Genomic DNA, 144,179 nt, shown 5'->3' with positions numbered 1-144,179 from the left:
CATTAGGGATATGGCTCTGAATACCGTAATTTCTGGACTACTAAGCGCACCTGAATATAAACCGCACCAACTGATTAAAAAAAAGATATGTATTTTGTACATAAATAAGCCGCACATGTCTATAACCGCAGGTGCCTACCGGTACATTGAAACAAATTAACTTTACACAGCCTTTAAACGAAACACGGCGTGTAACAAAAATAAATAGGCTTTAACGAAATACGGCTTGTAACAAAAATAAATAGGCTTTAACGAAACACGGCTTGTAACAAAAATTAAACAGTAGCCTACCAATAAAGTCATTGGTCACTATCGTCCTCCTCCTGTGCACTGAAACCACTGAAGTCATCTCCTTCGGTGTCGGAGTTGAATAGCCTCAGAATTGCTTCATCCGATGTTGGATCGTTTTCATTGTCGCTCTCGTCACTTTCATCCGGAGGCAAATTCCCCGCTGAACTGCCCTCAACAACACGCAGCAGTCCAGCCTTTCGAAACCCGTTGATGATAGTGGATTTTTTGACAATGCTCCACGCTGTCAGGACCCACTGGCAGACTTGACCATAAGTGGCTCTTCACATGCGGCCCGTTTTAGTGAAGGATTTCTCCCCACTTGTCATCCAAGCCTCCCACTGAACACGGAGCGCCACCTTAAATGCACGATTTACACTGATGTCCAGTGGCTGCAAATACTTTGTTGTGCCCCCAGGAATCACAGCTGGAATTGAGTTTGTCCTCTTGATGGCTTCTTTCACAGAATCTGTTATGTGGGCCTTCATGCTGTCCAACACGACCAATGCCAATGCCAGTGACCGGTGCTCAGTTTTTTGGCGGCATGAATCTTGTGAAAGCGGGAAAAATCCATAAATTAGCCGCGTCATTCAAACCGCGAGGTTCAAAGCGTGGGAAAAAAGTAGCGGCTTATAGTCCGGAAATTACGGTATATACAGCAACACTTCCCCATAATAATTTATGTATTTTCTATCGATGTTATATCCTTGTATTGCTACTGCTGAATCATCAAATGAATGATCTAATTGAGTCTCAGAAATGCCTAATATATGAATGTTATCTGATGTTTGCAAGTTATTGATTTCATGAATCTTATTTCTAAGGCTATATATATTAATATGGGCCATTTTCAGCCCTTTCCTGGGTAGCTTATCAGAGATATACATAATATGGAAAAGAGCAGACAAAGCAAAAGCAAGATAAAAAAATAAATTATGCCTTTTTTTACTCAAAAACAAGTTATATGAGCTCAGGTCAATGAGGCCTACAGGCCATAAATAGCGTGTAATGTTCACAAGAACTTAAGTTGATAAAAAGATCAAACACAACATTAGGTGATAATATATGTATTATTATGGATTTATAATCAGCTATAATGGGTTGGTCATTTTGGACCGGGAACACTGAATGAATTAACATGAAACGAACACAACAGGAGGGTTAATTAACTCAGCTTTATCCGTATCTGAAAAACTATTAGGTCTCTGGAAGAGCGAGGTAATTCTTGATATAACATTTTCCTCTTCTATCCTTCTGGTCTTTACAAGATCACTGCTATATTTTCTTAAATATTTAGCCATTTCAAACTGTAGAAGCCTCTGGGCTTTATTAAAAAAATGTATAGTAAAACCTATATCAAATTTGACTATTTCATGTTTTAATATGAAGCTATTCAGTTTCCAGTGTGAAGCTTTGCATTGACTATCATTACAGGGAAATATTGAAACTTGTATGCAAATAGCTCTATGGTCTGTTGTTAAGAATATGAATAGAAACCTTGTTTCTTAAGCCCTCTGAAACCATAGTCAATAAGTGAACGTCTAGTACATGTTTTACACCAGGTATAGGATCTCTCAAGAGGAAACTTCTCTCTCCATATATATCCACTAGATCAAACTTCTGCATAAATAACTATAGATTGGCATTCAGTGAAGTAGACTGCCGCAGAGGCCACCTATCAAGATAATTATCTAAAGCAATATTAAAATCTCCACCTATTAAGAATAAGGAGCTGGGAAATTCAGATAATATAAAATTCGATTTTCTACAGCATCAATAAGTTATACCCATAAACAGTAACCAAAATCGTTTGACTAAATTAAATTATACGACAAAAGATAATAACCACTTGAGTCACGATCTGAATATAAAATGACACCACCAAAACAATATTTTAATGTAGCAACACCTGCTGATCGTTCCGAACAATGTGAGAGCCAAATATAATTTACCCCATTGCGACCTCCAAAAGTAAGCATCATTTTACAGTAGAAACAACCCGTTTTCAGTTGCTTAAGAAAAAGAAACAAGGCTTTATGTTTCACAGTGTGTCTTAACCCCCTAGCATTAAGAGAAACTATTGACAAAGACTAGGTGAACGAGAACACGGAGAAGAAAAGTGGACACTAAAGGAATGGTTGTCAAGTGCTCACAGGAAGGTAACCGAGTACAGAGCAGAAACACCAAGAGCCGCAGCATATTCATAGACCTTATTGAGTGAAAAAATACAAAATGCAACAATAATTAGCTGTCAATTAGCTACATTTAAAATGAACTAGCTGTCAGTCAGCAACCAAAATACTCCCGAAGTGGCATTTTTCTATAAAAAGGAAATAAAACCCATTTCTATCAGAAACAGAATAGAAACAATGATATACATTCATTGTCCACACCAAAGTTCAAAGCTCATACATGTGCTGCTTAGAAATAGGACGAACGCACTGATCCAGCAATAAGTGTATGCTCTCAGGAAGGGATACATTTCAGTTATATTGATGAAGGCACTCGCCCAGAAATAATATTCAGTCTTTCCCTACTTAAGCGCTGCCTCAATCACTGGCTACAGCTTCTCCCTCCTCTCTCGATCAACCCTGGATAAATCCTCATTAAACTTCAGAACGTTTGGTTTGCAGGTAGGTGGACTTCTTCGCTGCTTTCCACACCGCATGTCTGTAGACCTGCTGCGTAAACTGCATGATGATGCTCCTGGGCTTGGAGTTGTTGAACGATGTCAATCACTTCAGGGAGTTTGGTCCTCTCCTCCAGGAGAATAAGCTTGGCAGATCTGTGTGGTCTCCTGACGTACATATTGCATCTCCACTTCGGGGACACCCTGCAGTTTCAAGTTCCAAAGCCTTGAATAGCTCTCTATTTCGGTGACCCGTCTCTCACACGGTCAGTGAGCCCTTCTTTCTGGATGCGCCTTTCAAGGTGAGTAACCTTTTCTTTCATTTCTTATCACTATGTGTGACCTTCCTGGTCCCGTCCCTCAAGTCAGTAAATCAACAGAGGAAGGATCAATGGATGGATAGTTCATTTATTTCCAAAGCTGCAATGATGGGATACACAGTATGGATGAATGATCAGTAGTCGACGGGATATAAATAGACCTCTCACAGTAAATCAACAGAGGAAGGAGCAATGGATGGATAGTTCATTTATTTCCAAAGCTGAAATGATGGGACACACAGTATGGATGAATGATCAGTAGTCGACGGGATATAAATAGACCTCTCACAGTAAATCAACAGAGGAAGGAGCAATGGATGGATAGTTCATTTATTTCCAAAGCTGCAATGATGGGATACACAGTATGGATGAATGATCAGTAGTCGACGGGATATAAATAGCACTGCCACAGCAATCCTCTATACATCTGCTGTATAATATACTAACATAAAAAACTATTGAAACGTTTATCAGTCATTGTGATCGTATAGTGGATTTAACCACCAATTCTTAATTTACTATAATAAAAGAAATACATCATTTCCATGTGTAATCTCATATGTACAACATCAGAATAAACTATTATCCATTTTAGTATTCAAAATATATACAATTAACCTGAAAAATGCCACACTCTTGTGGCGAAGAAATATAATACACCTAGAATGTTCCACATATTTTACTAAACTAACAAAATCCGGCTAATACACTGGCTGGTGTTTATGAGTTTATAAAACATATACTTTATACATGTGTCATGAATTACTTGCAATGATGGGACACACAGTATGGAATAATGATCATTTGTCGATGGGATATAAATAATACTCCTAAACAAGACGCATTCACAATTTAATTCAAAGTTTTAATACGGAGAAATGCGTGTGCGCACAGCGCCATTTTGGCGAGACCCTCATATGGCAATCTTTTTCATAGTCACAAAACATCCAAAAACCAAACAAAGTAAGCGTGGTCCAGCTGGTGGCAGTATTAGTATATACCATTAATTTAAGGTGTAAAACCGCAGAGAATAAAGCATTGTGCTGACAATATCGTTGTTTGTTTGATAAATTAATGTTATATATGACTCAGAAATAGCCTATATATTTTTTTAACAAGATGAATTGTGTTTTTATTTTTACTGCAGACCTGAAGACTACGTTTGCTCCCCAAGCCAGTCTATGCTTTCGGTCAGTGAGCTAAAAGAGTAAGCCTTAGAAGACTCGGTAAAAAAAAAAAAAACTTGTAACCAAAGGACAACAGGTGTGAACCAAACAATTGCGGATCTCAAACCCATGTCTCCCAGCCCACAGCTCCATATAATTAGGAATCAGAATACTAATATAATAGGATATCTATGGTCGTTACACTATTCCCTCTGCAGCGAACAGTGCAACACCCCTTGTGGATGTCAAACCTCGGTCTCTATTGCTAAACACTGCTCCAATAGAGTTAACTTACTTTGGGGTGATTGTATCGAGCCTAAGCAAGGGTCATCATTATACTATTACTGTACAAATTCATTTACTGCTATTTGGAAACCAGGAAGAGTGGCTTCTGCCTTCGCAATTTGGGATCCTAATAAAATACAAAACACTACTATAACACTTCTGTATTGTAAAATACTATAATGTATTTTACAATACACGTGCATCCTTAATGAACAGCTCTGAAAGAAGTAGACAAGTGACCAAATCAGGTTCCATCTTTGCTTTATGTTTTCAGATCAGCGTATATGAAAGAGACGACTGGGGGTTTGAAGCTGTCAAATAAGTTCGCGCGAGATTTCCGAATGTGTGTTTTTAATCTTTTGGGGGTGTTCTTCTTCCTCCTTGTTTCTGAAGCTGCCCTAAATTTGTTGCGGCTGCAGTCCTATTTCTAGGAAGACCGCGGTAATAGGTAGTCGTTTTAGCGGTGACCTTTAATTCAGAGTATTTATTTATGAATTGATTCAAGAAACTTGGTAGCTAGCTAAAGACTAGGGCCACCTTCTTCGTTAGCTAGCTACGTTAGCAATAGCGGCCAGTACCGGCAGTAGCTAGTACACACAGGTGAGTGGCCTCTCCCAGGCATTAGCTAGTAGCTAGCTAGCAACATCTGGGTGTATCCTACAGAAAGAAGTCCGTTTTCAGTGGAGTAACCTTTTTATTTCCTGTACGAATTGTATGTATTCATAATAAACCGACCACATCTAAATATTGCAGCGATTTCCCTTATCGGATTGTATCCATCTAAACTAGCTAGGTACGTTAGCAAGCTAACTAAATGGCGTCAGATAGTGACACAGAGGAATTCTACGATGCTGCTGAAGACGTCAATTTTACTCCATCTCCTAAAGTGTAAGTAACCTTTCTACTTACATCAATTGCTCAAATAAAGGTATATACTGTGCTATTGGTGTTGAAAAACGTTATCAGCTGTGATGATGATGCTGGTCACTGACATGAATTCAACCAGATGTTCGCAAGTAAGCGCAAGTAAGAATTATTCTGCTCATACATTTAGTGTCTCTTCTCTAAATAAAGGAATGAAAACATTGCCTATAATTATTTGCAACAACGACAACAACTATGCCTCCAGTCTGTGGATGATTTTTGCCTTGTCTTATTTTACTCCATCTTTTAAAAGAGGCAAAAGGTCATCAATTGCCAAAGACTCCAAAACAGGAACTTTGTTTTTGCCATGACCATATAAGAGGGGTCAAGTGTAAGGGAGAGAGAGAGAGAGGGAGAAGTGTGATTGACATGTCTCTTTGAGACTCACACACTTTCCTTTTTATATAATTATAGTAGAGGGATTGGAGATAAAATAGCTACAGTGGTTTTGGCTTCAACTGTTGCTTATTGAAAAGTTGTATTTTTCCTAATTTGCTCAAACTTAAACTAACAGGAGAACACTGGTGTAACAGGTAATTTCCTGTAGCTTGCATGATTACATATCTTACATGTTAAGAATAAATTGTTTATACGGTTGTCTTTTGTTTTGTAGTGTTAAAACAAGCATGATTTCTTTCAAATCTCTCGTCTGAATTGTAGCCTAGGCCCTAGGTAAAGGTAATTCTGACAAACCATATCAGGACTAGTCTTGTGACTAACACTTCCACTTGTGTCTTTTTATTACTTAGGACACCTGCAAAGTTTGTCCTTCCCATACCTCAGGTATTTATTGTTCTTACTAGCATTTGACAGTAAAAAAACAATAAGAACCTAACCTCTTTAAAGACTAGAGAGTGAAGTTTCATTTAATTTAGGAGATGTCAAAAACTGTAACCGAGTGTTGGTTTTTAGTTTAATCATTACTTAAAGGGCATAGCTGGGTAACTACTTTCAAACGAGCTAGAGGAGCGCCTTTAAGAGTTCTATTGAGGCTAAACCCAAAACACAGCCTTACCCAGGGTTGTTTGCAATAAGTAGTTTGCTACTGCATGTCCTGCAGTAGGTGCCAGTTTAGTGTTTCACATACTCTATTCAGGACATTGTCATCCCTTTTACTAGTAAAATATTACAAATCGTAATCACATCCCAAAATGTTAGTGTGTAGATGCCCTGTATGAGGTGCTAGTTTATAAAAGTAGTGTTTCTCCTCGTCAGTCTCCATGTACATTTAGTTTTGCGTTCCTGCAGGGGGTGGTAGAGAGCCCACCAGAGGACGTGGCTGTTGGGCTGGCCGCACCTGAGGCACGCCAAGATGACTCCATTCAGGTACTCCCCCTCCTTATATTAAAATGTAGGCTAATACTCATTAATCCCTACTTAGCTAGGTGGTTATGACATTATGGAAAAAAATATATTGGATTTTATTCCTGAGAATTTTTAATAGTTACTGAGCCCCTGACTATGTAGTGTTCATGTCGGTAAATGTGTTTTGATGGTTGCTGGTTTTTGGGCTCTATGTAAATGCTGTCATGGCGTCACCAGATTCTACATTGTCACTCCAGCAAATGTTTGGATGTGTGGCACGCCACTAAGTTGTCATCAACACAGACCCTCCAACGTGTGTTTGTACTCCTTCTTCACGTCCCTCTCTCACCTTAAGTGTGGGGAGTTCCCACAACACTTTTATCAGAGGGAATACACTCATACGACCACACAATCCTCATTAGAGAAACATCCTGTTATGAGTATATTACCTTTTTGATGATTGTTTTCAGCTATGATGTCTTGTCCCTTCTAGATCATCGACAGCATCATTGAGGAGAGCCAGAAGGGAAGTGCAGTGGAGGAGGAGAGGAATGTTGATACAAGGGCAGAGTCAGAGGTGAAGGACAAAAATGTGGCCCCTGTAGAACGAGAGCATCCTGCTATTGAACCTCAGCCTGTGGTTGAGAGATCAGAGCAGCCACAGGAACAGCAGGAAGCGTGTTCCATGGCCCTCCCAGACATCCCCAGCCTGTCGTCAGGGTCACAGGAGCACGTCCAGCCCCCAGACATCACCAGCACCCTGGGGCAACTAGACCTCCCGCCGGACCTCCCTGACCTACCCCGGGTGTCTGCAGAGGACAGGGATAGGGAGCAGAGACCAGCAGACATCCTAGACCAGGATCCCCTCACAGACAAGCCGGCTGGCTCCTCTGACCCGGGGCCTACAAAACCCCCACGGCAGTTCACTGTAGAGCCTGACATTGTGGCCAGCACCAAGAAACCTCCGCCTTCACGCCCACCCCCTCCCAGCGGAGCTGCTCCTCCACGGCCACCACCCCCATCCCGGCCTGCTTTACCCCTCAGCAAGAAGTCTCAGGAGTGTATAAGGCCAGCAGGACTGGAAGGTAAATAACACTTTGCTTGTATACCCACACACTCAGTATCACAAGGTCAAGATAAAATGCTGATATGCATGTTAATTAAATATGTTGCTGCAGGGATGGAATACTGAGCTGAACACATTGACCTCTCATAACTGTTCTCAGCTGTTCACTACTACCCACACATACTCATGATAATTTAGTTGTGTAACCATGGAGACAAGGTGACACTTGACCTTTAACCCTGTGTCTTTGCTGTGTGATTGGCCGGTGTATGCAGGGGAGCTGGAGGAGCCATGTGGCCTGGTGTCTCCCAGCAGCACAGTGAGGAGCATCACCAAGGATCTGCAGCACTCTTTGGACCTGGCTAGCGCCACCAGTGGGGACAAGGTTGTCACAGCACAGGTCAGTGGGTATTTGTTTCCTATGCTTTCCATTGGCGCAGAGCACAGGTCCACTTATTGCTGCCCAGGAAGCCAATGTATATATTCTTCTGCACTTGGGGAAAACTTTGTCCTGACAAAGACCTAGTTTGGGGTTAAAATGTTGTCCTCTTCTGAATAAACACTTCGGCAGCAGCATACCTGTGTGTGGATTTACTTTCTGTTCTTTATTCTCCTTTTTCAACAGACCTTTGACCCTTGCATTTCGGAATACCCCTTTGTCTTAGATTTAAAACCAGTGTAGTAAGTGCGTTTGTGTATATTGGTGTGTTCCCACAGGAGAATGAGGATGAGCAGGCATCCAGTCCCATTGGCGACCCTCTAGGTCCTCAGCGTCCACGATCCAACTCTGGCAGAGAGCTGACTGATGAGGCATGTTTCCTTGTCTCGCTCTTTCATTCATCCACCCTTAACCTGTACAAAGGGGCTCGTCTACTCTCTACACATACCTTTTTGAGTGTTTGTTTCTAATTCATTGATTGGCTGGGCTCTCTGTAATAGGAGATCCTGGCGAGTGTGATGATCAAGAATCTGGACACTGGGGAGGAGATCCCTCTGATCCAGGCAGAGGAGAAGCTTCCCACAGGGATCAACCCACTCACATTACACATCATGAGGAGGACTAAGGAGTACATCACGTAAGAACTGCTCTCCTATCACTCAAGCCAGGACTGTAATATATCATGGGGCCACACCAATCCGTGGGCTATGGTTGAAAAAACGTACAGCTCCCCTGTGCTAACAGTAGCAGTCCCATACATAAAAAAGATCATACGAATCTTGAGGAAGATGTCTTTCTGTTTTTTCCTGTCAGGAATGACGCAGCACAGTCAGATGATGATGACAAGGCCCAGGCTCCATTGACCGACTCTGACGGAGGGAAGCTGAAACAGAAAACGTAAGAAATGGCATAGTGCCCTGCCTCATGTTGTGGTTAGTGTTTCCTCTCTGTTCTGACAGTCTGTGACGGTTTCATGGTGTTTAATGTGTCCTCTGTCTTCACGACCACAGCACTCAACTGAAGAAGTTCCTGGGCAAGTCTGTGAAGAGGGCCAAGCATCTTGCTGAAGAGTATGGTGAGAAGGCCGTCAACAAGGTGAAGAGTGTCCGTGATGAAGGTATGCCAGCCCCCATCCACTTAATTTTTTATTTTTTTTCCCCCTTCCGATGAACATTCTTCTGCTGCGGTTTAGTCACTCTGCTGGGTGACGTCTCACTGTGTGGTTGTGTCTCAGTGTTTCACAACGACCAGGATGACCCGTCTTCCAGTGATGATGAGGGGATGCCCTACACACGGCCTGTCAAGTTCAAGGCAGCCCACAGCTTCAAGGGCCCCTTTGACTTTGATCAGGTCAAGGTGGTCCAGGACCTGAGTGGAGAGCACATGGTAAGATTGTGTGTTAATGTGTCAGTGCTTTCTTTCCATTGAACAACAGACCTCTTCCATGACTGAACCATACAGCATGAAAACCATGAATGCAGATGTAAGCGTCAATATATATTCATGCATATTTGCCTAACCCTTGTTCTGTTGTCCGGTCCTCAGGGGGCAGTGTGGACCATGAAGTTCTCACACTGTGGGAGGTTGTTGGCAACAGCAGGCCAGGACAACGTGGTACGAATCTGGGTTCTGAAAAATGCCTTTGACTACTTTAACAACATGAGGATAAAGTACAACACTGAAGGTGGGTAGATCATGAGACCTTAAGAAGGGCTGAGCTCTGTTGTCTCTGAACAAAATAGTTTGTCTGCCACACCTTTAGTAAATGTAAAGCTTGTTTGGTGGGATTCTCATGGTTCTTATGTTCTCTCTCTCAACCAGGTCGTGTGTCGCCCTCTCCCTCTCAGGAAAGCCTGTGTTCCTCTAAATCAGACACGGACGGTGGGGTGAGTAAGGTTAGGACCCATCAGTGACATGGTTAGAGTTGAGGGTCAGCTGTAAAACATGAAGAAAGTAACGTTATGTTCAGGGTTGCTTTGGGTGACTATACCAGTTTTACTGTGGAGACCTCAGCCCCAGCCTGACAGACAAGAGGTCCTCTTTTTTTTGTTCCCAGATGAGCAGTGTTCCTGAAGACCCCGATTCAGAGGACAAGAATCTCCCCTTCCGCCAAGTCCCCTTTTGCAAGTATAAGGGTCATACGGCTGACCTGCTGGACTTGTCCTGGTCAAAGGTGAGACTACACAGTCCTTTCAACCCCCCCCCCCCCTCCCTTTTCAATTTCTCCCAAATGCCTGTACACTGTCCTAGTATTCACTGTATTATTTGATTCCAGAACTACTTCTTACTTTCCTCGTCAATGGATAAGACGGTCCGACTGTGGCACATATCCAGGAGAGAGTGTCTATGCTGCTTTCAGCATATTGACTTCGTCACAGCCATCGCTTTCCATCCCAGAGTAAGTGAGCCTTTATGAGCGTGTGTGCCTTTGTCAGTGCGTGTTTAGGTTGAAGTAGGGACTTTTTAAAAAGAAATAAAATATTTAAGTGCAGAGTGAGTTGGCTATGATTGTTCTCAAAATAAATTGTATTGGTCACATACCCATGGTTATCAGATGTTATTGCGAGTGTAGTGAAATGCTTATGCTTCTAGATCCAACTGTGCAGCAGTATCTAACAGGTAATATCTAACAATTCCACAACATAACCAAATACACACAATATAGTGAAGGAATGGGATGAGAATATATAATTATAAAATATATGGATGAGCAGTGACCGAGCGGCTAAGATGCAACAGATAGTGGATACAGTATATACATATGAGATGAGTAATGCGAGCTATGTAAACATTCTTAATGTGACATTATTAAAGTGACTAGTGTTCCATTTATTAAAGTGGCCAATGATATCAAGTCTGTAGGTAGGCTGCCTCCTCTCTGTGCTAGTGGTGGCTGTACCTCTTAAGGATCGGACCCTTTTTTTCAATTTTCGCCTAAAATTACATACCTAAATCTAACTGCCTGTAGCTCAGGACCTGAAGCAAGGAAATGCAATAATATTCTTGATACCATTTGAAAGGAAACACTTTGAAGTTTGTGGAAATGTTAAATTAATGTAGGAGAATATAACACATTAGATCTGGTAAAAGATGATACAAAGAAAAAACACATTTGTTTTTTTTGTACCGTCTTTGAAATGCAAGAGAAAGGCCAATATGACTTAGGAATCTTGGCGCAATTTAGATCTTGTCCACTAGATGGCAGCAGTGTATGTGCAAAGTTTGACTGATTCAATTAACCTTTGTTTCTCTTCAAAATGTTGTATCAAGACTGCCCAAATGTGCCTAATTGGTTTATTAATACATTTTCAAGTTCATAACTGCACTCTCCTCAAACAATAGCATGGTATTATTTTGCTATAATAGCTACTGTAAATTGGACAGTGCAGTTAGATTAACAAGAATGGAAGCTTTCTGCCAATATCAGATATGTCTATGTCCTGGGAAATGTTCTTGTTACTTACAACCTCATGCTAATCGCAACCTACCTTAGCTCAACCGTCCCGCAATCTGATGGCTTTGAGATTGAAAAACAGCTTCTGTCTCTCGGTCCCAGCTTTGATGCACCTCTACTGACCTAGCCTTCTGGATGATAGCGGGGTGAACAGGCAGTGGCTCCGGTGGTTGTTGTCCTTGATGATCTTTTTGGCCTTCCTGTGACATCGTGTGGTGTAGGTGTCCTGGAGGGCAGGTAGTTTGCCCCCGGTGAAGCGTTGTGCAGACCGCACCACCCTCTAGAAAGCCCTGCGGTTGTGGGCCGTGCAGTTGCCGTACCAGGTGGTGATACACCCCAACAGGATGCTCTCAATTGTGCACCTGTAAAAGTTAGTGAGGGTTTTCGGTGATAAACCCCCAAAAAATATTCAGCCTCCTGAGTTTGAAAAAAATGATTTTCCAAAAGAGGGGGAAGGCCTTGTATGCATTGCGGATGTTAGAGTAGCAGTGGTCAGATGTGTTACTTGCTCGTGTACTGCAATCGATATGCTGATTAGAATTTAGCTCGCCTTGTTTTCAGAATAGCTTTGTTAAAATCCGCAGCTTTAATAAATGCAGCCTCAGGACATAAGGTTTCCAGTTTGCATAAAGTCCAGTGAAGTTACTTGATGGCCGTCTTGGTATCCGCTTGCAGGGGGATATTGACGATGTTCTGACACTGTTAACCAGACTGATCATCTATTAATTCTCCTAGGATGACAGGTACTTCCTGAGTGGCTCTCTGGATGGGAAGCTGCGTCTGTGGAACATCCCAGACAAGAAGGTGGCTCTGTGGAACGAGGTGGATGGACAAACACGCCTCATCACTGCTGCCAACTTCTGCCAGAATGGGAAGTACGCCGTCATCGGCACCTACGATGGCCGCTGCATCTTCTACGACACTGAGGTACAGTGGAGGGAGACATACTGTTCATCAAGTTTGAAGGGCTAGTGAAAAATTATTATTTCAGCCGATGTTTGATTCTTCTTTTGAGTATTACAACGGCAGGACATCATTCTGAAAATGAGGAACATTGGAGAGAGTTCGCCGTTTTTCGAATGTCTGTTCTTATTTCAGCGCCTTAAATACCACACCCAGATCCACGTACGGTCGACCAGAGGCAGGAATCGAGTAGGACGGAAAATCACAGGCATCGAGCCTCTGCCTGGAGAGAACAAGGTATAGCCATGCTCCTGGTGCTCTTCCCACAGACATGCCTATCTGTTAGCTGAGTCTTTTGTATTGTGTTGGTAGATTCTAGTGACCTCCAATGACTCCAGGATCCGCCTGTATGACCTGCGGGACCTGTCTTTGTCCATGAAGTACAAGGGTTACGTCAACAGCAGTAGTCAGATCAAAGCCAGCTTCAGGTGAGAACGGCTCCTTCTCAGTCTGGCATGTTGTTATGTAGTCGGTAAACAAACTGTCACTCTATTTTCCAGCCATGATTACTCATTCATTGTGAGTGGCTCAGAGGATAAGTACGTGTACATCTGGAGCACCTACCATGACCTGAGCAAGTTCACCTCTGTACGACGAGACCGCAATGACTTCTGGGAGGGAATTAAAGGTACCTAGATACTGTAGTGGTGCTCAGCTTTTTACTGTCGGTGATATGAAACACTGTCCGTGTTTTTGTAGTGTCCTTCCACTAAGTTCAGTCTCTTATTTTTCAGCCCACAATGCAGTAGTGACATCAGCTATTTTTGCGCCCCATCCTAACCTGATTGTCCCCCAGGAGGTGGGGGCAGAGAAAGCTGGGGCAGATGCAGAGTGTAAGAGCTTGGACTCTACTGACTCTGAGACCATTCCCTCAGGTACAGTACACTGATTTATATACCTGTTTAGCTATGCTGAGACTATTCAGAGCGACTCTTCATTAAAGCTGGGATCCTTAATGGTCAAACTAGTACATCTGTTTTGGGATATTACTACAAACAACAAAAACTGATGTCATTGCATGTGCTATAGAACAGCAGAATATGTACTGCGAATGTTTTTCCCACACTGCCCAACTCTCCTCACCTCTGTTTTGTCCACAAAACGATAACAAAAGTGCTGGGGTAGCCATGGTGCTGTTTCCATCTTTAAGAGTGATCAATGAATGGTGTGATGAGGTGAGTCGATAGGAAAATGTTGTAGTTTTCAATGCTAAACAGGGTATTTCTCATCCACAGGGGCTCTGAAGACTGATCATACAGAGGTTCTGCTCTCTGCTGACTTTACTGGCGCCATTAAGGTTTTCATCAATGTAAAAAAGTACTGAGCACTTCACCCTGAACCCTTTCTGATCTGGCCGTCAGTGTACAGTCCTTCAATGGAGGCAGAGCAACCCGCTGCCCTGCCAACGCTTCTAAAACCGGCCAATTGCCTACGGGTGAGTCCTCCGGGAGGAGTTCTCCTCCGGAGAACAGGGACCCTGCAGTAGTGGATGAGGGGAAGGTGGAGGAAGTGAACTGTAAATGGAGGAAGCAGCTCACGGATGTCCTGTCACACTTTTTTTTGTTTAACACAAAGAACCAGTGTGCATTGTTTGAGACGGTCAGACTGTAAAGCAGGACCAGTAACTGAGGGATGGTTAAAATACACTGTAATGTAAGCTATTTGTCAGAGTGTAAGGGGTACGCTGTCTTACTCTTAACTTTACTGCGTTTCTAGTACCCCCGCGCTCCTCCTTGCCAGGAATGACGGTCTTAAATTTGTTAACTAAGCACTAACTCCAATCATTACGGTTGCAAATCATCATTCGTCTGTCAGTGTGTAATGAATAATAAAATGGAACCACTTTTTTTTTTTTTTTACATTGTTTATGATTCACTTAATAAAGTAAACGGTATTCTTGTTTAAAGTGAGCTCATTCTGTTTTTTCCATTGAGATGAGAACCTTTCTAAACGTTTGCCTCAATATGAAAGGTAGAATGACTGGACAGGTGACATGTGGTGATTCAATAATGGTAGCCTCCACTAATTCATTCCCCACCTTGGACAATGGACACAATGCCAATAGTGATTTATTGTGACATCTCAGGGACTAGTCGCAATAATCTGAATGGGGTTTAAAAACAAACGGCACAACAACTGTACAAATAATGTTCAAACGTCATCTTACAAAAAAAGTTGCCAAATCTTGACTGCCGCAATCAGGATATCGGTACAGAGGGGAACAAACAGCTGACAGTTCAGAGGCATTGTGAGGAAACGAGCGTGGTGGGGCCGTGTCATGGTAATCACTGGCAGAGCAGGACAGTCCATGGGAGTCGCCTTGCTGCGTCAAGGGGAGAGGCATGGAGTCCAGGCCTCTGGATCAGTGTTTGCTCTTCTTTGTCTTTTTGTGGGAGCGGTGTGGTGACCGGGAGCTAGACCTCCTCCACGTCTTCCTGGCTGGCGAGGGCGACCGGGACCGCTTGGACTTCTTGGGAGACTTTGACTTTGTTCTGTTGGACAGGTAGGTGATAAATCAATCAGCCCAAATAAATATAAGAGAGAATACTGAACACATTAAATAGAACACAGACAAGTGATTTCACACAGGCCTTACTTTGAGGGAGAATGTCCTCTGTATTTCTGTGTCCGTTCCTCTGTGTCTCTACTACGTCCCCTGTCCCTGCTCCTGTCCCGGTCTTGACTCCTTTTGCTCTTCTCCTTCTCCCGTCCTTTACTGCTCTCCTCAGTCTTGTCTCTCCTCTCCTCTTTCTTTGATCTGTCTTTTGACTTCGGCGTGGATCGCTCTTTCTTCTCCTGGTCATCCTTATCAAACTCCTGAGGATCAATTGCAGCCAGATTAGTTATTGGGTCAAAGGTGCAACTGCAGCTTTATGGTCCCCTCGGCCATTTCCTTTACTGCAGGGCCTGTACGACAAAAGCACACCCACCTTCTGTAGCAGCTTGTTCCTGTAGTGCTCCACCTGTTTCTGCATGTTCATTCCAGACTTCCTGGGCCTCTTCCCAGTCTCCAGCTCATCCTGGAACTGCATCACCTTCACCTGCAGCAAAGACAATAGATACTAAATGTACACTAAGAACAGTGGGTCCAATTGTTGCATAAAAGCGCTATAGAAGACCTATGTATTGTCGGATGGCCGCACTGAATTACTACTGCAGTGGGTTGTGTGTGTGGTACTGTGTTGGTGCCAGTAGACTGTGTGCTTGCCTCCAGCTCTCTCAGCCGGCTCCTCTTGCTCTCAGACATCTCAAAACTACTGAGGGAGCTCTTGAAGTCAGCACTGTCGTACTTAGATGGGCTGTCATCATCGCTGCTGTCACCCTCTGATTCGCCATCTCCTTCCTTAGTGTTAGTACTGCAGGGGGAGAGAAAATGAGGAAGAGCCATTCTTCTACTGCAAGACAAGCTACAATGATGGTAACTCAGGAAAAAGTTGCCTTCCCAAAAATGTCAACAGCTTTCACCAGGTTCTTACCTTACATTTGTGTTGTCCCCAGAATATCGCTCTCCCACACTGTCCCATTTGGATTCAGTGTTAGCTGAAAGAGGAAGAGGCAGAGTGAGGGATAGGAGTAGAGATGTGATTGTGGGGTTTACAGTGCTGAACATGTACAGTACCTTGTGGGAGAGCTTCAGCATCGTCCACCCTCTCCCATTTAGACAGAGCCACTTTGGAGTGGGCCAGATCATCCACTGGAAAACACAAAACATACATCAAGTCCACAGCTTAAATCTTTTATGGTTTTTCTTTTTAAAATCGGCCAAATTGACTTACAAGGCATTCCATCAATGTCATCGATGGGAGCACCCAGGGGAACTCCGTCGATGTCGTCAACAGGCACCCCATCTAGGGAGGCAGGGTCCCATGCCAGGGGCGAGCCGTCAAGGTCGTCCAGCGGAGCTCCATCTAACGGTGCCCCGTCCAATGGGGCTCCATCCAGGTCTGGAGACCCCACCTGAGATACCCACATAAACCAATGACTCGAAATTCAGCTCTGCTTCTAGCTGCATTCTAAACACACACTATCAGAGAATGTAGCAGTCATCAGTCAAATAGGCATTGATCAAAACTATTTTCCAGGTATTGTCCAGGAAGGGTCCTGTCCTGAGATCCAGCTCACCTCTACCCTCTCGATCACTTCATCTCCTGCCTTGACAAGACCCAGAAAGATATTCTGCAGCTGGATCAGGTAGGGCTCTGGGTAGACAGCCCAGTCTTCCCAGACCCTGAAACAGCCCATTATCTTTTGCTGAGAAAAGACAAACATAGATGTGTTAATGTATTTGCTCTAGTAAAGGCAACAACAAAACACAAGCTTGAAAAGGGGTAATAAAGCATTGTCTTTTTTTTTTAACTACATTTATTACCTTGAATTGTTCCGCTTGTAGTCTTGCTTGTATGTTTCGATATGCATCACTAATGTCACCAAATATCTGGGGCAATTTTGCTTCAAAACTGAAGGAACAAAGAAACAGTGAAAACCCTCAGACACCGTATGTATGACCACCGAGCGTGTGTATTCTATAATTAGACTTATCTAAAAAAATACTTCTTACTATTTGCGATAATAAGATGCATTGGCAACTTTGGCACAGGAGTTGTACAAGATGTCGGATACCAGGTACAGTCTGGCAATCTGTGGAAATATAGATGGACATGACGATTGTGAGTAGCATGTCACATGAATCGGATTGATCATGCACATCTGAGACCCATAGGATGGACCCATGTACAGGAAGTGGGTGAGGGACCTTTTTCTGCAGTGGTGTCTGAAGGAGAGACAGGGACTCCGCGATGCACCCCACCACCTCCTCCGCTGCCTCGGCTCTCTCCAGACAGAACAGCATGGCATCACCAACATCCTCCCTACGAGGAGTGAGCCCTCTCAGCAGTGTCTCCAGTCTCTCTCTGTGCCTGGAATAAACACACAGGTTTTGTTGCCCAGAGAACATTGAATTTCACCAGTCAGTTTTCCCATAACATTCCTGAGAGAACTTTTCATCTTCAGTCTGCCTCAGAACCTCCCTCTCTGTCCCTGTATGTACAGCTACACTCACTCGGTCTTCAGCTGGCCCTTCTTCAGCTCCTCCTCCTGAGAGGGAGACTGTTCCTCCTCTCCCGCCTCCTCGTCTCCATGGAGGTAGGGGTTCAGGAGGGGCGGCCTCCAGATGGAGCCCCCACGGAACATCCGGAAGTCTGCCGTCCTCCACTCACTGGGGGGCTCGCCCTGGGGATAGAGGGACACGGATGAGGCACAGCAGTGAGATGGGAATCCTGGCCATAGAGGTGTAGCCAGGTCAGATTAAGGGCATGACCTACCTGGAGAATGGAGTAGAGTTTCCAGCGGTAGTACACCTGCTCTTGGCTTTTGTTGTCAAACAGGAACCTGAAATCATCAATAGTTTAAAAGGTTTGTTTCAAAATATATATATGATCATTGATATGACAAGAGGGAATGGGAACGCTCAGCAATGGCGCCTTGCCTGAAGTCAGGGTTGTTCTTCTCTTTGCTCATAATGATGGCTTCAAACATGGGTCCCTCACGCACCACAAACTCTATCATCCTGTGGATGAGGCCCAACAGATTCCTGTGGAGTAAAAGGAGAGGGGATGAGAGACCAGACAGTGTGACTTGTCCCCCCCCTCATTCAGACCAGTGGCCATGTCAAAGCTCTCACTGCACACTGGCACTAAGCCCCTTAACCTCCCCGTCGCTCTTCTATAACACTGTCCCTCTGCCATCATTTGTCACAGCAATGTTGAGGATATGTTGTGTGTTGGTCTGCAACAGAGACTGTCTGTCCCTAGTGCGCAGCTACATCAGAAGGCGATCGTGACGTGTTTCCTTGTCATGTGTCTAGAATGTTTCTTCTCCCCCCAAATATTGAGTGTATAAATGAAAAAGTGGGACAATGTGATAGTGACAACATTACTTACTACCATTAGCTACTGCTGATTTGAATCTAAAACACATCTGCCTTCTAGCTGTATCTGTCTGCAGTGTCTCAGCCAACCCAGATAGGAAGAACCAAGGTTGCCACTGAAGTTAGTACCAGTATGTTTCACTGGATATAGGCCTAACTCACTGACTCCAACACTCACTTAAGTCTAACAATCTATTTTCCCGACAGAGGATTACAATGGTGTCATTTACAAAATTAATGATGACATTAATTAATAAACGGAGGGCTTTGCTTACTAGGCCAGAGGTTCACTTTAACCATGTTCAACTGAGAACCATGGCCCCTCTACTAGTCATATACAGGGCCCCCAGTCCTAAGCAGCAGGGGTCACCAATTCCCTGAATATAGGCCATGTTGTCAACAAGATGGCTTAATGCAGACCAATGTTAGAACAGGACAAACTATGAGACACATGTAGGGAGAAAAGCACAAAAACAGTGTTACGGTCTCAGCTGTCCTCTCCCATTAGTCATGTACATACAGACATAGCACTTAGGACTGGGGCTTCCTGTCGGTCACATACGTACACAGGAACAGTACACCAGGGCAGGGCCTCTGTCCTCTAACACTGTGTTCTGTCTGTGAGAACGGCTGGTCAGTCGTAGTAGCAGTAGTAGTAAGAATGGATAGAGAGTGTGTACCTTTCTGTTGGGATAACCACTTTGACTACGGCTTCGGACAGAGTCTGTTCGTGAAGTCAAATCAAATAGTGAAGATATAAAAAAAAGTGAGTATATATACAGATGAAACACTGCAGGATACATACAGCATAGAAAACGACGATAGCAGTAACAGCTATACATTATTTGAATGAGGGGAAAAAGATCCCACATTCAAGAGACGGCTACACTATAAGTCAATTATCTATACTGTAGGATATCCCCACCCTCTTCATTTTACAGTTAACATTTTGAATGCATATGCTTCTGTAACAATGCCTCATAACTCCATCTGGGTCAAACCCCCTGTCTTACTTAGGACATATCCTAAAACACTACTAGACTACGGAATAGATTCATAACATGTCTATACATGCACCACAGGACAAACCAACTGGAATTTAAACTGAGAAATGGAACTCGGAACGGCTACTTCAGAACATGACCTGTCACATGGTCTTGTGTGTGCATCTAAATGCAATTCTAAGCAATGTCCAGTTGATTGATCCTATGATGAATATCACCCCGCATAGGATATCTGCTACAAACACACCTAAAATTGGCAAATTAACTGTAGTGGAAAACAAATAAATATAACCTTGAAAAAGAACCATGCATATTCCCAAAGGTGTTTAAAAAAAAAGAACCAACCTACCTTGTCAAACTCCTCCTTAGACCTGCCCCATGGCTTGGTAAAGTCATTACGGAAGCGGTCTCGGGGCTGAGCATTGAAGGGCAGGCCAGAGGGGGGTGGGGGTGTGGAGATTTTCAGTACCCCTATGGGTGTATAGAGAGGCTGGGGAGGGATGCGAACAGCTTTCCCCCATCCCAGCTTCATTTCAAAACCCAAAACTGTTTTACCTGCAGCAAAAGGAGTAATGATCCTACAATGAGCCACGGTCAATGGAACATTTATCATCTGGCAGCGTTTGCCGAATAGTATGTTTAATATTCTCTTATCACCGACTCACCGTCTAGAGCAGCCAAGGCCCTCTCTGCATCTTTCCTGGTCATAAAGGCCACGAAGCCTCTGTTTGTGACCCTGGTACGTTCCTCGTCACTACGGGGCCACATGATCTTCACGCTTGCCAGGGGACCATACTTGCCAAACTCTTTGCAAAGCATTTCTTCATTCATCTGTCACATTATATAAAGTATCATATCAACACAGTTTCACAAAAATGCAGTCAGCATTTAAGTCATTTGAACTTATCCCAAACAAAAGAAGAGCAAGCTAGACTATATCTCCTTTGTCAAAACATCCTAAGCAGATTAGAGATCCTTTACCTTTGGGTTAATGCAGCCAATGTACAGGTTCGTTGTGTTCGGTGTTGCTGGGTCATCATCAAATACTGGAGGAAGATGTGCATATTCAGCTAAACATGTAAAAGCTACTGAGGGTTCATCTTTGATTTGGACAAAGGCCATTATTTTTCCACTGCAAGGGACAGATCTGGCTCTTACTTGATCGTCGTGTTAGTGGTATGTCCAATTCTCCATATCCTCCTCCAGGCTCATTCTTCTTTTTTTTGTGCCTTTCTTCACGTTCCTCCTGTATTCTATGAGAACAGTCATTTTATGCAAAAATGTAAACTACAAATTGGTCAAATAAAGAGTGAAACATGATTTACTACGGCGTGTCAAAAACATACTGCTTTAGCTCCTCTTTGAAAAGTTCAAGGTTGCTCTTCTTCTTCTCTTCTGTCTTCTTTTTAACAATCTGTGGACCAGACAAACATAAGGGGCAAAATAATGTATCGTATTATCTTGGTTACAGTAAGAGATTCACATGGTGACTCACCGGCCTTCTGACTTCCGAAGAGTGTGCTGGTGAGACATTCTGGGACACTGAAGTAAACTTCGTGTTCGGTCGGTAAAGCTTGCTCTTTTTTACCTCTGCTGCTTCCTCTTCTGCAAAATAATTTAATAGAAAGAGTAACCATGCAGCACTAAAATAAGTGTTCGCAACATAGACCCCACCAGAGCTGTATTAGCCAGCATGTTTCTGCTCACCTTTAGTTGCATTCACGATCCCCCCACGAACAAACGTTTTCACCCCACTTTTGTCGTTACTGTCAAAAGATGCTAAAAACTCTTCAAAAACGTCAGCTGCTTTTTCTTGTTCCTGGAAATGTGATATTGTTTTAAAATGGTAAGAATAGACCTACACTTTGTTGCAGATATCTATAAAGGGTCAAATATCTTACCTTTTTCTTCAGATCTTCTTGTTCTCTCTTGGTCAATGTTCTCTTAACACCTACAGGTTTCCCTTTCTTGCCATTTTTGTCTGCCATGCTGATACTGAAAATAAACGGAAATACCGTATCAGTGTCAGTGGAGGAAATGTACATACACCCGACGCACAAACGTATTGTATTTTTGTTGCGAGTTACAGTTCTTCTGGAACTGTGGGTGCCCATTTGCAAAAGCTCGCTATATGCAACTTCACGCACACTTATTACATCTGCAGGTGTATAGTGCATAGTTAGCAAAGTGCTGTAGCTAGCCAGGTAGGTAAACTAGCTGTTTAGCTAGCAATAGCGAGCTAGATGTGGCCATCCGCCTAACATTGTAAAGCTGGCTAGCTACACGTCATCATATTTGTTGACTGTAACTTACCTGCACATTTTTGTCGCCAGATACGAACCCTTGCTAAATAATATCTAGACGGCTATCATTTGCTTCCGTACTGTAGTTAGCTAGCTAACTCTGCTGATACGAGCTCTGACAACCCCCCCCCCCCCCCCTCTCATACAATCACTGTGGTAGCTAACGTTAGGCCAAATCTCGCATGCATGTCGTGTGATCTGGCGTAGAGCTTTGCTACGGCGATCATTTTTTACTTACTGCAATAAAAAAAATGAAATAAAAGCTTGTTTGGAATGATCTACATCGCAGTAAGTATGGATCATTGACACTAAAAGTTACACATTTCTTACCGTAGAAATGTACAATGCGTTTGTTATTGCTCCACCATTTTGAATAGACAAAAATGGACATAGCGGAAAAGCGATGTCACTTCTCGCTCTGACCAATAAAACGGTCGTCACTAATTAACACAGCCACAAAGTAATAAACTCCGCCCATTTCCACAATTGACCTTCTTAATCTTATGCCTAACCTGAAATTAAGACCAAAAAGCACATGTATGTTTTCATAAATGTTTACTCTATAGCCTGTGCTACTTTGTGGCTGTGCTATCTAGTTGACCCCACACCTGAGTTGTCGGCTCTTTCAGTGGGCTATAATAAAATCATAATATCACAACAAACATGCAATGTTATTTAGCTATAAAATCTATTATATTTAATTAAATCTATTGTAAACCCAAAAACATTTGGGACGTGTGATCTTTACTCAATACACATGTAAGTGCAAGTAGGCCACATGTATAGAACATGTGTTGATTACCAAATAAATGAAACATTAATATTACGTTTTTAAATAAATTGCTATATTTCGAAGTGAATTTACAACTCATGTGACCAACTGAACGATAGTGAGTAATCAAGAAAATCGAAATACACAAGTTGCTCATGATTTCATACAACTGCATAGTCTCATTAAAATTAATGTTTGACATTTTATCAGTACATTTCCAGAGGCACTGCTGTAAACATAATGTAAAATGGCCTCCATATACAGTGCCTTCGGTAAGTATTCAAACCCCTTGACTTCTTCCTCATTTTGCTACATTACAGCCTTATTCTAAAATGGATTAAATAAAAACAATTCCTCAGCAATCTACACACAATACCCCATAAGGACAAAGTGAAAACAGGTTTTTAGAAATCTTTCAAAACATATTTAAAAAATAAGAAATACCTTATTTACATAAGTATTCAGACCCTTTGCTATGAGACTCGAAATTTAGATGAGGTGCATCCTGTTTCCATTGATCATCCTTGAGATGTTTCTGCAAGTTAATTGGAGTTCACCTGTGGTAAATTCAATTGATTGGACATGATATGGAAAGGCACACACCTGTCTATATAAGGTCCCACAGTTGACAGTGTATGTCAGAGCAAAAACCAAGCCATGAGGTCGAAGGAATTGTCGGTAGAGCTCAGAGACAGGATTGTGCCGAGTCACAGGGTACCAGCATTGAAGATCCACAAGAACACAGTGGCCTCCATCATTCTTCAATGGAATAAGTTTGGAACCACCAAAACTCCTCCTAGAGCTGGCTTCCCGGACAAACTGAGCAATCAGGGGAGAAACTACTTGGTCAGTGAGGTGACCAAGACCCGATGGTCACTCTGACAGAGCTCTAGAGTTCCTCTGTGGAGATGGGAGAACCTTCCAGAAGGACAACCATCTCTGCAACACTCCACCAATTAGGCCTTTATGTAGAGTGGCCAGATGGAAGCCACTCCTCAGTAAAAGGCACATGACAGCCCGCATGGAGTTTGCCAAAAGGCACCTAAAGACTCTGAGACCATGAGAAACAAGATTCTCTGGTCTGGTGAAACCAATATTGAACTCTTTGACCTGATTGCCAAGTGTCACATCTGGAGGAAACCTGGCACCATCCCTACGGTGAAGCATGGTGGTGGCAGTATCATGCTGTGGAGATGATTTTCAGCAGCAGGGACTGGGAGACTAGTCAGGATCGAGGAAAAGATCAACGGAGCAAAGTACAGAGAGATCCTTGATGAAAACCTGCTACAGAGTGCTCAGGACCTTAGACTGACCTTCCAACAGGACAATGACTCTTGGCACACAGCCAGGACAATGCAGGTGTGGCTTCGGGACAAGTCTCTGAATGTCCTTGAGAGGCCCAACCAGAGCCTGGACTTGAATCCGATCGAACATATCTGGAGAGACCTGAAAATAGCTGTGCAACAACACACCCCATCCAACCTGACAGAGTTTGAGAGGATCTTCAGAGAAGAATGGTGATAAACTCCCCAAATACAGGTGTGCCAAGCTTGTAGTGTCATACTAAAGAAGACTCGAGGCTGTAATCGCTGCCAAACGTGCTTCAACAAAGTACTGAGTAAAAGTTCGGAATACTTATGTAAATGTGATATTTCATTTTTATTTTATTTTTATAAATTAGCAAACAATTCTAAAAAACAGTTTTTGATTTGTCATTATGGGATATTGTGTGTAGATCAATGAGGATTGTTTTGTTTGTTATCAACTTTAGAATAAGGCTGTATAACCTAACAAAATGTGGGAAAAGTCAAGGGGTCTGAATACTTTCCGAAGGCACTGTACATGCCAACCCCATTAACAAGAGCTAAAAATACTTTGGGTAACAGGCTGAGATCACTGTCCTAACTTCACATGATGGTTCCCAAAATAAATGTGTTCTACCGTCTATATGAAGAGTATATAAATCTGTGTAGCCTGTCACTTCAGCTCTTTCTCACTTGTCATTTAATTCATTGAATGTCTAGACTTTTTCCAAGGTCCAAACATTTTGTAAACAAGAAGTAACTAAATGCGTGCCATACATACTAAAATAAACATCCATATTAAATGTCTTCAAAATGTGAGCATATTGGGAGGGTTAACAGGGGGATTAATGAGATGTTTTTTATATAGGCTACAGACAGCACAGGTCCTCAACAATGATCACTGTAGGATGACAGTCCGGCCTTCTCGGCCTCTGCCTCTTCCCCTGCCACTGCCCCTCTGTGGACCCTGTCCTAGGCCTGCCCAGATCCTCATACCAGTGAAGCGGTCATTGAGGGTCACTCCCGTCTGAAAACCAGGAAACAGTCAAGGTGACACATTCATTATTTATAAGGAGAAGGTAGCTGGTGGAACGACAGAATTAGAATCTGAATTTCATAGGCTCTCTATGCTAAAGACATTGAAATGTTCTAAATACTGGTAATGGCATATCACCTGATTTATAGTGGCCTTGAAGTTAAATCTGAGAGGGATGCCTTTGGGCTGGGGGGACACCCCTGATGGACTGGATCGGTCCAGCACTGTGGCCTGCTTAGCCTTGGCCCTGAGAGAGATCAGGTAAAGACACAGGACAGATAAGGATTAGCTTTTGAATGCACATAATTAGTAATTAGTAATAAAACGTTTGTTTTTGACAGAACCCACAAAGGCCTTTCTGTAAAACATGGCTGCAGTGTGTACTAATGTATGTGCAACTCACGCGGGCTCTGAGTTGGCTTTGGAGTTGGGCAGTGACACCGTCAAGGTAGAAACACCAGAGGGCGCCTTTTTCCAGCTATTGCAGGTAATGTTATGAGAACATATAATAATGAGCAATACTACCAATATAATTTGGTTTATTTGTTACAAGCAACCACAGTGATGTTATCTCACCTTCTAACCTTTTGGTACTTATCCATTTTTCCATTTGCCGCAGGAAACTAGAAGGAGGGGAAGATGATAAATGTACATGTAAGGGTTTCTTTTACTATTATTCTGTGTATTCATTCAGATGAATTTGTAGGTATTAGACACCGTACTATGATCATCTATTGCAAACCATAAAAAAAACAGTATTCATTGAACAGTACCCAGTAATATGCCTTGTTTTACTCATGCTGAACATGACCTCTGTTTGCATGGCTCTTACTGTAAGTGCAGAGATACTGTACATTCATTCCTCTGAATAGCATGGCCTACTAAAGGTTGTGTGTAAGTGTTATAAATGTGAAAATAACAAAATACCCCTCTGTTTAGGATGAATGGCTTCACACCGCCCTGTCTCTGTTTGGGCTGGAATGGTGGCTTCTTCTGCCCTCTGAATTGGGGAGGAGGCCTAAATACAGTGACACAAGAATCATGCCCATAAAGAGACTGTACAAAACAAATGAAAAAGACAAACAATATCCCTAGCGAAATCCCTAAAAGTGCATGGAATTGTGAACAAATGGAATCGATGTGTTTCACAAATAAACCTATCTATCAAAATCTTATGTCATAACTCAGTAAATTGCTAATATAATTAGAAAAGGAAGAAGAAAAGGAGTCCAGGCCTTGATACATTTACATAAGACTAGAGTAGGTTCCCAAAGTTCAAGTCCATCTGACCCTGAAGCTACTCATTTTGAATGTTTCTTAACTGCACACCTGATGTACAAATCCTGTGTTTACACAAACATAACATAATGACATACATGCACATCATGTATATACTATACACGCATAAAACCCATGCATACAGATAATGTATATACTATACACACATAAAAACCCATGCACACATAAAACCCATGTGCTCAGAGAGAAGGAAAGCCATGTCAGAGTCTAAGTGAATCTTACGCATTATAAAAGTGCTGTGATAATGCATTAAGCAAACATGCTGTACCTTCTCAAAGCCCCTGGGGGACCTCTGTATGGTTGATAAAACGCACCCTTGAACAACGGTTTACGTTTTCCGAACTGTGCTCCTTCCTGAGGGTAAAAATAAATAAATCCTTTTGTCACATCTGACCAGTAACTTGGACTCAACAGTGTGTGCACTTACTACATTGCATCATATTCACATATTGGAAAAGTGCAAATGTCAGTCATTTTCTGTGCACATACCTTTGTGTTCAAAGGAGGTCTTTTTAAAGGGCTCACACCTTTGAGGTGATGTGCTCCAAAAGGAGTCTTTCTGAGATATGGCTTTACTCTGTAATAGCCAGGAATGGGGGGTCCCATGTAACGCGATTTGTAGGGTCCTAAAAAAAAGAGTTATAGTACAATCAGCTCCTTTCTCCAAGAGGGTGATGATATGGTAATGATGAATGTCTTCATATGGAGGGATATGTAAAGCGATGCGCGACCAATACAGTAGGCGTACCTTGCTGGAATTGATAAGGACCACGTCTGAAAGGAAATGTCTGCTGTTGTCCTGCCCTGTCCAGTTTCTTGAGGACAGTGTTTTTGCTTGTGGTGCGTCGGTCCCGAGCCTTGTTGGCAGCCTTATTGGCCTTGTTCTCTTTTTTGTTCAGTTTGATGATGTCATCTGGGAACAGGAAAGTAAAGCTGTGTTTCAGATGAGAGTAGTCATTGACAATTGAAGCATGCACTCCAAGTTGGAATCGCTCACTTTAACTTGTCACTTGAGAAGCCGAATCCATTACATGTTAGGGGAGCTAATGGTGTCCAAAATTACAGTGGCATTATGTCTGCAATGTTCAACTCAATTATGACAATAATGGATGAGCTCCCCTAATCTCTCAAATGGATGGTGTTTTAATAGCAGGCCTACATCTCCATTAAAGCACTACACTTTAAAGTGGCATATTGCATAAAGAGTAAAGGAGAATAAGAAACCAGATTGTTGACGTGCAGGCTATGTAACATGTGGTGCAGGTCCATGTCACACCAAGATGCCTACTTGTGTCGAATGAATTTTATTTTATTGTTCAATAAGATTGAATAAAATAGCAATTATCGTTGCACTATGGAACACATGAAGACATGAATTTGACTATGCTTTGTTTACTGGAACAACATTTGATTGGTTAACACCCACACTGCAAAGAATCATGAGAAAATGTCCAACCTAGTGACAAGTCGATCTTCTCCGATGTGCGGGGCTCTTGGGGCTCTTGCGGATCTGACTCCTCCATAGCAGTGGGTTCAGGTTTGGCAGTGGCTGCATCTGCAGTGGTTGCGATGTCCATTATTCCTGTGTCGCACGCAGGGGGCAAACCTTTGACGCCCTGTATGGACTTCTCACTTATTATGGTCTCAAATGTACCCTATATCTTCCTCCACGAGTAAAGTAATGATCAAAAAAGGTGACACACTATATTTTACTCAAACTTCTCTCATACATTGGGGCCCTCTTGCTCCTAGGCAGCTGGTAAAGTTTGTCTGCTGCGCTGATAATGTCCAGAGAAGAGGCAACCCAACCCTGTAATGAATTCAACCAACTGCATGACGGAGCCTAAAATGAATTCAACCAATTGCATGACAGAGCCTAAAATAGCTCATGTTCTAACAGTAGTGTTAGGCCTCTAGGCAAGCAAAACACTTGGTAGACCTTTTACAAAGTAGGCCTAGACACTGTGTGCAACAGAAGTCTTTCTGTGGGTTCAATATGTTTCATTAGACATCACCCGGTGTGATTATTAATGATCGTAATAATAGTCTCACTATCAGCAACATTATCTGACAGTACATTTATGTCGGCCTGTCAGCAATGCATTTTTGGAGACGGAGGGTTAATCAAACCACACAATTTAGTTTTGGTGGGAAATACATAGTTGTGATTAGTTCCAGGTGCAAAATGTTCAAATGCCTAATCATACAGGTCTGTATTGGGACCTGTTTATAACTCCAATAGTTTACAGACAGGTCATGGCACAGACGGGATTATGTTCCTTTTGTCCCTGATAAGAAAAGGCGTGCATCTCTATTCCAAAAGGCCACAGAGGTAAAATTAGTTTTATATCAGATATTCCGTGGATAATTCTGTTGAAAGCTATTGAACCAAGCATTCCATGACTATGAAGAAGGCATATTCTGTATCTGTATTTTATTTTTTATAATATGAATTATATATTATGCTTACACAAAGCATACCATAACTATGAAAATGATATATTCTGAATCGGGGGATGATGGACATAAATTCACTTATATCTTTTCATTTTTTTGTGGGAATACATTTTTTCTTCTTCTAAATAAAAATAAGCAATGGATTTCTGTATAATATTTCCTAGGATTTTTTTAACCTGCAGCAAACCTAGTGGATCATGCTGGAAATAACGGTAAAAGCTAAGTGCCCCCTCCAAAAAAACGACGAAAAAGCATGGCCCTAATCGTGGTTCAAGTCTTAAATGCTGCGTTTACACATCCAGACCAATTCTGATCTTTTTTTCCACTAATTGGTCTTTTGATCAATCACATCAGAGTGTGATTGATCACATCAATCAATTAGTGAAAAAAATTGTGAAAAAAAGATCTGAATTGGGCTGCCTGTTTAAATGCAGCCAGATACGGTTGAATAGTGGTGCATGTACAGGATACCCCTGTGTTGTACACTTTCTAATCTACTAGATAGCACCACCTCTGCTGAAAGTTGACAGATGATGTTAATTGTTTCAAAGGGTAACGTGAGCATAAAGCCCATTTTCCAATCGTTTTTTGATCTCTGAGTGAAACAAAATAAAACATACCAATCCCAGTCCTAATTTCAATGTAGCAAATCTTGCTAAATCTGGCTGTGAAACTGAGCCAAATATTTTGATCTATTTGCAACTTCACTACCCACATGTTCTTGCTGCTCCCACAGGATATCTTAATGCTGGAAGTAGAAACTGGGTTCAAAAGCACTCATAGGGGCCTGACATAATTTTGTTGGGTGTTATGCTGGCCCAAAGATTCCATGGCCACAATAAAACATGTTAATGTCATGGTAATGTTAATGCCAAGTTGGAGAATAGTTTGCCTCACTATGTCTCTGTCCCTACCTAATATTGATGTTGCTGCTAATGGGCTAAGGGATGGTTTCCCAGACACTGATTGAGCCTAGTCCTAGAGTTAAAAGCAAGATCAATGGATATTATTCATTTAAAGGGCTTTTTTAGTCTAGAACTAGGCTTAATATGAGTCAGGGAAATCTGCTCCGTTGTACCACGGGTGCCCTTTACTTTCATCTAGTGGTTTTCTAGACATCTCCCGGTGCAATGTATATAGTGTTGCATATTGCTGTATCCGGTTTTTTGCCATTTACGATTGTATTGCTCGCTTCTTGAGAGTATAGGTTGCTTGTACTAACATTACATTTAGCATGTGTTTTGGTAGAGATACAGTACATTTATAAAATGACTTGTACTATCTATTTTTAAGAATCTCTGTCAGTATGATATCTAGTGGCCTTTTTGGGTACTTCAATTATCCGCTGGTGTCTGAGGTCTTTGTGTGGCCTTGTCTGCCCGCTAATGTTTGTGGAGATACACTTGAAAACGAAAGGTCAGGATTGAATGCATTGAGTTGCACATTCTACAAATTATCTTGGCTATTAGGCAATACATCTACAGTAGGAGCTCAAGCTTTAAAACAGCAATAATACTACCACTGCTGTGCTATAATATAATGAAATGTGTGGTTTAAAGCGTTGGACCAGTAACTCGAAAGGTCGATGATTCGAATCCCCAAGGCGACTAGGTGACAAATCTGTTGATGTGCCCCTGAGAAAGACATGTAACCCTAGTTGCTCTGGATAAGAGTTTCTGCTCAAATCTAATATTAATTTGCTAGTGAATTAACAGGACAGGAGGCAGTTTTGTTAATACAATATTCACTCAGAAATTGTGTGGACTCATTGATTGATTCATTCGATTGATTCACTCATTGATTGATTCATTCGGCGGGGGGGCCTTTCCAGACCCTGAAGTCAGGAGGACTTTGAATTAGGCGTCAGCCAGGCCAGTAGGTTCGGGCCTTTGGCTATGAATCTCTTTTACTCTAATCCATAATCATGCAGAGCCACAGCAAACCTCTCACATTAGACTTCTTTGGAAAAGACCCAGTGAGACAGTGTACGTACAGTTCTTTTTATAGGTTATACTATATTGCGCATGATTGTTAGTGGCCTACAGGATTCACCTGCATTTGAGGTTAAGGTTAACTACCCCCAAAGAACAAAGGTTGGGCCTCTAGTCACTATTTGAACTGGACCAGGTCAATCAAGGTTCCTGAGGTGGGTAGCACATTACTGCCGACTACTGGCTGAAAAATCAGTAACTTCAAACCTGGTCAGATTTAAGAAACTCTTCATTGGATACGTGATTGTTCAGACACTACCAACACATTCATAAACATGACAACGCAGCCTACATCACATTTTCACACTTCATCCAAAGTGCTTGACCTTAAGATTTTAAAACAGGCCTAACAACAGGTGATACTAGCTGAAGTGGATGGTGAATGTATTTGGCAAGTTTTGAATACAGGAGCTAGAGGCAGAGGGAGTTTCTTCAACCAAACCCATCTACACCCATCTATCCACTTTCGTCTCCTATGCCAACATCCATCCATACAATTGCCTTGTCAACTTTCTGTAAAAAAATGTTTTATCATTGAATTAAACAAACTGAATCAAAAAGCAGTTGAACAGAATGTAGGATGAGGGCTTTGTCAAAAGCAAAGCAACTTCCCCTGATCTGGAGAGAAAGAGAGCATGGGGCAGTTGAGGGATCATTCAAATTCTGTGAGGGACGCAGTATTTAAAAAGGTAAATAGGCTGATGTGGACAACCATTCACAGGCAAACAATTTGAAAGTGTCTTGGAGTCTTCTATAGGTAATACCACACAACATGAGAGTGACATACTTTGAGGGCATCATGCCTAACAGCAAGTGTAGAAGAAGAAGGGACTGTCCTTGAAGGACAAGGAAGGAGAAGAGGGTCTCAGCTGAGGTCCAAGCATTCTAAAATGTGCTGTCCAGTTGTCCCTCAAACAGGCCTACAGGTGCAATTAACCTGCCTAGATACCATCTGTGAGTGAACTGTAAGGATGGTCAAGACAGAGAGAAAGATAGATCAATATTCACTGTTCCATTTAAAAAAGTGCATTTCTTTTAAAATAGTGTAAAACTGTTCTAGAGTCATATTGTCTCAGCACAGTAGGGTTAGAGAGATATGTAGACTTACAGTCATGGGGCCAGACTTATTACTTCTCACCAGGGTATTGCAGGAGGCGGTAAAGCAGGACCTTGAGAGCATCATTTCCACTGGATAGGGCTGAGTGACTGAACTGTTTGAATGGTTCTTAGGGTGTGAGAGAGAGGGAGGGAGAGAGGGGAAAGAGAGAGAGAAAGAAAGACAGAAAGAGAGAGATACAGAGAGAGAGAGAGAGAGAGAGAGAGAGAGAAGTGGGGGGGGAGAGTGAGAAAGAAAGAAAGACAGAAAGAGAGAGATACAGAGAGAGAGAGAAGTGGGGGGGAGTGAGAAAGAAAGAAAGACAGAAAGAGAGATACAGAGAGAGAGAGAAGTTGGGGGAGAGTGAGAAAGAAAGAAAGACAGAAAGAGAGAGATACAGAGAGAGAGAGAGAGAGAGAAGTGGGGGGGGGGAGTTCATGATGATCTGCGGGCACATTCAGCACACACGCACACGCGCACGCGCACGCACTTAATTTGATATTGTTGAATGTGTAAGCAAGTTATCTATGCAAAGTGCCAGATAGGTAACCATTTACAGTAAATGCTGTTGATTATTACTCAGTCAGTTATCACCATCAGCCAACCAGAAGATCTAGCTAAGTAAGCTACAGAAAGTAAAAGAGAAATCTCACCTTTCTGCAGCAGATAGCGCTGGAAGGGCAGCTTCATCTTGTAGTATGTTGAGGTATTAACTACCACTAGATACAGTGGTTCTTTCTTTAAAAGTTGTGCCTTATTGCAGCACAGCTTTTGCTGCCGCAGAATTCTATAGCACTTATTTAAGTGTCAGCCATTGTTGTCATTAATGCTAGTTAGTGCTAGTTTGACCACCAGAGGGCATCTTTGAGAAGCATTTGACAGTTTTTAGTATTGGCTGTACTGAATTTAAAACATATTTTTGTAAGAACATAGTATATGGGATTGATTTTAAGAAATGTAGCTTAATTAATCGGATTAATATTATGGTGTTGCTATTCCAAGAAAAACGAATACCTCAGGGTTTCTGTTAGGAAAATATAGCAATGTACAATGTGAACATTAGGGAGTAAGCTATTAAGTAACTGGTGAAGTGAAGAGCAAAATAATCCTAACATTTCCACACCCTAATTGTAGGCTAACCAATACCCAAATGTAGATTCAGTGAAAATAAAAAAATCGAATTGATTTATTAAGACCAGTCCCCATACTTGTCTCAGAGCAGCGCGAAACGGTGCTGAAATAGTTGACACCACACCTGACACCACACTCCGAGGGCCCTCACCTCCTCCCTGTAGATCGTCTCATCGTTGTTGGTAATCAAGCCTACCACTGTAGTGTTGTCCGCAAACTTGATGATTGAGTTGGAGGCGTGCGTGGCCACGCAGTCGTGGGTGAACAGGGAGTACAGGAGAGGGCTCAGAACGCACCCTTGTGGGGCCCCAGTGTTGAGGATCAGCGGGGTGGAGATGTTGTTACCTACCCTCACCACCTGGGGGCGGCCCATCAGGTTGTTACCTACCCTCACCACCTGGGGGCGGCCCGTCAGGAAGTCCAGTACCCAGTTGCACAGGGCGGGGTCGAGACCCAGTGTCTCGAGCTTGATGACGAGTTTGGAGGGTACTATGGTGTTAAATGCTGAGCTGTAATGAACTTTCTTCTGAAACTCGTCAGTCTATTCTTGTTATGAGAAATGAAGGCTATTCCATGCGACAAATTGCCAAGAAACTGAAGATCTGGTACAACGCTGTGTACTACTCTATTCACAGAACAGCGCAAACTGGCTCTAACCAGAATAGAAAGAGGAGTGGGAGGGCCCTTTTCTTTTTATTGGCCAGTCTGAGATATCTTTGCAACTATTGGCCAGTCTGATTTTCTTTGCAACTCTGCCTAGAAGGCCAGCGTCCCGGAGTCGTCTCCTCACTGTTGATGTTGAGACTGGTGTTGAGCGGGCACTATTTAATGAAGCTGCCAGTTGACGATTTGTGAGGCGTCTGTTTCTCAAACTAGACACTCTAATGTACTTGTCCTCTTACTTAGTTGTGCAACTGGGCCTCCCACTCCTCTTTCTATTATAATCAGCACAACAGTTTTCAGCTGTGCTAACATAATTGCAAAAGGGTTTTCTAATGATCAATTAGCCTTTTAAAATGACAAACTTGGATTAGCTAACACAACGTGCCATTGGAACACAGGAGTTGTCAGGTTATCCCTAGGAGAGGTGGGTGTGGAGTCAGGTGCAGGAGAGTAAAAATTGCAAGAATGGCGTTTTATTATATGTCCATCAACAGAACAGGCACAGGACCACAACAGCAGCCACTAAAACCCAGGAACGCAGTCCAGTACAACACGGAGGAAACACTCCTAACCGAACGTGCGGGAAAACAGTCCCATGAAAACACCTGTATAACAGAACAAACAAAAACGCAACCCAAACCAACAACAGATACACAAACACTCCCGCACAAAACCTAGCGGGTATGGCAAGATAAATACCCCACTGATTAACTTAAACTAGACACAGGTGAACACAAGACAGACAAAACCAAACAAAAAAGAAAAGTGATCGGTGGCAGCTAGTAGACCGCAGAGCGCCGCTCGAACAGGGAGAAGAGCCACCTTCGGTGGAAGTCGTGACAGTACCCGCCCTCTGACGCGCGCCGATGCCGGCCTCGAGGACGACCCGGAGGGCGATGCGCAGGGCGATCTGGATGGAGGCTGTGGAACTCACCCAGCAGAGATGGGTCCAAGATGTCCCCCACCGGCACCCAGCACCTCTCCTCCGGACCGTACCCCTCCCAATCCACGAGGTACTGCAGGCCCCCCACCCGACGCTTAGAGTCCAGGATGGAACATACTGTGTACGCAGGGGGCCCCCTCGATGTCCAGGGAGGGCGGAGGGACCTCCCGCACCTCAACGTCCTGCAGTGGACCAGCTACCACCGGCCTGAGGAGAGACACATGAAACGAGGGGTTAATACGATTGTAAGGGGGAGCTGTAACCCCACAAACTGTGGGACCAGCTTCCGGCGGGGCAGGCAGAGGGGCAGGTTTTGGGTTGAGAGACAGACCCGGTCCCCCAGTGCGAACACGGGGGCCTCATTGCAGTGGCGGTCAGCGCTCTCCTTCTGCTGCCCACCGGCCCATTTCAGGGATTCCTGGACGGCTCTCCAGGTCTCCTTTGAGCGCTGCAAGCATTCCTCCACCGCAGGAGCCTCAGTCTGGCTCTGATGCCACGGTACCAGGACCGGCTGATAGCCCAACACGCACTGAAAGTGCCGGAAGTCGTGTGTAAACAGGGCCTCCGCAGTCTGTAGGGCCGTAGGGAGACAGGGCAAAGGGAGGAGACGGCAGGACTTAGAAAACCGATCCACAATGACCAGGATCGTGGTGTTACCCTGTGACGGAGGAAGATCGGTGAGGAAGACCACCGACAGGTGTGACAAAGTACGCTGTGGAACGAGGAGGGGCTGTAACTTCCCTCTAGGCAGGTGTCTAGGAGCCTTACACTGGGCGCACACCGAACAGGAGGAGACATAAACCCTCACGTCCTTGGCCAAGGTGGGTCACCAATACTCCCCCCTAAGACCCCGCACCATCTTATCAATCCCCGGATGACCAGAGGAGGGTAGCGTGTGGGCCCACCTGATCAATCTATCGCGAACACCAAGTGGAACGTGCCTCCGACCAGCTGGACACTGTGGTGGAGTTGGTTCTAACCGTGACGCCCGCTCGATGTCCGCGTCCACCTCACATACCACTGGTGCCACCAGACAAGAGGCCGGAAGTATGGGGGTGGGATCGATGGACCGCTCCTCGGTATCATAGAGACGGGACAGTGCGTCGGCCTTAGCGTTAAGGGAACCTGGTCTATATGAGATGGTGAAACGGAATCTGGTGAAAAACATCGGCCACCCTGCCTGACGAGGATTCAGTCTTCTCACCACCTGGATGTACTACCGATTACGGTGGTCAGTCCAGATGCGAAAAGAGGGTTGCGCCCCCTCAAGCCAATGTCTCCAGACCTTCAGAGCTTTTACCACAGCCAGCAACTCCCGGTCCGCCACATCATAGTTTTGCTCTGCCAGACTGAGCTTCCTCAAAAAGAAAGCACAGGGGCGAAGCTTCAGTGGCGTGCCCAAGCACTGTGATAGCACGGCTCCAACACTAGCCTCGGACGCGTCCACCTCCACTATGAGTGCCAAGGAGGGGTCCGGATGCGCCAATACGGGAGAATCGGAAAACAAAGCCTTCAGATGACCAAAAGCTCTGTCTGCCTCCGCCGGACCACCGCAAACGCACCGCCCCCCCTTCAGCAGTGAGGTAATGGGAGCAGCCACCTGCCCAAAACCCCAGCGAAATCTCTGGTAGTAATTGACAAACCCTACAAACCGCTGCACCTCCTTTACCGTGGTCGGAGTCGGCCAAATACGCACGGCCGCAATGCGGTCACACTCGATCACCACCCCAGATGTGGAAATGCAATACCCCAGGAAAGAGGCGGCTTATTTGGAGAACACACATTTCTCGGCCTTGGCGTACAGGTCTGTGCTCCGTAAAATGACTCCACCGCCGTGGCGATGAGAGGTAGTGGGTAACTGAACCCCACTGTGATGGAATTTAGACCTCTATAGTCAATGCACGGATGCAGACCTCCCTCCTCCTTCTTCACGAAAAAGAAACTTGAGGAGGCGGGTGACGTGGAGGGCTGAATGTACCCCTGTCCCAGAGATTCGGTGACATATGTCTCCATAGCCACCGTCTCCCCCTGTGACAGGGGATACACGTGACTCCTGGGAAGTGCAGCGGTCACCTGGAGGTTTATTGCACAATCCCCTCGTCGATGAGGTGGTAATTGGGTCGCCCTCTTTTTACAGAAAGCGATAGCCAAATCGGCATATTCGGGAGGAATGCGCACGGCGGAGACTTGGTCCGGACTCTCCACCGTTGTCGCACCGTTGAAAACTACCACACACCTACATGAGCACTCCTCTGACCACCCCTTAAGGGCCCACTGTTTCCATGAAATTTTGGGATTGTGATAAGCGCGAGCCGAATCCCGCTGGGGCCTGACGCCGCAGGAGAAGGTGGTGGTGCAGGCTGGAGAGTGGCTGAAGACGGGGTAGGGAGGCCGCTCCTCTCCCATCTCTCCATTCTCGCCATCACTTGATCCATGGCCACCCCCAGACGGTGTAGAACGGCTGTATGCTGGAGGACGTGCTCCTCCATGGACGGGGAGGGAGCGTCTGCTCCTGCTGACTCCATGATTTCCGGTGCAGGATTCTGTCAGGTTCTCCCTAGGAGAGGTGGGTGTGGAGTCAGGCGAAGGAGAGTAAGAATTTCAAGAAGGGCGTTTTATTATAAGTCCATCAACAGAACAGGCACAGGACCACAACAGCAGCCACTAAAACCCAGGAACGCAGTCCAGTACAACACGGAGGAAACACTCCTCTGACTAACTGAACGTGCAGGAAAACAGTCCTGTGAAAACACCTGGTTTAACAGAACATACAAAAACGCAACACAAACCAACGACAGATACTGTCACGTTCTGACCTTAGTTCCTTTTTTATGTCTTTATTTGACTTGTTCAGGGCATGAGTTGGGGTGGGCATTCTATGTTGTTTTTCTATGTTTTGTTCTGTTGTTATATTTCTATGTGTTTGGCCTAGTATGGTTCTCAGTCAGAGGCAGGTGTCAGTCGTTGTCTCTGACTGGGAGCCATATTTACGTAACCTGTTTTCTATTGTGTTTTGTGGGTGGTTGTATCCTGTGTTAGTGTTTTCACCATACGGGACTGTTTCAGTTGTTTGTTTGTACTTTTGTTATTTTGTTCAGTGTTCTATTGATTTATTAAATATATCATTATGGACACTTACCACGCTGCACATTGGTCTGATCCTTGCTACTTCTCCTCTGAAGAAGAGGAATTCCATTACAGATACACAAACACTCCCCCACAAAACCTAGCGGGTGGGCGAGATAAATACCCCACTGATTAACCTAAACTAGACTGGTGAAAACAAGACAGACAAAACCAAACGAAAAAGAAAAGGGATCGGTTGCAGCTAGTAGACCGGCGACGACGACCGCCAAGCGCCGCCCGAACAGGGAGAGAAGCCACCTTCGGTGGAAGTCATGACAGGAGTGATGGTTGCTGATAATGGGCCTCTGTATGCCTATATAGATATTCCATAAAAAATGTGACGTTTCCAGCTACAATAGTCATTTACAATATTAACAATGTCTACACTGTATTTCTGATCAATTTGATGTTATTTTAATGGACAAAAAATTTGCTTTTCTTTCAAAAAAAAGGGCATTTCTAAGTGACTCCAAACTTTTGAACGATAGTGTATATATTTTCCAGAACATTAACCATGTGTGTTCTCTTGTTTTGCACTGTTCTGTAGTTTCGACCCAATGATTCGTCTGACAAACAAATAACTTTGCGTGCTGCAGGCCCAGGCATGGATCAAAGTGGGCGGGACATTCAATGACATCATCAAGAGATATGCTGGACCCTATGTCAGAGAGGTGTTTTTTGTCTTGCTAATAGCCCTTGTGAAAACAATTGTTAGAATTTTTTTAAATCTAATATCGAAGTGGCTTTTATATCATTATAATGCAGGGTTAATAATAATAATAATAATCGTTGAATAACAGATCGAATCTCGGAACTCATTAAGAGGCCGCTTCTGTCTTCAATAATCATTAATTCCGAAAGTTAAACCCTTAAGTTTTAGGCCTGCAGTAGGTTATAATAATCCATGCCTTCTGGGAATGTTAAAAAGTCCAAACGTTATGGGTGGAGTTAGAATTTTGGCTGTCAGAAGTATTAAAATCAACCAATGTCAGCCTTTAAATGCCTATTGTCCTGCTAATAGCCCATCATGGGTGGACGGATTCTTTTCTATTCCAATGTTTTGAATGAATGTATTAATTACAGTAATTTACCATTCTCATTCTCTGAGTCTTGGCTGATTTCTTTCGATTTTCCCATGATGTCAAGCAAAGAGGCACTCAGTTTGAAGGTAGGCCTTTAAATACATCCATAGGTACACCTCCAATTGACTCAAATGATGTCAATTAGCCTATCAGAAGTTTCTAAAGCCATGACATCATTTTATGGATTTTTTTATGGAAGTTTTTTAAAGGCACAGTCAACTTAGTGTATGTAAACTTCTGACCTACTGTAATGGATTTCTTCATCTGAACGAGAGGATTCATGTTTTAATAAATCCCTTCACATGAACAAACTAACAAGAAATGTGAAAACTCAAAACAGTCCTATCTGGTGCTAACACAGAGACAGGAACAATCACCCACAAACACACAGTGAAACCCAGGCTACCTAAGTATGATTCTCAATCAGAGACAACCAATGACACCTGCCTCTGATTGAGAACCATACTAGGCCGAAACATAGAAATACCCAAATCATAGAAAAACAAACATAGACTGCCCACCCAACTCACGCCCTGACCATACTAAATAATGACAAAACAAAGGAAATAAAGGTCAGAACGTGACACCTACTGGAATTGTGATACAGTGAATTATAAGTTAAATAATCTGTGTGTATACAATTGTTGGAAAAAGTACTTGTGTCATGCACAAAGTAGATGTCCTAACCAACTTGCCAAAACTATCGTTTGTTAACAAGAAATTTGTGGAGTGGTTGAAAAATGAGTTTTTATGAGTCCAACCTAAGTGTATGTAAACTTCCAACTTCAACTGTATATATTTTTATTTATAACCATTTTATTTTTAAACAATCTTGGTCTTTAATGCAGGGCCGACAGACATGTTCCTTACTTTTCCCCCTTCCACTTGATAAAGGTTCCAATTGATAACGTCTTTTCATAAACCATGTGCCATGGAATCGGTACATCGAAAATCTCTTCTCAACTATTTTGCGATCTAAATTTGATTTATTTTTATTTCACCTTTATTTAACCAGGTAGGCCAGTTGAGAACAAGTTCTCATTTACAACTGCGACTTGGCCAAGATAAAGCAAAGCAGTGCGACAAAATCAACAACACAGAGTTACACATAAACAAACCTACAGTCAATAACACAATAGAAAAATCTTGGACAGTGTGTGCAAATGTAGAAGAGTAGGGAGGTAAGGCAATAAATAGTCCACGGAGGCAAAATAATTACAATTTAGCATTAACACTGGAGTGATAGATGTGCAGATGATGTGCAAGTAGAGATACTGGGGTGCAAAAGACCAAGAGGATAAGTAACAATATGGGGATGAGGTAGTTGAGTGTGCTATTTACGCATTGGCTGTGTACAGGTACAGTGATCTGCTCTGACAGCTGATGCTTAAAGTTAGAGAGGGAGATATGACTCCAGCTTCAGTGATTTTTGCAATTCGTTCCAGTCATTGGCAGCAAGGCGGCCAAAGAAAGTGTTTGGGGGTGACCAGTGAAATATACCTGCTGGAGTGCTACGGGTGGGTGTTGCTGTGGTGACCAGTGAGCTGAGATAAGGCAGGGCTTTACCTAGCATAGATTTATAGTTGACCTGGAGCCAGTGGGTTTGGTGACGAATATGCAGTGAGGGACAGCCAACGTGAGCATACAGGTCGCAGTGGTGGGTAGTATATGGGGCTTTGGTGACAAAATGGATGGCACTGTGATAGACTACATCCAATTTGCTAAGTAGAGTGTTGGAGGTTATTTTGTAAATGACATCGCCGAAGTCAAGGATCGGTAGACTAGTCAGTTTTACGAGGTTATATTTGGGGGCTTTGATGCAAAATAGGAAGCCGATTCTATATCTAATTTTGGATTGTGAGTCTGGAAGGAGAGTTTACAGTCTAACCAGACACCTAGGTATTTGTAGTTGTCCACATATTCTAAGTCAGAACCGTCCAGAGTAGTGATGCCAGTCGGGTGGGAGGTTGCGGGCAGCAATCGGTTGAAGAGCGTGCACTTAGTTTAACTTGCATTTAGAAAGCAGTTGGAGGCCTCGGAAGGAGTGTTGTACTGCATTAAAGCTTGCTTGGAGGTTTGTTAGCACAGTGTCCAAGGAAGGGCCAGATGTATACAGAATGGTGTCGTCTGCGTAGAGTTGGATCAGAGAATCACCAGCAGCAAGAGCGACATCATTGATATATAAAGAGAAAAGAGTCGGCCCGAGAATTGAACCCTGTGGCACCCCCATAGAGACTGCCAGAGGTCCGGACAACAGGCCCTCCGATTTGACACACTGAACTCTACCTGAGAAGAAGTTGGTGAACCAGGCGAGGCAGTCATTTTAGAAGCCGAGGCTATTGAGTCTGCCGATAAGAATGCGGTGATTGACAGAGTCAAAAGCCTTGGCCACGTCGATAAAGACGGCTGCACAGTACTGTCTTTAATCGATGGTTGTTATGATATTGTTTAGGACCTTGAGCGTGGCTGAGGTGCACCCATGACCAGCTCGGAAACCAGATTGCATAGTGGAGAAGGTACGGTGGGATTCGAAATGGTCGGTGATCTTTTTGTTAACTTGGCAGGGCAGGATGGATATAGGTCTATAACAGTTTGGGTCTAGAGTGTCTCCCCCTCTGAAGATGGGGATGACCGCGGCAGCTTTGCAATCTTTGGGGATCTCAGACGATACAAAAGAGAGGTTGAATAGGCTAGTAATAGGGGTTGCAACAATTTTGGTGGATAATTTCTAGAAAGGGAGGATCCAGATTGTCTAGCCCGGCTGATTTGTAGGGATCCAGATTTTGCAGCTCTTTAGGAACATCAGCTGTCTGGATTTGGGTGAAGGAGAAGCGGGGGCGGGTGCTGAGATGTTGGCCGAGGTAGAGGTAGCCAGGTGGAAAGCATGGCCAGCCATAGAAAAATGCTTATTGAAATGATCGATTATTGTACATTTATCGGTGGTGACAATGTTTCCAATCCTCAGTGCAGTGGGCAGCTGGGATTAGGTGTTCTTATTCTCCATGGACTTTACAGTGTCCCAAAACTTTTAGGAATTAGTGCTACAGGATGCAAATATATGTTTGAAAAAGCTAGCCTTAGATTTCCCAACTGACTAAGTATATTGGTTCCTGACTTCCCAGAAAAGTTGCATATCGCAGGGGCTATTCGATGCTAATGCAGAACGCCACAGGATGTTTTTGTGCTGGTCAAGGGAAGTCAAGTCTGGAGTGAACCAAGGGCTATATCTGTTCTTAGTTCTACATTTTTTTGAATGGGGGATGCTTATTTAAGATGGTGAGGAAAGTGCTTTTAAAGAGCAACCAGGCATCCTCTACTGACGGGATGAGGTCAATATCCTTCTAGGATACCCGAGCCAGGTCGATTAGAAAGGCCTGCTCGCTGAAGTGTTTTAGGGAGTGTTTGACAGTGTTGAGGGGTGGTCGTTTGACTGCAGACCCATTATGCAAGCAGGCAATGAGGCAATGATCGCTGAGATCCTGTTTGAAGACAGCAGAGGTGTAATTAGAGGGCAAGTTGGTCAGGATCATATCTAAGAGGGTGCCCATGGTTACGGATTTAGGGATGTACCTGGTAGGTTCCTTGTTAATTTGTATGAGATTGAGGGCATCTAGCTTAGATTGTAGGATGGCCGGGGTGTTAAGGATGTCCCAGTTTAGGTCACCTAACAGTACGAACTCTGAAGATAGATGGGGGGCAATCAATTCACATATGGTGTCCAGGGTACAGCTGGGGGCTGAACGGGGTCTATAACAAGCGGCAACAGTGAGAGACTTGTTTAAGGAAAGGTGGATTTTTAAAAGTAGAAGCTTGAATTGTTTGGGCACAGAACTGGATAGTATGACAGAACTCTCCAGGCTATCTCTGCAGTAGACTGCAACTCCACCCCCTTTGGCAGTTCTATCTTGTCAGAAAATGTTATAGTTAGGGATGGAAATTTCAGGATTTTTGGTGGCCTTCTTAAGCCAGGATTCAGACATGGCTAGGACATCTGGGTTGGCGGAGTGTGCTAAAGCAGTGAATAAAACAAACTTAGGGAGGAGGCTTCTAATGTTAACATGCTGGAAACCAAGGCTTTTACTGTTACAGAAGTCAACAAATGAGAGCCCTGTAGAATGGGAGTGGTGCTGGGGGCTGCAGGGCCTGGGTTAACCTCTACATAACCAGAGGAAGAGAGGAGGAGTAGGATAAGGGTACAGCTAAAGGCTATAAGAACTGGTCGTCTAGTGCGTTCGGAACAGAGAGTGAAAGGAGCAGATTTCTGGGCGTGGAAGAATAGATTCAAGGCGTAATGTACAGACAAGGGTATGGTAGGATGTGAATACAGTGGAGGTAAACCTAGGCATTGAGTGACGACAAGAGAGGTTTTGTCTCTAAACCCCCTCGGACGGTTACGTCGTCAGACCAGCCGTGATGGATCGGCGGAGCTCCGTGTCGGCAGTAAAAGGGTGCAGGCCAATTGGCAAAATAGGTATTGTAGCCAAAGAATTGGCTGATAGACCTCTTCAGCTAGCCGGAAATGGGCCTAGCTCCAGGCTAGCTCCAGGCTAACTGGTGCTTGCTTAGGGACAGAGACGTTAGCCAGGAGTAGCCACTCAGATAGCAGCTAGCTAGCTGCACTGATCTGGTGTAAAGGTTCAGAGCTTACGGTAGGAATCTGGAGATGTGGAAGAGAAAAAGCAGTCCGATATGCTCTGGGTTGATATCGCGTTGTGCAGACTGGCAGGAATTGACTGGGTTGATGTTCGAGTTAACGGTGATGACCGCTAGCAGTGGCTAACTGACTACTAGCTAGTAGCTAGTTAGCTGGCTAGCTTCTGATGGGGGTTCTGATTCAAAAGTGTAGAAAATAGCAGATCCGTACAACATTAGGTGAGGTGGGTTGCAGGAGAGTATGTTCAGTCCGTAGATGGAAATTGAGATAAAAAAATATAAAAAATATATACGAAATTTATACGAAGAAAAATACATATACATGGGACGGGACAAGACAAACAGACATCTGACTGCTACGCCATCTTGGATCACTTCACTGTATATCACTATGACACAGCTGTCAATTTTTTGGGTCCTTGAATGAAACTGATATATATTTTTATTTATCACAATTTTCTTTAACCAATTTTGGTCTTTAATGCAGGTCTTACAATGTAGTTATTTCTTGTCACGCAGACAAGTTCCTTACTTTTTCCCCCTTCCACTTGATAAAGCTTCCAATTGATTATTTTTTTTAGTATATTTGAATTTAACCACAATATTTGTTGTATTATTTGTTCTGTATTTTCTGGTGGATTGAACTGAAATTGCAACCATCTTCTATGGCTTGTTTAAAAAATAACGATATTTTGGAGATGATTTCATTTTCAAATACCCGAAAGTGAGCGGTTGTAATCTGAATAAAGGGAAAAAGTCCATTATTGAATTTGGGGTGAGACAATAGGCCCTTTAATTTTGTCTGGATTGCCATTTTTTTTAAATCACCCAAAAAAATGCTCATATAATTTAAACAGGTCGCTAGGTGTAGGCAAAACCATAAGCAAATAGGTAAACTGTGATTTGACTAAAGAGTTAATCAGGGTGATTTTTCCACAAATAGACAGGTATTTTCATCAAGGAGTCCACAAAAAGGAGGTGGAGTTCCAGAGCTCACAGGTGTGCCTGGCATGGATTGTGACTCCATCTCGTTCCTCACCCTCTTCAACATGTCATTCTCCACCTGACTCTCCGCCAATGACGAGAGACTCTCCTCCAATACCACCTGGGTCTGGACCAATGCATCAGCTGATTCATTTTACAATCACGGCTAAAGTGATTTAATTAAGGGTTTCAGTTAGGACAATATGGCGCTGTACAACGGGACCGGTCGGAAGTAGGCCTTAGCTACTAAGGGACTGCAAGTGAAGAGCAAAATAATCCTAACATTTCCAAATAAAAATCTGATTGATTTATCAGTGGTGCAGGGGTATAATGCACTGCATCTCAGTCCCTGGTTCGAATCCAGGCTGCATCACATCCGACTATGATTGGGAGTCCCATAGGGGGGAGCACAATTGGCCCAGTGTTGTCCAGGTTTGGCCATCATTGTAAATAAAAATGAGTTCTTAACTGACTTGCCCAAGACCAGTCCCCATGCTCTGTCATTCAATGATATTTATTCCCTTTTGTCCTGCTGATAGTTGAAATAAACATCTGCATTTTGAAAGAGTATTTTTTATCATTTTAGTAACGAAAGCATATGCTTGATCTGACATTTTGCGGTTGCATGAGATTACTAGTTACAAATGTAACACTTTAGAGTACTAAATACATTGCACATTTGGGGGATTTCTTTTCACACCTACTGTAGCCGAGCTATTACACTATTATTCTGCCCTTGAGTTGCGTTCCCATGCAAAACTATACAGATAGCTAACAACTAAGTCTTCAATAAAACTCCCAAGGCGTGACTTTTCTTGAATGAATATATTGAAAACATTTATGTTGTAAAACTGCAAAATACAGAAAATAATATACTTTAGTATTCAATTCACACCGACATACTGTAGCTGTACATTAAACATTTGAAGTTGCATAAATACAAAGCATGCGCTAAGGTACCATGCATCTGGCATGATGCCAAACCATATAGCTAATTGTTACTCATATGGTAATTGGTTCCTTTCATTACTCTAATAATGTACAACCATCTATGTAGAATAACAAAGCATATTACACTAGAAACAGTAACAAAAACTGACGCAGGAGAAAAGTAATACAGCTAACGACATACATTAAAGGCATTGCAATTTGTGAGTAAATGCAACCAACCAACATTGATATGTAAGCAACTCTATCAATAACAAGATTATCATCTTAGCTAAATGCTTGAAACGAACTGACAAACAAATATTTTCCAAGGCTGAAGCGTGACAAGAAATAACAACATTGAAAGACCTGCACCGTAGCGTTGTTTGTAGCTGCTTCTATGCGTGCAGAACAAATTCTCTACTTCCTGTTTGCGTAGTCTTTCTAAGTACCAGAAAGCTCCACTAGGGGACAAATAACACCATTGAACACAATGAAAATCCAATTTAACCATTGTAATAAAATAATCTGTTACCTTCTAACAGGATGGCAGCACAACTATCCTTTTGTAAAGGTTGAAGAGTCTATTGTTGTGCTAATAGCCCTTCCTGGAAACGGTGTTTGCAGAACTCACAGCCTGCTACACTTGTGAAAAACAAAATGCCTCCAGCTGTCCATCACTACTGTAAATAAAAACACAGATTATTTTAGGTTTTTTTAATTCATTAGAATGCAGGGTTAATAATAATAATAATAATTTTGACACAATAAATGACAAATCAAGTCGTTTTCCGATTTTCGTTTTTCAAATTCAAAAACAAAACAAATGAGCCGTTTTCCGTTTTTTCCAAGTCATCTTTTGAATCAAATAACCAATTATCCATAAGCACATAGACCATTTTTGTTCAACCTCCCCTTACTCAGAATATATCATTTTCATAGTCATGGCATGCTTTGTGTAAGAGCTATTCAAGATTGAAATATTAGATCCTATTATTTAAAACAAAACCAAAAAAAGTGAAGATTTTTATCCCTCCAACCCTGTTTCAGAATATACCTTATTCAAAGTTATGGCATGCTTGGTTCAATAGCTATTTACGAGAGAAAACCGAATATCCACCAAATATCCAGTAAAAAAACGAATTTAGCATCGGCGCTAAACCGAGCCCACGCCCTCTCAGAAGCCCTTCCCCTAACGTCTAGCCTACAGTCCCAGGAGTCTCTACTTTGTGCGCATGGGCAGAGAAACTACCGCTTGTTATTATTGTAAGAATAATTCCTCTTATGAAAATGGCGTCGAGTCAGGGAGGTGTGGGAGCTGTAACTGCTCTTCCAAACCATCACTTATCCAACGGACCTCACTGGAACCCGGGGATCAACCAGCATCAGCTCCACACGGCCCGGAGTTTAGACCGCGCTCTGGAGGATGCTGTGTGCTCAGGGACGTTGAATCTTAGCGGGAGGAAGCTGAGAGACTACCCTGGACTGTGCTATGATCTTACTGATACAACGCAGGCAGGTGGGTTTCCGAAGTGCTCGCTGTTCCTGAGACCCGCTGGCTTCAGCTGGTTGAACAAATAGGCGTGCCATGCAACAAGGTAGCAAAATATGTATACAATTGAACGTGGTGCGCACTATTATATTAGCCTACCATGGGCTATTTTCACAAACAGCTCTGTTTGATGAATAGTGCAATAGACACAGTGTTGCATTGCCTTTCTTAATCGTGGTGTCTTCGCAAGGAATAGAATGGCTGAGCTGAATGTGTAAAAATGTGCCATAGTATTCACGTTCTCTACAATTGTGATTGCAATGCCGCGGCAACGGTTTGTTTAGTTGTTTTGGTCGTTTACTCCCCAATTGCTCCCTTGTTGATACCATATGCATGAATGAAATGACAAGCGCAACCAAGTCAGGGCGATAGAGTGGCTTTACATTAACCTACATTTAGATGGTGAGTAGCCTGGCTAGGTGAAGCAAATTATTAGCGAATGGGAAGATGAATCGTAAACCCCAATGAATATTTATGCATGTTCACTGAAATGCTATTTTGTCTATTTTGTCTCTGGTAGACGAAGACAAAAGATACGCCGTCTCCATAGCCACAATGATGGGTGTATAGGCGCATTACCCCCTTGTATGTACGAGATCGATTTGGATTGAACAGACACATTCGTTTAATTTCTGTTGAATCATAATTTTAAGTGAATAGATATGACATGAGTATATGTATATTTTATTCTCAAGAGGTCAAATATCACATGTCGATTTGAGAGTACAATGTATGCTGTTCACGTGGTTGAACACATAGCAGGCCTATACTATACACTGTCAATAGCCTACAGTTTATTGAATCCATGTAGATAGCTTATGTATGTTTTGGCAGAATGAAGCATTCATTTGTCTTATGAAATGATGATGCTGCTGGATTCCCACACTGCAGGGTCTAATAGCCAACTGTACATCATGCATGTGGTGCCTGATTGTGTGGCTTCTGAAGCCAGGTGGTGGAATTATTGATGGTGGTGATGAGAGACAGAATGCAGTTTAACATACTGAGCTTCATGCTTGTTATTACTTGGCTGGACAATTTTTAGGGCCTTCCTCTGACACTGCCTGGTGTAGAGGTCCTGGATGGCAGGTAGCTTTGCCCCAGTGATGTACTGGGCCGTACGCACTAACCTCTGTAGTGCCTTGCGATCGGAGGCCGAGCAGTTGCCATACCAGGCAGTGATGCAAGCAGTCAGGATGGTGCAGAGGTAGAACCTTTTGAGGATCTGAGGACCCATGCCAAATCTTTTCAGTCTCCTGAGGGGGAATAGGTGTTGTCGTACCCTCTTCATGACTGTCTCGGTGTGCTTGGACCATTTTAGTTTTAGGACATTTTAGGACACCAAGGAACTTGAGGCTCTCAACCGGCTCCACTACAGCCCCGTCGATGAGAAAGGGGCGTGATCGGTCCTCTTTTTCCTGTAGTCCACAATCATCTCCTTTGTCTTGATCACGTTGAGGGAGAGGTTGTTGTCCTTGCACCACATGGCCTGGTCTCTGACCTCCTCCCTATAGGCTGTTTCGTCGTTGTCGGTGATCATCTGTTGTGTCATCGGCAAACTTGATGATTGTGTTGGAGTCGTGCCTGGCTATGCAGTCATGAGTGAACAGGGAGTACAGAAGGGGTCTGAGCATGCACCCCTGAGAGGCCCCTGTGTTGAGGATCAGCATGGCGGATGTGTTGTTCCCTAACCTTACCACTTGGGGGTAGCCCGTCAGGAAGTCCAGGATCCAGTTGCAGAGGGAACACTTATTTTAACTTAATATAATACATCAATAAAATCAATTTAGCCTCAAGTAGATAATGAAACATGTTCAATTTGGTTTAAATAATGCAAAAACAAAGTGTTGGAGAACAACATAAAAGTGCAATATGTGCTATGTAAGAAAGCTAACATTTCAGTTCCCTGCTCAGAACATGAGAACATATGAAAGCTGGTGGTTCCTTTTAACATGAGTCTTCAATATTCCCAGGTAAGAAGTTTTAGGTTGTAGTTATTATAGGACTATTTCCCTGTATACCATTTGTATTTCATTAACCTTTGACTATTGGATGTTCTTATAGGCACTTTAGTATTGCCAGTGTAACAGTATAGCCTCCGTCCCTCTCCTCACTCCTCTCTGGGCTCGAACCAGCAACACAACGACAACAGCCACCACATCGAAGCAGCGTTACCCATGCAGAGCAAGGGAAACAACCACCCCAATGCTCAGAGCGAGTGAAGTTTGAAACGCTATTAGCGCACGCTAACTAGCCAGCCATTTCACTTCGGTCACACCAGCCTCATCTCGGGAGTTGATAGGTTTGAAGTCATAAACAGTGCAATGCTTGACGCACAACGAATAGCTGCTGGCAAAACGCACGAAAGTGCTGTTTGAATGAATGTTTACGCGCCTGCTTCTGCCTACCACCGCTCAGTCAGATACTTAGATACTTGTATGCTCAGTCAGATTATATACAACACAGGACACGCTAGATAATATCTAGTAATATCATCAACCATGTGTAGTTAACTAGTGATTATGATTGATTGTTTTTTATAAGATAAGTTTAATGCTAGCTAGCAACTTACCTTGGCTTACTGCATTTGCGTAACAGGCAGTCTCCTTGTGGAGTACAACAAGAGAGAGGCAGGTAATGGTTTGCAAGCCCTGCCACATCCATGAACACCAGTGCCGGTGTAGTACGATTCGATCTTAGTCCTGTATTGATGCTTTGCCTGTTTGATAGTTCGTCTGAGGGCATAGCGGGATTTCTTATAAGCTTCCGGGTTAGAGTCCCGCTTCTTGAAAGAGTCAGCTCTAGCCTTTAACTCAGTGTTGCCTGTAATCCATGTCTTCTGGTTGGGGTATGTATGTACGGTCACTGTGGGGATGACATCATCGATGCACTTATTGATGAAGCCCATGACTGATGTTGTGTACTCCTCAATGCCATCGGCGGAATCCCGGAACATATTCCAGTCTGTGCTAGCAAAACAGTCCTGTAGCTTAGCATCTGCTTCATCTGATCACTTTTTTATTGTTCAAGTTATTGGTGCTTCCTGCTTTAATTTTTGCTTGTAAGCAGGAATAGGGAGGATAGAATTATGGTCAGATTTGCCAAATGGAGGGCAAGGGAGAGCTTTGTTTGCATCTTTGTGTGTGGAGAAAATGTGGTCCAGAGTTTTTTTTATTTTTATTTTTATTTTTCTTCTCTTGTTTCACCTTTAACATGCTGATAGAAATTTGGTAAGATCGGTTTGTTTCCCTGCATTAAAGTCTCCGGCCACTAGGAGCGCCGCCTCTGGGTGAGCATTTTTCTGTTTACTTGTGGCTGAATACAGCTCATTTAGTGCAGTCTTTGTGCCAGCATCAGTCTGTGGTGGTATGTAGACAGCTACGAAATATACAAATAAAAACTCTCTAGGTAGATGGAGTATCTCATGATCAGCTGTAGACCACACTAACTCAGGCGAGCAAAACCTTGAGACTTCCTTAGATATTGTGCACCAGCTGTTTATTTATAAAAATACATAGTCCCCTGCCCCTTGTCTTACCAGATGCTGCTGTTCTATCCTGCGAGTACAGCGCACAACCAGCCGGCTGTATGTTGATAATGTTGTCATTCAGCCACGAATCCGTGAAGCATAAGATATTACAGTTTTGAATGTCCTGTTGGTAGTTTAATCTTCCACGTAGGTCATCGATTTTATTTTCCAAAGATTAAACGTTTGCTAGCAGAATGGAAGGCAGTGGGGGTTTATTCGATCGCCTATGAGTTCTCAGAAGGCAGCCCGCCCACCGGCCCCTTTTTCTCCGACTTCTCTTCATGCAAATGACGGAGATCTGGGCCTGTTCCCAGGAAAGCCGTATGTTATTCAGGTTGGACTCGTTAAAGGAAAAAAAGGATTTTGCCAGTTCGTGGTGAGTAATCGCAGTTCTGATGTCCAGAAGTTATTTTCAGTCATAAGAGACCATATCAGCAACATGTACAAAATAAGTTACAAACACCACAAAAAAAACACAATTGGATAGGAACATGTAAAGCGTCAACATTCTTCTCCGGCGCCATCTTAGCTGGTAAGCCTGCAAAAATCACTGAAGCTGGTGACTCATATCTCCCTCACTAGCTTTAAGCACCAGTTGTCAGAGCAGCTTACAGATCACTGCTGCACCTGTACATAGCCCATCTGTAAATAGCCCATCCAACTACCCCATCCCCATACTGTTATTTTATTTATTTTGCTTCTTTGCACCCCAGTATCTCTACTTCACGCTCATCTTCTGCACATCTATCACTCCATTGTGAAATTGCTATATTGTAATTATTTCACCACAATGGCCTATTTATTTCCTTACCGCCCTTATCCTACCTCATTTGCACACACTATATATAGACTTTTTCTATTGTATTATTAACTGTATTTTTGTTTATTCCATGTGTAACTGTGTTGTTGTTTGTGTCGCACTGCTTTGCTTTATCTTGGCCAGGTCGCAGTTGTAAATGAGAACTTGTTCTCAACTGGCCTACCTGGTTAATTTTTAACATTTTTTAAATTTCACCTTTATTTAACCAGGTAGGCTAGTTGAGAACAAGTTCTCATTTGCAACTGCGACCTGGCCAAGATAAAGCGTAGCAATTCGACACATACAACAACAACACAGAGTTACACATGGAATAAACAAAACATACAGTCAATAATACAGTAGCACAAAAGAAAACAAAAAGTCTATATACAGTGAGTGCAAATGAGGTAAGTTAAGGAAATAAATAGGCCATGGTGGCGAAGTAATTACAATATAGCAATTAAAACACGGGAATGATAGATCGGCAGAAGATGAATGTGCAGGTAGAGATACTGGGGTGCGAAGGAGCAAAATAAATAAATACCAGTATGGGGATGAGGTAGGTAGATCGATGGGCTGTTTACAGATGGGCTAAGTACAGGTGCAGTGATCTGTAAACTGCCCTGATAGCTGGTGATTAAAGCTAGTGAGGGAGATGTCTCCAGCTTCAGAGATTTTTGCAATTCGTTCCAGTCATGGGCAGCAGAGAACTGGAAGGAAAGACGACCAAAGGAGGAATTGGCTTTGGGGGTGACCAGTGAGATATACCTGCTGGAGCGCGTGCTACGAGTGGGTGCTACTATGGTGACCAGTGAGCTGAGATAAGGCGGGGCTTTACCTAGCAGAGATTTGTAGATAACCTGTAGCCAGTGGGTTTGGCGACGAGTATAAAGCGAGGGCCAACCAACGAGAGCATACAGGTCGCAATGGTGGGTAGTGTATGGGGCTTTGGTGACAAAACGGATGCACGGAGTGTTGGAGGCTATTTTATAGATGACATCACCGAAGTCGAGGATCGGTAGGATTGTCAGTTTTACGAGGGTATGTTTGGCAGCATGAGGGAAGGAGGCTTTGTTGCGATATAGGAAGCCGATTCTAGATTTAATTTTGGATTGGAGATGCTTAATGTGAGTCTGGAAGGAGAGTTTACAGTCTAACCAGACACCTAGGTATTTGTAGTTGTCTACATATTCTAAGTCAGAACCATCCAGAGTAGTGATGCTGGACGGGCGAGCAGGTGCGGGCAGTGATCAACTGAAAAGCATGCATTTAGTTTTAGTTGCGTTTAAGAGCAGTTGGAGGCCACAGAAGGAGAGTTGTATGGCATTGAAGCTCGTCTGGAGGTTAGTTAACACAGTGTCCAAGGAGGGGTCAGAAGTATACAGAATGGTGTCATCTGCGTAGAGGTGGATCAGAGAATCACCAGCAGCAAGAGCAACATCATTGATGTATACAGAAAAGAGAGTCGGCCCGAGAATTTAACCCTGTGGCACACCCATAGAGACTGTCAGAGGTCCAGACATCAGGCCCTCTAATTTGACACACTGAACTCTATCAGAGAAGTAGTTGGTAAACCAGGCGAGGCAATCATTTGAGAAACCAAGGCTGTCGAGTCTGCCAATAAGAATGTTGTGATTGACAGAGTCGAAAGCCTTGGCCAGGTCAATGAATGCGGCTGCACAGTAATGTCTCTTATCGATGGCGGTTATGATGTCGTTTAAAACCTTGAGCGTGGCTGAGGTGCACCCATGACCAGCTCTGAAACCAGATTGCATAGTGGAGAAGGTATGGTGGGATTTGAAATGGTCAGTAATCTGTTTGTTAACTTGGCTTTCGAAGACCTTAGAAAGACAGGGTAGGATAGATATAGGTCTGTAGCAGTTTGGGTCTAGAGTGTCACCCCCTTTGAAGAGGGGGATGACCGCGGCAGCTTTCCAATCTTTGGGAATCTCAGACGATACGACAGAGGTTGAACAGGCTAGTAATAGGGGTTGCAACAATTTCGGCAGATAATTTTAGAAAGAGAGGGTCCAGATTGTCTAGCTCGGCTGATTTGTATGGGTCCAGATTTTGCTGCTCTTTCAGAACATTGGCTATCTGGATTTGGGTGAAGGAGAAATGGTGGGAGCTTTGGCGGGTTGCTGTGGAGGGTGCCGGGCAGTTGACCGGGGTAGGGGTAGCCATGTGGAAAGCATGGCCAGCCGTAGAGAAATGCTTATTAAAATTCTCAATTATAGTGGATTTATTGGTGGTGACAATGTTTCCTAGCCTCCGAGCAGTGGGCAGCTGGGAGGAGGTGCTCTTATTCTCCATGGACTTTAGTGTCCCAGAACTTTTTTTAGTTAGTACTACAGGATGCAACTTTCTGTTTGAAAAAGCTTGCCTTAGCTTTTCTAACTGCCTGTGTATATTTGTTCCTAACTTCCCCGAAAAGTTGCATATCACAGGGGGCTATTCGATGCTAATGCAGAATGCCACAGGATGTTTTTGTGCTGGTCAAGGGCAGACAGTTGTGGTGTGAACCAAGGACTATATCTATTCCTAGTTCTAAATTTTTTGAGAGGGGCATGCTTATTTAAGATGGTGAGGAAGGCACTTTTAAAGAATAGCCAGGCATCATCTACTGACGGGATGAGGTCAATGTCATTGGGCGGCAGGGTAGCCTAGTGGTTAGAGCGTTGGACTAGTAACCGAAAGGTTGCAAGTTCGAATCCCCGAGCTGACAAGGTACAAATCTGTCGTTCTGCCCCTGAACAGGCTGTCATTGAAAATAAGAATTTGTTCTTAACTGACTTGCCTAGTAAAATAAAAATTAAAAAAATTCCAGGATACCCCGGCCAGGTCGATTAGAAAGGCCTGCTCGCAGAAGTGTTTCAGGGAGCGTTTGACATTGATGAGGGGTGGTCGTTTGGTTGCAGACCCATTACAGATGCAGGCAATGAGGCAGTGATTACTGAGATCTTGATTGAAAACAGCAGAGATGTATTTGGAGGGCGAATTAGTTAGGATAGCATCTATGAGGGTGCCTGTGTTTACTGATTGGGGTTGTACCTGGTAGGTTCATTGATCATTTGTGTGAGATTGAGGGCATCAAGTTTAGTTTGTAGGATGGCCGGGGTGTTAAGCATGTCCCAGTTTAGGTCACCTAGTAGCACGAGTTCAGAAGATAGATGGGGGGCAATCAGTTCACATATAGTATTGAGGGCACAGCTGGGGGCAGAGGGAGGTCTATAGCAAGCGGCAACAGTGCGAGACTTGTTTCTGGAAAGGTGCATTTTTAGAAGTAGAAACTCAAATTGTTTGGGTACAGACTTAGCCTGCAGAGTTCTGTATTACTATTATCTTTGCAGTAGATTGCAACACCGCCCCCTTGGGCAGTTCTGTCTTGGCGGAAAACGTTATAGTTAGCAATGGAGATTTCAGGGTTTTTGGTGGTTTTCCTAAGCCACGATTCAGACACGGCTAAGACCTCTGGGTTGGCAGAGTGTGCTAAAGCAGTGAGTAAAACAAACTTAGGGAGTAAGCTTCTAATGTTAACATGCATGAATCCAAGGCTTTTACGTTTACAGAAGTCAACAAATGAGAGCACCTGGGGGGTGGGAGTGGAGCTAGGCACTGCAGGACCTGGATTAACCTCCACATCACCAGAGGAACAGAGGAGAAGTAGGATAAGGGCACGGCTAAAGACTATGCAAACTGACCGTCTAGCACGTTCAGAACAGAGAGTAAAAGGACCAGGTTTCTGAGCTTGATAGCATAGATTCAAGTCATAGTGTACAGACAAAGGTAAGGTAGGATGTGAGTACATTGGAGGTAAACCTAGGCATTGAGTAATGAAGAGAGAGATATAGTCTCTAGAGATGTTTAAACCAGGTGATGTCATCACATATGTAGGAGGTGGAACAACATGGTTGGTTAAGGCATATTGAGCAGGGCTAGAGGCTCTACAGTGAAATAAGACAGTAATCACTAACCAGGACAGTAATATTGATATTAGAGAGAGGCATGCATAGCCAAGTGAACATATGGGTCCAGGGCGATTCAGACAGTTAGCAGGCCGGAGCTAAACAAGCCAGCAGCTAGTAGACCAGGGCAAGCTAGCAGTTAGCATGGGCTAGCAGTTAGTTGACCAGGGCAAGCTAGCAGTTTATTTATCCGTTATTTTACCAGGTAAGCAGCAACGAACTGGGGATTATTAGGTGACCGTGATGGTTTGAGGGTCAGATTGGGAATTTAGCCAGGACACCGGGGTTAACACCCCTACTCTTACGATAAGTGCCATGGGATCTTTAATGACCTCAGAGAGTCATTTAACATCCCATCCGAGAGACTGCACTCTTCACAGGGCAGTGTCCCCAATCACTGCCCTGGGGCATTGGGATATTTTTTAGACCAGTGGAAAGAGTGCCTCCTACTGGCCTTCCAACACCACTTCCAGCAGCATCTGGTCTCCCATCCAAGGACTGACCAGGACCAACCCTGCTTAGCTTCAGAAGCAAGCCAGCAGTGGTATGCAGGGTGGTATGCTACTGGGTTAGCAGACCGGGTTAGCAAGCAAGCAGTTAGCAAGGGCTAGCAGTTAGCAGGCAAGCTAGCAGTAAGCAGACCAGGGCCCGGCAGTTTAGCAGTTAGCAGACTGGGTTAGCAAGCAAGCAGATAGCAGGGGCTGGAAAGTTAGCCTTTGGGGGGGGGGGGGACATCGCAATGGGGGTAAGTCTGTTTTTGCCTCTTCGTGCGGTGACGTCGATAGACCAGTCGTTGAATTAGTAGGGTTCCAAGTAGCTCTAGGTAGCTAGCAGGCCGACATTGTAGCTCAGGAGTATGCTTCGGTGGTAGCACAGGAACCCTGGCCGGGCTAGCTTCAAGCTAAATTGGTGCTTGCTCTGGGATGGAAACACTAGACAGGAGTAGTCATCCGGGATTGCGGTTAGCTAGTTGTGAAGATCCAGATGAAAATGGTCCGTTTGCGGTAGGATATCCGGGGATGAAAATAACAGGTCCGTTATGCTCTGGTTAGAGTCACGTTGTTCGAACTATCGAGAGCTTTCTGAGCTGAAGGTTAGCTGATGACCGCTGGCAATGGATTGCTGACTGATATCTGGTAGTTAGCTGGCTAGCTTCAGTTGAGGGGTTCCAGATCCGAAGTAAATATAAATACTTTAGGGAAAAAAAGCAGATCCACGCCACATTGGGTGAGGCGGGTTGCAGGAGAGTATTTAGATGATGAGATTTAGCAAAATAATTTAAAGGATATGCGACGAAAAATATGTAAAACGATATATACAAGGGACACGACAGGACAAAGACGTCTGACTGCTACGCCATCTTGGCATCTTAAATGAAGGTGAAATTTAAAAAAAGCCTGCTGACACCGTTGGTAGACCTCAGAAAAGCAAACAGTTAATGAATGTACTGAACAAGACTCCTTTTCCTTTCAATCTTTTACCAAGATTTGAGCAGAGATGCATATTTAGTTTATTTAAAAAGGAGGATGCAGATAAATGATTGTTGACATCGATTAAGCATAATGTTTATGGCTCTAGATGGTAGGAAAAAGTAGTTTAATGTGCTTGAAAAAAATGTTAAATTCTCCAATTTAGCCCACCTCCCGTCCACCCCAAAGCCTTCCTCACGTAATTTGGGCCCCCTCAGATTATGGTGGTGCATGACTCTCCTGGTGTTCAGTACTGTAGTGGGATGAGTCTCAATTATTCTGTGAATAGGACAGTGATCTAGTATGACAATGATTCTAAAGGGCTATTCATAATGTGCGTGTTATGTAAAGTTGTCTGTTTTGGTTGCAGTCGTCTGCTGTCAAGGCCTCTGATGGAGTTAGTGCCCATGTGTTAAAACAAAACTAGCTGTTTCTGGGTCAACCCCCTGTCAGCTCCTGAATTAACACACCCACTGTTTCTAAACAAGTCACTAGTTTCAGAGGAACAGAGTCTTCCTTTTGCAAACCCAGGGTAACTAACTCAAGAGGAAGTGACTGTATAGGAGTTGGTTTGTGTTTCTGTGTGTTTGTATTTGTTGCTTGGGTGTCTGTAATTATGTCATTGCATGGTCTTGGTGGGCAATGTAGGCTACTCGGGTGAGCTAGTTGACAAATGCAAACACATCAGGCAGTGTCTCATAACAAATGAAGGGGAAATGGCAAACACCAGCCTAGTCAGATTGAAAATAGCTCCTAGCCTGTGATGTTAGGGAAATTATTTAAATCAGGTTTCACAAAGGTCTTAGTTAAATTGAATACAGAGTAATAAAGTTCATTCCCACTGGGCACATACTGGTTTCTGTTGAACCAACGTAGAATAGAAATTGATTTGAGGTAAAGAATTGTGGTAAAGAATTGTGTCCTATATGCAAGAGTCCCCTCTACTTATACTGAACAAATATATCAATTAAATGCAACATGCAAGAATTTCAAAGATTTTACTGAGTTACAGTTCATATAAGGAAATCAGTCAATTGAAATATATTCGGCACTAATCTATGGATTTCACATGACTGGGAATACAGATATGCATCTGTTGGTCACAGATACCTTAAAAAAAAGTAGGGGCCTGAATCAGAAAACCAGTCAGTATCTGGTGTGACCACCATTTGCCTCATGGAGTGTGACACCTCCTTCGCATAGAGTTGATTAGGCTGTTGATTGTGGCCTGTGGAATGTTGTCCCACTCCTCGTCAATGGCTGTGCAAAGTTGCTGGATATTGGCAGGAACTGGAATACGCTGTCGTACACATCGATCCAGAGCATCCCAAACATACTCAATGGGTGACATGCCTGGTGAGTATGCAGGCCATGGAAGAACTGTGACATTTTCAGCTTCCAGGAATTGTTTACAGATCCTTGCGACATGGAGCCGTGTGGATGAATGGCATGACAATGAGCCTCAGGATCTCGTTGCGGTATCTCTGGATTCAAACTGCCATAGATAGAATGCAATTGTGTTCGTTGTCCATAGCTTATGCCTGCCAATACCATAACCTCACCGCTACCATGGGGCACTCTGTTCACAATGTTGACATCAGAAAACCACTCACACACACGACCCAATTCACATGGTCTGCAGTTGTGAGGTCGGTTGGACGTACTGCCAAATTCTCTAAAGCAATGTTGGAGGCGGCTTATGGTAGAGAAATTAACATTAAATTCTCTGGCAACCGCTTTAGTGGACATTCCTGCAGTCAGCATTCCAATTGCACGCTCTCTCAACTTGAGACTTCTGTCGCATTGTGTTGTGACAATTGCACATTTTAGAGTGGCCTTTTACTGTCTCCAGCACAAGTAGCACCTGTGTAATGATAATGCTGTTTAATCAACTTATTGATATGCCACACCTGTCAGGTGGATGGATTATCTTGAGAAAGGATAACTCACTAACAGGGATGTAAACAAATTTTTGCACAATTAGTGAGAAATAAGCTTTTTGTGTGTATGAAACATTTCTGTGATTTAAAAAAATATATATATTAGCTCATGAAACATGGGACCAACACTTTACATGTTGCCTTTTATATATATATTTTTTCAGTGTAGATAGGAGAGACCTACAGTATGCCTACTAGACTGCCACAGAGATGTTCATTTATTCTCGCCTACTTTGAAGTGCTGTGTTTGAATTATACATGGAATGTTCCTTCAGCCAGCTAACGAGATACTTGCTGGTCTATTTTTGGAACGAGATGCATTTGTTAGCTGCTAAAAACAAACATACTAACGTCACAGTTTGATCAGTTCAACAAATTATCTGACTGACTTCAATCTTGTGACATGATGACCGTGTGAGTTGGTTTCAGCACATCATAGTAAGTGTTAAGTGTATACTGTTGCTATGGTCTATCACTGGACAAGAATACCAGAGCGACGTGTATAAAATAAAAATGCATCATACCGAGTCATGAGAAGCTGTGAATACAGGAAGTTTGTGAGCACTATTTCTGGCATGGCTGTGTGCGCGTGTGTGTGTGTGTGTGTAGTGGTGACCGAGCAGGCTTATTGTCTTATCAGGTAGGATGTAATGTTCCTGTCAAAGGCAAAACCTGCCAGTGAGAAGTTACTTGGCGAGTTATTTAAGTGTAAGGATAGTGAGGACCTGTGAAAGAAGAGAGCTATGCCGTCCATGTTGACATTGAACACATGGAGTGTTGATACTGATTTAGAGTGTTGTTGCAGACAGTATGTAAGGCAAGAAGACGATTGGCTGAATATACTGCTATGGGTGTGGTGTGTTTGGTCAGTGCTGCTACATTCACCTTTTTCTCTGTGCTACAAAAGGATATGTTTGCTGTAGATTAGTGCTGCTAAAGGAAGTGAGGACAAGCAGATGGATAAAGAAGGCTGTTTTGGTTTTATAGAAGGTGCATTTCCATTCACACATGATTGTAACACCTTGTAGTGTAGAATGTGAGGATAGGTGAACAGTGGCCAAAAGGGCTTTTGCGTTTCTTCCCTTTTGCCATTTTCCACAAGGGATTCCTCTTGATGATGACTTTGTCATATTTGAGAGAGAAAGAAATGGAAGGCATACAATGTTTAAGCTGGCATTATCAAATCCTCCATTAAATCTCAACTGGCAGATGGAGATAGTCCTGTTCAAAGAACACTGTTGGGATGAAAGGAGAAATGCGTCAGTTGCATGGATAATGTGTTCTATTTCTACGCTGATTTTAAGTCCAAGTACATGACTTCTGGTTCAGAAAAAGAAACCTCTCTATTTTAGTTTTAGGACGATTGAGTCAGTAGCGCTTTGAATAGCAGTTGACAGATGGATCATGTAAAGGTTTTAATGATTGTGATTTCTTTATCCAAGTAGACAATTCTTGCACATGACACTGACAGTCATGACATGAAAATAATTGTCATTAGTTCAGAAAAACACATTATAGATAGATGGTTGGATGAACCAGGGCAGGCACTTCTTCTCTCTTCTTCAGGAGGATATGTTCATGGTAATTTCCATGAAGAAGAACACATGAGCACCAGGGCATTTCCAACTCAATCATCAAGTTTGCGGACGACACAACAGTGGTAGGCTTGATTACCAACAACGACGAGACGGCCTACAGGGAGGAGGTGAGGGCCCTCGGAGTGTGGTGTCAGGAAAATAACCTCACACTCAACGTCAACAAAACTAAGGAGATGATTGTGGACTTCAGGAAACAGCAGAGGGAACACCCCCCCCATCCACATCGATGGAACAGTAGTGGAGAGGGTAGCAAGTTTTAAGTTCCTCGGCATACACATCACAGACAAACTTAATTGGTCCACTCACACAGACAGCATCGTGAAGAAGGCGCAGCAGCGCCTCTTCAACCTCAGGAGGCTGAAGAAATTCGGCTTGTCACCAAAAGCACTCACAAACTTCTACAGATGCACAATCGAGAGCATCCTGGCGGGCTGTATCACCGCCTGGTATGGCAACTGCACCGCCCTCAACCGTAAGGCTCTCCAGAGGGTAGTGAGGTCTGCACAACGCATCACCGGGGGCAAACTACCTGCCCTCCAGGACACCTACACCACCCGATGCTACAGGAAGGCCATAAAGATCATCAAGGACATCAACCACCCGAGCCACTGCCTGTTCACCCCGCTGTCATCCAGAAGGCGAGGTCAGTACAGGTGCATCAAAGCTGGGACCGAGAGACTGAAAAACAGCTTCTATCTCAAGGCCATCAGACTGTTAAACAGCCACCACTAACATTGAGTGGCTACTGCCAACACACTGTCAATGCCACTGACTCTACTCCAGCCACTTTAATCATGGGAATTGATGGGAAATGATGTAAATATATCACTAGCCACTTTAAACAATGCTACCTTATATAATGTTACTTACCCTACATTATTCATCTCATATGCATACGTAGATACTGTACTCTATATCATCGACTGCATCCTTATGTAATACATGTATCACTAGCCACTTTAACTATGCCACTTGGTTTACATACTCATCTCATATGTATATACTGTACTCGATATCATCTACTGTATCTTGCCTATGCTGCTCTGTACCATCACTCATTCATATATCCTTATGTACATATTCTTTATCCCCTTACACTGTGTATAAGACAGCAGTTTTTTTTTTGAATTGTTAGTTAGATTACTTGTTCGTTATTACTGCATTGTCGGAACTAGAAGCACAAGCATTTCGCTACACTCGCATTAACATCTGCTAACCATGTGTATGTGACAAATAAATTTGATTTGATTTGATGTAAAAGGACACATGAGCACCAGGACATTTCCATGTAAAAAGGACACATGAGCACCAGGGCATTTCCATGTAAAAGGACACATGAGCACCAGGGCATTTCCATGTAAAAAGGACACATGAGCACCAGGGCATTTCCATGTAAAAGGGCACATGAGCACCAGGGCGTTTCCCATGTAAAAGGGCACATGAGCACCAGGGCGTTTCCATGTAAAAGGGCACATGAGCACCAGGGCGTTTCCATGTAAAAGGACACATGAGCACCAGGGCGTTTCCATGTAAAAGGGCACATGAGCACCAGGGCGTTTCCATGTAAAAGGGCACATGAGCACCAGGGCGTTTCCATGTAAAAGGACACATGAGCACCAGGGCGTTTCCATGTAAAAGGGCACATGAGCACCAGGGCGTTTCCATGTAAAAGGACACATGAGCACCAGGGCGTTTCCATGTAAAAGGGCACATGAGCACCAGGGCGTTTCCATGTAAAAGGGCACATGAGCACCAGGGCGTTTCCATGTAAAAGGACACATGAGCACCAGGGCGTTTCCATGTAAAAGGACACATGAGCACCAGGGCATTTCCATGTAAAAGGACACATGAGCACCAGGGCATTTCCATGTAAAAGGACACATGAGCACCAGGGCGTTTCCATGTAAAAGGACACATGAGCACCAGGGTGTTTCCTATGTAAAAGGACACATGAGCACCAATGGAAAAGGGGTCTTAGAAAACATGTAGCTGAAAAAGTCTTTAGACTATCAGAAATAAATCAAAACACAATCATGTTGAAGTAAAGACCCCTGACAACTAATATCAACACTTTTATATTTAGTTTGGGAGAAATTCCGTTACCAAACATTTTGCACCACCATCAAACCCTGCACCTATACACTATCCACCACCCCATCCCACTACTTTGTCCCTAAACAATCCTACACCAGGCCGTCGGCCTGGGAGGATGGAACCTCTTCTCTCATCTCAAAACTTCCTGTAGATTTTCTGAACTAAAATATCTCTTACATTTCTCTGCTGCAACTACCACATCCATCTTCTGTGATTTCCGCTCCTTCAGCGCAGTGCAGTTGATCAACATGGCTATAAATTTCAAGAAATCCGATCTTACTTAAACGTGTACTTTCTGGATCTCTCTCTCGTCAGGCCTACTCACTGGGTGGCTCCGAGTCAAATCACTCACGCTTGGGCTATCCTCTACTCTCTTCACTGCGTCAGCATAGGAAACTTATTGCCCCACGCAAACTCTGGCACTCTCTCAACATCAGCAAGTGTGGCAACTGGCGCAAATACCTAAGGTGATGCAACTGGCCACAATGCTTCATCAAGTCCCACGACTGGCCCAAATGCCACTCTCTCTGACTATGCCCTCCTGCACATTTCTCACATCATGGGTTCTTCTTTCTACACACTGCTGCAACATGTCCGAATCCTTGGCACCTAAAGCAACATAGTGGGCCTGGGATTTTTTTGTTGTTTTCAAAGACTCCAGCCACCCAAGTCATAGACTGTTCTCTCTGCTTCATGTACAAATGACCTCGGCTAACCTGTACCCCCGCACATTGACTTGGTTCCGGTACCCCCTGTATACAGTAGAGCCTCCTTATTGATATGTAATCTTATTGTGTTACTTTTTATAACATTTTTATTATTTAGCAAATATTTTCTTTACTCTATTTCTTGAACTGCATTGTTGATTTAAGGGCTTGTAAGTAAGCATTTCACAGTAAGGTCTGCACCTGTTGTACTCAGTGCATGTGACACTTTTTAAAAATTTGAATATAGGGTCTCGCAGAATAGCAAATATAAGCTAACCTGACTTTATCAGGTAGAAACTATAGCTGTTTCTCAATATGCATATTACCGTGCTCCATGCTCTGAGTGCATTCTCCAAGGACGTTCTTATGAGGACGAGAGTGTGGATAACGCATAAAACATGGATGTATTAACATATCACGATATGCCAGATGATTCTGTTTTGTCATTGTATGCAGTAGCGTTAATATTTATCTTCCCTGGAACTAAGGGGCCTAGCCCAAACCATGAAAAACAGCCCCAGACCATTATTCCTCCTCCATCAAACTTTACAGTTGGCACTATGCATTCGGGCAGGTGGAGTTCTCCTGGCATCCGCCAAACCCAGATTTGTGATTCATCACTTCAGAGAAGGTGTTTCCACTGTTCCAGAGTCCAATGGCAGTGAGCTTTACACCCACTCCAGCCGACGCTTGGCAATGCGCACGGTGATCTTTGGCTTATGTGCAGCTGCTCGGCCTTAAACCCATTTCATGAAGCTTGCTTCCAGAGGCAGTTTGGAACTCGGTAGGGAGTGTTGCAACCGAGGATAGAATTTTTACGCGGTACGCGTTTCATGACTCAGGGGTCTCAATTTGTGAGCTGGAATCCACTCTATCCAAAAATGTTACTCTCACCGGTCCAAACTCTTCTCTGGTAGGATTCTACCACACCTGTCACTGCAGGTAGACCCACTTCGTCCTGGTCTGGCTCAACTTCAGAGTGCTCACCACTGCCAACCTACTCCACTTCGAGATCATCAAGGTTCTGAGGAAAGCAAGAAGACGTAACGTGACGTTTTTACTTGGTTTATATTCAGGAGATGAAGATGTGTACTCCGGAGATAAAGGTCTAATCTTAGCGACATTCTTAAGCTTTCAGGTCATTGGGCTTGGGCCAGGAAACACGAGAAATGGACATTAGACCGGTGGATATCTGTCCTTTTGGTCTGAGTCCAAATTTGAGATTTTTGGTTCCAACTGCCGTGTCTTTGTGAGATGCAGAGTAGGTGAACGGATGATCTCCACGTGTGGTTCTCACCACGGAGGAGGTGGTGTAATGTTGTGTGGGTGCTTTGCTGGTGACCCTGTCAGTGATGTATTTAGAATTCAAGGCACAGCATGGCTACCACAGCATTCTGCAGCGATACGCCATCCCATCTGGTTTGTACTTAGTGGGATTATAATTTGGTTTTCAACACTACAATGTCCCAACACACCTCCAGTCTAAGGGCTATCTGACCAAGAAGGAGAGTGATGGAGTGCTGCATCAGATGACCTAGCCTCCACAATCACCCAACCTCAACCCAATTGAGATGGTTTGGGATGAGTTGGACCGCAGAGTGAAGAAAAAGCAGCCAACAAGTGCTCAGCATATGTGGGAACTCCTTCAAGACTTGTGAAGCTGGTTGAATGCCAAGAGTGTGCAAAGCTGTCATCAAGGCAAAGGGTGGGTACTTTGAAGAATCTCAAATATAAAATATATATTTGGATTAGTTTAACAATTTTTTTAAACTACATGATTCTATGTGATATTTCATAGTTTGATGTCTTCACTATTTTTCCATAATGTAGAAAATAGTAAAATAAAGAAACTCTTGAAAGAGTAGGTGTGACCAAACTTTTGACTGGTACTGTTGACTGGCACATAGGGCGGGGCGCACAATTGGCTCAGGGTCGTCCGGTTTGGCCGGGGTAGGCCGTCATTGTAAATAAGAATTTGTTCTTATTAACGGACTTGCCTACTTAAATAAAATACAAAATGTATTCAGACCCTTTGCTATGAGACTCAATTGAGCTCAGGTGCATCCCATTTTACATTGATCATCCTTGATGTTTCTACAACTTGATTGGAGTCCACCTGTGGTAAATCCAATTGATTGGACATCATTAGGAAAGGCACACACCTGTCTACATAAGGTCCCACAGTAGACGGTGCATGTCTGAGCAAAAACAAAGCCATAAGGTCGAAGGTATTGTCCATAGAGCTGCCTACATAAAGCCAACAAAAACATTGCAGCCCACAGGTAGAAAATATCCTATAAATCACTTTGGCTATGCATGGCCTGTCAGCAAGGAACTTGAAATATTGTATCAACTAACTTGGATACAGCGGAGGTTCACACATTGCGTAAAATGTAGGCTAATTGCGCAAGAGATGAGTAATCAGGTAGGCTTTTTTTTTTTCTCACAGGATCATCCCAGCAGCCTCAGCAATGGACTAGTCCACTGAGACGGCGTGAATCAGACCGGTGTCTCGTGCGCCATAACATTTGAAAATATATATATATTTGCCACTGCTCGACTAAAAAAATCTATCGACCAAACAATCGACATGTCAACTCTTGACAGAACCCCTGACGACGAGAGAACCCCTGATGAGAGAACCCCTGATGAGAGAACCCCTGATGACAGAACCCCTGATGACAGAACCCCTGATGACAGAACCCCTGATGACAGAACCCTGTATATAATATACTCCACCTCCCAGGTGGAATCCTCAGCAGACAGAACTCTCAAACAGAATCATCAAATATGGAATGCTGGAGCATGAAACCACACCACAGAATACAATCAGAGTACTTTGAGAATGCTTCACAACTTAGAGCAGCACAGCAACAGTGTTGTAAAATAATTAGAAGAAAAATGCTATTTCCATTGTTCTTTAGTGGTTGGGTTCTTGCAGGAGCTGTCAACATAGACCTAGGCCATGTGTTCATGCAAAACTCATGAGATGGAGCTTGTGTGTGTGTCGTATTTACGTGAGATGCATACAAAGACCGAGAAAGGCTGTGTGTGTGTGTGTGTGTGTGCAGTATGTTGTTGACAGTTTGCCGGCAGTTCAGTTTGTTTTCCCATGGCAATGTGTGAGAGCTGTAAGCCGATGCCCTGACCTTGTAGAGAGGCTGGAGAGCAGATACCCAACCTGCCAGATGTTTAAGCCAACATGCTGCTGCATGACCCTACTCTACGCTATGCAACTCTACCCTACCCTACCCCAAAGGGCACCAACACACTGCACTGCACATACAGGAGAACGAGAGAGACTTTCCCTCCAACAAAAAACAATGATAGGATGGGGGTAACTGCTGTAGATATAGGATATTTGAACATGAACACTTGGTTATGTTATTGTTTGATTTTGTCGTGACTCCTGAGCAATATAGTATTTCACTGTCAGTTGAAATTTGGCTACAGTGGTGAAGCTTGACTCTCTGTCATGTGATCACTTACAACCAATGAAAACAAAAGAGGGTATGGTTATACTGAACACCAACACTCCCTCCATATACACATGTAAACACTCTTCGATTTTCCCAGCCGACCAAATCGCACAACCCACTACTCCCACACACACACATATAAATACACATTCCGCTGGCTCCATAATGCTAACACTTTCCCATTTTACGCACACGTATTGACTCATGAAGCTGCCACACTCTTGGCAATCTGATTAGGATTTTCACAGATGGCTGAAACTCCTATTTCGTCCCTAGGGGTTTTGTGTAGATTTGCAAGTCTGCGTCAACATGTCTGGGGGAAAAACTGTCTGAACACATGCATGCCTGTCAGACAGGCCAGAGTTCTATTGTTACATATTTTGCTGATGAAGTCTACGTGCTCATTGTTAACATACAATAACATTAAAGAGAATCAAATATCAGTATTTTTTTGCCAGTGACAATATTATATTTCCAAAACTGTTGATTTATACATTCTATGCCACTTTTGCATTAATTGACACTTATCCATGCTAGTCCATTGACACTTATCCATGCTAGTCCATTGACACTTATCCACGCTAGTCCATTGACACTTATCCACGCTAGTCCATTGACACTTATCCACGCTAGTCCATTGACACTTATCCACGCTAGTCCATTGACACTTATCCACGCTAGTCCATTGACACTTATCCACGCTAGTCCATTGACACTTATCCACGCTAGTCCATTGACACTTATCCACGCTAGTCTACTAATTCGTTACAAGTTACTTGTAAGGATCATGTGAGAAGGTTAATCCAGTACACAAAATGAAATGATGGAGGCCTATATTAGGCGAGAAGAGCTCTCACCGTCACCCCCCCTGTTTCTGTGTGCTTTAGACTGCTGATAATTCTATTAAGGACAGAATTCTATTAGGGAGTTTTATCTCGGTCCAAATGAATGTGATTAGCTGAGGAGAACATTGCTTAGAATGTGTTTAATTTGGAGCCATGTGTGTGCTGTGGTAACTTCAGAGGGCCATGTGTGCGGAGCAACTGCCCACGGGTCATCTCCCTCGATCAGCAGCTAGCATTCTGGAGACACACATCAAATTAGCCCAGCAGCCCCAGTCAAACAACCACTGATACGATACTGTCTCCTTTGTTAAGCTGCTTTGCAGGAAAGGCAAACGGACTGAGTTGCTACATTTCATTGGAGCAAATCTCTCGTGCTCCATACAATGTACCCTGTTTGCATAATGCATTTTAAGACAGAATTTACACAAAAAACTGAATAGAAAGGAAATGTTCCAGTAAAAGGTGACATTTTGTGCCTCCTCTTAATCCACCAGCGGTGTGCTACCCTAACCTTGGTGATAAATGGCAGCTATTTTGCAGCCGAGTACACCCCATCCCACTCCACTCTACCGGAGGGGTAATTATCTGATGTTTGAACCAGATAGTATGAGCTAAATGTCATGGTTTTGTTAAGTCTAGTTCATACGTCCATTAAAATCAAGCCTTACCTATTCACATATCAAGCCTATCTCAAGGCTAATTTACATCGGTCTGTTGCGAGACGATAGACCACATCCACTGGAGAAGGTGTGACGGGGGCATTACCTATTCACATTACACTACAAGTTCATTCAACCCTCCTACCTCCTCCTGCTCTCAGCGTCACTACAAACCAGGCTTCATCTATTAGTCTGAATGTCCTTTGTATAAAAGAGCCCTTTCTGGACTTGATGAAGTGGCTGCAGCATGATGGTTTGGCTGGGGGGGTAGTCAGCCGTGTTTTGCTGGAACTCTGTGGGCACTAACAAATGGACAAAGGCCCTGCTGTCTGCCTGCTTCCCTGTTCCTGCCACAGATGGCGTTTGGTCAGGGGCAAGGATGGAGACAGAGAAACGGACAGCATCACAAAAGCAAAGCAGCACTCTTCTCCCCACCCCCTTCGTCATCAACCCCGTGCGCATCAAACGCTCCCCAAACAATAGTGGCTAGGTCTTTGTTGAGCCCAGCGGGGGGGTGGGGGGGGGTGTACAGATGGGAGCCGGCATCATCAACTTCCAGTTGTAGAAGAGGGCCTGGGCCAACTTTGGTCTTCCCCTCAGGGGCAAAGGGGAATGTCTGTTAGTTTTATTTAAATGGGAGAGATCCCTTTGCCTTTCCATTCACAGCACATCCACCCGACCTATCTCTTCCTGCACATATTAGCAGAAGAGCGACGTGATGCTCGAGTTGGTCACTCTCATATCGGTCTCTTATGTCTGTCTAGCCGGTCTGTCTGCTCCCATGATCCTCTCTGTCTTTCCCCCAGCTTTGTCTGTGTATCTCTCTCTGTCAGTCAGCCATTCTCACTGTCTGTGGGTAAGGTCTGGGTTATGTTGAGTCAGTCCGTGGAAAGGGGAATACCTAGTCAGATGTACAACTGAAATGTGTCTTCTGCATTTAACCCAACCCCTCTGAATCAGAGAGGTGCGGGGGGCTGCCTTAATCGACATCCACGTCATCTTGGCCCGGGGAACAGTGGGTTAACTGCCCTGCTCAGGGGCAGAACGACAGATTTATATCTTGTCAGCTCGGGGATTCTAATCAGCAACCTTTCAGTTACTGGCCCAACGCTCCAGGTAGCTAGGCCCTGTGTGCCTGGGCCATGTGAGAGAACAAAGGCATGTAGGATGGACTTCTCTCACACGGTGCTCCCATGCAGCGCTCCTACCTTCTGACATCACATGATTGGGACGAGGGGGTAATATCTGCACACGCATACGTGCATTTTGGATGCGTTTTCATGCCAGAAAGGGGAAATCAATGCACACCTGTGCTGTACAACATGAATGATGCATGTAGGAAGAATATCTCTCAGTATAGAATTGGCCGCAAAGCCTTTACTAGCTGTTAAAGATGTGTCGGACACCTTAAGCCTCCCATTAGGGGGTCCGAGAGAGAATTTATCTGTCTGTATGTTTATTCATTTTTCTTTTATTTAACCTTTTATTTAACTAGGCAAGTCAGTTAAGAACACATTCTTATTTACAATCACGGCCTACCCAGGCCGAACCCTAACCCGGACGACGCTGGGCCAATTGTGCTCCGCCCTATGGGACTCCCAATCCCGGCCGGTTGTGATGCAGCCTGGAATCAAACTAGGGTCTGGAGTGACTCCTCTGGCACTGCGATGCGGTGCCTTAGACCGCTGCACGACTCGGGAGCCCTAATATGTCTCTGTGTTTAGCCTGAGAGACTGAGATCAAGACCGTATTGGCTATGTGTTTGTGTGGGATAGAAAAGAGATGTCTCCTGAATCTACAGGACTCTACATACATACATACATACAGTACTTCCCAAAAGCTATGGGCTTGTATTCAGTTAAGGCAATTCATGTATTGCCCAATAGTTTATTTGGTGCTGCTGTACTTATGTACGTGTATGTATTAATGGAGATGGTGTGTGTGTGTGTGTGTGTGTGTGTGTGTGTGTGTGTGTGTGTGTGTGTGTGTGTGTGTGTGTGTGTGTGTGTGTGTGTGTGTGTGTGAGCAGCCATAAAAAGAGTAATTGAAAAGCCTGTGCTGTGTGTGTTTACCAGGGGCTGTGCAGCTCCTTAAACGGGTCTCTAATTACTGTATCAGCTCAGGCCCTAGCACACACAGGCCCACATGGGCAATTAAACCTGCATCAGCAGAGACGCATCACCAGCACACACACATGACAATATGTGTGTCGAAGTGCATGAGTTTCTGGGAATGGGTGTGTCTTTAATGCCTCTCATAAATGCGTCAAGAGTTTGTGTGAATGAACACATTTCTCTTTAGAAACCATGCAAACACAGCATAAATCGACTCGCAATCTTCGAATGTTTATGAGATGTGGGTACAAGGACATGAGATAATTTAAAGTCAATCTAGTGACCTAGCAGGGCTCCAGTCTAACTTTGTTTCAGTTTTTTTCGGTTGGTGGCACCAACCCATGATTTCGTCGCGCCGTTTTTGGTTGTTGTTGTGACGTATAGTTACATTGTTGCTTCTGTTTGCTGTGAGGAAACAATCTAATCTTATTTCTGAAAGTCGCGTTTTCATTCAACTGGCATCTTAGAAGGTCATTCACAGTGCTTTATTAAGAAGTGAAATAGACTACTGAGATGGTTTTCAACAAATGTTTTATTTGACATGGTGTGATTCAAAATATTTGAATGTGCAACCTAATCCAGTGATTGTTATGAATTGTAAATTGACAATGTTATATTTTACTGTTAAAATAGGGCTCCAGAATGTTCCGATTTTTTTTGTTGTTCAGTAGATACATTTGCCTGCATCTATGCGCACTGATATCGAAGACTACTTATTCGGGGCTAATTCACCACCTCAGTAAGTGGAAACACAAAACACATTAGCTAGATCGCTAACTCTAAAAATAATAGCCACTGCTAATAGCCATGCATTAATCTAACAGTACATGTAATGTCCCAAATAACTTTGCAGTTGTAGCCTAGACTACTACCTAATGAGGCCTATGCAATCGCAAAATGACCGACGTGCATTTTGCGCGCTCTGTACCTCAAAGGCATATCAAATATATTGGTTGTAAAATAGTCGCTATTGAGCTCAAGCATTATACCTACACAAAACTGAGAACCTCTTCAACTGTGACAACAGTTGCTGTGTTTTCCCCCGCAATTGGATTTTGAAATGTTATACAGTCAGACCACATTTTCTTTCTCACTGGGCAGCTGTATCGTGGTGTCACCGACCGTAGCTAGTAACGTGGCCCATTTTTCCTCCCCTCCCAAGATTATATTTCAAGTAGGATAACAGCTAACACAAGAAATAACTAATATTGGTAGCCATATACACTGAGTGTACAAAACATTAGGAAAACCTTTCTAATATTGAGTTGCACCCCCTTTTGCCCTCAGAACAGCCTCAGCTAGGGGCATGGACTCTACAAGGTTTTGAAAGTGTTCCACAGGGATGCTGCCCATGGTTGACTCTGTTTCCCACAGTTGTGTCAAGTTGGCTGGGTGTCCTTTGGATGGTGGACCATTCTTGAGATCACATGGGGAAACTTGAGTGTAAAAAAACCCCAGCAGTGTTGCAGTTCTTGACACACTCAAACGGGGAGAGCATTAACGGCAACAACACTGAGACACAGTGTCCCTCGCTCCTGCTATCCCACAATGCCGTGGGAGGTAGCTACAGGTGTAGCCAATGTCAGGGGGTGACAGTCACAGCAAGCACACTCATGCAACGCATACGAGCACTCTTCAGTACTTTCATCAAAAACAAACAGCTGTCAGTTTTACTAACTGAAACTGTGCAATTATTCTGTGTGTAAAATGAACTGTGAACTCTGACTCATCCTCTCTGGTCAAACCCAAACTCTCGCACTAGTTCAATGGTAAACTCGTCAATAAAACTGGTTGCTACTGCGACCCGTAAAACGAGGAAGTAGCCAGGACGAGTAAGTAGCCAGGAGCCGAAAGACTGGGCGAGTTTTGCCTGGGCGGTTCTTCCATGCTCAGGTAAGAACCGTCCAGGGCGGGTCGCAGTCAGACCATATTGAGCGAAACCGGTACTGGGGCAGGCAGAAACTTTAATTACAGGAATCATGAGCACCGTATCATGGTTTTAGCCTCCCCAAAAAATCTGATGTTTTTAAGTGAGGTGACCATGTGCAATGTTCAGCTCGCACTGATGCCAATAATTCAAATCAAATAGTCACAGTTTGGAGCCCTACTTTGGTCAGGACTATTTTTCATTCTGATTAAATCACCTAAAAAGAGAGTATGTAGGTCAAGGTTGTGGTGATTAATGAGGGCTGGGGGTTGCATCTCTGTTGTGGTCCACTGCCCCCAAACAATGCTGTGGGCCTGCTTTCTCCCCTCATCCCCTCTGGCTATTAGAGGAGAAGAGCCCTACATGTATCCATTTACAGCTCTGTCTCTGGAGAGGTGTAAGTGATACATCCTCAGTTTGGGGGGCAGGTTGTGCGTGGGAGTGAAATAGGGTGACCCTTCTGTGGAGGGAGATGGTCCATGTAGGGGTGACGTTGGGCATGGGGATTATACCCCCCTCTGGTACACACCTGAGACGATGGGTACCCCGCCCCCTCCCCTTTCCATCACGAGCAGCCCCGAAACACAACCCTCCACCTGAAAAGCTGTGAAATAGGCCATGGTAGCGACTAATGTAATTTCTCTACATTACAGAAACGCACACTCTAAGCAGTAAGGCAGTATCAGGGGTTAGTGTGTGTGTGTGTGTGCTAGCCCACAACCATGGTATTTATTTATTTTTTATTTCACCTTTATTTAACCAGGTAGGCTAGTTGAGAACAAGTTCTCATTTACAACTGCGACCTGGCCAAGATAAAGCATAGCAGTGTGAACAGACAACAACAGAGTTTACACAGTAAACAGTAAACAATAAACAAGTCAATAACACAGTAGGAAAAAAATGAGTCTATATACATTGTGTGCAAAAGGCATGAGGAGGTAGGCGAATAATTACAATTTAGCAGATTAACACTGGTGTGATAAATGATCAGATGGTCATGTGCAGGTAGAGATACTGGTGGGCAAAAGAGCAGAAAAGTAAATAAATAAAAACAGTATGGGGATGAGGTAGGTAAATTGGGTGGGCTATTTACCGATGGACTATGTACAGCTACAGCGATCGGTTAGCTGCTCAGATAGCAGATGTTTAAAGTTGGTGAGGGAGATAAGTCTCCAACTTCAGCGATTTTTGCAATTTGTTCCAGTCACAGGCAGCAGAGAACTTGAAGGAAAGGCGGCCCAATGACGTGTTTGCTTTAGGGATGATCAGTGAGATACACCTGCTGGAGCGAGTGCTATGGGTGGGTGTTGCCATCGTGACCAGTGAGCTGAGATAAGGTGGAGCTTTACCTAGCATGGACTTGTAGATGACCTGGAGCCAGTGGGTCTGGCGACGAATATGTAGTGAGGGCCAGCCGACTAGAGCATACAGGTCGCAGTGGTGGGTGGTATAAGGTGCTTTAGTAACACAACGGATGGCACTGTGATAGACTGCATCCAGTTTGCTGAGTAGAGTATTGGAAGCTATTTTGTAGATGACATCGCCGAAGTCGAGGACCGGTAGGATAGTCAGTTTTACTAGGGTAAGTTTGGCGGCGTGAGTGAAGGAGGCTTTGTTGTGAAATAGAAAGCCGACTCTAGATTTGATTTTAGATTGGAGATGTTTGATGTGAGTCTGTAAGGAGAGTTTACAGTCTAGTCAGACACCTAGGTACTTATAGATGTCCACGTATTCTAGGTCGGAACCATCCAGGGTGGTGATGCTAGTCGGGCGTGCGGGTGCAGGCAGCGAACGGTTGAAAAGCATGCATTTGGTTTTACTAGCATTTAAGAGCAGTTGGAGGCCACGGAAGGAGTGTTGTATGGCATTGAAGCTCGTTTGGAGGTTAGATAGCACAGTGTCCAAGGACGGGCCGGAAGTATATAGAATGGTGTCGTCTGCGTAGAGGTGGATCAGGGAATCGCCCGCAGCAAGAGCAACATCATTGATATATACAGAGATAAGAGGCGGCCCGAGAATTGAACCCTGTGGCACCCATATAGACTGCCAGAGGACCGGACAGCATGCCCTCCGATTTGACACACTGAACTCTATCTGCAAAGTAGTTGGTGAACCAGGCTAGGCAGTCATTAGAAAAACCGAGGCTAATGAGTCTGCCGATAAGAATATGATGATTGACAGAGTCGAAAGCTTTGGCCAGGTCGATGAAGACGGCTGCACAGTACTGTCTTTTATCGATGGCGGTTATGATATCGTTTAGTACCTTGAGCGTGGCTGAGGTGCACCCGTGACTGGCTCGGAAACCAGATTGCACAGCGGAGATGGTACGGTGGGATTCGAGATGGTCAGTGACCGGTTTGTTGCCTTGGCTTTCGAAGACCTTAGATCGGCAGGGCAGGATGGATACAGGTCTGTAACAGTTTGGGTCCAGGGTGTCTCCCTCTTTGAAGAGGGGGATGACCGCGGCAGCTTTTCAATCCTTGGGGATCTCAGACGATACGAAAGAGAGGTTGAACAGGCTGGTAATAGGGGTGGTATAAGATGTATATTGGTGTATTTGCCTGGCTGCCTCTGTGATGTAGCCAGGCAGGCCAGGGTTATACAGCAGTCCTCTCAGGCATCACATGCCCCACCTCTCTGGCTGTGCTGTGCTGTGTTGAATAGGAGGTTGAGGATTAGAGAAGTCACTGTCACATGGGGTTCCCATCACTGCCTCTCCCGTCTGTCTGTCTCTGTCTGTCTCATGCCAAACCAAATGACTGTGTTGCCAGGTCTAGAACACTGCTGGTTTGATCTTTGTTATAAAGATTATCACTAACGAATGCATTATGTAATTATTTGAACAATTCTTTCTATGTTTGGCAAGGATGGGGTTTAGTTTAGGTTGAGGAACTGTTGTGCTTATCTTCCTGTGTTACTCTGAATGATTCCACTCAGTGCTGTGCTCTACATGTCTACAGGCAAGGTGATGATAGGGTGTGGAGAAAATCAATGGGACTCTTAAGACATGAAGCACGCAGGAAGGGGATTTCAGATACACATAGAGAATGGGGAGGAAGAGTTGTGGGTAATGTAGTTTGGTTTGGGGACACCCATTTCCCACATTGTGTTGGTGCTGGCTCCCCTCTCTATATCCCATAAGGGCTGAAATATAGGCCAGCTCTGAGTGCATACCTGAGCTCATCTCTCGCTTGCTCTTTCTCTCTCTTGCGCTCGCTCTCATATGCGTGCCAGTCGTATGCTGACCTCACTGAATGGGCTGCCGTCTGAATATTTGAGGTGCCCAGGTTACCTGCAGGCAGGAGTAGAGGAACGGGCTGGTGCTGCTGTTGTGGTGGACTAGTGAGAGGCAAGAAGGGTCTCTTCTATTATGGTAATCGCTAATCCTCATGTTGTGGAATGGAAAAGCACACAGTCTCCAGACCCTAGTTGACTAACTCTCACTGATGAAGTGGGTCAAGTTCACCTGTCAAGGATATTGAATTAGCATTATTCATTATTCTACAAGGACACTGACTTTGATATTATATTGGAATAAGTGTAGGTATACAGTACCAGTCAAAAGTTCAGACCCTCCTATTCATTCCAGGGTTTTTCTTTATTTGGACTATTTTCTACATTGTAGAATAATAGTGATGACATCAAAACTATGAAATAACACATATGGAATCATGTAGTAACCAAAAAAGTGTTAAACAAATCAAAATATTTTATATTTGAGATTCTTCAAAGTAGCCACCCTTTGCCTCGATGACAGCTTTGCACACTCTTTGCATTCTCTCAACCAGTTTCATGAGGTAGTCACCTGGAATGCATTTCAATAAACAGGTGTTATTTGTGGAATTTCTTTCCTTTGAGCCAATCAGTTGTATTGTGACAAGGTAGGGGTGGTATACAGAAGATATCCCTATTTGGTAAAATATCAAGTCCATATTATGGCAAGAACAGCTCAAATAAGCAAAGAGAAACAACAGTACATCAATATGTCAATAAGAAGAGACACGAGCAATGGACATTATACCGGTGGAAATCTGTCCTCATTGTCCAAATTTGAGATTTTTGGTTCCAACTGCCATGTCTTTGTGAGATGTCTTTGTGAGATGCAGAGTAGGTGAACGGATGATCTCTGCATGTGTTGTTCCCAACGTAAAGCATGGAGGAGGAGGTCTGATGGTGTGGGAGTGCTTTGCTGGTGACACTGTCAGTGATTTATATAGAACATTTAACTACTTAACCAGCATGGCTACCACAGTATTCTGCAGCGATACGCCATCCCATCTGGTTTGCTCATAGTAGGACTATCATTTGTTTTTCAACAGGACAATGACCCAACAAACCTCCAGGCTGTGTAAGGGCTATTTGACCAAGAAGGAGAGTGATGGAGTGCTATAGCATATGTGGGAACTCCTTCAAGACTGTTGGAAAACTATTCTTCATGAATCTGGTGGAGAGAATGCCAAGAGTGTGCAAAGCTGTCATCATGGCAAAGGGTGGCTACTTTGAAGAATCTCAAATATAAAATATATATTTGGATTTGTTTAACACCTTTTTTTTATTGGTTACTTGATTCCATGGGTGTAATTTCATAGTTTTGATGTATTCACCATTATTCTACAATGTAGAAAATAGTTTTTCTTTAAAGTAAACCCTTTTGACTGAGTAGGTGGGTACAAACTTTTGACTGGTACTGTATTTCTTGAGGACCCGTCTCACTGGAATGCAGATTGTGCTCCCTGTGCTACAGAGTCTTTGATGTGGTGTGCATGCTGACATCTCTGAGGAGATTATTGGGGTTTTGTCCCATTTCACCAGTTGTGTAATGTGTTTTACTGAACAGCCTGGCTGGTGCTCTGTGTGATGGAGAGACAGATCTGTTGGTCTCCTCAGCTCTATTTTTGGTCTGTACCTTTTTTGTACCGGACTGTGTGCGCGTGTTAGTGGTGGCTGTTGTTCTGTGGAGCAGGGATGTATCTCCGGCTCAGAACTCTCCTGACCCACTGCCCCAGGAATGGAGTTAAACACTTCCTTATGCAAAATGTCTCCCACACAGTTACTGCTGCAATTTGTAACAGGCTTGCTCAGAGATGGCCCTCCTTATGTTCGGCCAAAACAACTTGTCATATCTCTTTCTCTCTGAACAGAGAGTGGGTGACTGAGTGGGTGACTGACAAGTATTGATGTTTGTTGTATTCCCACTCTGCCTAAAATGGCTTGTCTGCCATGTGAGATCTGACTGGATGGTTGCCCCAGTTTCCTCTTATTCTCATTTGCCTGACTGGTTATTCCCAGAAAACCTGAAAGAAAGGAATACATTTCTTGTGAGTGGAGGAGATCAAATTGGAATTCAGTCTGATTGGGCTTTAACTTAGCTTAAAGATGTACACAAGAGACTCAGTCAAATATCTGGATTTTAGATTTTCTTTTTAAATGCAAGGATTCGTTGGGCTCTTTATGCAGTCTTGGGTTTAGTGATGAGAGACAAACGGGGCCATTATATCAGGTAGGCTGCCAAGGACTGTTAGTGGCCTAAAGTTTTATATCTGCCCTCTCTCTCTAATTAAATAGCCAACGTTGTTTTGGCAGCTAACACCCTTCTACTCACCATGCTGAACACTCGCTCCTACACACAGACACAGGGCTGGGGTCAGTTTTTTAGTCTGCTCAGGAACCAACTGTATTTGGGGAACTCAGCCTTTGTTAAAACCTGTTGTAACTCCCCATCCCATGTCTGGGATCGTTGTCATCATCTGACACTAATTAGCATAACGCAACGAACATAAATATTACTAGAAAATATTCCTATTCATGAAATCACAAGTGAAATATATTGAAGACGAGACTCCCAGTGTTCCTTTTTTCCCAAAATATTATTTTTGTAGGCTAAATAGCTCCGTTTGTTCTTCACGTTTGGCTGAGAAATCAACTGGAAATTGCAGTCACGAAATGCCGAAAAATATTCAAAATTCGCTCCATAATATCGACAGAAACATGGCAAACGTTGTTTATAATCAATCCTCAAGGTGTTTTTCAAATATCTATTCGATAATATATCAACTGGGACAGTTGGCTTTTCAGTAGGACCGAGAGGAAAAATGGCTACCTCTGTATTTTACACAAGAATCACTCAGAGAGCCATCAGGTGACCACTTACGCAATATAGTCGCGTACGCTCATTCTTCAACATAAATGCGTGAAACTACGTCAAAATGCTGTAGACACCTTGGGGAATAACGTAGAAAAAGGAATCTGGTTGATAGCCCATTCACTGCTCAATAGGGACGCATCAAAACGCAGAGCTTTCAAAACATGAGTCACTTCCGGATTGGATTTTTCTCAGGCTTTCGCCTGCAATATCAGTTCTGTTATACTCACAGACAATATTTTTACAGGTTTTTTTAACAGTTTTAGAGTGTTTTCTATCCTAAGCTGTCAATTATATGCATATTCTAGCATCTTGTCCTGACAAAATAGCCTGTTTACTCTGGGAACGTTATTCTTCCAAAAATGAAAATACTGCCCCCTAGTTAAAAGATGTTAAGCATTCATTTAGAAATCAGTTGTATCAGCACAACCTCCTTCCCCCCTTTGCATGCACTACTGAAGCAAACAAAGACGCGCACACAAATGCGGATAAACACACACATCCCGTCACGTGAGCATCTTGCAGATTCAGTTGCTTGCCGCTCCGCTTCACTCTGCGTATGGTTGACATGGAATCGGTAGCCAGGGCCTTCACATAATCCTTCACGGAGCACCGCAGAGCTCTCCTTCACAGAGCGGCCTGTGCTCTACAGCAGAGCCCCAGCCTCAGGGACACAGCATCTACTGGGTCCCCAACAACCCGGATGCTCCGGGGAAAGGGAATCTGTGACGCGACTTTCACTTTTAAACGTTAAGGCGACACTCCATCTTAACTCCTCCTCCACATCTACTGGATTGGTTGAAACACTGCAGAAGAGAACCTCCCCCGACAGTTTATTTTCTTCTCGTCATGACCAGTATGTAGGCGTCACGAGAACGTTCAATCCGAATGATAATAACTGACCATCAATAGCTCTGCCCAATCCCCGAGATCTGTAAGACCATGGGTTTAATAATAAAAAAAAATATTTGGTCCCCCAAGTTTTTTTTTGTACTTGTTATTTTCATTTTTGGAAATATATTCCAAAGTATTCCCATCCGTAATAGAGAGAAGGGATCGTATAATAATTGATTGGATTTATATAGTACTTTTCTACTAACTGAGGTACTCAAAGTGCTTTAGGGGGAAACTCACCTCATCCACCGTCAATGTGCAGCACCCACCTGGGTGATGCACGGTGACCATTTTTGTGCCAGAACGCTCACCACACAGCTATCAGTTGATTAAGGAAAGGGGAATACCTAGTCAGTTGTACAACTGAATGCCTTCAACTAAAACGTGTCTTCCGCATTTAACCCAACCCCTCTGAATCAGAGAGGTGTGGGGGGGCTGCCTTAATCGACATCCGCGTCAAGTAGCGTATCTAGACGTTGTTAGAATAGACGTAATACATAATGAACAGAGGGATAGTAAGCATTCCAATTGCAGTGTAAAGTATGTGATGGAATATCAGCCGTTTTATAATGTAAAGTGTGGTTGTGATAGAGTCGTGTGTGTAAATAAGAATTGAGGTGGTAAACCAGAGTAGCCAGCGTGTTGTGAATGGAGGGTTTTGAAGTAGGTATCTACAGTAGTTGTATTGCAGACAGTGTTATTTGTGAACGGAGGAGCTACAGTGAGTCTCTTAATATTTCCTTTTTATTTAGCAAGTATTTGTCTTATTTTCAGTCTGCACCGTTGGGAATGGGCTCGTAACTAAGCATTTCACTGTAACGGCTGTTGTATTCGGCGCATGACACATTTGAAATTGTATTTATTATTTCATTTGATTGGAGGATGAGGCTCTTCCTGATTGTAGGAGGAGGAACCTGATTCGCTGGATCTTGGAGTGGCAGTGGCGGCTGCCAGATAGCACAGCTGGGGCTGAGGAGGGGTACAGTAATGTGTGCTGTGCGCTCCACTTGCTATCCACATGAATTATTGGACAGAGGGACTGGCCTCCTGCATCACAACCATTTTTATCTGAAGGGGACAGTGACCCGTGTTCTTCATGGCTGTCTGAAATTAGTGTTCGCTCTGTGAGTCTAATTAATTCAGCGAAATAATTGTCTCATGAGGGAAGCATAATTATACACTCCTTACCCTAACCTTTTTTATTTGTAGTGGGGTTAAATAGTACTTGTCATTGAAGCCTATAAAGTATTATGTGATGTCATGATGAGGTCTGGCTGATTTTTAAATGTCTCAGATTCACCATTGGTCAGTGAATCCCTGGCATGTATTTGATAAAAGTATCCACTGCAACAGCGCCACAAATGAGCAATTGCAAAGCTGTTGCACAGATATAGCAGCGGAATAAGGCGGACTCCTGTAATTCAAGCGATTATATCGAGATGGGCAAGACTGACTGGATCTGGTGATCGTCTGTGTGTATTATAACTGTGCTAAGGCCTCGTGTAATTTCAGCTCTGTCTTTTGAGGATCATGCCTTGTTCCCATCGATCACTCATTCAGACATATTGATCAGTCAAGGCTGCCTGGTATCAATCTACTCTCCCAGAGGATTTCATCCGGCTCAGCCTATAGCCGTTTCTGGAGCCACTATTTGGATCCTTTCTTACACTACATTTTGGATACGTATTGCACACCTGATCTGTGCTACTTGATGAATGTTATTTACCATATATACTATATACAAAAGTACGTTGACACCCCTTCAAATGAGTTGATTCGGCTATCGCACTTGTTGCTGAGAGGTGTATAAAATCTAGTAGAAAGTCACAGAGCACTGTGACTTTCAACGTGGCACGGTCATAGGATTCTACCTTTCCAACAAGTCAATTTGCAAAATGTATGCCCTGGTGGAGCTGCCCCAGTCAACTGTAAGTGCTGTTATTGTGAAGTGGAAATGTCTAGGAGCAACAACTCAGCAGCTCAGCCGTGAAGTGGTAGGCCACACAAGCTCACAGAACGGGGCCACCGAGTGTTGTAGCGTGTAAAAATGATCTGTTCTCTGTTGCAACACTCACTATCGAGTTCCAAACTGCCTCTAGAAGCAACATCGGCACAATAACTGTTTGTCTGGAGCTTCATGAAATGGCTTTCCATGTTCGAGCAGCCATACACAAGCCTAATATCACCATGCGCAATACCAAGTGTTGGCTGGAGTGGTGTAAAGCTCAGCACCATTGGACTCTGGAGCATTGGAAACGCCTTCTCTGAACTTGACTGGCTTGCACAGAGCCCTGATCTCAAACCCATCGAACACCTTTGGGATGAATTGGGATGCTGACTGCGAGCCAGGCCTAATCACCCAACATCAGTGCCCGACCTCACTAATGCTCGTGGCTGATTGGAAGCAAGTCCCTGCAGCAATGTTCCAACATCTTTAAAAAAATATATATTTATTTAACCTTTTTAACTAGGTAAGTCGGTTAAGAACAAATTCTTATTTACAATGACGGCCTACCAAAAGGCAAAAGACCTCCTGCAGGGACGGGGGCTGGGATTAATATAAATAAATAGCATAAATATAGGACAAAGTGGAGTGATTACGATAGAGGAAACCAAGTCTAGATTTAACTTTAGTCTGCAGCTTTTTTATGTGCTGAGAGAAGGACAGTGTACTGTCTAGCCATACTCCCAAGTACTTGTATGAGGTGACTTTAAGGTGACCTTAAGCTCTAAATCCTCAGAGGTTGTAATCACACCTGTAGGGAGCGGGGCATTCTTCTTACCAAATCACATGACCTTTTGTTTTGGAGGTGTTCAAAATAAGTTGAAGGGTAGAGAAAGCTTGTTGGACACTAAGAAAGCTTTGTTGTAGAGTATTTAACACACAATCCGGGGAGGGGCCAGCTGAGTAGAAGACTGTATCATCTGCATATAAATGGATGAGAGAGCTTCCTACTGCCTGCGCTATGTTGTTGGTGTAAATTGAGAATCGCGTGGGGCCTAGGATTGAGCCTTGGTGACAGGCAGTGGCTGAGACAACAGATTTTCTGACTTTATACACTGCACTCTTTGAGAGAGCAAACCAGGCCGGCTCACAAGATTGGAATGGTCTACCGTATCAAAAGCTTTGGCCAAGTCAATAGAAATATAGTAGCACAACATTGCATAGAATCAAGGGCAATGGTGACATCATTGGGGACCTTTATGGTTGCTTTGACACATCCATAACCTGAGTGGAAACCAGATTGCATACCAGAGAGAATACTATAGACATCAAGAGCGCCAGTCAGTTGATTATTGACAAGTTTTTACAACACTTTTGATAAACAGGGCATAATAGAACTAGGCCTATAACAGGTAGGATCAGCTTGATCTCCCCTTTTAATTAAAGGATGAACTGTGGCTGCCTTCCAAGCAATGGGAATGAGACAGGTTAAAAAGCTCTTAGATAGGCTTGGCAATGATAGGGGCAGCAACATTAAAGAAGAAAGGGTCTAAACCATCTGACCCAGATGTTTTTTGGGGTTAGGTTTCAGGAGCTCCTCTAGCACCTCGGACTCAGTGACTGCCTGCAGGGAGAAACTTTGTAGCGGGGCAGAGGGAGAAGCATCGGGATAGTCGCTTTAAAATGGGTGAAAGATGAGGAAATCTTGGACAGGCAAGGAGGCATGACTGAGTCAAATAGGAATCCTGACTTAATGAAGTGGTGATTAAAGAGCTCAGCCATGTGCTTCTTGTCAGTAACAACCACATCATCAACTTTTAAGGGACATGGGCAGCTGTGAGGAGAAGGGTTTATTCTCCATTTTCCAGAACTTCTTGGGGTTAGACCCACAGAGACAGAACTGCTCAAAGTAACTAACTTTGGCCTTCCGGATAGCCTGAGTACACTTATTTCTCATTTGCCTGAATAATAGCCAGTCAGCCTGAGTATGCGTGTGCCGAGCCTTTCGCTAAATGCAATTCTTAAGGTGGAGTAACTCTGCAAGATCACGGTCAAACCAGGGGCTGAACCTGTTTTTAATTCTCATTTTCTTTATGGGGGCGTGTTTGTTAACAATATCATTGAAAATATCAAAGAAAGTCCATGCGTCTTCGACAGAGGGGGATCAAGCTGATTCTATACCATTTTACAGAGGCCAGTTCATGAAGGAAGGCTTGCTCAATAATGTTTTTTAGCAAGCGTCTATGACAAATCAGGACAGGTCATTTCACTGAGCAGCCATTACGATCACAGGCTGTAAAACAGTGATCACGAAGGTCATTACAGAAAACACCAGACTGATACCTATCAGGATCATTTGTGAGGATAACATCAAGAAGAGTAGCCTTTTCTGTCATACGGAGTCATACGTTGTGGGATTGATAATAATCTGAGAAAGATTTAGGGAGTCCCATTGCTTTAGGCCTTGGTCAGGTGGTTTAAGCATGTCTCAGTTTAGGTCACCTACCAGGACAAATTCAGATTTAGTGTAAGGGGCCAGGAGAGAACTTAGGGCAGGTAGGGTACAGCTCGGTGCTGGTGGAGGACGATAGCACCCAGCAACAGTCAACAAAGAGCTATTTGAAAGTGTAATACTTAAAACCAGCAAATCAAATTGTTTGGGGACAGACTTGGTGGAGACAACTGAACACTGAAGGTGATCCTTGGTAAAGATTGCCACTCCCCCACCTTTGGAAGATCTGTCTTGCCGAAAAAGGTTATAACCAGAAAGATTAACTTCTTGACGCAACCCATCCCGTTAGCGGGATAATTGTCATCAACAACCGCTGAATTGCAGAGCACCACATTCAAATAATATTACAAAAAATATTTATAGTCATGAAATCACAAGTGCAATATAGCAAAACACAGCGTAGCTTTTTGTTAATCCACCTGTCGTGTCAGAAAGCAATCCAAGCAATTGTGTAAGTTTATCGATCACTAGACAAAACATTATGAACACCTAGCATCAAAGCAGCTTGGTCACGAAAATCAGAAAAGCAATACAATTAATCGCTTACCTTTGATCTTCGGATGTTTTCACTCACGAGACTCCCAGTTACACAATAAATGTTCCTTTTGTTCCATAAAGATTATTTTATATCCAAAATACCTCCGTTTGTTTGCCGCATTATGTTCAGAAATCTACAGGCTCGAGCGGTCACGACAACGCAGATGAAAATTCCAAATAGTATCCACAGAAACATGTCAAATGTTTTTTATAATCAATCCTCAGGTTGTTTTTAAAATGTATAATCGATAATATATCAACCGGGCACTGTCTCTTTTTCAGTAGGAGAGGGAGAGTCAATGGCTGCCCCACTGTGTTGCGCAAGCAAAACCCATGCGAACACCCAGCTATCCACTGACGCGATGTTATCTTTCTCGCTCATTTTTTCAAAATAAAAGCCTGAAACTATGTCTAAAGACCGTTGACACCTTGAGGAAGCGATAGGAAAAGGAATCTGGTTGATATCCCTTTAAGTGGAGCGAAGGCAGGCTATGAAACATGGAGCTTTCAAAATAGAAGCCACTTCCTAGTTTGATCTAGCATATGGGCCTGAGAAATAGGCCGTTTTACTTTGGGAATGTTATTTTTCCAAACGTAAAAATAGTGCCCCCTAGCTTAAAGAGGTTAACATCAGTATTCAAAACACTCTTTCTTAAGCACGTCTCAGTAATGACCAACACATCTGGAATGGAGCTCTGAACCCACACTTTCAATTGATCCATTTTAGGTAAGGCTTTTACAGGAGCAGTAATCAGTGAAGCAGATATCAGAGCACAAGTCAGAATTGGGGCTTGCAACAGTAGATGGGCCAGGGTGTACATGCGCATTTCCAGATATCATCAACCGAAATACAATCGAGGCACGGCATAGTACAGGGAGAGCACTGCAGTGCTGATTTATGACATGTGAATGTGTATCAGATGGCAACAAGATCATATTGTACAGGAATTTCATCAGGTAACATGAATACAAAGCCTGTGAGAGGTGTTTAGAATGGGATGGGAGGCCAAAAGTCTGTGTAACCAATAGAAAGTCAGTCTCGAGTGCGGGAACAAACAGTCTGTCCCACGGTTGGGTAAAGAAAGTTTGTAGTCAACAAAGCATGCAGGAGTCCTGAGGTAAATAGAAAAATGCACAATACAAAAAATGAAATTTACAACGACTTGGGGGAAGTCATTGTAAATTTAGAGTCACTCGCCCCAATAGTGCATGTGTGCTGGAGGTGAGTGAAAGCTCGGGAGAGAGACAGAGGGGGGAGACATGCCAGGGTAGATGGTGAACAGATCGCCAGGTAGAATCCAAGCAGCAGTGCAGCAGGCAAAGGGAGTAGGTGTCACCCACTTGTGGTAGCCAGCCAATTGTTGGGCTCAAAGGCTTCGACACCTCTCGCTTCACACGTCAGTGCTAATTGAAGTTGTCCTAGCAAAGCTTGGTAGCCTGAGCATTCAGTCCTTATTAAGTAAAATATATAATTGTAATGTATTTTTCTTCTTGGCTTTTCATGGTAACATTTTTTTGCTTCAGACTGAGCATTACTCACTCAGCTCCAGGTTGGATGGGGTTTTCAGGTCTGCTTTTTTGCCAAAACATTTTATGTATAGTTTGGGAATAATAATCCTTGAGTGTAGGAAGCATTCCAAGTAATTTTATCCAAATCAGGTTGTAGGTTTACAGTTTCGATTTGGAATGAAGGTTATGTTGTTTAGTGTAGCATCCTGTATATGTTCATCCCCCCCCAAAAAATCTAATTTTGTCTAACTCTAAATATATCTATTTTTTTTTAAACATGCTGAAAAATGTGGGAACTCATCTGCTCTAGTGGAAATCCTTCCCAGAAGAGTAGAGACACCAAATGATATTCAATTTTCGGCGAGCAGGTGTCCACATACTAATGATCATGTAGTGTACATACAGTACATACAGTATAGTTCCTGTGTACCCATGACCCTCACCTGCTGTCTGTCTCTCTTTCCCTCCCCCAGATCTGTCGAAGAACAGGCTCACAGAGATTCCCCCAGAGGTGTGTCTGTTCGCCCCACTCGAGTCCCTCAACCTATACCACAACTGCATCAAATGCATCCCAGAAACCATCATCAACTTGCAGATGCTGACCTATCTCAACATCAGGTCAGTGATGACTCATGGAGCTCTGTGGTGTGATCTGTTGACCCAATGACCTCATACTGTTTGATATCACCAGGAAATACAAAGGCCCACATTACGGTGTTTACAGCAAAGCTTTTGTTATACTTTGATTATTTTTTCCCCCTTTGACATGATCAAATAACTCAGGCATAGATGGCAATGGCACCGAGTGGCCTTTAGGTGGAGCTGTTATTTGCAGTCTCACTTAAACCCTCATATCCGCCGCCCCTTTTGACTTAGAGACTTAAACTTCGTATGTAGGTATCTTCTCTCGTGCTGAACAAATTTGCTTGAAGGACCCATAAAGGTCCGTCAGGATAGATTTTCCTCCATCTTGGAAATTTTGGATAACCTTTTGAAAAATGTATTCTCATGAACCAAAAGTCCAAGTAACACCAACAATTAAATAAAATAAAATAGTATTAGTCACATGCGCCGAATACAACAGGTATGCTTACTTACAAGCCCTTAACCAACAATGCGGTTTTAATAAAAATACCAACAAAAAAATTAATTAAAAGTAACAAATAATTAAAGATCAGTCATATTTTACATGTCCAATTAAATCCTTTGTCAATCCACTTCACAATGGCCTATCAATTTGAAACTTTTTAGGTTAATAAAGTACATTACCATGATGAACCATGTTATATCTTACAAAAGAAGGAAACTATTAACAATTCACTTTTTGACTGTAAACCAATGCTTAAAATCATCATAACATATATTTTTCACAATGACTAAAAGTCATATTCACTACAAATGTGGTCTTTGGACTCATTACAATATAGTCCCTAAAGAGTTTAAGAAAATAAAGTTGATGCATTCAAATATACCACACTATACCAGTAGATGGATTTTAGCACATACGCTAATATGGTAAAAAATACTTTAAAAATCGCCTCATGAAGTCATGGGACCAAATGACACCAAATTCTAGGCCCATGGTATATCTTAACTATCAGATTTTATGTGTCTATTTAAACCACTCTAAATCCACTCCACAGTGGCCTATCAACTTGAAACTTGTCATCACTATCATGGATGTCCCTAAGATGAACCACACTGAATGTGGTATTCATATCTCAAAAAACATAAGTAACGCTCCAAATCATCTGCAATCGTCTTCCAACCCTTGAAACATACGTCAGATTCACTCCAGATTTTGTATTTCTGAATAATTAGATTAGAGAGTTTTTCATCAGTCTTTGATGGTAATGAGAAATAAGTTGCTGCATTTAAAAATGGCCGCACTGTACCTATAGATGCACATTAGCACATATGCTAATGCTCAAAATCATCTTCTCATGAACCATAAGTCAGATTGACTCCAGATTTGGTTTATAGACTCAATGATTTACCGTCGAATGAATTTGAGAAAGACAACCAACCTACAGCACTAGACTAACTTTTGTTGCGCATAAAGATAGACAAGGAGTTACAGTCGGTTTTGGAATGGGTTGTCAGTAATAAACTGGTCCTGAGAATCTCTAAAACTAAGAGCATTGTATTTGGTACAAATCATTCCCTAAGCTCTAGACCTCAGCTGAATCTGGTAATGAATGGTGTGGCTGTTGAACAAGTTGAGGAGTTACTTGGTGTTACCTTAGATTTTAAACTGTCATGGTCAAAGCATATGGATTCAATGGTTGTAAAGATGGGGAGAAGTCTGGCCGTAATAAAGAGATGGGGAGAGGTCTAGCTGTTATAAAGAGATGGGGAGAAGTCTGGCCGTAATAAAGAGATGGGGAGAGGTCTAGCTGTTATAAAGAGATGGGGAGAGGTCTAGCTGTTATAAAGAGATGGGGAGAGGTCTAGCCGTTATAAAGAGATGGGGAGAGGTCTAGCCGTTATAAAGAGATGGGGAGAGGTCTAGCCGTAATAAAGAGATGGGGAGAGGTCTAGCCGTAATAAAGAGATGGGGTGAGGTCTAGCCGTAATAAAGAGATGGGGAGAGGTCTAGCCGTAATAAAGAGATGGGGAGAGGTCTAGCCGTAATAAAGAGATGGGGAGAAGTCTAGCCGTAATAAAGAGATGGGGAGAGGTCTAGCCGTAATAAAGAGATGGGGAGAGGTCTAGCCGTAATAAAGAGATGGGGAGAGGTCTAGCCGTAATAAAGAGATGGGGAGAGGTCTAGCCGTAATAAAGAGATGGGGAGAGGTCTAGCCGTAATAAAGAGATGGGGAGAGGTCTAGCCGTAATAAAGAGATGGGGAGAGGTCTAGCCGTAATAAAGAGATGCTCTGCTTTTCTGACACCACACTCCAAAAAGCATGTCCTGCAGCCTCTTAGTTTTGTCTTCTATTGATTATTGTCCAGTCATGTGATCAAATGCTGCAAAGAAAGACCTAGTTAAGCTGCATCTGGCCCAGAACAGAACAGCACGTCTTGCTCTTCATTGTAATCAGAGGGCTGATATAAATACTATGCATGCCAGTCTCTCTTGGATAAGAGTTGAGGAGAGACTGATTGCATCACTTATTTTTTTATTTAAAAAAATATATCTGAATTGTTTGCACAGTCAACTTACACACATCTCTGACACACACACACACTTACTCCACCGGACATGCTAGCAGAGGCCTTTTCAGTCTCTAAATCCAGAACAAATTCAAGAAAGCATACAATATTACACTGCTCAAAAAAATAAAGGGAACACTTAAACAACACAATGTAACTCCAAGTCAATCACACTTCTGTGAAATCAAACTGTCCACTTAGGAAGCAACACTGATTGACAATACATTTCACATGCTGTTGTGCAAATGGAATAGACAACAGGTGGAAATTATAGGCAATTAGCAAGACACCCCCAATAAAGGAGTGGTTCTGCAGGTGGTGACCACAGACCACTTCTCAGTTCCTATGCTTCCTGGCTGATGTTTTGGTCACTTTTGAATGCTGGCGGTGCTTTGCTCTAGTGGTAGCATGAGACGGAGTCTACAACCCACACAAGTGGCTCAGGTACTGCAGCTCATCCAGGATGGTACATCAATGAGAGCTGTGGCAAGAAGGTGTGCTGTGTCTGTCAGCGTAGTGTCCAGAGCATGGAGGCGCTCCCAGGAGACAGGCCAGTACATCAGGAGACTTGGAGGAGGCTGTAGGAGGGCAACAACCCAGCAGCAGGACCGCTACCTCCACCTTTGTGCAAGGAGAAGCAGGAGGAGCACTGCCAGAGCCCTGCAATATTACCTCCAGCAGGCCACAAATGTGCATGTGTCTGCTCAAACGGTCAGAAACGGACTCCATGAGGAGTCAAGATTGGCAAATTCGCCACTGGCGCCCTGTGCTCTTCACAGGTGAAAGCAGGTTCACACTGAGCACGTGACAGACGTGACAGAGTCTGGAGACGCCGTGGAGAACGTTCTGCTGCCTGCAACATGACCGGTTTGGGGTGGCATTTCTTTGGGTGGCCGCACAGCCCTCCATATGCTCGCCAGAGGTAGCCTGACTGCCATTAGGTACCGAGATGAGATCCTCAGACCCCTTGTGAGACCATATGCTGGTGCGGTTGGCCCTGTGTTCCTCCTAATGCAAGACAATGCTATACCTCATGTGGCTGGAGTGTGTCAGCAGTTCCTGCAAGAGGAAGGCATTGATGCTATGGACTGGCCCGCCCGTTCCCCAGACCTGAATCCAATTGAGCACATCTGGGACATCATGTCTCGCTCCATCCACCAACGCCACGTTGCACCACAGACTGTCCAGGAGTTGGCAGATGCTTTAGTCCAGGTCTGGGAGGAGATCCCTCAGGAGACCATCCGCCACCTCATCAGGAGCATGCCCAGGCGTTGTAGGGAGGTCATACAGGCACGTGGAGGTCACACACACTACTGATCCTCATTTTGACTTGTTTTAAGGACATTACATCAAAATTGGATCAGCCTGTAGTGTGGTTTTCCACTTTAATTTTGAGTGTGACTCCAAATCCAGACCTCCATGGGTTGATAAATTTGATTTCCATTGATCATTTTAGTGTGGTTTTGTTGTCAGCACATTCAACTATGTAAAGAAATAAGTATTTGATAAGAAAATTTCATTCATTCAGATCTAGGATGTGTTATTTTAGTGTTCCCTTCCCTTTTTGAGCAGTGTTTATAGAGCCACGATTGCACGGAACTCTTATTTCATATTGCTCAAATGAACAACAAAACTGTTTTTATTTAAACAGATACAGCAACACCTCACAGACCAACTCTCCCCTATTTGACCTAGATTTTGTGTGTATGTATTGATAGCCAAATACATTTAAACTCAGTTTTTCATCATTCCTGACATTTAATCCTTGTAAAAATTCACTGTCTTAGGTCAGTTAGCATCACCTCAATATATAGTCAGTTAGCATCACATCAATCTATATTTTAAGAATGTGAAATATCAGAATAATAATAGAGAATTATTTATTTCAGGTTTTATTTATTTCATCACATTCTCAGTGGGTCAGAAGTTTACATACACTTAGTATTTGGTAGAGTTGCCTTTAAATTGTTTAACTTGGGTCAAACACTTAAGGTAGCCTTCCACAAGTTTCCCACAATAAGTTGGGTAGGTTTTGGCCCATTCCTCCTGACAGAGCTGGTGTAACTGAGTCAGGTTTGTAGGCCTCCTTGCTCGCACACGCTTTTCCAGTTCTGCCCACAAATGTTCTTTAGGATTGAGGTCAGGGCTTTGTGATGGCCACTCCAATACCTTGACTTTGTTGTCCTTCAGCCATTTTGCCACAACTTTGGAAGTATGCTTGGGGTAATTGTCCATTTGGAAGACCCATTTGCGACCAACCTTTAACTTCCTGACTGATGTCTTGAGATGCTGCTTCAATATATCCACATCATTTTCTTCCCTCATGATGCCATAAATTTTGTGAAGTTCACCAGTCCCTCATTTTATTTTATTTATTTTACCTTTATTTAACTAGGCAAGTCAGTTAAGAATACATTCTTATTTTCAATGACGGCCTAGTGGGATAACTGCCGGTTCAGGGGCAGAACGACAGATTTGTACGTTGGCAGCTCGGGGATATGAACTTGCAACCTTTCGGTTACTATTCCAACGATCTAACCACTAGGCTACCCTGCCACCCTGCAGCAAAGCACCCCCACAACATGATGCTGCCACCCCTGTGCTTCATGGTTGGGATGGTGTTCTTTGTCTTGCAAGCCTCCCCATTTTTCCTCCAAGCATGACGATGGTCATTCTGGCCAAACAGTTCTATTTTTGTTTCATCCAACCAGAGGACATTTCTCCAAAAAGTATGATTTTTGTTTTCATGTGCAGTTGCAATCCGTAGTCTGGCTTTTTTTATGGCGGTTTTGGAGCAGTGGCTTCTTCCTTGCTTGACCGGTCTCTCAGGTTATGTTGTTATAGGACTCGTTTTACTGTGGCTATAGATACTTTTGTACCTGTTTCCTCCAGCATCTTCACGAAGGTCCGTTCTGGGATTGATTTGCACTTTTTGCACCAAAGTACGTTCATCTCTAGGAGAGAGAACGCGTCTCCTTCCTGAGCGGTATGACGGCTGCGTGGTCCCATGGTGTTTATACTTGCATACTATTGTTTGTACAGATGAACAACCAGACTTGTGGAGGTTTACAATCTTTGTAGACCTGGATGATTTCTTTTGATTTTTCCCATGATGTCAAGTAAAGAGACACTGAGTTTGAAGGTAGGCCTTGAAATGCATCCACAAGTACACCTCCAATTGACTCAAATGATGTCAATTAGCTTCTCAGAAGCTTCTAAAGCCATGACATCATTTTCTGGAATTTTCCAAGTTGTTTAAAAGGCACAGTCAACTTTGTGTATGTCAACTTCTGACCCACTGGAATGGTGATACAGTGAATTATAAGTGAAATAATCTGTCTGTTAACAATAGTTGGAAAAAAGACTTGTCATGCACAAAGTTGATGTCCTAACCGACTTGCCAAAACTATAGTTTGTTAACAAGAATTTTATGGAGTGGTTGAAAAACGAGTTTTAATGACTCCAACCTAAGTGTTTGTAAACTTCCGACTGCAACTGTACGTGTTATGTGTGCCATTTTTTAAATCTATACTACCGGTCAAAGGTTTTAGAACAGCTACTCATTCAAGGGTTTTCTTTATTCTGACTATTTTCAAATTTGTAAAATAATATCTAAGACATCAAAACATTGAAATAACACATGGAATCATGTAGTGACCCAAAAAGTGTTAAACAAATCCAAATACATTTTATTTTTGAGATTCTTCACATAGCTATCCTTGATGACAGCTTTGTACACTCTTGGCATTCATTCAACCAGCTTTATGAGGTAGTCACCTGGAATGCGTTTCTTTCCTTGTGAAGGTAGGGGGGTATACAGAAGATAGCCCTATTTGGTAAAAGACCAAGTCCATATTATGGCAAGAACAGCTCAAATAAGCAAAAAGAAGTGACAGTCCATCATCACTTCAAGACATGAAGGTCAGTAAATCTGGAAAATGTCAAGAACTTTGAAAGTTTTTCATGTGGAGTTGCAAAAACCATCAAGCACTATGATGAAACTGGCTCTCATGAGGACTGCCACAGGAATAGAAGACCCATAGTTACCTCTGCTGCAGAGGACAATTTCATTTTGAGCTACCAGCCTCAGAAATTGCAGCTTAAATAAATGCTTCACAGAGTTCAACAGACGCATCTCAAAATGATTGATGATCATTGGAGACAGTGTGAATCAGGCCACCTTGGTTGGATTGCTGCAAGAAACCACTACTAAAGGACACCAATAAGAAGAAGACTTGCTTGTGCCAAGAAGCACGAGCAATGGACATTAGACCAGTGAAATCTGTCCTTTTGGTCTGGAGTCCAAATTGGAGATTTTTGGTTCCAACCGCCACATCTTTGTGACATATGGATGAACGGATGAACTCCACATGTGTATTTCCCACCGTGAAGCATGGAGGAGGAGGTGTGATGGTTTGGAGGTGCTTTGCTGGAGACACTGTCTGTGATTTATTTAGAATTGAAGGCACACTTAACCAGCATGGTTGCAACTGCATTTTGCAGCGATACTCCATCCCATCTGGTTTGGGCTTAGTCCCATTATCATTTGTTTTTCAACAGGACAATGACCCAATACACCTCAAGGCTGTGTAAGGGCTATTTTACCAAGAAGGCGAGTGATGGAGTGCTGCATCAGATTACCTTGCCTCCATAATCCACCGACCTCAACTAAATTGAGCCGGTTTGGGATGTGTGAAGGAAAAGCAGCCAACAAGTGCTCGGCATATGTGGGAATTCCTTCAAGACGGTTGGAAAAACATTTCAGGTGAAGCTAGAGAGAATGCCAAGGGTGTGTGTAGCTGTCATCAAGGCAAAGGGTGGCTATTTGAAGAATCTGAAATATAACATATTTTGATTTGTTTAACACTTTTGGGGGGGTTACACGATTCCATATGTGTTATTTCATAGTTTTGATTTCTTCACTATTCTACAATGTTGAAAATAGTGAAAATAAAGAAAAACCCTTGAATGAATAGGTGTTCTAAAACCTTTGACCGGTAGTGTATGTAGTTCTGTCTTTGAGCTGTTCTTGTCTATTAATGTTCTGTATTATGTTTCATGTTTTGTGTGGGCCCCAGGAAGAGTAGCTGCTGCTTTCGCAACAGCTAATGGGGATCCTAATAGAATACCCCCAAAATATAGTTGCTGCGTGACAGAGTGCTTGCTTTGTTATCCAACTGATCATGTGTACTTTCTGTCATGCTGTGAACCCCGTTCATTGCTGATCACAACTATATTCAGTTTTATTCTGCTTTATCTCAGGACAATGGTGTTCCCCTTTCAGGGACTTCACAGGATCAAGTAACAAGAGCATTTCCTCTTTCATAGTGTGAGAAATACGCTGTGATGTTATTTTTTAAGTTTTGAAGATGATTATATCTAGACAGTACTGTTCATTTCCTAGAAACAATTCGATAGCAGTCTCCTCTGGTTTCACTAACATTCTTTTAAGATGGTTGTCCTTTGTTGCTCAATACTGACTATAGTGAATATGTGTATTTTGTGTTTCTGTAGCCGGAACCTTCTCTCAACATTGCCAAAATACCTGTTTAGCCTCCCCCTCAAAGTGCTGGTGGTGAGCAACAACAAGCTAGTGTCCATCCCAGAGGAAATTGGGAAGGCCAAAGAGCTGATGGAGTTGGTGAGCACTGGCCCAGAGCACATGAGTGTGTGTGTGCGTGTGTCTTTCCACATGTATTTATGATCTATGTCCAGTCATTTGTAGGCCTCTGTATGACCGCCTGCTCTGGGTCTTCCCCCTGTAGGACATCAGCTGTAATGAGATCCAGGTGCTGCCCCCTCAGGTGGGGAGGCTCCAGGCCTTACGGGAACTCAACATCAGGAGGAACTGTCTTCACATGCTGCCTGAGGGTATGTAGCAATTTCCGTTCTCTCCCCTGGTCCTCTTCACTCTTTCTCTCTTCCCAAACACCTCTCTGGACCCCAGAGCAGTGACAGATACCAACTATATAGGTTTACTGTACTCTCTCTCCCTATTCTATATCCAACCCCATGCCTTTTATGCTTTCTTTATTTTTCTCTACCCCTCGCTCTCTCTCCAGAGTTGGCGGACCTGCCACTCACCAGACTAGACTTCTCCTGCAATAAGATCACAGAGATCCCTCCTGTCTACAGGAGACTCAGGCAGCTGCAGCACATCATCCTCGACAACAACCCTATGCAGTCCCCACCTGCACAGGTGTGTGTGTGTTCTTGTGTGGCAACATCTGTGGTAGTTTGTGCTGTACTTGACATTTGGCGCTGCATGGGAATATCCGCTGCCATCTGGATGTGTATCAGCGATGCGGTTACAGTAATACACAGGTTAAGCTCAGCTCGGCAATGTGCCTAGAACACCCCCACCCACACACCCAGCTGTGACAGTATTCATGAAATACCACCATCTCCGAGGAACAATTGCATACTTCATTTCATCTACTATTTGTGTATTTCAGATCTGCCTGAAGGGCAAGGTGCACATCTTTAAGTACCTGAACATCCAAACATGTAGGTTGAATAAGAAGCCTGACTCTCTGGACCTCCCCTCCCTGGGCAAACGCTGCCTTCCCCAGCCTCTGACCGACAGGTACACTCTTATATCATATCATACTACTACGTATACTACAGACAAGACAATAGACCATTTGCATCATGAATGGTGTGTTCCATTAAACTATAATGACAACTGGTATAACATATAATGATTAATGACACAGGTTTGACGTATTATGAAGTGCTTATGATGTCGTCATGATTGTGACTTGAACAAAACTGTCTGATTCTCTTTTATTTCTGACTATCCCTTTATATGTCTCTGCAGCATGGAGGATTTTTACCCCAGTAAGAACCACGGTCCTGACTCTGGTATCGGCAGTGACAACGGGGATAAAAGACTGTCTACGACGGAGGTCAGAGTTCACCCACTGTAGTTAGACTGTAGTGAGGCTTAGACTGTACGAAGCCTATTGGTGTGCGTTCAACCACGGCAAATTGATACTGCCCCTTAGTATTTATTCGATAGGCAGTGCCGGACTTGGACTGAAGTAGGTGCCTGTACTCATTTTAGGTGCTGGAACACCACAATATTTTGCAGGAACTAAAGCAGTAGAATATTTGAGGTGCCTGTACAATGTTCCTGTCAGCTCCGGCCCAAGTCAACCACCTTCTGTAGGTCATGCAGACATGTTCAGTACACTCGTTTATGGTTCACCCTCACTTACCACTTAAGTTCCCTTCTCCTCCTCGCCCCTCCCTCTCTTCCCCTAGCCTTCTGACGATGACACCATCAGCCTGCACTCTCAGGTCTCAGAGACGGCCCGTGCCGACGCGCTCTCTCTCCTCTCCAAGATGGACTCAGGCAAAGGTAAGGCCTGTTTTTAGATGCAGTGGATTTGACTGTTCGGTAACAGTATTTGAGCAATATTGTGCTCAACTGGCAACAAGCACATAGCCTGAGGTTCAACCTGGTGTGTTGTGTCCGTAGATCAGGAACCCTATGACTTCATCGAGCCCAACCCAGAGGAGGATGCTGCCCTGTCAGAGGGGGACGGGCAGCAGAGTGGTGGACCCTACATCTCCTGTATAAAGGTACATCACAAGACATCCATAGGGAGCTGTATGGCCACAACACGTACACCAGTAACTAGCCTGTCTTCCTCTGTCGAGCTATCCGCGGGTGAGGTACTGTGCTACCACTCTCTGTTTCTTTTCCACTATTAGCTCCGGGGTATAGGAGATTGTTAGTACAAGCTTAATCTGTGCTTAAAACTAATCATACCTTTCATCAAGTCATAAAACTTGCGATCCCATACCTGACATTCACAGCTCTTAAGTGCCATAAATCAGGCAAAGAATTCAAGTACAATATATATTTTTAAATTGTTTATTTAACCTTTTATTTAACTAGTGTTTGGTTCTGAAAATATGAAATATACTTATTAATGTCACAGAGGGAGAGAGGGGAATGTATAACATTTCCGTTCTGTCCCGATATGTTATTGTTAGCCATCAGGGATCCTATTCGAGGAGAATGTACCCAGTCTGGTACGAGTCAACATGACAGCCATGAGTTGGAGGAGTGAACATTTTGGGGCAGAGGTCAGGTTAGAGGAAGTGAGGAAGAACAGATATCACTAAGGTTCTGTCTAGCAACAGAGATGCATTGGCTGTTCAGATGTGTAGGAGGAGACTCGGGTTAAATAGGGTTAAATATCAGTGCTTGTGTGAATATATTTTGTGTTATGCAGCTGTATGGACCCAATTGGTGAATAAACTTGGTTGGAGCTTTCATAGTGTCCATCGATTTCTTACTCTGATATTTAGAACCTAACACTAGGTAAGTCAGTTAAGAACAAATTCTTATTTACAATGACGGCCTATCAAAAGGCAAAAGGCCTCCTGCGGGGATGAGGGCTGGGAGTAAAAAAAAAAATATATATATATATATATAGGACAAAACACACGACAAGAGAGACAACACTACATGAAGAGAGTCCTAAGACAACAACAACAGCACGGCAGCAACACATGACAACACAGCATGGTACCAACACAGCATGGTACCAACACAGCATGGTACCAACACGAAACATGTTACAAACGTTGTTGGGCACAGACAACAGCACAAACTAACATGGTCCAGTGGTCCAGCACACCAAGACAGTTGTGAAGAGGGCACAACAACAAAACCTATTCCCCCTCAGGAGACTGAAAAGATTCAGATCTTCAAAAGGTTGTACAGCTGCACCATCAAGACCATCCTGACTGGTTGCATCACTGCCTGGTATGTCAATTGCTCGGCCTCTGACCGCAAGGCATTACAGAGGGTAGTGCGTATGGCCCAGTACATCACTGGGGCCAATCTTCCTGTCATCCAGGACCTCCATTTGACCTCTGATTTGATTTGAAAGAAGGTAGAGACAACAATACATCACGCAAAGCAGCCACAACTGTCAGTAAAAATGTTCATGATTGAGTCTTTGAATGAAGAGATCTAACAGTCCAGTTTGAGTGTTTGTTGCAGCTTGTTCCAGTCGCTAGCTACAGCGAACTGAAAAGAAGAGCAACCCAGGGATGTGTGCGCTTTGGGGACCTTTACAGAATGTGACTGAACGGGTGTTGTATGTGGAGGATGAGGGCTGCAGTAGTTTGGCAGCTGGGGTGAAAAAGGAGTGATTACGATAGCGGAAACCCAGTATAGATTTAACTTTAGCCTGCAGCTTTGATATGTGCTGAGAGAAGGACAGAAGTATGTGGACACCTGCTCATCGAACATCTCATTCCAAAATCATGGCCATTAATATGGAGTTGGTCCCCCCTTTGCTGCTACAACCGCCTCCACTCTTCTGGGAGGGCTGTCCACTAGATGTTGGAACATTGCTGCGGGGACTTGCTTCCATTCAGACACAAGAGTATTAGTTAGGTCTGGCATTGATGCTGGGCAATTACTCCTGGCTCACAGTCAGCGTTCCATGTTCAATGGGGTTGAGGTCAGGGCTCTGTGCAGGCCAGCCAAGTTCTTCCTCACCAATCTCGACAAACCATTTCTGTATGGACCTCACATTATGCACAGGGGCATTGTCATGCTGAAACAGGAAAGGGCCTTCCCCAAACTGTTGCCACAAAGTTGGAAGCACAGAATCATCTATAAGGTCATTGTATGCTGTAGCGTTAATATTTATCTTCCCTGGAACTAAGGGACCTAGGCCAAACCATGAAAAACAGCCCCAGACCATTATTCCTCCTCCACCAGACTTTACAGTTGGCACTATGCATTCGGGCAGGTAGCGTTCTCCTGGCATCCACCAAACCCAGATTATTCTGTTGGACTTCCAGATGGTGAAACGTGATTCATCACTCCAGAGAACACGTTTCCACTGCTCCAGAGTCTAATGCGAGCTTTACATCACTCCAGCCGACGCTGGGCATTGTGCATGGTGATCTTAGGCTTGTGTGCGGCTGCTCGGCCATGGAAACCCATGTCATGAAGCTCCCAACAAACAGTTATTGTGCTGACGTTGCTTCCAGAAGAAGTTTGGAACCCTGTAATGAGCGTTGCAACTGAGGACAGACGGTTTTTAACGCACTTAAGCACTCGGTGGTCTTGTTCTGTGAACTTGTGTGGCCTACCACTCAGCGGCTGAGCCGTTGTTGCTCTTAGACATTTCCTCTTCACAATAACAGCACTTACAGTTGACCAAGGCAGCTCTAGCAGGGCAGAAATTTGATCATCTGACTTGATGGAAAGGTGATATCCTATGCCACATTAAAGGTCACTGAGCTCTTCAGTACAGACCGTTCTGACTTGCCTAGTTAAATAAATTCCATTCTACTGCCAATGTTTACATGGAAGGGCCCGAACCATCCAGTTTATAACAAGATGTGTAAAACCCCTACACTACTATCCAGGTTCAATCACAAGCCTGTTTTCCATTATCGAGACAACCTATCTTTCTCGGCTTTATGCACGGTGTGATACTATTAATTGAAGTGTGCATATTTATGAAATGTCAATGGGTTACCTTATTGTGGTTATTGATGATTTCAAGTATGTATTTTGACCGTGTATTTGTGATTTGGTCGGAAGTGGTTTCTTCTAAGGCGAAGGCCGTGTTGAGATGTATTTAAGCCCTGTCATTTCATTGTTGGGCAGACCGAGACGGGGTAAGGATGGAATAGTGCCATTGGTTTCAGGCATGATTGGGGTTTGTTTGATTTATTTAGCTCAACCTTTCTTTGATTTATTTTCAGTTGTTTGTTTATGTTACCGGTCTACGCCCTGTTTGTTTAATTGTTTGTACAATTATACGTAGTGTACAGTTTGCCACTCCTGCACTGTAAATAAATGTCCAGCCTGGACATTGTACTTCCTCTTCTTGCTGCCTCCTCACTGAAACCTCCACCAAAAGTAAGGCCTGCCTTATGAATGGAAGAGGCAAATAGATCATCTTGGTAGTTTTTTATGGGGGGGGAACTTGTGGAATAAGCCAAGGCACAGCGCTTAAAGGCCAAGTTAAATGTGTCTCGACCTGACATGGATCGATAATGGAAAACAGGCTTGTGATTGAACCTGGATAGTAGTGTAGGGGTTTTACACATCTTGTTATAAACTTGGTGGTTCTGGCCCTGAATGCTGATTGTCTGACAACCGTGGTACATCAGACCGTATACCACGGGTATGACAAAACATGACTTTTTACTGCTCTGATTACGTTGGTAACCAGTTTATAATAGCGATAAGGCACCTAGCAATAAGGGCTGTATCCAAGCATTCTGCATTGCGGCACACATAAGAACAGCCCTTAGCCGTGGTATATTGGCCATATACCACACCTCCTCTGGCCTTATTGCTTAACTATAACTTTTTTTATTTTTTATGTTTTTATTGAATTAATGAATCTGACTATTTGTTCTGTGTTTCAGGAATTGGAGAAGGTTCTTAACAAGTCACACCAAAGCAAAGATAAGGAAAGCTGGAAAGAGGAGTCTGGGTAAGTCCTCACTACACGGATAGACAGGAGGAGGAAGGGCAGAGAATTCACCTTCAAGTTATTTAAGTTTGAACTGAAATAATATTGATCTGTCAGTCTCCTTAGATAATTCATTTCCAACCCTAGTTAATGTACTGTAGGTGAGTTGATACTTAGCAGCTAGATGATAGCAGCTAGATGATAGCAGCTAGATGATAGCCGCTAGATGATAGCCGCTAGATGATAGCCGCTAGATGATAGCCGCTAGATGATAGCCGCTAGATGATAGCAGCTAGATGATAGCCGCTAGATGATAGCCGCTAGATGATAGCAGCTAGATGATAGCCGCTAGATGATAGCCGCTAGATGATAGCCGCTAGATGATAGCCGCTAGATGATAGCCGCTAGATGATAGCCGCTAGATGATAGCAGCTAGATGATAGCCGCTAGATGATAGTAGTCGTGAAATAATAACAACAGGCCGGGACAGTAGACATGCTGAGAAGGCTGCCGTTGGATAGCTGCCACTATAGTATGGCCACATTGTGAGTTCATGCTATTACAGTGTGAGTGTGAAGCAGCTGGCGTAGGTTTCTGATTGTCATGTCCCTGTGGCCTGCAGCTCTGATAAAGATCAGCTAGCTGAGGAGGAGGAAGAGGAGGAGGAGGAGGAAGAGCTGAAGGAGGTGCTGGACCTGAGGAAGATTGCCGTCCAGCTCCTGCAGCAGGAGCAACAGAACAGGTGAGAGGCTGACCTCTGACCCATGGTCGTTTCCTCCTCTCTGACCTCACCTCACTCTGATCCCTGCTCCTAGCCCCATATCTCTCTGTCCTCTTCGCCTCTGCTGAGCTCAGCATCCCCCGCCCTCACCTCTGCTGAGCTCAGCATCCCCCGCCCTCACCTCTGCTCGCGCTCTCTCACTCCATCCTTGATCCCTTATCAGTGAAAGGGCAGGAAGATCCTGGGATGTTCTTGGAGGAGAGGGTTGGAAGGGGGAAGGACTCTTCTTTTCATTCTACAAGACAGGAAAGAAAGGGACTTGATTTATAACCTTGACAGTCATGGGTTTCTAACTGGTTATTGGGATTCTACCCATAGTTATTAGGTTAACAATAATCAATTGTCAGCGTGAGCCAGCCATAGCTGTTGCAGACAGCAGGTGATACGTGAAGAGTGCACGTTATCATTTCTCTTGCATTTGGTCCTTCTATACGCTCTCAGAAGAAAGGGTTCCAAATGGGTTATTCGGCTGTTCCCATACGAGAACCCTTTTTGGTTCCATGTAGAACCCTCTGTGGGAAAAGGGTTCAGCCTGTAACCAAAGAAAAACAGTTCTTCAAAGGGTTCTCCTGTGGGGACAGCTGAAGACATTTTTTTCCAAGAGTGTATTACCTGTATTTTATCCATTGTATGCGCAGACCTTAGTTCCTTTCCAGACATTTTACTACTCTTCTTTCTCCTGAAGTTACTCCATCACCACGCTCTAACTATCTCTATTCCTGCTCTGCATCTAACGAACCTCCCTGTCATTGGCTCCCCTCTTCTCTCCTCTTATTCCCTCCCTGCTTCATCCATCTCCTGCTCCTCCTCCACCTCGCCTCTTCCTTGGACCTGATTGGTGCACACATGATGTGTGGCTACTAGACGACGATCCTTAATTTGTAGAGCAGAGAGTCTAATTCATCGAAGGAGGGTTGCCGGCCGTGCACACAGGTAGAGACAGATGTGAGATTGTGAACGTTTAAGGAGGTGGATGTATGTTTAGAAAACTGTCAGGTTGGAGAATTAAATGCATGTTTCTGTGCCTTGTGAGATGAATGCACACCCTTCGATAGATTGTCTGTTGTTCTCCAGTTCTTAAATCCACCTGAACCCATTCTATATCATGACTGCCTGAACACATTGTGCCTGCAGAGAGAAAATGGAGAGATGGTACTAACCACCCCTCTGTCTACCTGTCCAGGTTCCTCAGTCACTCTGGCAGCTCTGGCAGCAAACAAAGGTCCCCCTCTCAGGCTATCCGCAGGTACGTACAGCACAGCTCTACCTAAACACATTACTTCTGCCCGTTACACTCTTAAGACCTTGGGTCAAGTGCATAAAATTAGCCGGTTTCCTGGGCGCAAGTTGAGCCTAGTCATACACTCAAAATCATGCCATCATCGAAACTGTCCCAGTGACTCGTGTTATAGGATCTTGTCTCAAAGATACAGTGCATTCAGAAAGTATTCAGACCCCTTGACTTTTTTCACATTTTGTTACATTACAGCCTTATTCTAAAATGTATTAAATAATTGTTTTTCCTCATCAATCTACACTAGAGGTCGACCGATTTATGATTTTTCAACGCTGATACCGATTTATTGGAGGACCCCCCAAAAAAAGCCGGTACCGATTAATCGGCCGATTTTTTTTATATTTTTTTATATTTTTTGTTTGTGATAATGCCAATTACAACAATACTGAATGAACACTTATTTTAACTTAATATAATACATCAATAAAATCAATTTAGCCTCAAATAAATAATGAAACATGTTCAATTTGGTTTAAATAATGAAAAAAGAAAGTGTTGGAGAAAGTAAAAGTGCAATATGTGCCATGTAAGAAAGCTTACGTTAAAGTTCCTTGCTCAGAACATGAGAACATATGAAAGCTGGTGGTTCCTTTTAACACGAGTCTTCAATATTCCCAGGTAAGAAGTTTTAGGTTGTAGTTATTATAGGAATTATAGGACTATTTCCCTCTATACCATTTGTATTTCATTAACCTTTGACTATTGAATGTTCTTATAGGTATTTTAGTGTTGCCAGTTTAACAGTATAGCTTCCATCCCTCTCCTCGCTCCTACCTGGGCTCGAAACAGGAACACATCGACAACAGTCACCCTCGAAGCAGCGTTACCCATGCAGAGCAAGGGGAACAACCACTTCAAGTCTCAGCGAGTGACGTTTGAAACGCTATTAGCGCGCACCCCGCTAACATCGGTTACACCAGCCTAATCTTGGGAGTTGATAGGCTTGAAGTCATAAACAGCTGCTGGCAAACACACAAAAGTGCCGTTTGAAAGAATTCTTACGAGCCTGCTGGTGCCTACCATCGCTCAGTCAGACTGCTCTATCAAATCATGGACTTAGTTATAACATGATAACACAACAGAAATACGAGCCTTAGGTCATTAATATGGTCGAATCCAGAAACTATAATTTCGAAAACAAGACGTTTATTCTTTCAGTGAAATACAGAACCGTTACGTATTTTATCTAATGGGTGGCATCCATAAGTCTAAATATTCTTGTTACATTGCACAACCTTCAATGTTATGTCATAATTACGTAAAATTCTGGCAAATTAGGCGTCCCAAACTGTTGCATATACCCTGACTCTGCGTGCAATGAACGCAAGAGAAGTGACACAATTTCACCTGGTTAATATTGCCTGCTAACCTGGATTTCTTTTAGCTAAATATGCAGGTTTAAAAAATATATACTTCTGTGTATTGATTTTAAGAAAGGCATTGATGTTTATGGTTAGGTACACATTAGAGCAACGATACGCACCGCATCGATTATATGCAACGCAGGACATGCTAGATAAACTAGTAATATCATCAACCATGTGTAGTTAACTACTGATTATGATTGATTGATTGTTTTTTATAAGATAAGTAATGCTAGCTAGCAACTTACCTTGGCTTACTGCATTCGCATAACAGGCCGGCTCCTCGTGGAGCCTGCCTGTTATGGCAGGTGGTTAGAGCGTTGGACTAGTTAACTGTAAGGTTGCAAGATTGAATCCCTGAGCTGACAATGTAAAAATCTTTCATTCTGCCCCTGAACAAGGCAGTTAACCCACCGTTCCTAGGCCGTCATTGAAAATAAGAATGTGTTCTTAACTGACTTGCCTCGTTAAATAAAGATGAAATAAAGGTGTAAAAAAACATTTGGCCAAATCGGTGTCCAAAAATACAGATTTCCGACTGTTATGAAAACTTGAAATCGGCCCTAATTAATCGGCCATTCCGATTAATCGGTCGACCTCTAATCTACACACACTATCCAATAATGACAAAGTGAAAACAGGTTTTTAGAAATGTTTGCAAATTTATTAAAATTGAAAACAGAACCATATACAACCATATTTACATAAGTATTCAGACCCTTTGCTCTGAGACTCAACATTGAGCCCAGGATCATCCTTGAGATGTTTCTATAACTTGATTGGAGTCCACATGTGGTAAATTCAATAGATGGGACATAATTTGGAAAGGCACCCACCTGTCTATATAAGGTCCCACAGTTGACAGTGCATGTCAGAGCAAAAACCAAGCCATGAGGTCGAAGGAATTGTCTGTAGAGCTCAGAGACAGGATTGTTTCAAGGCACAGACCTGGGGAAGGGTACCAAAACATTTCTGCAGCATTGAAGATCCGAAAGAACACTGTGGCCTCCATCATTTTTAAATGGACGACGTTTGGAACCACTAAGACAACCACTAAGACTCTTCCTAGAGCTGGCTGCCCGGCCAAACTGAGCAATCGGGTGAGAAGGGCTTTGGTCAGGGAGGTGACCAAGAACCCGATGGTCACTATGACAGAGCACCACAGTTCCTCTCTGGAGATGGGAGAACCTTCCAGAAGGACAACCATCTCTGCAGTACTCCACCAATCAGGCATGGTAGAGTGGCCAGACGGAAGCCACTCCTCAGTAAAAGGCATATGACAGCCCGCTTGGAGTTTGCCAAAAGGCGTCTAAAGGACTCTCAAACCATGAGAAACAATATTCTCAGGTCTGATGAAACCGAGATTGAACTCTTTGGCCTGAATGCCAAGCGTTATGTCTGGAGGAAATCTGGCACCATCCCTACAGTGAAGCATGGTGGTGGCAACATCATGGTGTGGGGATGTCTTTCAGCTGCAGGTACTGGGAGACTAGTCAGGATTGGGGGAAAGATCAATGGAGCATAGTACAGAGAGATCCTTCATGAAAACCTGCTCCAGAGCACTCAGAACCTCATACTGGGGCAAGGGTTCACCTTCTAACAGGACAAAAACCCTAAGTACACAGCCAAGACAACGCAGGAGTGGCTTCGGAACAAGTCTCTGAATGTCCTTGAGTGGCCCAGCCAGAGCCTGGACTTGAACCCGATCGTACATCTCTGGAGAGACCTGAAAATAGCTGTGCTGTGATGCTCCCCATCCAACCTGACAGTGCTTGAGAGGATCTGCAGAGAAGAATGGGGAAAAACTCCCCAAATATAGGTGTGCCAAGCTTGCAGTGTCATACCCAAGAGGACTTGAGGCTGTAGTAATCGCTACAGGGTCTGAATACTTATGTAAATGTGATATTTCCATTTTCTTTTATATATTTTTTATATATAAATTAGCAAATAAAATGAACAAACTTTTGTTTTTTATTATTTAAGGGGTGGATCAGCTTAATATTGCGGAAAGAATGTTGCTTCCATCAATGTAATTGTCTGCATAATTTCTAATCCCCCATATATTTTGGGGGGTAAATATATATATCCATATACATACTTACATACACATACCTATATAGACATACATACTTTTTTAAGAATATACCTTTATTCCCCGCAAACCCTACCACCCTTCCCCCAATTGGCGTAAACTAATAAACACTTAGGCTTTTACTTTCAGTTTATACAGGTTTTACAGACAATCTATTTTACAATAGTTATATTTTGTTTGTTTTTAGTATTTCTGATGTCCATCCAGTTTGATTTCTATTTGCCATATATTTTTCAACTGTGCTGTGATGCTTCACAAAAGTACTGAACCTTTCTATTCTCATAGCTTCTACAGATTGTAAATGAAAAATCAAACATTTAGCTAAAATAATTATTATATTATTGATTGATTGACTGTTTTTTTTCTTTGTCATTATGGGGTATTGTGATGTCATTATGGGGTATTGTGATGTCATTATGGGGTATTGTGATGTCATTATGGGGTATTGTGTGTAGATTGAGGGGGAAAAACTATTCAATCCATGTTAGAATAAGGCTGTAACATAACAAAATGTGGAAAAAAGTCAAGCGGCCTGAATACCTTCTGAATGCACTGTAGCTATAACTACAAGTAATTACATTCAATTTTTACACACCAAATCAAGTCCAATTTTATTGGTCGCATACACATACACACGCAGATGTTATTGCCGGTGTTGCGAAATGCTTGTGTTCCTCGCTCCGACAGTGCAGTAGTATCTAACAATTCACAACAATACACACAAATCTAAAAGTAAAAGAATGTCATTAAGATATATATCAATATTAGGATGAGCAACGTCTGAGTGGCATTGACTAAAATACAGTAGAATATAATACAGTATATACATATGAGATGAGTAAAGCAGTATGTAATCATTTCATAAAGTGACTAGTGTTCCATTATTCAGGTGGCCAGTGATTCCATGTCTATGCAGTAAAGGTTCCATTGTCTGTTGTTATTGACTGTTGGCTGCCCTCGTGATGACACACTGTCCAATAAATGAGGGTATTGTCCATGAAGGTAAATATGTGTGACTGAGTGAGTCTGTGTGTTTTCCTGTCTCTCTCTCCTAGTGCCTCTCTGGATGAAGCGAGCAGTGGCACGTCAGTGCTGAGTGGTCAGGTAAGTACTTCCTGTCCTGTTTTCCACAGGGAACATGCTACTCATTGTTCCCATTTTGTGCGAGTAATACTACACCGTGGTCATTGTTTTCAGTTCCCCTTTTTAATGTGTCCGCGTGCGAGGCCTTGGTTTTGGTGTCTGGGTTTCACTCATGTCGTTCACCTCTCTCTGTCTCTCTCTGGAAAGGACCCTGACTTCACAGACGACGACGACGCTTTCTCTGAGGTCCTCCATTTTCATTCGTGCCTTTTTTGTTTCCTCACCCTCATCACCGTCCATGTGAAGACGTGGCTGTGTGCATGTTAGCCTTTTATAACTGAGTGACGTAGGGAGAGGCTTTAGGTCAATCATCTCTTTTAAATTATGTTCTAGTGCTGCTAAAGCCAAGGGGGTTTTGTCCATTATTGCATTGCCATTTGGTTAATACAGTGTCCAGTATCTTGACCCGTCTCTCTCTCTCTCTCTCTCTCTCTCTCTCTCTCTCTCTCTCTCTGCAGCCCTCCTCTTCATGCTCCTACGATGGCAGCCTGAAATCCGAGTCAGACACGGAGCCAAAGTGGCCAGACGTTCCACCTGTACTCAACCAGAACGAGGAGCGCAGGAGGAACAAGTATCTGAGGAAAGATTATCTGAAGGTAAGGAGACCATGGCTACCACATTGCACTCTGAATCCCATGATGTTGATTTCTATATGTATTTATTAAGGATCCCCATTAGCTGTTGCCAAGGCAAAAGCTACTCTTCCTGGGGTCCAACAACATTAAGGCTGTTTTATATACAATTTGAAATATTACATCACGTTACATTTCACATCACATTAAGTGTGTTCCCTCAGGCCACTACTCTACTACCACATATCTACAATACGAAATCCATCTGTACGTGCGTGTCTTATCATGTGCGTGTCTGTGTGTGTCTCTTCACAGTCCCCACTGTTCCATAAGGAAGTATTTTAGTATTTTTAAAATGTATTTTGATCTGATTCTACTTTCTTGCATCAGTTACCTGATGTGGAATAGAGTTACATGTAGCCAGGGCTCTAAGTAGTACTTTGCGCCTCCCATAGTCTGTTCTGGACTTGGGGACTGTGAAGAGACCTCTGGTGGTATGTCTTGTGGGGTATACATGGGTGTCTGAGCTGTGTGCTAGTCGTTTAAACAGACAGCTGGGTGCATTCAGCTTGTCAACACTTCTTACAAAAACAAGTAGTGTTGAAGTCAATTTCTCCTACACTTTGAGCCATGAGAGATTGACATGCATGTCATTAATGTTAGCTCTCCGTGTATGTTTAAGGGCCAGTCATGCTGCCCTGTTCTGAGCCAATTGTAATTTTCCGAGGTCCCTCTTTGTGGCATCTGACCACACCTGTAGTCCAGGTGTGACAAAACTAGGGCCTGTACGACCTGCCTTGTTGATAGTGTTGTTAAAAAGGCAGGCATGTATCAACATGTTTGACCACGACAGTTTACAAACCAGGGTTACTCCAAGCAGTTTAGTCACCTCAACTTGCTCAAATTCTACTTTATTAATCAGAAGATTTAGTTGAGGTTTAGGGTTTAGTGAATGATTTGTCCCAAATGCTTATAGTTTTTGAAATATTTAGGACTAACATATTCCTTGCCACCCTTTCTGAAACTAACTGCAGCAACTTCTTCGGAATCGGTATCCCTTCCACGGAACGGTTGACCTAACGTAGGCTAATGCTATTAGCATTAACAAGACAATTTCCCAGGCCATAGACATATCTGATGTTGGCAGAAAGCCTAAATTCCTTTTAATCTAACTGCACTGTCCAATTTACAGTAGCTAGTACAGTTTTAAAAAATACCATGCTATTGTTTGAGGAGAGTGCACAATTTTGAACATTGAAAGTTATTAATAAACAAATTAGGCACATTTGGGCAGTCTTGAAACAACATTTTGAACAGAAATGCAATGGTTCATTGGCTCAGTCTAAGACTTTGCACATACACTGCTGTCATCTAGTGGCCAAAATGTAAATTGCACCTGTGCTAGAATAATACATTATTATCAAAGCTAATTTTATTGGTCACTTACACATGGTTAGCAGGTGTTAATGCGAGTGTAGCGAAATGCTTGTGCTTCTAGTTCCTACCGTGCAGTAATATTTAACAGGTAATCTAACAATTCCTAACAATTTCACAGCAACTACCTTATATACACAAGTGTAAAGGAATGAATAAGAATATGTACATATAAATATATGGATGAGCGATGGCCGAACGGCATAGGCAAGATGCAGTAGATGGTATAGAGTACAGTATATCCATATGAGATGAGTAATGTAGGGTATGTAAACATTATATAAAGTGGCATTGTTTAAAGTGACTAGTGATACATTTATTACATGCAATTTTTTATTATTAAAGTGGCTAGAGATTGAGTCGGTATGTTGACAGCAGCCACTCAATGTTAGTGATGACTGTTTAACAGTCTGATGGCCTTGAGAGAAGCTGTTTTTCATTTTCTCAGTCCTAGCTTTGATGCACCTGTACTGACCTCACCTTCTGGATGATAGCGGGGTGAACAGGCAGTGGCTCGGGTGGTTGTTGTCCTTGATGATCTTTTTGGCCTTCCTGTGTTGTAGGTGTCCTGGAGGGCAGGTAGTTTGCCCCCGGGGATGCGTTGTGCTGACCTCACTATCCTCTGGAGAGCCTTACGGTTGTGGGTGGAGCAGTTTCTAGGATCCAGATCCAGTTGCACAGGGCGGGGTCGAGACCCAGGGTCTCGAGCTTAATGACGAGTTTAGAGGGTACTATGGTGTTGAATGCTGAGCTGTAGTCGATGAACAGCATTCTTACATAGGTATTCCTCTTTTCCAAGTGGGTTAGGACAGTGTACAGTGTGATTGTCGTCTGTGGACCTATTGGGGTGGTAAGCAAATTGGAGTGGGTCTAGGGTGTCCGGTAGGGTGGAGGTGATATGATCCTTGACTAGTCTCTCAAAGCACTTCATGATGACGGAGGTGAGTGCTATAGGGCGATAGTCGTTCAGCTTTATTACCTTAGCTTTCTTGGGAACAGGAACAATGGTGGCCCTCTTGAAGCATGTGGGAACAGCAGACTGGGATAGGGATTGATTGAATATGTCCGTAAACACACCAACCAGCTGGTCTGCGCATGCTCTGAGGACGTGGCTAGGGTTGGAGTCTGGGTTGGTAGCCTTGCGAGGGTTATTAACACGTTTAATTGTTTTACTCACATTGGCTGCGGTGAAGGAGAGGCCGCAGGTTTTGGTGGTGGGCCGTGTCAGTGGCACTGTATTGTCCTCAAAGCAAGCAAAGAAGTTGTTTAGTTTGTCTGGGAGCAAGACATGGCCTTTCTCTTGCATTTCAAAGATGATGGTACAAACAAAATACTAAAGAACAGGTGTTTTTTATTTGTATTATGTTTTACCAGATATATTGTGATATATTCTCCTACATTACAAATTTCCACAAACTGCAAAGTGTTTCCTTTCAAATGGTACCAATAATATGCATATCCTTGCTTCAGGGCCTGAGCTACAGGCAGTTATATTTGGGTATGTCATTTTAGGCAAAAAATGTAAAAAAGGGGCGATCCTTAAGAGGTTGTTGCAGTCATTTCACTCGCTGTAGTAGCTTACATGTACAATACAGTACATTCGGGAAGTATTCGGACCCCTTCCCTTTTTCCACATTTTGTTACGTTACAGCCTTTATTCTAAAATTGATTAAATAAAAAAAATGTGCTCATCAATCTACACACAATACCCCACAATGATAAAGTGAAAACAGTTTTTTAGAAATGTTGGCAAATGTATTAAAAATAACTAACTGATACCTTATTTACATAAGTATTCAGACCTATGAGACTCGGAATTGAGCTTTTAATTGAGTTTTTACAACTTGATTGGAATCCACCTGTGATAAATTCAATTGATTGGACATTATTTGGGAATGTAAGGTCTATGTCTATGTAAGGTCCCACAGTTGGCCGTGCATGTCAGAGCAAAAACCAAGCCACGAGGTCAAAGGAATTGTCCTTAGAGCTCCGAGGCAGGATTGTGTCGAGGCACAGATCTAGGGAAGGGTACCAAAAATAGTCTGCAGCATTGAAGGTCTCCAAAAACACACGTTTGGAACCACCAAGACTCTTCCTAGAGCTGTCCGCCCGGGCAAACTGAGCAATCAGGGGAGAAGGGCCTTTGTCTGGGAGGTGACCAAGAATCTGATGGTCACTCTGACAGAGCTCCAGAGTTCCTCTGTGGAGATGGGAGAAGCCTGATGGAAGCCACTCCTCAGTAAAAGGCACATGACAGCCCACTTGGAGCCCACCGAAATTACTCTGACCATGAGAAACCAGATTTTCTAGTCTGATGAAACCAAGATTGAACTCTTTAGCCTGAATGCCAATCTTCATGTCTGGAGGAAACCTGGCACCATCCCTACGGTGAAGCATGGTGGTGGCAGCATCATGCTGTGGGGATGTTTTTCAGTAGCAGGGACTGGGAGACTAGTCAGGCTCGAGGGAAAGACATTGAGCAAAGTACAGAGAGATCCTTGATGAAAACCTGCTCCAGAGCGCTCAGGACCTCAGACTGGGATGAAGATTCACGTTCCAACAGGACAATGGCCCTAAGCGCACAGCCAAGACAATGCAGGAGTGGCTTCTGGACAAGTCTCTGAATGTCTTTGAGTGGCCCAGCCAGAGCCTGGACTTGAACCCGATCGAACATCTCTGGAGAGACCTGAAAATACCTGTGCAGCGATGCTCTTCATTCAACCTGTCAGAGCTTGAGAGGATCTGCAGAGAAGAATGGGAGGAACTCCCCAAATACAGGTGTGCCAAGCTTGTAGCGCCATACCCAAGGAGACTCGAGGCTGTAATCGCTGCCAAAGGTGCTTCAACAAAGTACTGAGTAAAGGGTCTGAATACTTATGTGATATATCAGTTTTTGTATTATTTCATTATGGGGTGTTGTGTGTAGATTTATAAGGGGGACGAATAGATTTTAGAATAAGGCTGTAACGTACCAAAATGTGAGAAAAGTTAAGGGGTCTGAATACTTTCCGAACGCACTATAGACACACGGGCTTTACTCAAAGCTACTGGCATGTCATTAGTAAAGATTGAAAAAAGTAAGGTGTCTAGACTGCTGCCCTGAGGACTTCCTGATTCTACCTGGATTATGTTGGAGAGGCTTCCATTAAACAACACACACTGTGTTCTGTTAGACAAGTAACTCTTTATCCACAATATAGCAGGGGGTGTTAAGCCATAACACAAGTTTTTCCAGCAGCAGACTATGGTCAATAAGTCTAAAAACAGCTCCCACAATCAATTTCTCTCAGCCAATCATAAGTCAATTTGTGTGTAAGTGCCGTGCTTGTTGAGTGTCCTTCCCTATAAGCGTGCTGAAAGTCAATTTGTTTACAGTAAAATAGCATTGTATCTGGACAAACACAATTTTTTCAAAAAGTTTTACTAAGGTTGGTAACAGGCTGATTGGTTGGCTTTTTGAGACAGTAAGGGGGCTTTACTATTATTGAGTAGCTTAAGTACTTTTGCTTCCCTCCAAGCCTGAGAGCAGAATTCAGTCACATTGTTTTAGCACTATCTACAGAGTTTTTAAACTATGGCTCATATCTACTTTTTTCATATTTTTTTTACAAATGTCTGGAGTCTTGAAGCAAACATTGAGATCACGTGAACTCTGCTAATGACCATACAAAAACAGAGTAACGGAGAGCAATTTTCAATACGGCGAACTAGGTTCTAGGGCATGGATTAAATCTCTTTCTTAATGCGTCTTCTCTCCTCACAGAACAAGTGCCAGAGTGCCCGACGAAACTCCAGTGGGAACGACGAGTGTGAGGTGAGATTAGCTATCCAATCACATGCACAGTAAAAGCACATTACAATCAAATTATGTAAGCACATGCTCAAGCAAATATCCTCATTGGTTGTTCTATCTGACCAATAATCAAATGATGTATTTTGTGTGCAGGAGGTATTGCGGAATGCTGAGTTCAGCACCACCCTCACAGTGTTTGGCCTTAAACCAAGATCAGGTAATTTGAATTATTTAACTTGTTCAGGTGTTAGTCTTTCCTTTTTATAAGGCTTTTATTTCTTATTGTATGATTAGGCAATACAAGTGGCACACATTTTCAAGTCAAGGTTTTTAACTCTTAAGTAATTGTAAAACAGAGAACATGTGGTGGAGCAATGAGTTTGAACATGTTGTTGTGCAATTATGATGCGGGCTATTAATAGTGCCATTTACTGTATTTGGTATTGTAATATGGTGATTCTGGTGAAGTATGACAGCTTGTCCCAAGCATGGCCGATACATTGCTTATGACCTCTTCGGCATACTATTCTGCTCTCCCAAGCAAAAAGGTAGTAACTGCTCATAGTGGAGCTGAGAAAAAATGTCTTCAAAAGTTTTTTAATTGTCTAGCCAAATGAATTCCAGGGAGATAATTGGCGATGCATGAGTACTATGCATTGCCTTACTATGAGTACTTTTTAAAAATTCATGTTGACCCTGACCTATGGCATGACCTCTGACCCTTAAACGGCAGTTACTGCCTTCTTCCTTGGCATGATATGTTATAAATTGCAGGGTAATACCAAAGAAAAGAGCAGTATCAGCCATTTTCATTTGTTAGTTTACTATATTTCTCATTTATGCTATTAATACAAGAGCAGTGTAATTACTGACAGTATAACAGAGTTGAAACTGCATCCTTTGTGTGTCTTCCACGAAGACACCAGTGGAATTTAGAGATGTAGGTTCTGCGTCAGTCACATTACATACTGTGTTTGACAAGTAGCCCATGTCTTGTTATAAGAATAAATGTGAAAAGCAGCACTGCAATTGTTTGAATTACATGAAATGATTACCTGTCTTGTAATATATAACGATGGAACATGATAGAAGTATGACGTAGGATAATACGAATGATTAAAAAAATACCATGAGATTGCTAATAACATTCTATTTGTATTTTTTTCAAATGACACTTCTGAATGATTAAATAAATAACAGCTTTAAGAATACATTTTAAACATATTTACATGTTCATCATACTGTTCAACCATCATTTCCCCCCTTGAATGCTGTGCTATGGTGTTGTATCCGTAGATTATCAATGTGTATGTGTGTAGCTGTCAATCAGTGTCATACAGGTTCGATTGCGTTACTTAAAATGACATGAAACCAAGGTTAAACGTAGTAACTGCAGCCAAGGGAAGGTTGAAACCAAGCTAAAAGGCAGTAAGTTCAGTTACTGCCATTTACCTTGGTTTCACAGTAACTTTTTGCAGTTACGGCTAATACGACCCCTATTTTTTCCAAAACACAATACAATAAAGGCAGGATACTTGTCCACATGATTAAGCATGTGTTTTAATGTAACAAAAATGACTAACTCATTTTCAACCAAATGAGCAGTTACCTTTTTGCTTGGGAGGGCAGAAGAGTGATGAGCTAAATGTCATACCCCAGTAGTTATCATTATGTGACACAAGATATTTTAGTTTGATGCAAATACAATCAATGTCAACTGTTGTGTGTGCCTCAGTGTACATTTGACATATTAGTAATTTAGTAGAAGCTCTTATCCAGTAGGGACGATCTGTGATTGCTACATCTATTTAAGGATTTTAAATTAATGATATACACTACCGGTCAAAAGTTTTAGAACACCTACTCATTCAAGGGGTTTTCTTTATTTTTACTATTTTCTACAATGTATAATAATAGTGAAGACATAAAACTATAAAATGACACATATGGAGTCATGTAGTAACCATAAAAGTGTTAAACAAATCAAAATATATTTGAGATTCTTCAAATAGCCACCCTTTGCCTTGATGATCGTTTTGCACACTCTTTGCATTCTCTCAACCAGCTTTGAGGTAGTCACATGGAATGCATTTCAATTAACAGGTGTGCCGCCTTAAAAGTTCATTTAATGCGTTTGAGCCAATCAGTTGTGTTGTGACAAGGTAGGGGGGGTATACAGAAGATAGCCTTATTTGGTAAAAGACCAAGGCCATATTATAGCAAGAACAGCTCAAATAAGCAAAGAGCAACGACAGTCCATCATTACTTTATGACACGAAGGTTAGTCAATACAGAAAATTTCAAGAACTTTGAAAGTTTCTTCAAGTGCAGTCGCAAAAACCATCAAGCACTATGACGAAACTGGCTCTCATGAGGACCACCACAAGAAAGGAAGACCCAGAGTTACCTCTGCTGCAGAGGATAAATTGATTAGAGTCCTCAACTGGCAGCTTCATTAAATCATACCCGCAAAACACCAGTCTCGACGTCAACAATGAAGAGGCGACTCCGGGATGCTGGCCTTCTAGGCAGAGTTCCTCATCCCGGAGTTGCTTCTTCACTGTTGACGTTGAGACTGGTGTTTTGCGGGGACTATTTAATTGAAGCTGCCATTTCTCAGAACAAGATTAGACTGACGAGTTTCAGAAGAACGGTCTTAGTTTCTGGCCATTTTCAGCCTGTAATCGAACCCACAAATGCTGACGCTCCAGATACTCAACTAGTCTAAGGAAGGCCAGTTTTATTGCTTCTTTAATCAGCACAACAGTTTTCAGCTGTGCCAACATAATTGCAAAAGGGTTTTCTAATGATCAATTAGCCTTTTAAATGATTAACTTGGATTAGCTAACACAACGTGCCATTGGAACACAGGATTGATGGTTGCTGATAATGGGCCTCTGTACGCCAATGTAGATATTCCATTAAAAAAATCTGCTGTTTCCAGCTACAATAGTCATTTACAACATTAACAATGTTTATACTGTATTTCTGATCAATATGATGATATTTTAATGTACAAAAATGTGCTTTTCTTTCAAAAACAAGGACATTTCTAAGTGACCCCAAACTTTTGAACTGTAGTGTAGTTGAGAGTGCAAGTGTGTGCAAATCTGTCAAGGCAAAGACTTGCTATTTGAAGAATATAAAATATATTTTGATTTGTTTAACACTTTTTTGGTTACTACACGATTCCGTATGTGTTATTTAATAGTTTTGATGTCTTCACTATTATTCGCCAATGTAGAAAAAAATCTTGAATGAGTAGGCGTTCTAAAACTTTTGACCGGTAGTGTAAACCCATTTGTTTCTTGAATAATGTTACTTATAAATGCCTCATGAGCTTTGTTCAACCCGTACCCCATCAGAACATACACTTTTTTTTACTCCATTGTTTGTAAACAATTTAATTGTAAAATATATAAAAATAAGACATGTATAGCCTCAAAACATATCATTTTGATATCGTGATCAGTCCTTGCATCCATAGCTCTATGAATCTGTGAGTAGTTACTTTTCTCCAGCCCCATCCCTCAGCTGTTTACCAAATCAGTGGCCACTTTGTTTGAACTACATATTGCCCTTTTAAAAATGAATAAATAAATAGAGAAGAGGAACTATTTAAGGATTTCGTAGCAATCCAACAAACAGGGCAATGTGTTCTTGACCGGTGCACTCTGATCAGGGCTCCCCTGTCAATCACTGGACATTTTGACCACACTTTGACTGCAGTTCCAGTTAGCATTGCAAAAGAGAGAGTTCACGATGATGCATGAGGTGACGCTCTGAACTGTCCTTCCGAGTAAAATGGTTGGAGGAGTTCAGTGGAATTTCGATGGTATTCAGCAATCATCAATAAATAGTTTACGAAAAGAAGAAATGTTATGTTGAACCCACAGACAGGCTACGAAGGAGATTTCCTTAGAAGTAGCAATAGATTTGATTATATAATATATAGTATTTATTATCCTCCATGCATGTTCATCTTTAGTGAGGGCTCAGGATTTCCACACTAAAGGGAGTTACTAAACAAAACTTGTTTGACACTCAAATACACACTCCACTGGCCTAGAAGTAACCCTGGTCTGGACATTCCAAAGTTACAGTAATGGTTGGAGTGAAGCCTGTGTGTAAATGTGACCGGTGTCGATTGCATTTTGATCAGCTTACAGATGACAAGCGGATCAAGGTTGGTGTTGATCTTTTTGTTCTCTGATAATGACAGGAAAAGACTTCCATCAACAAATGCTGTGTGCCCTAAGACGCCAAACTCCTGTCTTCCACATGGGTACCGTAGACAGGGCTAAGAATAACAATCTCGTTTGACAACTATATAATGCAATGTACAGTATAAAATGTAGCTAATGTCCAGTATAGCCTACGGGCTTTAACATTCATCAACAGCCAGACATTACGTACAGCTCGTACTAACAGTCAAATATCGTCAAAATATCATAAACACAGACATGACATACCCGATAAAGAAACAAACAACATCCATACATGAAGTGTTGTTCTGCCGTTGTGCACCAACTCAAGTGCAAATGAACAAAAGGGGACATGAAATAGCCATGTTAGCCCAATGATGTACAGAGGAAATGACAGTAACTAGCTAGCATGTCCAGCATTCCACAAATCAACAGATACAAAGTGAATAAATGCTTGAAGTGCATACATTTCACAATATACTGGTAGAAACCCCTAATATTACAAGGTCAGTGACAATATAAACTCAATATCTATAGGATTGATTAGGATTTTCATGGGAACATTTTTGAGTAACCTCCCTCTTCCACGTGGAAGAGTTAGGGGGGGGGGGGGCAGGGGATGTTTATAAGGGGTAATGCAGAAAGATGTATGCAACATTTTAAAAGGGCACGTACAACAACAAAAGGAATGTACACTAACATCAGACATATCAGATTGTGTAATTTTACAACATGGATTTCAACACTTAATTCATGTCATTAAAAAGTCTAGACTCTGAGCTCATCTCGGCAGGGCCCAGGGGTATACCCAGGGGTATACCCAGGAGTCTACTGTTTGAAAGTTGTGTAATTTCAGTATGTCACACGCTATATGCTTCCTTATATGTTGTCGCAGCTTTTTGCCGAAGCAGCCGCCAGGAGCCGTCAGACCCCAGTTTCACCATGAGGAGGAAGATGGAGCACCTGCGGGAGGAGATGGAGCAGGTTGGCCTCCTACGGCAGGTCAGGAGATTCAGAAAACACAGGGTGACACAGCATGGTCAAAAGACACCACCAATAACCTGATTAGACTTTATAGACGTTTGCAAAAGGTATTATGTAGCAGTCCTTTTCATTTTACAAATTTCCATCATTAATTTGGACCCTTCATTGGCCTATGAGGATAAATTGAAATAATATTTCTTACAGAAGAAATATGAAAAGCATATGCATGACCATGGTAGCAATGCAAAGGGAAGAGTTTAGAGATGATGGTAAAACTATTAGACCAAAGGTGAGGACACAACAGTTCACCTCGATCCGTTCCGAACAACCCAGGGTATGGTGCCATGTCATCTTGTGACTGTACATCAAACGTAGTGATCGTAAAGGTTGATGCTGTATAGGACATGAGTTTTATGATATGGAAATGTGAAGTGCACAACGTGCTTGTTTGACATCAAAGCGGTATTTGTTTTACTCCTCAACGGCTTATCTTTCAAAATACGTAGTCCTCTTTATTTACAGCGTTTCCCTCACTTGGACAACAAGAAATGTGCTAAAGTTGCACAATTAGCAGGAGGGCAACTTCTTGTCATTCGAGGTCATCAAGTTCAGAACGGCTGTCAGTCAAAACCCATACAGCGCTGTGATGTTACTGTACACCTCCTGCATTACAATGTAGGTGTTTATCAATGCCCAAATATGCCCTTCATCAACCTGTATACGGGTACGAGTGAAACGGCTATGGAAAATCAGCAGCTTTCCAACAGAGGTGTGAACAATTGCCAGTTGACAGAGTTTACCAAAGAATACAGTATAATACTGCAATTCTGAGATGTTTTCCTCCTCTGATGGGCCATGAATGCGCTCTTTCATGTTGTCTGGAGTTCCTCAGAATTCTCAACGTGTCGCTACTTGTTCCTCAAGACAGCTGCAGGTAGCATGGTATCCCGGTGGGTCACTCTGGGTAACACTGTGGGTTACTTCAAACTCCTCCTGTAAAATAATCTTTGTCCATGTCTTGCATTAGCAGTTGTAATAGGTGATCTACAGTATTCCACAGGGATCTACAGAATCCATGTTGAGTGTGTTGTTTCTGTGACTCCTCTTAGAACCTGGAGTCCAGACTGAAGGTCTTGCTGCCGGACGATGTGGGAGCTGCTCTGATGGATGGCGTTGTCTTGTGCCATCTGGCCAATCACATTCGTCCTCGGTCGGTGGCCAGCATCCATGTACCCTCGCCCGCAGTGGTAAGCACCAGTTGAAAACCTGTTGTTTGAAATCCCTAAAGCCGAAGCAAACCACCGGCCAAGAATAAACAAAAAATGCCTGTAACTGTTGACCAACTCTGTCCCACAGCCAAAGCTTAGCATGGCCAAGTGCCGCAGGAATGTGGAAAACTTCCTGGATGCCTGTAAGAAGCTGGGTGTGCCACAGGTAAACACACACCACTTAATTAAGCAATAAGACCTGAGGGTCTGTGGTATATGGTCTCATAGGTCTCATAGTTCTCATAGTTCTTATGTACAACACAATGCGGAGTGCCTGGATACAGCCTTTAGCCATAGTATATTGGTCATATAACACAAACCCCAAGGTGCCTTATTGCTATTATAAACTTGTTACCAACGTAACTAGAGCAGTAGAAAAATAAATGTTTTGTCATACCCTTGGTATGCAATCTGATATACCACGGCTGTCAGCCAATCGGCATTCAGGGCTTGAATCACTCAGTTTATAATCACTACTATCTTTTTCTGTCATCACCCATAGATCTGATATGCCTCTCCTCAGTTGTGGTACACTCCCTAACCAGTAGACCAGCTACAGATATGAAAAACATCTTTGGATAACCATCTGTAAATAAACTTTTGTCAGATTCCTGAAGTTAATGTGGATAGGTTATGATGGATGGGTTGAGCTGTGCCACTCTTTTTGGTTTAGCCAACTGAGTTGTCTTACCAAAAACATCTTTCAACAAATAAATAGACTGGTACCCAGAGCAGCATGACAGAGATATAAACATCAATTCACTTGTACTGTCCTTTTAAGTGTCTTTGAAAGGTCTGGTGATGACTACGTGCTGTGTTTTGACCCTGGCAGGACAAGCTGTGTTTGCCCCACCACATCCTAGAGGAGCGTGGGCTGGTGAAGGTGGGCATGACCGTCCAGGCTCTACTGGATCTGCCAGCCTCCAAGCCCACCCAGCTGTCTGCTGTCTAACAGCAGCCTGGACACTGCCTCCACCCTCCCTGTCCAGTCAAGCCATTCACCCCCCAGCCCTACACCCCACAGAGGAGGGGACTTCCAGCCCGCTTCGCTCATCACCAGCGAACCCTTAGGGGCGAGGGCCCGGGGGGTTGCAGGGAGTCCATTGTCAGCTGATTGAGCCAGGAGAAGGAGGGGTTAATTCAGATCCTCCCACCCTTCCTATATGATGTCAGCTGGGACCCGCCTCCCATCCCATCAGATTGTTAGCTTCTGTCATGTCCTACCCTCAGGGGACCCTACTGTACTGTGTGTGTGTAGAGTACCAGTGTGACTGTCTGTGTGACCTGCACAGTGTGGACTTCATGAGTGCTGGTGAACCTAAAGCCAGGTCAGAGGTCAGACTAAGGAGGGAATCGCAGTGAAGATGAAGACCTGTCTGTCACCATGGTGATATTGACTGGCCCATGGTCAGACACCATTGAACCTAGTGGTGCCAACACTGAAGTCACTGGGTTTTCAATTCTCGGTATTAAAATACATTGGTAGTGAAGTGATAGCTGTTTTAAAGGCATGTACTCACTCTTTCACTCAGAGAACTTAACTGCATGCTGGCCCACCAGCCATACCACATAACTCAAGTGGTCCTTAACCTCTTTGACTTTTCTTTTGTAGAACAAATTAGCATTCAAATTGGATTTTGAGTCATATTTGTACAAGAGCGTTGTGTTCTATCACAGTATAACTCTGTTTGATATCACAGAGGTAAAGCTTGGGATGTCCTTAACAGTGCTTTACCTCAGAGGAGCCACCAGTAGCTAAACCCCAGTACACACACTTCTTAGAGTCTGCATTTGACTAGAATTATTGTACTGTCAATAACAGTGCTATTTGGGGGAAGAATGCTAAGTTTACTTTTAAAAGCATGGTGTCCATGATTCAGATGGATCTTAAAACTGCCGCACATTCGGAAAGAGACTTTCTCACCTGCAAAAGGTTGCTGATGGTGTTGGTCTCATGTCCAATGACCCATCTGTCTACTGCTCTGCTGTGGTGAAGGGAGGATGTGGTGAAGGGAGGATGCTCTGAGGTACTGCAGATGGTTTTGATAGCTCACCACACTGTACAGTATACGAGAGAGCCATCCCACTGTCACGGGACCTTCTGTCAAATGCAGACCTAAAGACATAAGACTACTGTGACTGCATGTAGCTTTGATTCGAACCACATGTTCGTTTTGAATAGTACTAGTTAAAAGCACAGGGGTATGTAGTTGGGATATTGTACCATATACACTTACAATCCTGAGATTGTATCTTTTGTCATTTGATGCAATGAAAAAAATGTTTTATGTTGAAATATTTCATCTTTAAGTTTACAACTTGCTCCTCTGGTTGGATTCACATCTGCAAAACGTCAAATAAGGAAAACAAAATAAGCAATTAGGTGATCCCATAGATTAATCTTGACCATTGAAATATTTTATCAGGGAAACTATTTATCTATTTATTTTTTCTATTTATGTGCTTTGTTTGATTGTGTTTCACCCCTGATGACCCCCTTAAGTTATGTGACAGGAGTTTTCAGCTCCAAACTTCTCCTGCTTTAATGCTGCATTTGTAAAAAATACAAATAGTGGGAAGTGGTAATTTACCACCATAGAGTTAGATAGAGGACTCTAGATTGATAAAAACCTGTTCTGGCGTTGCCATTGAGGGCTTCACCATTTTTAAAGAAGTCAACTGGGTGGGACTTCCTTGTGGGTGAAGGAAGGATCACATCTTTCCTCCTGGGTAATCTGGAGGGATCAGCCAATAAATTATACTCATGAGCAAACATTCCATAACTCTAGGTGGCAGTAAATTGCCATCCTTGGCTTTATACCTGTTCAAGCAACACACTCTAGATGGCAGTATGCACCCTTTCAGTTTGTTTACCAACCCACAGAAGTAGTAGATCAAGAAAATTGAAAATGCCCGCTATGGCGCTGCCCATGCGCTCACAGAGGCCATAATGGAACATGTACAAAGATCTCTACGTTTACCACAAAGGACTAGGAAAAATACATTTGAACAGCCCTCCAACTGGTAATTACTAGTGGAAAACTTGTCTCATCCTTGAGTGGGAGGTAGGAATTTACCAGTTGTGAAATCGTAAATACCAGTTGGATGCATTCACTTGCCTTGATCTGGTTGAGAAACCCCCGATTTGCTAAAAGACAAAAAGCTGTCTCAAACATTAACTAAAAGTATAGCTATCAGGTTTGTAAACAAATTATAGTGTTTAAAAACCATATTAATATATTAGCATTTGGGTACGGTTTGTTCTTAGGTGTCTCAAAGTCCGATTCAATTAACCTCAAATTGCAGGAAATCTAAACCATTGTTCCTGCTGCGAATAGTTTCACTTAAAAGGAGTTTCATTTGGTTTTCATTTAGTACTGATGGTCCTATTATTGCAAATATCCATTCTTAACTTCAAATTTGCTTTTGTGTGGGATGCAGGAACAATGGTATTTCAAATCAAATGTTATTAGTCACATGCACTGAATACAACAGGTGTAGACATACAGTGAAATGCTTACTTACGAGCCCCTAACCAACAATGCAGTTTTAAAAAAAATGCGGATGGGAATAAGAAATAAAAGTATCAAGTAATTAAATGGCAGCAGTAAAATAACAACAGCGAGACTATATACAGGGGGGTACCGGTACAGAGTCAATGTGGGGGGGGGTCATGACAAAACCTGTCTTGGTATGCTTGGACCATGTTAGTTTGTTGTTGTTGTGGACAGCGAGGAACTTGAAGCTCTCAACCTGCTCCACTACAGCCCCCTCAATGAGAATGGGGGTGTGCTAGGTCCTCTGTTTCCTGTAGTCCACAATCATCTCCTTTGTCTTGATCACGTTGAGGGAGAGGTTGTTGTCCTGCCACAGCCAGGTCTCTGCAATGTCCGTTTTGATTTAATCAGTGTTACTGATAAATATCTAACTCCTTACTCATACTGCTGTTTATGTTGCCAATAACACTGTTGTTCCCACTCCCATGTCTATCTGTTTTTTTACTGTCACTTTGCCAATGAAGCTCATCTCTTATTTTCTGTGTGTGTGTGTGTGTGTGTGTGTGTGTGTGTGTGTGTGTGTGTGTGTGTGTGTGTGTGTGTGTGTAGCTCATGTATGGTATCAGTTTTTTAATATGCCAAGCATTTTATTAATGACATGATGGTGGAACTACTGTAAATACATTACCTGTACAAGAGAGAACATTCCATTCTTTTAGTTGGCTTTGTGTCTGTGTTTATCTGTTAATTGGAATGTGCTGTGCTTGTACACACTGAAATCCGAGCTGGCCACGGAAGCCTGCTTTGACTGACGTTTTTGGGAATGTATCTCTGATGCAGTTAAATTTTCGTGTATAGATTATTTTATTATGTTCTAAGTGATGATTGGTGGTTTCAGTATGTATTCTGTTTGGCTGCCTCCCCTGTTCAGAATGTGCACGTCTTGTACCTGCCAGTGACCACCCACCCCACCCCACTGCATCGCAATTGCCAGAACAAGAGCTGTTGATGTCTCTGACTCATAGTTACTGTGTTCCCATGTGTTTATCTCTACTCATCCCAGAAACATGCAACATAGCCCATCCTCCTCTAATTAAAAGTGCCAAGGCCCTCAAGGCAACACTTCAACAAGTTGTAATTATAGTCATCAAGTAGCCTACCAATGTGACAAGACTCTTCAACTGGTGTTTGAGTTGGACACAGAGATCATTCCTTAAGATTCTCTTGACACAAGACATAAAAATCTACAATTGTTTGTTGACAGAACATAATTACCAGCTATCGTTCCTTATTCTTTATATCAAACAACTTTCATACAAGCCTTATACTTCGGTAATCCTAATACCAAATGAGTTGTTCATCCCTAATTGTTTGCCATGTCAGAGCATTAGTAAGCTTTGTGTCATGGTATAATGTATATGTTATAAACCTGCCCCATTTTCCTCCAGACCCATCCACATTAGCCTAGTCTGCTTTCCCACTTGTCCCTCACATCTACGTCACTCATGTTGTTTTGAGCTTTCAATTCTTTGATTAAAAGAGCAGGAAGAATCATCTACACACTATACTGCCGAGAAGCATTCTGATGTATTCTGTACATACAGGTTTTGTATTTAAAAGAAACAATGCATGCAAGGATCCTGGATGACCGAGCCCCGTGTGTGTGTGTGTGTGTATATATCCTCTGTATAAATTGTGGGGTGTTTCTAAAAAAATAAAAACATTGGAAAACAAAGGAAAAATAAAATGTAATTCTTTAAAATAACTGGTTACACTTGAAGATGGTCCTTTATTTTCTTGGATGTAAATCATTGTTAAAAGCTACAGAGTATTACAAAATAATAACATAGTAATTATATTTTTTATTGCCTTTGTGAAACATTTTGTATCGGGGTAGTTAGGTCTGACAGGCCTTGTGTGGATCTTTGATGTACCAACAAGTATGCATTATCATAAGTAGTTACTGTATGCCATTTTTTAGAATGCGCTTTTATCCAAAGCGACTTGCAGTCATGCATACATAAATTTTTGGTATGGGTGGCCCCAGTGGGAATTGAACCCACAAACTTGTGTTGCAACCACCATGCTCTACCGAGTCACACAGGACAATGTAATTAGTTAAATGTCTCTCCGTCCTTATACAGGAAAGGGTAGCTACATGTTTCAACAATAACTCTAGTGCTAGTAACTGAAATTGGATCAAGGCTGACTGGTTGATACTGGTGCACCAAAGTACTTAGAGTCAATGTGTACGCCAAGTTGCTATAATCTACTGTGAGCTTCAAGAGAAGCGTTGCGACTTTATTCACAGGAACCAGGACCTAATTTCTGGGAACAGGGAAACCAAAACATCCAACAGGATGAGAAACCATTACCCTGAAGCACCCACCCATCTAGATCAGTGCCACAGCCCAGCCCTGATTTCCCTTCCACCTCAATACATCCATGACCACACTCTGAGGCTGGAAGGACAGGTTGGCAAGGTCCAGAAGTACAGGCAGCGTACAGTGCATGTCCCCCGCTGAGACCTTGACTCGATTCACAGTAAGTACTTCTTGTCTGTGGATATGCACTTTTATCCTCTGTTCTTTCTGTATTGGATCCAAATGATCTCATCTTTATATTCTCATAAACTGTTTATATAAAATGTTATGATTTTCATTGTGGGGTGCATTTGTATAGACATACTTTGATTTAAAAGCATGCTTGCACTGTGTAAGCATTCTTTACCGTATATGCTTGAAAAACATGTACTTTGTATATTAACTTTGTCTACTGTATTTTAATCCCTTACTCATTTTTAAGAATTTTTCCCACTGTGAATTTAATGAATATAGCTACTGTACAATAGATTATAATTTGTGTATATCAACGATGTATTATTTTCACAATATTCTTTAAAGCTGTGAATTGTAGTTTGCTTCACAGTCACGTGAAATATGTATGTCTGTTTTAATAGTTCCCTCTGAATATAAACAAAGATTTATATCAAGACTATTACACATTTAACCCTATTTTTAAATAAGTACGGGATAATCAACGAGGGGGTTATACGTTATGGAAAATAATGAACGCTCATTATTTTCCAGAGAACGCATAGAGCCCCGATTTGATATGTCCCTTTTATACCATGGCTATAATTGAATCCACTGAAGTAGTTAGCACGTTTACTGGCATTTATTATTATTATTAAAGATTGTCTTGAAGGGCATTCTAGAACGAACATCATTTCCCACGGTAGAATTCAGTAGCTATAGTTTCTTACATGTTCTATGTTTGAGCTGCATTTGAAAGCAAGTCGAATTGAAAACATTATTGGCATTGTTGAATTCGATTTTCATAAAAGCAAGCCAGGACTGCTGGTTTGAAGCAAGTCTGTTTGTTTGGTTACCAAGGAAACTACTATAGATATCTGGTACATTTGCTAGCTAGCTACTTCAGTGGATGTTGAACATTTCCACCGGCACATTAACACATTTCTAGAGGCAAATGTGTTACATTATAGCCATGGTATTGTAGTATACCCTACTATGGGGTCGAGCGTGCTGTGGACACAACTGACACAGAGTTTGCAGTTCACAATAATCCATTTGGCTATTAAACACAGAATGTCACGCAATTACCCAGCAGAGTTCGTCACACTGTGCGTGTTCACGTAATCCTCTCTGTCCGAACGCCAAGTTTGTATTTAGGCAACGATTCTTCGGCTCCAGCCAGACTCCGTCTCTTAATGGACAATGCAAACCGCTCTCTTCTTTAGACCAATGTCCTGACAAAGTTCATTGAACACCCCTCTTCGGCCGATGCCAACATAGTCCTCCTAATCGCTCGCGCCCAATTCTTCAACCGAGTCCAGAAACGCAGGCCGTGTGAAATGGTTCCTCAGCTTCTAAATCTTCAAACGAATGCCAAACGCCCGTCTTCGCTGACAAACTTCAATTTTCGGCATATACCAGGCCAAACTACGTTAGCTGGCGCAGCCTAGTCTCACATTACACGTTACATAGTAAACGTAAATCCGGAATGTTCAATTTAGTATGATATATTATGTTTTGGTATGGTTACATAAGACAGAAAGTTACTTAAGGCAAAAACGAAAGGAGGTTGGATGGTCAGGGTGGGTGATTAACACGAACATCTAGTAACCTAAAGTTTTTTTTAAATCTAATCACAGACAACTTTAGCATTTTAGCTAATTAGCAACTTTTCAACTACTTACTACTTTTTAGTTACTTTGCAACTACTTAGCATGTTAGCTAACCCTTCCCCTAATCTTAACCCTTTTAACTAAACTTAAACCAAACCCCTCACCCTAGCCAGCTAACTAATGTTAGCATTAGCCACCTACACAAATTTGAATTCATAACATGTGGTACATTCCTAAGCAAATTCCTAACATATTGTAATGAAACAGGCAGGGAGCAGGCCTTGACCCCTTGACCTTCTGTGCCCCAAAAGCATTTTAGAGCGGCAGAGTCGATATCCGCGCTTATAACCCCAGGGTCATTAAACAACTCCCCCCTTTCAAAGAGCACGTCCTCGCGCTAGCTTGCAACTCAACGTCTTATAGGAACGCGCTCACTGGCCAAGCACACGCACTGTCGTGGATGCAGGGTACGATCACTTCTGACAACAATGTAATGAAACAAGCAGGGAGCAGGTCTCGAACCCTCAACCTTCTAGCCCGAAGTCCAGCGCGCAATCGACTGTGCCGCAAAAGAATGCTCCAGCAGCAGAGTTGATATCCGAGCTTATAACCCCAGGGTTGTTACAATATCATACCAATTGTCATTTGTAAACATATCATGAGAAATGGTTGTAGGACATGCACAAATTATACATACCATAAGAAATGTAACATATCATACCAAATGGAGTGTCTCGGATTTACGTACAGAAATAATACTAAATGCTCTGAGTGAAGTGTCTTGAATTTATGTGAATAATGATGAGTGAGAAAGATATACACACAAATATCATAACCCCAAGACATGCTAACCAAGTGTTTCCAAACTCTGTCCTCGGGACCCCAAGCATGCAAGTTTTGTTTTTTCCCCTAGCTTTACACAGCTGATTAAAATAATCAACTAATCAACCAAGCTTTGATAATTTGGATCAGCTGATTAGGACAAAAACCAAAGCGTGCACCCCTTGGGGTCCCGATGACCGAGTTTAGGAAACGCTGTGCTAACGTCTCACTATTACAATAACGGAAGTTAGCATTTTTATTTGGGCGGGGGTTATCATATTTGTTCTTCTTTAACTTTCTCACTCTTCATGATTTACGATTCATTCAGGATTGTCAGTAATCATGGTAGCATCCACATTAATGTAGAAGTGTTTAGAGACATTGATAGGAGAATTATGTTCTCCAGGTACATCACCCAATTAAATTATATTACTCTCAGTCTGCAAACCAGAATTTGTAAGATCCTGGTCGAATGAAACAGACGGAGGCCCAGCTAAATAGTCAAAAAAGTTTATTCACGGAACGTTCTGAAGTCAAGAATTACAAATCAATTAATTTTATACTGACTTCGCACGCCCACACATACACACAGCCATACGCACACACACACGCACACAAACAGACGCACACACATGTCCTGCTATGCACACACTGTCTGTCTCACTACCCAGCCGACAGAGATAGTGACCTTGTCCTTGAGACGTACTCCCCGTTCTCTCCCAAATCTCTAGTCAGGTCGGCACCAAGCTCAGACACAGTCTGTGTTTAAAATACCATAAAGACATATTGTCTTTACCCTAATTCTGACTAGGACTACACATTTATTGATTATGATTTTATACATTCTAATCAATTCCATACAATTATATGTTTCAGGGCAGAATATTGTAATCATTCAATTAACAGACAATTCTCACCTATCAGACATTCTATTCTTATTTACAATAAAAGTGACTCCAAAATGACACATTATTTACCATTCATTTCTATTGGCCACAAAATAATCTGAAATGTCACCAAAACGAACAGCAAACGCATCCAACAAATTTGTAGAGTCAAGCTTGATGTAGTCATTGCATGCTGTGAATATAGCACCAAATACTTAACTTTTTACCATCTTTAAAACACATGTAAGTGAATGTCCCAATACTTTTGGTCCCCTAAAATCGGGGAACTATGTACAAAAAGTGCTGTAATACATATAACGCAAACATCTAGCAAATCAAAGGTTGCATGTTCAAATCTCATCACAGACAACTTTAGCATTTTAGCAACTTTTCAACTACTTACAAATGTTTTGCTACTTTGCAACAACTTAGCATGTTAGCTAACCCTTCCCCTCACTCTAACCTTAACCCTTTTAGCCATCCCTTCGCATAACCCCAACATTAACCCTTTTAGCTAACCCTAACCTTAACCCTTTAACCTAACTCTTAAACTTAACCCTAACCCCTAATCCTAACCCCTAGCCTTGCTAACGGTAGCGAGCTAGCTAATGTTAGTCACCTAGTCACCTAGCTAGAATTCTTAATATATCATACATTTGAGCAAATTCTTTACATATTTTACATTTAGAAAATTCCTAGTATATTGTACATTTTGCAAATTCGTAACATATACTACCAATTGTAATTCTTAACATATCATACAAAATCGGTGATGGACATCCACAAATGAATACATACCATAGTAATACATGATACTGATTTCTCAGATTTACGTACAGAATTATACAAAATACTCTGAGACCATATTTCAACAACCCAACCCAAACAACTAATGAAACCACTCATTTTATTGCAAAAATAACAAATTGTAAGCGAAGTGGGCAGACCTGCCTAATTCTCAATTGAAACATTGTTTTTGTGTTTAAAAGGCTAAATTACACATTCTGTTAACATATGACCTCAGATTGATCTGTCTTGCAATTTGTAGTCTGATATTTCAGATTAAGATATGATAATTTTTCACAAAATTGTTTGGATGTGGTGAACTACTTTTTCAAAGTGACTTTAGTGAAGTAAACTATGTTATTTATTTGTAGTTGTATTGTAGCTTAACTTCTTCCAGTGTTTATTAATAATTGGTATCTTAGTAAACTTTATTTTCAGAGTACTGTAGCTTCCCCAACACTGGATAGATATGATTGATTTATCAATAGTAAATTCTACAATTACATTCATGATGTTCCAGGGGCCAGAAGAATGTTGAAGAGTAAAACGTGGCAGTTGACAGCCATATTAATGCTTATATCTGATTGGAGTCAGTGCATCAAGTCACAACAATTTACAGGTTAGTCTCTGCAGGTATCTTTCCATTCATTAATCACTGTTTTACTGTGTAATATCTCATAATACCAGGCAGATTTCCATTCAAAGTTATGTTTGTACAAGAATGTGATGGGCTGTCAAATACACTGTACTATATATATTTTTTATTTTATTTAACCTTTATTTAACCTTTATTTAACCTTTATTTAACTCAGTAAGTCAGTTAAGAACACATTCTTATTTTCAATGACGGCCTAGGAACAGTGGGTTAACTGCCTGTTCAGGGGCAGAACGACAGATTTGTACCTTGTCAGCTCGGGGGTTTGAACTCCCAACCTTCCAACGCTCTAACCACTATTCTACCCTGCCACCCCTATATATAAGCTATATAGGTGGTTATATCCAGACAGCACATGGCTAGGTGGGTGGTGGTGAGTGTGGGAGGTTGAAATGAAAGCCCACTGCACAGTCACATGGCCGCTCAGCATCACAGAGAGTGTTTGCACATTGGCAAGATGTCGCCAAGAGATCTGGATTAGATCACATTTTCCCTTCAGCCGCTATTTACCAAGAGGGTTTTCATCTATATTTTAGCTGTCTATTTACCACCACAAACGCACGACTATGTGATCATGCTCTCCGTAGCCGACGTGAGTAAGACCTTGAAACAGGTCAACATTCCCAAGGCTGCAGGAACAGACGGATTACCAGGATGTGAATCCGAGCATTTCCCACCTGGACAAAAGGAAAACCTACCTTTTCTATTTATTTACCTTGTTTTTTTTTGTTTTGCTTCAGTTTATTTTGGTAAATAATTTCTTAACACTTATTCTTCTTAAAACTGCAATGTTGGTGAAGGGCTTGTAAATTAGCATTTCACTGTAAGGTCTGTTGTATTCGGCGCATGTGACGAATAAAATTTGATTTGAATATGTGATGAATGTATTTACAAAATAAGGTGAAAAGAATGCATGGGACAAGTACTGTAATCAGAAAACGCGCTTTTATTCATTTTTTTAATGATATTTTCTGATAAAAGTATTGCCAACCATGACCTGAAAATGTTGACTGTCCATTGGTAAGCTATGCCTTAAAGTTGCGATATGTGGCCCCCACGGGTGCAGAATGATTATACACCCAGAGAAGACTGCATTGTGACACTCGACGCCAGTCAGCACGCAAATCTTTGGCCGACATATCAAAATGCGTAGGGAATATGTCGTTTGGAGAGCGTTTGTACATTGGTAAAATGACGCCGAGACATCTGAATAGAATGTTGATGCCTGGCCTATTTATATAAACGATGTAGAATGTAGGCAATGTGCTAATGCTCTCAATACTATACCACATATTCCCGATGTATCATGTGTACATCGTAACTACGTTCGGCAGACGTGTGTGCTATTTGGGTCCCAATTTCAATATCTACAACATCTACAGCCGACTCGTTGATGCTGAGGGGCCATGTGACGGTGTAGCGCGCATGCATTTTGACCTCCCACAGCCGCTTTCCCGCCGACCTAAACTGGCTGCAAGGACTGAGCATCCATAATTACGAAATTATAGCTCTAACCATGTAGAGGCTATAACGTGCTTATTTACAATTAAATGGTTTACAAACAATAGATAAAACAAGCTTATATTTTGGCTTCGGATGGGTTACAACAATATATATAATGAATTGATGAACCAATCACAGATTGCCTCTTAATGCTTACTGCAAGCTTGCAGGTGCCTTTTGCTCTATTAACCTTTGACCTGAAAATACTGTGTACCTCATTGACTTCCAGTGGATCCTCCTGAGAACATTGGGATTGATGACCCTGGCCACCTCGGGCTGCTCTACATCCACTGGACGGCTCCAGCCAGCCTGACCAACTTGACTGCCTGCTCCATGAGATACCATCTGGAGTACTTCAACACATATCAGAGCAGATGGACTGTAAGTCACTGGACACAAAACTAGACATTGTCAAACGTGTACCTACCTCCCGGCGTTCTTCTTATCCTGCCAACACTTTGGACTGTGTGTCCTAATGCTATGGTATTCTTATACACAGAATAACAGAGGAACGTGATACACCATCCATAAACATCCTGCCAAAACCAGTTATGATTTACATTAGAAGTCAATATTTCCCAATGATATCATCTCCTAAAATCTGTCTAGATTTGTGGTTGATTAGCTGTAATTGTATTTAGATTCAATGGAAATATTCTGGGTTTTTTCCTGTGAATGTAAAACATCCTACAGCATTTTTAGGGGGAGTAAGAATGAAATATTCATGAATGTATTCATGAGAACATCATGAATACATTGGAGATTTTTTAAAATCTTTTCAATATAGTAGTAATGGCCAGGTGCCAGGTATGCATAATATTAATGTGATATTGTCTGTGAATGGTTAGGTGATCAGGACTGTACGGACATGGTACCGTGCTCAGTTTGACCTGGAGAAGGAGGTCAGGGTGCGGATTTCCACCTTACTGAAGGGAGCCTGCACCAACGGCACTGAGCTCAAGAGCCCCTTCACACAGATGGTTCTGCCACCCAATAACACAGGTGAGGTCAGGAGGACAATGTGCTTTTGTAGATATGGAATTGTTTGGATTAAATGACACCAATAGGCTGACAGAAAGCGAGATTCGTTCTATCCTCTTATCATCCTATATAGGAATGAACAATGATTGAGTGCTGTATAGCTGGAATTCTCTACAGGCACCATTATTGACAGGGGCGGAATGGGGCGGTTCGATTTGGTCGACCAGCTTCAACCATCTATTTATCTCTTAACCTCTTTTAATTTGCTTCCAGGCCCAGTTGGCTCCAGGGTCCAGGGGTTTGGTTGTGTGTTTTATCAGAAGGAGTTCATGGAGTGCACCTGGGAGACGGGCTTGGAGGAGCCAACCCAATCCCAGTACAGCCTGTACTTTTGGTAGGTCACCCTAAATGGGTACGTTAGAACATCTCTCCTAATGTATGGCCTACCTACATGTCTGTACCTGTTATATACTGGACAAATGTGGCGTGTTTTGATGCCTGAGTGTGTCTGTGTGCTTCTCCAGGCATCGGGAGATGGAGCAAGCTGAGGAGTGTCCTCAGTACATCCACTCCAATGGGGTCAGGACTGGCTGCAAATTCACAGAGGAATCTCTCTCAGAATTCAGTGATTTCAACATATGCATAAACAGCTCCTCTCCCAAGGTGGTCTTGAGGTCGGCGTTCTTCTCCCTGCAAATTCAGAATTATGGTACTTAACACTCAACTTCACAACAAGGCATGATATGCCTCACTTATTCAATGCAATGCTGCTAGATTTTCTTCACATAAACATTCTTCAGCTGCACACAATGTTCTTTTTTATAACGTCCTTTGTTCATAGCACATCCAGATATTATCTGCACAGTCTAATCTCTCCTCCGGTCTCATTACACCCACCGGTACTTGCAATGACATCATTGTCTTCTCCGTTCTGGTTTCTTTGTAAATAATCCACTGACTCCTTTGGGCCTCTCTGTACTCTAGTGAAACCTGCAGCCATTGAGACAGTGCATCTGGAAGCTAGTCCAGACAGGAGGCTCCAGGTGCAGTGGGACTTGCCCAACGAGAGGATTCCCAGCCACTGCCTTGAGTATGAAGTGGAAGCCAGAGAGGAGGGCGTAGGCGGGCAGCCGTTGTTGGTATGTCCTTCTTGAACCTGTCTCTCAATACCTCCAATGACGTTATGTGTCAAAACATTGTGTAATTCCCTGAGATAACAGGTAGCGTAGCAACTTGGCTCAGTCTGCAAGGTATAGTGGGCGGTGTTGCAATCTACTGCAAAGATAGCCTGCAGAGTTCTGTCCTACTATCCAGGTCTGTACCCCAAAAATGTGAACTTTTACTTTTAAAAATCCACCTCTCTAAAAACAAGTCTATCACCATTGCCGCCTTCTATAGACCACCCTCTGCCCCCAGCTGTGCTCTGGACACCATATGTGAACTGATTGCCTGCCATCTATCTTCAGAGCTCGTGCTACTAGGTGACCAAAACTGGAACATGCTACAATCTAAACTTGATGCCCTCAATTTCACACAAATTATCAATGAACCTACCAGGTACCACCCTAAAGCCGTAAACACGGGCACCCTCATAGATATCATCCTAACCAACTTGCCCTCTAAATACACCTCTGCTGTTTTCAACCAAGATCTCAGTGATCACTGCCTCATTGCCTGCATCCGTAATGGGTCAGCGGTCAAACCACCTCCACTCATCACTGTCAAACGCTCCCTGAAACACTTCAGCGAGCAGGCCTTTCTAATCGACCTGGCCGGGGGGATCCTGGAAGGATATAGATCTCATCCCGTCAGTAGAGGATGCCTGGTTATTCTTTTTAAATGCCTTCCTCACCATCTTAAATAAGCATGCCCCATTCAAGAAATTTAGAACCAGGAACAGATATAGCCCTTGGTTCTCTCCAGACCTGATTGCCCTTAACCAACACAAAAACATCCTATGGCGTTCTGCATTAGCATCGAACAGCCCCGTGATATGCAACTTTTCAGGAAAGCTGGAAACCAATATACACAGGCAGTTAGACATTTTCAAGCAGAAATTTGCTTCCTGCAACTCCAAAAAGTTCTGGGACACTGTAAAGTCCATGGACAATAAGAACACCTCCTCCCAGCTGCCCACTGCACTGAAGATAGGAAACACTTTCACCACCGATAAATCCACTATAATTGAGAAGTTCAAAGAGCTTTTTTCTACGGCTGGCCATGCTTTCCACCTGGCTACCCCTACCCCGGTCAACAGCACTGCACCCCCCACAGCAAATCGCCCAAGCCTTCCCCATTCCTCCTTCTCCCAAATCCAGTCAGCTGATGTTCTGAAAGAGCTGCAAAATCTGGACCCCTACAAATCAGCCGGGCTAGACAATCTGGACCCTTTCTTTCTAAAATTATCTGCCAAAATTGTTGCCACCCCTATTACTAGCCTGTTCAACCTCTATTTCGTGTCGTCTGAGATTCCCAAAGATTGGAAAGCAGCTGCAGTCATCCCCCTCTTCAAAGGGGGGGACACTCTTGACCCAAACTGCTACAGACCTATATCTATCCTACCCTGCTTTTCTAAAGTCTTCGAAAGCCAAGTCAACAAACAGATTACAGACCATTTCGAATCATGGGTGCACCTCAGCCACGCTCAAGGTCCTAAATGATATCTTAACCGCCATCGATAAGAAACATTACTGTGCAGCCGTATTCATTGATCTGGCCAAGGCTTTCAACTCTGTCAATCACCACATCCTCATCGGCAGACTCGACAGCCTTGGTTTCTCAAATGATTGCCTCGCCTGGTTCACCAACTACTTCTCTGATAGAGTTCAGTGTGTCAAATCGCCACAGGGTTCAATTCTTGGACCGACTCTCTTCTCTGTATACATCAATGATGTCGCTCTTGCTGCTGGTGAGTCTCTGATCCACCTCTACGCAGATGACACCATTCTGTATACTTCCGGCCCTTCTTTGGACACTCTGTTAACCGCCAGGCGAGCTTCAATGCCTTACAACTCTCCTTCCGTGGCCTCCAATTGCTCTTAAATACAAGTACAACTAAATGCATGCTCTTCAACCGATCGCAGCCTGCACCTGCCCGCCTGTCCAACATCACTACTCTGGACGGCTCTGACTTAGAATACGTGGACAACTACAAATACTTAGGTGTCTGGTTAGACTGTAAACTCTCCTTCCAGACCCATATCAAACATCTCCAATCCAAAGTTAAATCTAGAATTGGCTTCCTATTTCGCAACAAAGCATCCTTCACTCATGCTGCCAAACATAACCTTGTAAAACTGACCATCCTATCAATCCTCGACTTCGGCGATGTCATTTACAAAATAGCCTCCAATACCCTACTCAATAAATTGGATGCAGTCTATTACAGTGCCATCCGTTTTGTCACCAAAGCCCCAAATACTACCCACCACTGCGACCTGTATGCTCTCGTTGGCTGGCCCTCGCTTCATACTCATCGCCAAATCCACTGGCTCCATGTCATCTACAAGACCCTGCTAGGTAAAGTCCCTTCTTATCTCAGCTCGCTAGTCACCATAGCAGCACCCACCTGTAGCACGCGCTCCAGCAGGTATATCTCTCTGGTCACCCCCAAAACCAATTCTTCCTTTGGCCGCCTCTCCTTCCAGTTCTCTGCTGCCAATGACTGAAATGAACTACAAACATTTCTGAAACTGGAAACATCTCCCTCACTAGCTTTAAGCACCAGCTGTCAGAGCAGCTCATATATTACTGCACCTGTACATAGGCCATCTATAATTTAGCCCAAACAACTACCTCTTTCCCTACTTTATTTATTTATTTATTTATTTTGCTCCTTTGCATCCATTATTTCTATCTCTACCTTGCACATTCTTCTACTGCAAATCACCCATTCCAGTGTTTTACTTGCTATATTGTATTTACTTCACCACCATGGCCTTTTTTGCCTTTACCTCCCTTATCTCACCTCACTTGCTCACATTGTATATATACTTATTTTTCTACTGTATTATTGACTGTATGTTTGTTTTACTCCATGTTTGTTTTACTCCATTTTACTCTGTGTTGTTGTATGTGTCGAACTGCTATGCTTTATCTTAGCCAGGTCACAATTGTGAATGAGAACTTGTTCTCAACTTACCTACCTGGTTAAATAAAGGTGAAATTTAAAAAATAGTAAAGACAGAAATGCATGATCTCAGATCACATACTGTACTGAACATAGTTCTCATTTTGTTTTGACACATAACATCATTGAATATAACCATTGAAGGAGAAAATAATAATATTATTGGTTAAAGAAAAGACTAAAATCTCTCTGAAGTTTTGTTCAGATCTGATATTGTTCCTGTCACCAGCAGCAGAGGAACGTAACCAATGAGATGACGCTGACTTCCCTTTCAATGGATGGTGCCCGGAGGAAGTGCTTCCGGGTCAGGTCTAGGATGCACCACTACTGTGCTGACAGAGGCTTATGGAGTGACTGGAGCCATTGGTCCTGTCACTCAGGTAACAGATTTCTCCATACAGAAATCATCTCCTGGTGTATATCCTTAAATTCAATTCATAGATGTGCCTGTTTGTTCTCCTCCATGCATATTTCCCCCCCTGTATATACAGTTGAAGTGGGAAGTTTACATACACTTAGGTTGGAGTCATTAAAACTCATTTTTCAACCACTCCACAAATTTCTTGTTAACAAACTATAGTTTTGGCAAGTCGGTTAGGACATCTACTTTGTGCATGACACAAGTAATTTTTCCAACAATTGTTAAGAGGCAGATTATTTCACTTACAATTCACTGTGTCACAATTCCAGTGGGTCAGAAGTTTACATACAGTAAGTTGACTGTGTCTTTTAAACACCTTGGAAAATTCCAGAAAATTATGTCATGGCTTTAGAAGCTTCTGAGAGGCTAATTGACATCATTTGAGTCAATTGGAGGTGGACCTGTGGATGTATTTCAAGGCCTTCCTTCAAACTCAGTGCCTCTTTGCTTGACATCATGGGTTACTCAAAATAAATCAGCCAAGACCTCAGAAAAGATATTGTAGACCTCCACAAGTCTGGTTCATCCTTGGGAGCAATTTCCAAACGCCTGAAGGTACCACGTTCATCTGTACAAACAATAGTACGCAAGTATAAACACCATGGGACCATGCAGCCGTCATACCGCTCAGGAAGAAGACGGGTTCTGTCTCCTAGAGATTAACGTACTTTGGGGCTAAAAGTGCAAATCAATCCCAGAACAACAGCAAAGAACATTGTGAAGATGCTGAAGGAATCGGGTACAAAAGTATCTTTATCCACAGTAAAACCAGTCTTATATTGACATAACCTGAAAGGCTGCTCAGCAAGGAAGAAGCCACTGCTCCAAAACCACCATTAAAAAATCCAGACTACGGTTTGCTACTGCACATGGGGACAAAGATAATACTTTTTGGAGAAATGTCCTCGGGTCTGATGAAACAAAAATAGAACTGTTTGGCCATAATGACCATTGTTATGTTTGGAGGAAAAAGGGAGACGCTTGCAAGCCGAAGAACACCATCCCAACGGAGAAGCATCATGTTTTGGGGGTGCTTTGCTGCAGGAGGTACTGGTGCACTTCACAAAATAGATGGCATCATGAGGTGGGGAAATTAGGTGGATAAATTGAAGCAAAATCTCAAGACAGCTTGGTCGCAAATGGGTCTTCCAAATGGACAATGACCCTAAGCATACTTCCAAAGTTGTGGCAAAATGGCTTAAGGACAACAAAGTCAAGGTATTGGAGTGGCCATCACAAAGCCCTGACCTCAATCCTATAGAAAATCTGTAGGCAGAACTGAAAAAGCGTGTGCGAGCAAGGAGGCCTACAAACCTGACTCCGTTACACCAGCTCTGTCAGAATGAACGGGCCAAAATTCACCCAACTTATTGTGTGAAGTTTGTGGAAGGCTACCTGAAACGTTTGACCCAAGTTAAACAATTGAAAGGCAATGCTACCAAATACTAAGTGAGTGTATGTAAACTTCTGACCCACTGGGAATGTGAGGAAAGAAAGAAAAGCTGAAATAAATCATTCTCTGTACTATTATTATTTTTTTAATTCTAAAATAAAGTGGTGATCCGAACTGACCTAAGACAGGACATTTTTACTCTGATTAAATGTCAGGAATTGTGAAAAACTGAGTTTAAATGTATTTGGCTAAGGTGTATGTAAACTTCCGACTTCAACTGTATGCATATAAACTGAGTGTACAAAACATTAACACCTTCCTAATATTGAGTTGTGCCTCAATTTGTCGGGCATGGACTCTACAAGGTGTTAAAAGCATTCCAACAGGGATGCTGGCCCTTGTTGACTCCAATGCTTCCCACAGTTGTCAAGATGGCTGGATGTCCTTTGTGCGGTGGACCATTCTTGATACACTAAGGGAAACTGTTGAGGGTGAAAAACCCAGCAGTGTTGCAGTTCTTGACACACTCAAACTGGTGCGCATGGCACCTACTACCATACCCCGTTCAAAGGCACTTAAATCTTTTGTCTCGCCCACTCACCCTCTGAATGGCACACATACACAATCCATATCTCAATTGTCTCAAAGTTTTAAAATCCTTCTTCTTTTAACCGGTCTCCTCAATCAATAAGGGATAATAGCTTTTCATAATGGTTTGTACACTCTGTGTATTTCATGTAAGGAGGAGTCTCTGAACCCATATCTTTCCCTAGATACAGAGTCAGATGCTGTGGTGGGCTGTGCCGTGGTCATCGGGATCATCATCTCTATGTTGATCCTGTCTCTGTTTGGGTGGGCACTATGGAGAAAGTGAGTATGCGCACACAAAACTGTCTATTTAAGCACTGAAATACTGGTGAAGGATCATTGCATATCTTGATCTTCTCTCTGTCTCTTAGGTGGAAAGCCAGAGAGGGGGAAATGATGCCTTTCGGTCCCCTACACAAACTGATGGAATATTCCAAAGGACTCTCTGCTCGCAGTCATTTCAATAAAACAAGAGAGAACCAGTAGTATTATCTTTGGGCAGACAAATGATAAAGAGATCAGAGTTAGACTGGTCTTCTCACTTATTTGAAGCACCCATGAAGACACCCATGCACAGACACAACATGAGGATGAGACAGCAAAGCTCTGTGTAATTTCATATTCAAGACAGAATTGTATGGACTTGTATGCTGATATTCATCTCTTATGTATCGATATGTTACTCAGTAGAATAGGAAGTGTTCTTACCAAACCATTTACGGAATGTAAAACTCCCGGTTTTACGTTACACAGTATAGACTTAAGAAATGCCATAGCTCTTTCCGGTTGGTTTACTTTCCACATGTCTTTCATTTATATCACAAATTATACTTACTGGAGTCGGTTTTTGTAGTTTTAGTTTGATGCCATTGCTTCCAGTCAAATGTATCTTTTAAGTGCTTTGCATAGAATTCCCCAGCCTGTTAAAATGGAATGCATTGGATGGTGTTGAACTAATGCTATGTTTAATACATTTATTTACTGCTCTATAGCTATAAGTCACTATAAGTTGTTTGGTATTTTGTTTACAGTATTGTATTTGCAGTGATTGATGTTTCAGAGGTCTTGAAATGTATGTTATTTGGCACCATCATGTGGCCGGTCAGGACGACTGTCCTCCAAGTGTATATTGTTTGCTCTTGCAATGAAGTGTTGCTGAACTGTCTTATGGATGTATTTATATCATGAGCATGGAGAAATTGTAAAAGCAATGGAAGTTGTCTTGACTTTGATACAGAGGAAGACAAAAGTCCATCATCTCAGACTGTCCCATGTGCCCATGCAAATCCAGATCCTGACCTGGAGTCGTTCCCAGAGGGAGGGTTTTTGTCCTGGCAGCCACCTGGTGTAATGGATCAATCTTCGGCACTCAGAGGTCTTTTGGAATCATACATATATGCTAGTTAATGCTCATCAGAACTCAAATAATGACATTTCTACATTTGCAATAGGTGAAAGGTCAGTTTTGCTTGGGTATCTATTGTTCAGACAACGCTGTGAGTAGATGATCGGTTTTGATTTGTTCAGACATTGATGAGGCATGATGCCAGTGGGGCCACTCTGCTTGACGCAGATGATTGGACAAGCACAAACACACATGCACAAACACACAATCATGTTCATACTTGCTTCTCCCACAAAATACCTCATAACTGTACGGCTGTATTACCCTATAAATAAGAAATTGGAGGATCGTCACCCCCCTTCTCTCTTCTCTTCTCAACCTGGGTTGGTGCTTTGGCCATTGGGTATGATCTGTCTCTGCCTCCCCCTGGTGGTGGTGGAAAAAATATGCAATTGGCACACTTGAGTAAAAGTAAAGATACCTTAATAGAAAATGACTCAGTGAAAGTCACCCAGTAAAATACTACTTGAGTAAAAGTCTAAAAGTATTTGGTTTTAAATATACTTAGGTATAAAAAGTAAAAGTATTAATTGTTTCTAATTCTGTAAAGTACAAATACCCCCCCAAAATACTTAAGTAGTACTTTAACGTATTTGTACTTTACACTGCTGCCTCCTGGTCAGCATGTCCACAGATCACTTCGACTGCAGGGTGACTTTTTTTGGACAATTACGATCACCATGTAATTTTAGGAGAATTCTAGTCTAACCATATTTTCTCTCATAAATTATTGCACAGGAAAACTGGTTAATCTGCAAATCCAAGGGATATAATTGTCATTTATTTTCAAGAATTCAATCAAATCTATTCACAATTTTTTTTACATTAATTTGATGTAATAAATACTAAACATCTTGTTGCTGTTTTTTTGTGTCCAAGGTTCAAGGGTTTGTGGTACTTCGCCTATGGGGTTCTGTTTGTCTGTGGCTCCTCCTTTGCCTTCATGCCTTCCCTGGTGATCCAGACACGCTACTTCCAGCAGTCTTTGTGCCTTTGTGTCAAAATATTTTTTATCTTTCTGACCTTCGCTGGGATTCAGTCTAAGGCGTGTTTAAGCAAGCTTGACATCTAAAGGGAATTTACGATTAATCTGACATCTGCAGAGTCTAACGTGAATGCGATCTCTGCGAACATGGGATCATTGCCTTTTTGAATCCCGGCCATACTGTTGTTAATATTGATCGTTCTACAAAAGCTGCCCGTTGATTCAGTGTATCCTATTGATGTCTCTTGTCAGATGACTTTTGTGGAGGAGCAGTTTGTTGAGAGCCCAGTGAAGGAGTGTGTCCTGCTGCTGTGAATTGGGGTGTTCTCTGACATGGTCCACCTGCTGTTTGGCAGGATGGGAGATCTGCTCCAAGGGGTATGCAGGATATTCCTGCAGTTAACCACATCCAAGAGAACATAGAAACTACTGTGAACAAGATTGGAATGCAGTCCTCCTTCATTGGGTTGTGACTTTTCGTAGCAGGTCAGGAGAGCAATTTAGCTAACTCAGTCTCCTAACCTGCTATGCTAATTCTCCTAACCTGCTCCAAAAAAAACATAATGTGGTGTCGTCTGAGGTTGTCCTTAGGACTCAATGTTGAATGGGATTAGAAGGAAACAGTGGTGGCCAAACCTCTTTAACCCTGTCCTTGTTATCATCCTCCAGATAGGCTCCTTCATGGTGCTGGGCTTGGCATCTATGCTGGTTCTTCTGTGTGTCAGGTTTGAAGGGCTGGTTGTAGTGTGTCTACTGCTGGGGGCTGTGTGACGGCAGCTCCGTCAGCTTCATGGCCCCTGTGGCCTTTGAGCTGGTGGGCCTCCTGAGAGCTTCCCAGGTCATTGGCTACCTGCTGGGCCTCAAGGCCCTCCCAATGACTGCCGGACCCCCCCTCACAGGTCTACCCTCCCTTCACCTCGTTTCGGGCAGTAATAAAATGGGCCACTAATTTGATGTGCTTTTTTTTAAATCACATACACCCTGTTGTAAACTTTAGTTGATCTATTGTCCTACTCTATACATGCATGAGCCTTATTGTACAATTGGTTTATCTTTGACACTGCTTTTGTCAGTTGTGATTGAATCATCATGAAGTGCTCCTCAATGATGCCTCTCTGTGTGATACTGAGTAGTATGTATTCACTGGACTACTCCATGACAGACCATGACCACTTTGGAGATTACTACATGGCCTTCTACCTGGCTGGGGTTCCTCCTCTCCTTTGTCCCGTACAGTATATTCTTCAGTGCCTGCAGGAGGGTCAGCAAGAAACTCTCCCCTGACCTGCAACTTTTCCTTCCTGGCTCTGACCACCAGTCCCCTTCCATCCCTGATCACCAGCTTCCCCCAACCAGCCCTGACCACCATCAGTTGTAACAACCCAATGATGTTGCCAACTAAGTGACAGGCCACTGTGGTGAAGACTCATCTGTGACACGTTAGAGATCACATAATATGTAAATGGAGTGAACAAAAATATAAACTCAACATGCAACAATTTCAAAGATTTTACTGAATTACAGTTCATAGAAGGAAATGTATTTATTTATTTATTTATTTCTTTTACCTTTACCTTAACCAGGTAGGCAAGTTGAGAACAAGTTCTCATTAACAATTGCGACCTGGCCAAGATAAAGCAAAGCAGTTCGACAGATACAACGACACAGAGTTACACATGGAGTAAAACAAACATACAGTCAATAATACAGTATAAACAAGTCTATATACAATGTGAGCAAATGAGGTGAGAAGGGAGGTAAAGGCAAAAAAGGCCATGGTGGCAAAGTAAATACAATATAGCAAGTAAAACACTGGAATGGTAGTTTTGCAATGGAAGAATGTGCAAAGTAGAAATAAAAATAATGGGGTGCAAAGGAGCTAAATAAATAAATAAATAAAAATTAAATACAGTTGGGAAAGAGGTAGTTGTTTGGGCTAAATTATAGGTGGGCTATGTACAGGTGCAGTAATCTGTGAGCTGCTCTGACAGTTGGTGCTTAAAGCTAGTGAGGGAGATTAATCAATAATCAGTCAATAGAAATAAATTCATTAGGCCATAATCGTTGGATTCTAAGCGGGGGCGCAGCCATGGCTTGGCCCGCGAGTCCATAGGTCCACCCACTGGGGAGTCAGGCCCAGACAATCAGAATTAGTTTTTCCTAACAAAAGGGCTTTAAAACAGACATATATACTCCTGTAATTTTGGCTCTTTTTTTTATTTTTAGATTTAGTCAAGTCAGTCATTTGGACTAAAATATCATTGTCAGTCACATTTTTGTAATTTGAATAATGATTTAATCTAGTTATTGTCAAATTATGAAAAAAGTGAGCCCTTTTAACTAAATGCCCTCTCATTTTAGTAACATCACATTTGTATGGCCTCATTAACCTATAGTAAACATAAAACACTCATTTCCATGTGCACAAACATCCTGTACAACCAACACATTTTCTGCATAACATCCTATTCTCTTCCAAAAAGCAGAAATATGAGTATACAAAAAAATGAAGAACACCTGCCCTTTCCATGACATAGACTGATCAGGTTAAAGCTATGAGCCCTTATTGATGTCACTTGTGAAATCCACTTAAATCAGTGTAGATGAAGGGGAGGAGACCGGTTAAATAACGATTTTTAAACCTTAAGACAATAGAGACATGGATTCTGTAT

The 144,179-nt window shown here is 42.8% G+C and overlaps 5 protein-coding genes and 1 long non-coding RNA gene across 13 annotated transcripts; 3 read left to right on the top strand and 3 right to left on the bottom strand.

The window, feature by feature from the left end:
* Positions 1-5,023: 5,023 nt before the first annotated feature.
* On the top strand, positions 5,024-14,745 carry LOC109873090 (WD repeat-containing protein 44). Of its 2 annotated transcripts, none has more exons than XM_020464613.2 (20): positions 5,024-5,576; positions 6,362-6,395; positions 6,861-6,938; positions 7,411-8,002; positions 8,259-8,383; positions 8,701-8,793; positions 8,923-9,059; positions 9,236-9,319; positions 9,433-9,539; positions 9,657-9,808; positions 9,968-10,106; positions 10,244-10,317; positions 10,479-10,595; positions 10,698-10,820; positions 12,612-12,803; positions 12,975-13,076; positions 13,152-13,267; positions 13,340-13,467; positions 13,574-13,714; positions 14,075-14,745. In XM_020464613.2, the coding sequence occupies exons 1-20, from the start codon at positions 5,503-5,505 to the stop codon at positions 14,161-14,163; spliced, it is 2,697 nt and encodes an 898-aa protein (XP_020320202.1). In that variant the 5' UTR covers positions 5,024-5,502; the 3' UTR covers positions 14,164-14,745. The 2 variants fall into 2 exon arrangements, with proteins under 2 accessions (XP_020320202.1, XP_020320203.1); XM_020464614.2 differs by having other exon boundaries at positions 5,026-5,576; positions 10,244-10,308.
* A 129-nt stretch (positions 14,746-14,874) lies between these two features.
* On the bottom strand, positions 14,875-22,522 carry LOC109873089 (U2 snRNP-associated SURP motif-containing protein). Of its 2 annotated transcripts, none has more exons than XM_031807554.1 (24): positions 22,403-22,522; positions 21,671-21,764; positions 21,477-21,588; positions 21,265-21,374; positions 21,116-21,183; positions 20,928-21,022; positions 20,751-20,815; positions 20,435-20,600; positions 20,119-20,324; positions 19,446-19,489; positions 18,325-18,429; positions 18,161-18,227; positions 17,899-18,068; positions 17,593-17,755; positions 17,398-17,477; positions 17,209-17,296; positions 16,962-17,090; positions 16,616-16,796; positions 16,459-16,533; positions 16,316-16,379; positions 16,048-16,195; positions 15,770-15,880; positions 15,436-15,656; positions 14,875-15,331 (listed from the first exon to the last, which is right to left on the bottom strand). In XM_031807554.1, exons 2-24 carry the CDS (start codon positions 21,755-21,757, stop codon positions 15,202-15,204), a joined length of 2,685 nt encoding a protein of 894 aa, XP_031663414.1. In that variant the 5' UTR covers positions 21,758-21,764; positions 22,403-22,522; the 3' UTR covers positions 14,875-15,201. The 2 variants fall into 2 exon arrangements, with proteins under 2 accessions (XP_031663414.1, XP_020320201.2); XM_020464612.2 differs by lacking the exon at positions 22,403-22,522 and adding an exon at positions 22,083-22,202.
* A 1,962-nt stretch (positions 22,523-24,484) lies between these two features.
* On the bottom strand, positions 24,485-28,287 carry LOC109872942 (UAP56-interacting factor). Its single transcript, XM_020464374.2, has 9 exons — positions 27,940-28,287; positions 27,232-27,396; positions 26,973-27,109; positions 26,752-26,837; positions 26,112-26,202; positions 25,761-25,807; positions 25,588-25,662; positions 25,323-25,431; positions 24,485-25,175 (listed from the first exon to the last, which is right to left on the bottom strand). Exons 1-9 carry the CDS (start codon positions 28,058-28,060, stop codon positions 25,047-25,049), a joined length of 960 nt encoding a protein of 319 aa, XP_020319963.1. The 5' UTR covers positions 28,061-28,287; the 3' UTR covers positions 24,485-25,046.
* A 1,992-nt stretch (positions 28,288-30,279) lies between these two features.
* Positions 30,280-32,849, bottom strand: LOC109872581 (uncharacterized). Its single transcript, XR_002252490.2, has 3 exons — positions 32,681-32,849; positions 32,040-32,156; positions 30,280-31,894 (listed from the first exon to the last, which is right to left on the bottom strand). It is a non-coding gene; the product is annotated as an uncharacterized LOC109872581 (long non-coding RNA).
* Positions 32,850-46,793: 13,944 nt separating this feature from the next.
* On the top strand, positions 46,794-124,570 carry LOC109872701 (leucine-rich repeat and calponin homology domain-containing protein 2). Of its 5 annotated transcripts, XM_020464009.2 has the most exons (22): positions 46,796-47,055; positions 86,226-86,370; positions 94,422-94,548; positions 94,673-94,778; positions 94,970-95,106; positions 95,363-95,493; positions 95,728-95,815; positions 96,174-96,270; positions 96,391-96,494; positions 100,329-100,396; positions 100,998-101,117; positions 102,021-102,089; positions 102,340-102,402; positions 106,965-107,013; positions 107,200-107,238; positions 107,511-107,648; positions 112,822-112,872; positions 113,005-113,068; positions 117,952-118,058; positions 119,150-119,287; positions 119,397-119,474; positions 120,141-124,570. In XM_020464009.2, the coding sequence occupies exons 1-22, from the start codon at positions 46,821-46,823 to the stop codon at positions 120,258-120,260; spliced, it is 2,274 nt and encodes a 757-aa protein (XP_020319598.2). In that variant the 5' UTR covers positions 46,796-46,820; the 3' UTR covers positions 120,261-124,570. The 5 variants fall into 5 exon arrangements, with proteins under 5 accessions (XP_031663494.1, XP_031663495.1, XP_020319598.2 ...); XM_031807634.1 differs by having other exon boundaries at positions 46,794-47,055; positions 106,965-107,238; XM_031807636.1 differs by lacking the exon at positions 107,200-107,238.
* A 503-nt stretch (positions 124,571-125,073) lies between these two features.
* Positions 125,074-141,377, top strand: LOC109873157 (interleukin-13 receptor subunit alpha-2-like). Of its 2 annotated transcripts, XM_020464732.2 has the most exons (10): positions 125,074-125,349; positions 129,968-130,066; positions 131,835-131,986; positions 132,454-132,607; positions 132,860-132,980; positions 133,111-133,295; positions 133,571-133,725; positions 136,948-137,095; positions 139,303-139,399; positions 139,489-141,377. In XM_020464732.2, exons 2-10 carry the CDS (start codon positions 129,979-129,981, stop codon positions 139,601-139,603), a joined length of 1,215 nt encoding a protein of 404 aa, XP_020320321.1. In that variant the 5' UTR covers positions 125,074-125,349; positions 129,968-129,978; the 3' UTR covers positions 139,604-141,377. The 2 variants fall into 2 exon arrangements, with proteins under 2 accessions (XP_020320321.1, XP_031663500.1); XM_031807640.1 differs by lacking the exons at positions 125,074-125,349; positions 129,968-130,066 and adding an exon at positions 130,454-130,851.
* The last annotated feature ends 2,802 nt before the right edge of the window (positions 141,378-144,179 follow it).

Source organism: Oncorhynchus kisutch, linkage group LG28 (assembly GCF_002021735.2).
Source record: "Oncorhynchus kisutch isolate 150728-3 linkage group LG28, Okis_V2, whole genome shotgun sequence".
Classification (NCBI taxonomy): Eukaryota; Metazoa; Chordata; class Actinopteri; order Salmoniformes; family Salmonidae; genus Oncorhynchus; species Oncorhynchus kisutch.
This window is presented reverse-complemented; position numbering and strand designations above follow the sequence as displayed.

Coding starts and splice junctions, on each gene's coding strand:
- LOC109873090 (XM_020464613.2), top strand. CDS start 5,503: ATGGCGTCAGATAGTGACACAGAGGAATTCTACGATGCTGCTGAAGAC. Junction 6,939..7,410: donor GCCAAGATGACTCCATTCAG/GTACTCCCCCTC, acceptor TGTCCCTTCTAG/ATCATCGACAGCATCATTGA. Junction 13,077..13,151: donor CTCTGCCTGGAGAGAACAAG/GTATAGCCATGC, acceptor TTGTGTTGGTAG/ATTCTAGTGACCTCCAATGA.
- LOC109873089 (XM_020464612.2), bottom strand. Junction 17,091..17,208: donor TACAAGCGGAACAATTCAAG/GTAATAAATGTA, acceptor GTCTTTTCTCAG/CAAAAGATAATGGGCTGTTT. Junction 16,196..16,315: donor GGGGACAACACAAATGTAAG/GTAAGAACCTGG, acceptor CTCCCCCTGCAG/TACTAACACTAAGGAAGGAG.
- LOC109872942 (XM_020464374.2), bottom strand. CDS start 28,060: ATGGACATCGCAACCACTGCAGATGCAGCCACTGCCAAACCTGAACCC. Junction 27,110..27,231: donor TCCTTATCAATTCCAGCAAG/GTACGCCTACTG, acceptor TCTTTTTTTTAG/GACCCTACAAATCGCGTTAC. Junction 26,203..26,751: donor CCCCCAGGGGCTTTGAGAAG/GTACAGCATGTT, acceptor CACTGTATTTAG/GCCTCCTCCCCAATTCAGAG.
- LOC109872701 (XM_031807634.1), top strand. CDS start 46,821: ATGAAAATGGCGTCGAGTCAGGGAGGTGTGGGAGCTGTAACTGCTCTT. Junction 94,549..94,672: donor CCAAAGAGCTGATGGAGTTG/GTGAGCACTGGC, acceptor TTCCCCCTGTAG/GACATCAGCTGTAATGAGAT. Junction 113,069..117,951: donor TGGCCTTAAACCAAGATCAG/GTAATTTGAATT, acceptor ATGTTGTCGCAG/CTTTTTGCCGAAGCAGCCGC.
- LOC109873157 (XM_031807640.1), top strand. CDS start 130,677: ATGCTCTCCGTAGCCGACGTGAGTAAGACCTTGAAACAGGTCAACATT. Junction 131,987..132,453: donor CATATCAGAGCAGATGGACT/GTAAGTCACTGG, acceptor GTGAATGGTTAG/GTGATCAGGACTGTACGGAC. Junction 132,981..133,110: donor CAGTACAGCCTGTACTTTTG/GTAGGTCACCCT, acceptor GTGCTTCTCCAG/GCATCGGGAGATGGAGCAAG.